Source organism: Haliotis asinina, chromosome 8, assembly GCF_037392515.1.
Source record: "Haliotis asinina isolate JCU_RB_2024 chromosome 8, JCU_Hal_asi_v2, whole genome shotgun sequence".
Classification (NCBI taxonomy): Eukaryota; Metazoa; Mollusca; class Gastropoda; order Lepetellida; family Haliotidae; genus Haliotis; species Haliotis asinina.
The window spans coordinates 56374503-56518681 of NC_090287.1; the positions used below are offsets into that span (position 1 = coordinate 56374503).

Genomic DNA, 144179 nt, shown 5'->3' on the forward strand with positions numbered 1-144179 from the left:
CGAGTCTGGACCAGGCCATTCTGTGATCAACGTCTTAAACATCCATCCTGCAGATAAAGGTCAAACGACAGGTTGTGCTCAGGATAACTGCATGTATATTTTTGCTTGCTGTTTAACGCTGCTCTAAGCAATATTTTAGCTATGTGACAACAGACAGAAGTACTCCGGGTCTGTACTAGATAATCAGGTGATTGACATAAACGTTGATCTACCCTATCAGCATGCGATGGCGTGCATTACGAGGTCACTGGAACTGATCGCCCTATTCCGTTATCACCTCTCACAAACATGTTCCCAAGACCAATTATAACCCAGATACATATTCATTGCAATGCATGTATGCAGGTGCAAACGTGGACGGTAGTCGGGGCCAATGCCAGGGCTTAAACCAATATGCATGTTTTAAGATGGATATACCCACACACACGCTCATCCCTGCGCCAGTATACTGGTCGACTAACGATTTATTTATCCCCTGTTTAATAGCCGAATGCAAGGCACCGTAACAACAACCGTCTTGTGGTGTGACGAAGCAAGGATCGAACCACAGACATCCCGCACACCGGAAGACGTTCTATCCACAGAGGTGGTCACACATATCTACAAACATTGAAATAGAACAAAACCAATTGCTACATTTGTTGTCCTGGACAGAGTTTTATTGAAGTATACGAGTACCATGTACTGTCATTACAAGTGATAATCCACGTCATAAATACGTACATTAAGCCGGTCTAATAGTAGTACATCACATGTACGTACGATCAGGTCACGTCATAAATAAAGGCACGAGCGAAACAGGGAGGAGAACAGAATAGCTTAGCACTTTCATCTAGGTCAATGTGAGAAACTATGCATCTCAAACAAGAGGGAAAATTAAAAAAAGATGTAACAACGCCGTAAGAATTAAAGAAAAATAATATATATTTTCTTTGCATAAAATCTCCATTAGTTGTGGTACTAAAACGTAATAATATTCGCCATATAAGGGAGGTAAGATCAGCTCCACATCACAGAAATTGATGTATTTCCCGCCAAAACGTGAGGTTTAATAACAAGTACAATTCAAAATAGACTTTCTAAATTGTTCAAATTGACAATACCCTCGCAACGATGCCCCATTCATCCTGGGTTCACCAAACAGAGATCAGAGGAAGAGAAGAACCCACCATCTTGTGAAGGAAACATCAAACCTATATATTCTTCATGGCCAATGTAGACAAAGACATCTGACCTTTTCAAGTCCACATGAATAATTGAAAAGCAAAACTCTTAACATTACCTTTAATATAGTCACAGTTGGTTGAATTAGACACAGCCAAGTGAAGCAAAATCATTCTGCTGTTTATAGTTAACTTTCAAATTGGAGCCACCTCTCTGATTTGCTATATAGAATTAAATACATGCATGATGAGATCAAGTTCCAGCTTCAGAGGCTAGTGTGCATCTGACCTTGTTCATTATAAAATGCTGCAGGTTATTGATATTTAGCAATGTTTCCAAATCTAACCTAAGGCCAAATACACTGATACAATTGATATTTTGAGACATTTTTGTAGATTCTTGGTTTAAATTCTTTGCGAGATCATGTCATGTCCTTATATGTCAGTTTTGTAATTACAAATGTTTGGCTGGCCTTTATCAAAAACCCTTGCTAGTACTAATCACTGTAGTTGCCTAAAAGGTGTCTTGTTACCATTAGCAATGCCAAGACTAACAGCCATGGGACATTTTCCTTCATCTGATGGTGTTTTCTACAATATAATTAGCATGAAAAACATGTGATGCTCAGAAGATAAAACATAAAGTGACTTGCTGGGGGCTATAGATCACGTAACATACAACATTCAGAGACCAGAATCTCTCAATATGGAATAGAAGCACTACAAGCTCTTCTTCAAAAGCATCACATGTTCTCATGTTACACAGGGCCATTCCAAGCCCACTAGATTGGCATTGCAAGGAAATTTGGAACCACATTGATATTATCAGGAACTGTGGAACCACATTCATATTTCCAAGAATTGTAGAACCACATTGGGATTGCCCAAAAATGAGGAACCACACTGGCACTACCAAGAATTGTACAACCAAACTGGCATTACCAAGAATGGTAGAACAACATTGGCTTACCAAGAATTGTGGCACAACTTGTCAATACATCTTACAATTCTTCTCCAGTTATCTCAAGTTAAATCCTAATATTAAACTTGTTAAGTGTTCAGTTAGTCAATCTGTTGAACATAATCCACGAAGTTAGTTAACCACATGGGATGGTACTACACAAGTGTGATGTGGAGGCTATACATATTATGAATTAGAAACACTGAATGTAATACATAAACTATTTGTCCCATACAGAAAACAATCATCTTCAGGCTTTTTACATGCTTATACTTGAGCTATGAAATTCAGATTTAAGAGTGCTATGATCTTGAAAATGTGTACCGTCAGAATTCTCAATTTCCAAATATGCCAAAAACAAACTGTTTGAATGGGTATGTTTTTTTCTTCATGCGTGCAGCAGTATTTTGAATATTCATTCTCTGTATGGAAACACCGAATAACGGAACCGGGGAGAAATGAGGAAGAAAGATACGAAACTACAGTGGAATCAAATTGTAATTAATAATTCATTAAATGCCATTTTCAATCCGTTTCAAGACCCTCTATGTTACATCTGGATCTAAATAACATGAGCAAAACTACACACGGTATACAAATGAAAATGTTCAAGATTCAAATGAATGGTATGTAACAAGATTAGGAGCAGGGCCCCTTTTAGACACTGCCCCACCCCCCGTGGCTCAGACAGGGGGAGGGGCGGGACATGCAACATTTACAGAAGCAGCGGAAGCGAAATTCTAGAAAAACACAATCGTGTCATGATGTCGATACAAGTTAGAAGGTATCCGAAGTTCAACATGTTAAAGAAGAGGTCAGATGAGCTTAGATGTTAGGGAAATATATTGAAAAAAAATGCAACATTTCATACCATTGTTAGGTTCAGTTTTCAAGTAAACCATGCAAATTCCGATTAAATGTTACAAAGGATTCTCCCAAGATGGCGCCAGTAATAAATGTAGCAAAAACCTTGTCCTTGACCCTTGTATTCAATCAAATTTCTCTCTCACAGTGATCAGTAACAATCATTTGATGCGTAAAAAGTTGAGTTTTAACACTGAAAACACAAACAACGTCTTAACTGTACAACAACTGTAAATTTTAAAAATCACTTTAAATATCTATTCAAATGAGATAACATTCCCAGTAGTCTGTCTGATTGTATCAGAATTACAAAAGAAACATACATAAGATCATTCTGTAAACAGACAAGTGTTTGCAAGTTATAAGCAAAAGAATTTCACACCGTTTTGGGGATTTAATAAGAAGCGAAACCTGTCAAATTACATTTACACTAATGACATAGTAAACATTGTCCAAATATTGGTTTTACTGGTAAAACATTAGAAAATGGACCTACAGTTCCAAAAGTGAATTTACTGTACAAAAAATGTCTTTCTGGTTCAAATTAAGATTTCAAAGCCTTTAACTGTTTGAGAGTTTATTAATTTGTCTGAAAAAAGTCCACATAGAAAACAACAAACAGAACCTTGCAGCACTACACTGAAGTAAACTGTTTACAAATTCATCAAGAAAATGCAGTCTTCTACATCATGGACAACAATCTTTAGCTTACATCATCCCAAACATCCATCATTAACACCCGCATAAATTGTTCAATTTAAAGTCCTTAAAAATCGGACATTTTGCTACAAATCTTTCTTTAACAAATGAAATGTCCCACAAACGTTGAAGAAGAACCATTGGAAGGTGTTTTGGAACAAAGGAACCCCCCTCAGCCATGGATATATTGACGAGTGATAAATGTATGGCACTTGGAGAAAACGAAACCCAACAGTTTGCAGAATTAAACTTGTCATGTCAGGACAACCCTTATACACATGAATTGAGTAGTCAGCGCAGTAGAGATGTGAGTGTCCTCACACTACACAAAAGGTGCGGTCTTAAACTCATGAACTGGACAACAGACGGTGTAGGACTCATGATACACAACTGATGGCACTGCTGTCTCATTCTCAGTGCCGATGGCGCCGCAGAACTATACTGGACTACAAATGGCACTGTGTTCTTTACAATACGTATGCTGCGTCTGGTTCTTGACCAAATTATGTTGTCGTGGACAACAGATGGTGCTTCAATCTTGCAGAGGCCGAACGTTTCGTGCTGCATTCTCATAGTGGATGACAGATGACACTGGTTCTTGTACTGAACTGCTGGCACTGCATTCTTCTGGAGCAGGCAATGTCTTTGTCATTGCAAATCCAAATGATACAGCTTCACAACTCGGACATTTATAGTGTGTATGAAGAGGATTGGACACAACCCTAGTATCAGACAAAGGACGCCTCTTGTGGTCTCATCCAGTCCGGACTGATACTACAGCTGAACTTGATAAATATCAACACAAAGCATCAAAAATAAACTATTTCTAGTGGTCTATTGTTCTACTCCATCCTCCAGTGCTTCTGGACCAGTGTTCTAGGATTCAAAACCACCATGTAGGCAAATGGTTAGCCTAGTCTCCTGTACATTTACTACATATATATGGCACCAAATTGTTGCTGTTCATTTTGAAAACATAACAAGGTTTTTTTTGTAATTCTTCACCGAAATAATCTTAACTTGTGTAGTTACTGTAATTATCACACCAGTCAATCCTTTTTGTCTGAAGGTTGAATCACTATCATGAACACATTACTTGAAAAAAAGGTTTTAAATAAATTCTTCATTTTTGCAGTTCTGGTTTTCAATTTCCAGAAACATGATTCAAATTTTCCTCCCACAGATCTAAGGTTTGACTGGTCTGAAATTAATTATACAAAAAACAGACATTATCCAATCAGCTTTTAGCCCAACAAAGAATACTATGCAATAATGCAATAAATAGCGTATTGCACGGACAGAGAAGTCCAGGGTGTTTTAGACTGCACCAGGCCGCAGTGAAAGGGTCAGCTATAGCCATTCAAGCTCAATACAAAATAGCGAATACACTGTCTATAATTGCAGTCATATGCTCATCTGCACCGCCAACAACACATTAACCATGCAATAAGTAACTAAAACACTGCTAATTGATAAGTTTTGCAAAGTTTGTCAAGTGGTAACTGTGTAATAAAAGCCCTCACATGCTTTCACCTCTAGCTCACTAGCTGCCGTATATTAGTTGCAAAACAAACCGCACCGGATTCAACAGCCCTTCATGATCCTTAGAGTACAGGAGTTTCACTCTTGCTGCTCCCGGACCAAGTCTCATTATGCGCATCCCAGTCTGACTGGCAGTAGTTGCATATTAAAAAAGTATCACCATTTCTCGTCCCTGCTTCATAAGGACCATAATTCCATGTCGATGACAACAACAACAATGATGGTGGCGATGCTAGCGGCCAGCCAATCACGTCCAGGCATTCTTGGAGGACTTGCTAAACACTCCTGGCACAACAAACATTGCCCTCTCAACATCAGCACAATCCTGTTCGTAGGCGAAGGCTTGGCAAAATCCTCAGCATATGTCATTTTTTCAAGGCAACTCAATTTAACAAGTTCTGCTGCCAATAAACAATAGTTTTCAACTATAGTGTTATCTTCCCCTGCACAGACACAGTGTTGCTTGTAATTGTCCAATGTTCCTCCAGGCCATCAGCTGCCCCAGTGCGCATGGCCGAACATTTAGTGGCACTGACCAAGTGCTTGCTACAGACCTACTTTTCAAGTAAACTTCGACAAGGAAACACAAACAGATGAAAATATTCACTTTGCATATGGAAGCATTAAGAACAAACAGCTTTTTAAGCTATAGGCAATCCGACACTGCATTAAGCTTTAAGCCAAACAAGGTATAGTATATTTTTTCAGAGAGTTAGTCATTTTCACAGGTATGGGTTTATAGTCAGTAATTTACCTGACTAAGGTAATAAGCAAGAGTAAAATCTTTCTCTACCTGTAGAATAGACAGAAAAAATATAACATCTACACTATTGGATAACCACACTCATTCACTCAGTCTATTTTGTGGGCTTCTTCGAAGCCATAAAAAAACATTGTTTTCCAGAACCCCAAAGGTGTATTATCTTTGTACACAGTAATCCTTAGGCACTATGGTTCTAGTATAATTAACACAATAGTAACGGTATAATCTAACTCCCACAAAGCACCAGTCAATATGGCCCACTCAGACACATGAGTACGATGTTGCAACGATGTTTGGAACACTTAGCACTGTTAGCTGCTGTGGGAGAGTAAGTGTGACTGAAATATGTTGGAAACTATGGGGAACAACACAGCCATACAGCTGCCATTACTATGATAAACACTCACTTAAAGGTTGTATCGTCACATGAATGACACCGAAACTTTTTATAATCAAAAAGCGAATACCAAAACGTGCTCATAAAAAATTAACGAAAAATTCAAACATTTAAATTTTGTAAAATGGTACATTTTCCTGCAATCTTTGTATTATAATATGTATCAATCTCATCCCTTGTATCGTTACGTCCCTAGTGGAACGTTCATCATACAAAACTCTTTTCATTGTTCTTACACACTGCCAATTCATAAAGACAGTTAAAACAAGACATAAAAATCTACAATATCTCATATATGTAACTTTAAAACAGCACTAACAATCAGGGGCATTATCAAACAACAAGTTGTAAATAAAACAACAATAGCACTTACGGATGATGGGATAACCCTTAATTGATTAACCAAGTAAAATTATTGAGACAATCATGCCATAGCACTTTGATACACAGTCTACTGTGACAGTAAAACTAGGAACATATAGATATCAATGCGACACTAAACAGCACTTAACAATCGTGTGATCAATACAATTCAGGACCCTTTTCTGCGGGTAGCTGCTCTATAGAAACTTATCACTGAACATGAAAGGGATCACAGGAGACTGACATTTCTTGGCAAGATTTCTGCTTAAATGTGAAATAGCTGATCTTGTTCTTAACCAATGCATACAAGTCACAACAAGGTGATGGAAATGTTTCAACATATTTCAGCCACTGCATGGCATACAGAGTGTACTTTAAAATAGAACCCTGTCTAGTGAACATCCAACACGCTAAATTACACCGTTCATGTGGGCTATCGTGGACACCTATCAACAGGTCATGTGACTCAATAGCTTACTGTCTCATGTGTATATGAAGTGCAGTGCATAACATTTAAACAGTTATCAAACAGCTAAAGTTGGACTGGTACCAATATCGACAGTATCGCTCTACAGACAAGAATGGTGGTTGGTTAGCGGAGTCCCTCCCCTGTGCAATATGACTTTTTAACAGCATCCCCAAACCATGAATACAAGTCTGTACAACCATACAGAAACAAGACCGATTACTTTTGTAGTATAACTTGGCATTTAGACTCCAAAACCAGAGAGCATCGTAAGCATTAACATCAATATGGCAGTAAGAAAGAAGAGAGAATGTGAGTATTTTCAAGTGTTTCATACATGAATCGTTCATTGGATAGATAATCAGTGTTACTTTGTGCCATAGAAAGAAACATCTTAAAATAAGAAATAACAATAGTGTCAATAATCAACAAGGTATGATATAAATGTCTCTACGCTGAGTGAGCAATCATAGGTTTGAAGCAGTGGTACTACTGGTGTCCGATGTGTCTATGTCACCCATCAAGCCAACTGGCCGATGATTTTCCATGTCTGGAAATCCCGGCCGACGACTATCCATGTCTGGATACCCTGGTTGACGACCGTCAATGTCAGCCATCAGTCCTGGACGATTCTCGATGTCGTTTATCATTCCTGCCGTGCGGGTTTCGATATCAGTCATCGATCCTCCTGTGCGGTTCTCGATATCGGTCATCATCCCGCTAGATCGGCTATCACCGCCATTGGACAAAAGTCCCTGACGCTCACTTTCTGTCATTTGAAGCCGTCCAGCTTGTCTGCTTTCTACACATTTCCGCATGTGCTTCTCCAGTGTGCTTGGCACAGAAAAGGGCATATTGCAGAATTTGCATCTAAAGACGTCTTTACCAAGTCGCCCATGTGTCTTCATATGTCGTGTGAGCTTACTTGATTGGGCACATGCATAGTTGCACAAGCCGCACTTGTATGGTTTCTCACCTGTGTGGCTACGACGATGGACTGTCAGATTGCTGCAGTTCTTAAACACCTTTCCACAATATTCACAAGTATCATTCCGTCGAGTATCTTTTCGAGCAAGAGGGTTGCCATTGACGGGAGACGAAGGTGTACTTGGGCCAGGTTTTGGCATACCTAGAGCTTTCAAGGCACTTTCGGCTGCTGCCGAGTTGAAGCCATTCTGTTCTCTCCCAAAATCTCTATGCAATCCAAATGGGTTGAGAGCAGGGTAGATATCCCGCAGAGGATTAGCAGGGGGAAACCAGTAGCGTGAATATATAGCAGCCTCCATGTTGCTGAGGGGTTCGGAGGTTGGCTCTCGCTTGATGCCATGCTTGAGGTGCAGGTCTGAGATAGGACTTGGTCCTGAGATAGGACTACCATAACTAAAAGCACTGTGGAGTGGGTGAGAGAGGGGGAATCTGTCACTGGGAGACATCTGAGTTGGGGAGTACTCTCTCTTGAGGTCCTCACTGCTACTTCGTCCATTCTCCTCCTTCTCTCTCTCAGTGTCAGATTCCTTTGAGCTGTCATGCCTGTAGTTGTTCTCTTCTAGAGCTTGTCTAAAAGCTTCGTTGTATTGTTGAATGTTTTTCAAACCAGAGTTCTCCATCACCTCAGTGAGCAAACTGGACGTCTGAGGTTTATCTTTAAGCTCTGGAGATCCTGCCCCTGAAGGGGTCCCGTTGTGGTTCACATAGTTGCCATCAGTTGACCCCTGATCTTTGTCTGAACAATTACTGGGGTTATCAACACTGCGATTATCTATGCTGCGGTTATCATTGCTGCGACTGTCCATGTCGTTGTTGCTGTGGTCCCCAGCCAGATGTTGCTGATCCTCACCAATGTGGTCAGCAGTAACCTGATGGGTCTGCCCCTCTTGGGCACGCCGATCCTCCTCGGCCTCCTCGTTCATTGCCTCAATCTCATCCTCCTCCAAGTCCTCATCCATCATCTCCTCCTCGTCTTCATCTTCATCCTCATCCTCTTCATCATCCTCATCCTCCAATCCAAAGCCTGAACCATCCAGCTTTAGGAAGATATTCTTGTTGGAATCTGGTGTACTGCTACTAGATGGAACACTGCCATCAGAGTTGGAGGCATTGGAGCCTGAGACACCAGACAGAGGTGATTTATTCATATGTGTCTTCATGTGGCGTTTCAACTTGCTCTGCTGGGTGCAAGCATGTGGACACAGTGGGCATTTGAATGGTTTTTCCCCTGTATGTGACCTACGATGAACAATAAGGTTACTTTGAAATCTAAATGTCTTGCCACAGAATTCACAAGCTTTATTAGTGAGAGGCTTGTTTGCATTTGGAGATAGATGTTTTGAGATACTATCTTGAGGGAGGCTTTGAACACCTTCCTGATGTCTTGAGGGCTGCGATTGTTGATTCTGAGGCGACTGCCTTTGCATCTGTGGTGAATTTTGTTGTTGTTGCTGCTGTTGCTGTTGTTGCTGCTGTTGCTGTTGTTGATGTTGATGCTGATGCAAAGATGTCAGTACAGATGCTGCCTGGGTAAATGGAGGGCCTTGCTTCTGCATCACAGGAGTTGCATGAGCCAGCTGTTGTAATCGCTTTGAATAAAAATCAATATGTGATTCCATTGAGAGTCGTGATCTGGATGCCGGATCAAATGCTGGATGGCTGAATGGAGGAAGAGGAGGTGGATGATGATGATGATGATGCTCCATCCCTGGAGACAAACCAATCAGATTGGGTCTCATCCTGAAGGGGTGATGCTCGTTCATCATATCAAGGGGGAAATCCAGCCCATGTGGTGGACGGTTGAAGGGACTGAGGGGAGAGCTGATTGGCAGCGGTGAGCCGTGGTGAGGGGGCTGGACATTCTCCAGAGGGGGGCGAAATGGAGGGAAAGGTGATGGGTGTGGAAATGGCGACTCTGGCCCACTGCTGATTACAGAAGGAGGAGTTCGATGCTCTGTGCTTGGTCTTGGTGAAGGTGTTGAGATGTCTAGTGGGGGAGGTGGGGTCGTGTAGATCTTCATACCATGTTCTTTTTGAGCGTGTTGCAGCAGGGTCCATGCTGAATTGAATGTTGATTTGCAGTTCTCGCACACAAACTTGGAGGGTTCTGAAAAATACAGAAACAAACATAAATACAATGAAATAACACAGATTTCATAAAATTGGCTAGCATCCTCTGTTTTATTTTCAGTTGGATGAGGTCAATAATAGGTTCCAAAACACACAGGTCTCATTAGTTCTGAATAAATTGAAACAATTCAAATGGATATTTACACACCGTCATCAACACAGATAAGGAATTAAGCACCCATCACCCATTCTGATAAGGGCAGTCTGACCATGGCTGTACAAGCCACTCAGTGTTACTTCTCATACAAAAACATGTTGGGAAATATCTGATCAAATGACTAGGATGTTTGATGTTACATTATATTTATGAATTTCTTTTCTTTTCTGAAAACACCGAGAGCCATACTAGCATCATCTATTTCGAAAAGGACTTACAGTTTCTTGTCCCTGACATTGAGGATAATAAGATACGACAGGCTCAACTTTGTTATTCACTGAGAAACTCATTCCTTTACTCACAAAATGATAATCTCTTTTAGGGTGACAATAAGTCACTGGTCTTCACTATTACCATTCATGAATGTTTATTAGGCAACATAAGGATTGTATTAGTGACACGATACTGACTTTAATTTGATGACATGAGCTGATTTGCAAGGAAAAGTTCACTTTAGTACAAATATTTCCACTAATGCACCAAAATGTTGCAATTGTCAGGATAAGAAAATATCTTATTAAATTTCCTATAACATTTCCCAGTATTCCAGTTCCTTATGGTTAACATACATACTGTCTTGTGGTAACCTCCAAAGCTAGCATCACTTCAGGCTGTTCTCTCATGTTTAACTTTAAGACTTTTCAAAGCCATGATAAACTATGCTTTTCATCCACCCACTCACTCACCCCAAAAAAACATTCACCAGCTCACTTAACCATTCAACCATTCACCCACCCACCCACCCATCCATCCATCCATCTATCCACCCACCCACCCGCACACTCACCCACCCTCTCTACTCACTCTCCTATAACAAGATATATTATCCTGATGGTATGGAATAGCTTGCTGTTTCGCAATCTGGATGGATTCTGTTTTCATAAAATACATGTTTTCCACCACATGAACAAGACTACCATTTCTTCAACACTGCACATGTGTTAAAGACTTACAACATGGCAAATGCACCCTACCACTCTTCACGGTGCCGGCTGGCATGGTAACACAAGGATGGATGTCAGGTTTCCAAATTGTTAAAGACCAGTAATTAGCAATATCAAATCATATAATCTTCCCCTTGAAATCGTATCAGCAGAAGGTTAAAGGAAAGCAGATAGTTCATAAACAGCTTCACAGAACACAGAGAGGATGACCTTAACTGTGCTGTACATTTGGGTGTGACGGCATACTTTGACAGAAATATCTTGTGGTGCACTTGCAATTACATGTTGCTCCTGGAACATGTGTCGGAGGCCTGGCCAAGGGGTGATGGGGAGAAGAGGGGGAGACAAAGAGGGGAGAGGACTGGGAGAGGATGCAGTGAGGGCAGGGACACAGACAGGCTATCACGCTGTTGCCCAAGCTTGCTGCAACAGCCTGTGTTTAGCATCCTAGCTGCCAGAGATGGAATGGACAGATTGAAAGCTTCGTTCTCAAGTTTCCCATCAGGCCACAGTTTTTTGTCTCCCCAAACAGAAGAAATGGCTGGTGGCCAGGTGGTGGCAGAGGAGGGTGAGCGGGCCCAGGAAGGAGGGGGGCAAAACTGTCCTGATTGCGAATAGATCCACATACGGTGCATCACTTGATGAAAATGTGTAATGTTAGGAATCTTGATGGTGTTTTCTCACCAATCTCATTAAATCACTTGGCTGGAATCTTTCATATAAATAGATAAGATGAAGGACAGAAATCCACAACAGACACTTATAATGGTAACGGTCGACATATTTCCTGGTCAGACTGAAGACCAAGGCCGAACCCGACCCAAGACCTTACAGTTCACGCATCACTAACACACTCCCACCAGGTCTTCATACTCCTATCTTTGTCAAAAAAAACCCCCACTTCCCTTTGCAAGTTGAACAGGAGCCAAATAATCAGTTTTTCGGCCATTGGTTGGTTCTATATGACATGGCAGTCTAGATAAAGCCTTGTGCACTTGTCTGACATCGCCACAACCTGCGTTGGCTACTGAGGTTAGCTTCCTCAAGCTATGCCATGGAAACCTATCCTCCTGTTTTTATACACCCTGGTGGTTATAAATAACCCCCAACATTTCAAGCCAAACTAGGGCAGGGGTGAGTGAGGGAGGAGGGGTGCTGAGGGGTCTGTCTGAGAGCAGGCTGGTCTGTGCTGGTGTGTGCAGGCAGGCACTGTGTGGTCTGGCCATCAAGGAGAAGCTGGGCAAGGAATGCTGCGGCATCAGTGTGAAGGCTGACACTTGAGGGGATGCCAGTCTCCACTACAAGCAAGCATTCACACTTACATTATGCCATTGATATGTTACATACTTTCTTCTTGGTTTACACATCACTCTAATGGTGTCACACTTCATCCTTACCCTTGGTGCCAGAAGAGACGACATGTGATAATTGAGACAGATAAACAGGAGAAAATAAGTGCCAGCGTTTTGAGATAAGACATCATGATCATTCTATAAGATGTCTGGTCAGAGAAGTTTTAATCTGTACCTTGGTACAGCAACAATGTGTACCATGTCACACAGAATCAATCTGTGCTGTGTCACAAAGAAAATCTGTACCATGTCACAGAGACAATCTGTTCCATGTCACAAAATGATATTGAGTGCCATGTCACGCATAGACAATCTGTACCATGTCACACAGAGACAATCTGTACCATGGCACGCAATCTGTGCCACACCACACAATCTGAACCATGTCACACACAAAATAACTGTACCATGTCACACAAAGACAATCTGTACCATGTCACACAGAGACAATCTGTACCATGTCACACAGAGACAATCTGTGCCATGTCACAATGTTAATCCGTACCATGTCAGACAATCTGTGCCACATCACGGACAATCTGTACTATGTCACAAAGAGACAATCTGTACCAATGACAGTCACAAAAAAACACAAAATACCTTTTACACAAACCATTTCTACCACAAGACCTTATATATACCTTATATATACACAGATCATTAAGTACATCATACATACTCATGTAACATGTATTGCAGACCTCATATATCCCACACTTGTGCACTGGATTGTCTAGTCCAGATTGGATTATTTACAGGCAACACTCATAGCTCAAATATTGCTGAGAGAAATATTAAAACACACACACTTTACATCCCAAGTGACTCAAAACCTAGTATATACAAAGTCACACGAGGAAATGGTGTGGTTTCACTCTGGGCTAACAAGACATCACCCAATGACACATCGATGGATGCAAGATACAGGCCACAGAATATCTCATACATACAGCAACTGAAGCACATCACAAATCATGACAACGACACACTTACATCTATTGACAATACACACCACTTAATTCAATACCTTTGATGTGTCACTTTTTTAAAAACCTTTTTAGTTTGCCAAATTCAAGTCCACCAATCTTAAAATTTTCTGTCATACTAATCTGTAAAATTTTATAAATTCATAATTACATTTGTACAGAAAGATGTTAATACTGCATTATATGATTCCTTGATCAAGAAAAAACAAAGTTTGAGATACAAAACCATTAAAGGAATTTTGAAAATGATGATCCCTTATTGCATAATATGCGGTGAGTTTGTTGGTATAAAGGCCTGCCTGTGTTGACTCCTCAGTTGGCTGGTAAGCAGACAGGCAGACCTGTGAGAAGCAGGCAATCAGGCACACCCTGGAGGCCACTCTGTCCAACAGAGGGATCTTATGTCATCCAAGCAAGTGCCATACATGGCCTGCTGCCTGCCTTCCCAAACCAGCGGACGGACATTCATGCTAGATCCCTTGATCTGCTCTGCCTGTACCGCTTGCTTGCACAGCAAGTCTGCACTGTGCAGAATGCACATGGGTGCGGCCAGTTAGCGCACGTAGCTTGAATGTCCTCCACTGCATATCACGAGGGTAACAGTAAGCAATGGACAGTGGTGTGACTTGGTGCATGTGTGACCTACTGCACCCGCTAGAGCCGTCAGGCATTATCACTGAGTTGCGGCCTGCCACGTGTCAGACATATCAAGTACTTCCTTCTTTAACACTACCTACACAGCCTATTACCTGGGAAGTCAAATACCAGGGATGCATAATTTTCAATGCCGACCCTGCAGTTGACGGGCTAAATAGTTTGTATGTCATGTGTGTATCGTGTACATTCGGCAACAATACCACCAGACAGTGTGTACATGTTGAAACCTGTGTGTCTGGTACACCCATGAGATAGATCCTGTGACATAACACGGGTGCCTGCTGCCAGGTCGCACAACACACACTAGGGATCACACTTTCATAACCGACAGGCATATTATCAGATTGGCCAACAGCAAGGAAAAGTGACATGTGATATGTCTTCAAGTTCAATGAACACCTATGTCTTCAAGTTCAATGAACGCCACTGGATCAAATTACCACATATTATATGATTCTCTGCAGAGCTGACAAAGTGTTTAAACTAATATTTAACCAGTTATGATACTTAAGAATGAAGATTTTTATGGATATCAACTTCTTTATGAGAGAACACAACGTTTCGGAGTTAATGCTTACTCCTTCATCATAATAATAAGCATTAACTCCGAAACGTTGTGTTCTCTCATAAAGAAGTTGATATCCATAAAAATCTTCATTCTTATGTATTTTCACTTCTAAATGACATTCAAAGACTAGTTATGATACTTCATCTCAATATTTTAATCAGATATCAGTTTGGAAGCACTGGCTAACCATGCACTACAACAGAGTATAGTCATCTGTGTTGACAGACAGATGCAGATGACACTTACATTTCAAATATTATCAAATTGATAAAAATGTTCACTCTGTAGGACTTCAAAAGAATTTTTTGAAAAACATATGTCAAAACTATATGTACCAGACAAATCTAATTTCAAAATTCATGTAACCTGAGCTCCAATCATTTTTTAAGGCTAAAGCAAACAAAACACCATAAAGCACTGGAAGAACGAAGCCATAAATTAGACAGGCAGGTTTAAGCTGTCCAGCTAGACAGGTGTACAATGACAAGTCTGCACACCAGATCTACATGTCTTGAAAGGTGATAGGTCACTATCTCCACTCAATAAAATCCCAGCACCCGATCAGACTTAAGGTAAGCCATAAGAAAAAGACTTGTGTCAGCATACCACCTTGGGCTATAGACGAGGCTGGGCTCGGCCCAGGATAAGCAATGAAGCATGAAAAGGTACAATTTGAATAATATCTCCGTCCTTACAATCAAATATTGACAGTGTTTGTCACTATAATGTAAGTTTTGTGATCGTTGTAAGATAGTTTGGTTGAATTTATTCCTCTTTGACGATGACATTTCTTCCATGTCAGTGCCAAGTCTGAGTGTATACAGACAATTGAAGTTTATATCTTCAAAGATTTCAGACTGGTTTTAAATGTAAGGAATAAAGGGATAAACTCAAAAGTTTTAAAGAGTATTACAAAAAAATATTAAAATATTTTAAGATTCATGTTTTTGTACATCTGGATGTGTGTAATTCAAACATCAGCATAATGAACTAATAAATGATTACACATTATTTCAAAATCTGTCTACATTTCAAATTAATTAGTGTTAATTATCCATTATCTTCATTTCCATTTTCAATGTCAGTGATAATACTCAGCCTTGAAGGTAAAAAAAAAAGAATAATATATAAACTCCACCTAACAAAAACAGTTTCTAAGCACTACTTACGCAGAGGTTATGATGACACCCAGTTTGTTCAATACATCAACTCAACCAGCTTAAATCCACCACAATATCACATCCAGATCACTTCACAGAAGCAGTGCAATTGCATCAAATCTTCAAGTTGATCATAACAATCAAATAAACTTGTCAGCTCTCCACAGCATGCTGGTTTAGTCTCATTTTTAATTTGATGAAAATGATGGTTAATATTAACGTCTAGCTTGCTCGGGTTTTTTTTACAAAGTTTTTTTGTGTCCCCTAACTTACGCCCTCGTGGATATTATTGCTACCGTTGTTCCGAGACCATGAGGTAATAACACACAATTAATTCGCCATCCATCATAATCTGAAAAGAATGCTCATGTCTTTGAATATTCTTCCAACAAATCTAATTTTTTTTAAATCATGCCAATTTTCCATGACTACTCAAGTGTTTTAAATTTCTGGACGGGTCTGACAAATCCGGCCACCTGCTATTGAGAATAAGCTGTACAGTGACTGGCCAGCATTAAACATGGGCGGAGCTTTCTGTAGCTGCTAGCCACGTGCTTGCTCCCTGCCTCCCTCCCCCAGCAGAGCACATCCAGCAATGACAAAGGTACTGCGTGGTTCAGGGTCTACACAAAGACCAGGACAGTCATCCTCGCCCACTCGCTCTCGCACCAACAGTTGGGGCTTCTCAGGGCCTGGGAAAATACCCACAATTGTTCAAAATATCCAGTAAGAGCCAAAAAAATATTATTAGGAAGTCAGATAGATCTGCAGTTGCTCAAAAGGGCACATTGGTGCTGTTATCCTTGATAACACAGGTAGCAGGTCTTGTCCATGATGTCTGTCAACCCATTAGGTTGCAGACACAAAAGGAGAGGCTTGAATTCATTTGTCATCTGCCTTGCTGCTGCAGAGTCAACAACTGGCACAAAATTCTTATCAGACACCATTTCTCCAACTCCCACACACTAAAGATTTCAAATGAAACAGCTATAGTAAACATATTTTCATATAAAAAACAACAACATCCGTAAACTCTGTTCTCATCCTGGTATATTTAGTTAAACCAGTCATGTATCAAGCTTTAAATTCTTCTCACGTCACTATAAGATACTGAATGAAGCAATGTATGTAACATAATGCCTTACTCCTTTTTTCATTGGCCATCTACATCCTTGCACAAGTGCTAATTAATACTGTCTAAGACTGTACATTTTCCTTTATCGCTGAACCAATGTCCTGTGAAGATAGGAACGTGAACCAGGACCCAATATCTCCAAGTTTTATGCCTCCTACACTATATACCCTCCTGGGTTGATGGAAGTCAGGAACCTGCTAAAGAAACATGCTTGATGAATGTCTGTGTTAAAGCAAACTTTAAACCCTTTGACAATTTATGCCCCTTTTAAGTGATTAAACTTTAGCCTACCCATAAGCTACTTTCAATGATTGCCCTATCTCCCAAGACAATAGAGTCGACAGCATGTGCAGCCACTGAGCATCCCCGACAACTCAGTGCAGACCCTGGTTCCGCAACACTGCCCACTGTCCTAGACTAGGTCACAAAACCTTGTACTATCTCATCAGTTGCCCAGCCGACCAAACCTACCTGGTGTATACAAGAGACATGTCCCGACGGATGCTATACAATACGAACATGCAAGTTATACCATGTCACACCAGCTCAGGTTCCACATCAGTGGCGTTCAGTATGTCTTACATCACTGCAGTGGCAACAATAGCAACATTCATCATCTGCCACCAACATCACTTGATGCAGACCACACGTTTCATCACTTGATGCAGACAGCATGTTTTATCACAAGATGCAGACGACATGTTTCATCACTAGTTGAAGACGACCAACCACTCTCTTCAAAACAATTTCAAATGGGTAATTAGAAAAGGGTCAAGCATACTGACGAAGAACATAACAAGTTTTTGGGTTTTTTTATGTTTCATCACCTTGAATTGAAAGTGCACATGCTAAAGTGCAATGGCAACATATCTTTTAGTGTAAGATCAACTATTCTGACCAAGAATAGAAGTTGAATTCTATATAGCACTGAAGTACATACCTTGAAATGTCTAAAATGTTAGAAAACATACTACTCTGAAGAAGTTAGGAGCCACACATTTATTTCATATTGCTCTGATTAATATATGCAGATTAACAACAGCAAAAAAAAAAGTCCTGTTGTCCCTACTTCTTTGGAGTAACATACTTCTCAACTTTTGAAAGGATGTGAAGTATCTATCAGGGGTCTCCTGTTTGTATATGTTGTCTTACAAATAGCATCTGACTTTGCAATGGCACAGTAGCATGTCCACATTCAATTCAAGATGTTTAAACATAAATACACAGTTCAGAACTTTGTTGCCATATTAAGTGCAGCATGAAATATCACAGTATCACTATCAAATGTGAACTAGTTAAATCAGTCATGACACATATCTTCTGGCAATTTCAAATGTCAAGAGAATGCAATGGGCCTCTGGGAAGACTTGTAAAAGCATCTGCATGTGTACAGTCTTAGCTAAATCTCTTGCTATAATACACACATGGCTTGCATACTTCATACACAACATCTGTGATATCCAGTTCCTATACTGCCTTCAATGCCCTGAAACACAGACTTCAATGCACCAAGATCGTTCAACAATGTAACCCGAAACTGATAAATTTAGGTTTCTGTTACTCATTAAACTTCATAACAGCTGAACTGGGATTTCTAAGACACAGGGGACAAGATCTATGATGCAAACAGTTTGCCTGACAACCATCTACATCACATAGCAACAATTAACTGAAATTCACATGTCTAGAACCTAATTACTCATTAATGAATACTTTAAATATCCATGATTTTTCAATAATTAGCAGTGGAATCTATAACCTCATGCTTGACAGACTATTGGAACAAATTGGCCATTATCAATTATATATTTTGATAAAGTAGCATAAAATCATGCTTTGTCTTTTAAAAAACATTTATTTTCCTAAATAAGAAGGATCACTAAATAAACGAATTCATTGTGTACCCTCTATAAACAATGGCATGTGTATGATGTTAAACAACATACTTGAAAGAAATAGAGGCCAAAGCTTACAATACTGGCCCATAAACTGAATTCAAGCTCTGACATTTCAATCACCCTGTACTGTTCATTTTAATAAATGTGTCAAAAATGTAAATAGCCTGTCAATTAAAAATAAATATACCTCAGACCATGACATTATCATCAATTTAATAACCTATACCTAATATTTGAGTGTGTTCTACCAATAACGTTCTGTAATGTAGCTTTAAGCTAATATGCATCAAAGGAAAAAGTCTACATGATTTGTGCACAAAGTTGAAAATATTTCATCAAAGAACGCGCATAACCCCTGCTCATAAACCATGACACATTGTAGGCCTCTAGACCACAAAAAAATAATATCTTTTCTATGGGCAAGTTGAAACCACCCTCTGGCTGCAACTACAAAGCATATCAATGGTGAGCGCTATGAAGTATGGATTTAAAAAGTTCAAAACATGACATATTCAAGGTAGGCCAGCACAGACACAATGCAAGTGTCCGAGGTTGTAGCGTCTGAGGGTTGTGTCGCCAGCACATGACAACCGGTTAGCCTGACAAGTAGGGTGAGGACGTGAACTCTTGCAGCGTGGCTTACCTGTGTTGGATAGCTTACCTACATTGCATCTACCCTAATATTTACCTGCGTGACGCACATGCAGTGCAGCTGTCGGTCGGTACTGCCCATCTTGATCTATATACCTTTCACAGGACACCATTAACCAGCTACTTCAACCATTTATTCTAGCTCACTAGATGTGTACTCGGTCTGTCAGCTTTTCAGGAAAGAAATTGAACATACAAGAGTATTTACTCTGACTCCTAAACCACTCACATAGCCCAATGTATGGCTACCTAGCATCTAACATGCCAATGACTTAATATCAGTTTAGGATCCATTACCAGAACCATGAGATGCATTATTGCAGTCTGCCTGTATATGAACATGTTTGAATGTCAGTTTAAGCACCCCGCAAAGTATCCATATTTGCATCAGTTTAAGCACCCCACAAAGTATTCGAATTTGCATCCATTTTAGCACCCCTGTAAAGTATCCGTATTTGTATCAGTTTAAGCACCCATGTAGAGTATCCTTATTTGTATCAGCACCAATGTGAGTAAATATACCAATGTCTTAATGATATTCTGATAGATTCAATGTATTACAGTCATGTTCAACCATCAGTGAAAACTATAACATTGATATACCTTTGGACATCAGTCCTTCTGCCAATAGAAAGTAATATGTGTGCTAATATATTTAAGTCAATGACTTTAGTGGTTTGGAAAAAATAACAGTAAACAGATCTGGCAGTAATATCTTCATTAATATGACGCAGCATGTCTTTACTCAGGTCATCACACAGAGCCTCAAGGACACACAATTGCTGATGCATGAGGACAGGTAGACATGACATATGCTTATCAATCTTGTACAGTCATGAAATCCAGTGGATTCCTCCGACTTGAAATGCTATAACACCTCTCACATAGGGAAACTGTCAGTGATGGTACTGTGTCTGGTTGTTGGGCTGAATATGCAAGTAGTTGTGCTTGAGCAGACTAGCAGTATATGATATCCAGGACACCTGACGGGACAAATTAGGGCTACAAGGTTGGACAATCACACACTGACCTCAGGTGACCTCACAGTAATCTACCTGGCTGGTTGCGTGGCCCAGCGCACCTGTCTTGACCAAACCACTGTCTGTTTTTCCCTTATCTACACACAACCTTCATTAGCCTCATTTCATGTCTGAAGTAATCGGAGAACTTGAGCAGGTAACCTCAAAGAAGCTTAAATATTTTGTAGGATCAGAATAAACTATAAAAATAGCCTAAACAAACAACCTGGTCAATTCTGTACTAACGAAAGTAATTAATTTATCAAACATGATGCAGCATTTTTTCCCCTGAACATGGAGAGGCATTCAGTGTATTAGTACTATTACACATAGTTAGGTAAGGAGATAATCGGTCTGTCTGGCTAGCTGGCCCCTACTCGTCTCATGTAAACACTGGAGAGCCAGGACCACGTCTCACTGATACTTGCTGATACGAAGACTATAAATTTCAGCGCCCAAGCTGAGGTCACCTGTTCTAAATGTTGTCTGCAGATAAGGCGAGTGGACAGGTAAATGGAGAGGGAATATATGCATTACAACCTCACTGCCCTGTATCATGGACTACAGGTGAGGGTCCGCATGGGGTACCTGGGGGTCTTTATGGGGGAGTGTACAGGTATGTGGAGATTTCATCCTTGCCCTGCTGTGAATTGGACTTCTAGCTAGCATCTATTTCAGCTGGATTTGTGAGGGTCTGGATGGGTGGACTTTGATTTATTTGACGCCAAATACGGTTGATCTTTCCAGATGACCATAACATTTACTCATAACTCAGTGAAATTACTTCATCTCTAACATAGCAGTCTGTAACAAATCAAGTCTTGGTAAAACCCATGATTGCTGGCATGAGCATGCTCATTCCTGGTTGACGCTCGATACAATAAACAGTTAAAGGGTAGTGCAGCTGAGCTAAAATTATAACATGCTAATGAACGAAATAAGAGTGAGTATGGTTCTGTGTCACTGAAACTGAACCCAGGCCTTAAGTGTGATGAGCAAGCACTTTGACCAACAGACTACCCCACTGCCTTTGAACGAAAGAGCAACTCTATGAAGCAAGGTTTTATCATGTGAGGGCTTATAAAATCAGATCACACAAAAGCAAGTCATCACACAAATACTTCCATTTCAGTATTACAGATATGTTGTGATATCACCATTTACAGGAAGCGTTGACTAATCTTCTCACTGACTGAGAAACCCACCAACTGATGAAGTACTGATCTGTGGCAAACAGAAGAACCTGTGGTCCTAAACCGAAGTCTTGCAAAGGCAAATGTCAATCACACCAAGTGAAATAATTAGAAACATTACATAAAAGCACCATAACGTTTTCCTGGTGTGACAGTTTGAGAATTTTGTGGCTATGTAAAGCCTCTCTCTAACAATATGGGGTTAGAAGGGACATTAAAATGTTGGGGTGAACACGAGGAAGATGGAGAGGGACGTTAACAAGCAATCCGATAATGGAGGCAGGCCGGATGACAAGGAGATGCAGATCCTGGTAGTAGTAGGGATTGGGCAGCTTAGTACTGACACTGCATGCACAGAGGCCGGAACACAGGTCCAGAAATGACAACACGTAACTCAATTGATTAGCTGATTAATCACAAGGCTTTTAAGGAGAACAATCAATTTTTTTATAGAAGACCTCGAAGATGAAGTAATTTTCATAAATATTTGGAATCATTATCAAGTTTGCCTTTCAATATATAATTTAGAGAGAAAGAACAAGAGAATGAGTGTCAGCATAACTTGCAGCAATATCAGCAGTATCATAGGGAGCTCGCTTCACATACTTTGGTTGAATTCAAGCCAGTTTTTCCGCACAACATACTAAAACATTTTGACCAAAAGGTATACAAGCTAGCCTCCAGTACAAAACACAAAAACCTGGGGTTTCTGAGTGGGGAACTAATAATGAGAGATGTTGGGCCAATTACATATATACAAATATATTTTTTAGTGTTTAGATGTTGTAATCTGTAGGTCTTGCCAACATGTTTGTTCAGTGTAAAATGAATGGTAACACTTAGAACATCAATTGTACACTGAGATAACCAAAGTTCATTATCTACAACTGTGCATTGCCCAAGGCAATCACATGAGCTCACAAAACTTATCTTAGCTGGAGCATTTGTCAGTGATTTTTTTCAAGATACGTAACTTCTGTAAGGACTTTTTGAAAGATCATAACTGAAGATGGCTTCAGGTCATTTAGAGTGACAATCAGTCTTTACCAAACTGAACTAAAAACAAGTACTGCCTTTCTATTTCTGGGACACTGAACAGTCACGAGGCCACATCTGACATGTATAAACTGGTCATGGCGTGAAGTGGTTTGTCCTAAATCGAGTGACCGCTCCTTATCAGATTGTCCAATATGGCACAACATCTGAGAGCTGTGTCACACCCGATTACCTGAGGTCAAGCACCCTGCAACAAGCCCCATTCAGCTGATGGTCAAATACATTAGCCAAGATAATCAGGTCTTATGGCTGACTCCGGGGGTTAACTCAAGTGGAAGGTGACTCCCTGGTTCCATTGTTCATCTCGGACAATCGCCCAACAGTGGACAACAGCCCTCAGATTCTTGCAAATGAGACTGGATTAAATTGTATTGTTGACAGGCCCAAGAAACAAGATGGTGTTGAGGTCATCTCGGGTAGTGTAATCCTTCGCCTTCAGATATCACCATACTCGGACCTTTATTTATTCATTAAAACACATCCCACAGGATTTAAAAGACGACATGTGGTTTATGGAATATTGGCCCACGGTCCTAAATCCTGACATTTCATTGAGAGCGCAGCACAGAAATACATCTCATTTGTTGTAAGACAAATTGCAAAGGGAGCAATTTCTTGAGGCAATCAGAACAATTTAATCAATTACATAAACCTCAACAGCAATGCATAGTTTCTAAGTTTTAGGGACAAATAAAGAATTCAATACTTGTCCTGTTGACAGATCATTTAAAATCAAGACTACTGACACACAATGCTAAGCGTATGCTGACATTCTGCAGTGAAACTTAGGAAAACAGTCAGACTATTTTCAAGTTGAAAGTAAATAATCATTTTCAAAATACAGGAAATGATATTTGACTTTACACTATGAATTTGTAAAAAAAATTATGATCACCTCTGAATGCCACATACTTGCAGAAATCATTCCCAAGGTAATATGAGGGTTAGGTAAAGAAGAAGAAAATGGAGATGAAAAGAGGAGATGAGAGATTTTTGCTTTCATGAAGTGACAGGATATCATTTTCACTCACTGTTTCCAAACAAATTAAGATGGTGACACTTTTTTTCATACTTTGTTCTGTTCAGGACATAAGCAGGCCTAGTGAACAATAACCTGACTGACAATTGATTTTGACCAGTATTTACTGGAATATATTCATTTCAACAATATCCCCATTCCTTCTTCCAACAATACCAAACAATCAACCCCATAACTTGTTTGGGGCAGATTTCAAGAGCTTCAGAGCACCAAATGACTGCTTCATTCATCATTTCATGAGATTTGATTGTATTATTGCACATTAAATACAGCTGGAAGTCTTCACAATTTTCAGCTCGGTCACAATGGCTACAGGGTATAATCTGTCTAAGAATCTACTCACAAAAGACAATATGAAAGAATCTATACTTGTAGTACAATACATTGCCACAGTACATATGACCTACACACATTACGCACAACCTACACACATTATGCACTACCCACTTGCATTACTGTATCATATCTTCAAGAAATTTCTCAATACAAACATCAGTGACACAAAACTTTTAAAGAATTTAGAATATTTTAAATGGGACAATTACTCTTACGACGTGTTCACTTGTGAAAATTCACCTGCATTAACTATGATCCTAAAAGCCAAAAGGACAGGTTAATGTTCAAACTGAGCTGACATAAATGACTTAAAGTGCTCAAGCCATCCAAAGATAGACCATCTTTAGAATATCACACTTCTCAATGCCAAATGCCATGTTCAACAATTTGATCACAAACTAAATGATTAAGGAACCACATTCTTTAGTAAGCTTGATCCAGGCTGACAATACAGAAACTCAGCTGTCATCCACATATGCAAATTGTAAAGATGATTTTGATGCCAACTATTGGACAGACAACCTTTTAGTGGCTATTAATTGATGACAGTTACAACAAGTGAATTTTGCCTAATCATGGGAGTGCATCAAACTATGTGCTGTGTGATCCTTTTTCATGGTAGTCATCAATATTTCAACTTACGAAACATTATCATTTTTTTCCCTTTCTGAATGTGCTTCGATACATTAATGCATGACTCTAGCCAGAGTATTTTGTGTCCTGCATGACTAAGATGAGATATGTGTCAGTATATCCATTCAGAAGTTGTCAAAATCTTACATTACTTTCAACCATAGTTGCTGAGATGGGAAGAGTGCAACATGAGTTTGTCAATCTTTCATTATGCCGCTGTCTTCAACATGTTTCATGGAAACGTCCATATGTCTAATATTATTTTAAAAGAACTGAATAGCCACTGAATTATACTTGAACATGAAGGAGAACATCTAACATCCATATGATTGTTTTGTGATAAGGTAAAGTTCAACCAAATTTTAGGGTGGCATGTGTCAGGTTCATGACTTCATTGGCTCCACAGCATTTTTGCAACATGACTATAGTATGTTTAGAGTGAGTGAATGAGTTGGGTTTCACGCCACTTCCAGCAATATTCTAGCAATAACATTGTGTGGGGACACCAGAAATGGGCATCACATATTGCACCCATGTGGGACATGGAACCTGGGTCTTCGGCATGACGAGCGAACATCTTAGTCACTAGGCCTCCCCATTGCCCTCTGAATGTTTACATATTTCTGAATATGCATAAATATCATTAATATAGTGATTATTTAAAAAAAAGACACCTTCAGCTAAAAAAAAACAAACCAAAACAGGTCAACTGAAAAAAAATCAACTCAACTATTTTGTCTCCTACCTAGCATTAACATAGTGATGTCAGCTGATCATCGTTTGACAGTCTCAAGTTGGGCCAATATTGATTGTATGTTTGTACCAGGATGAGCATTTCATGAGTCACTAAAGAGTGAGGGAGTAGTACCAAAGACAAAGTAAAAATGTCACATGTATCATGTACAGGTGGTCCACAGCTTTCCCAGAGATTCCTTCAATCACTTTCAAAGATATAACAATCAGAACAATATTGTTTTTAAAGTTTTTGTGCTAATGCTTTATGAATTTACATGCTAAAACTAGGTTGGCTCAACTAAAAGTCTCTGAACATACATAAACTCTGACGAAAACAAATAGTTTTATTTAAATCAAGAAGACCAAGCAGGATGGTAAATAAGATCTTGAACCTGTTGTATTCAGGGAATTCGTATTGCAGAAAGGGCAAGGCAGACGGAAAAAGTAGGTTGTCCACACAGACTATGGTGCGTAATAACTGACAGAGTCAGAGGTGTAGAGCAATTTTAACAATTAAATAAGCCTCAGTGGACCAACCTGCACATAATTTCCATGAGACAATTAAGAAACTGTGATTATCTGTAACACACACTGTTAAAGCTGTGTGAATGGCTCTACCATCTTCACATAACATACTCAGCTACAGTGGATTGGACATCGCTAAATATGCCGCAATTGGCGATGCCATCACATTCCATGAATATGGAAACAACAATACCAAATATCAGACCTGCATACGTGAATACATCACCTTTCATCAATCACAATTCTATGCAAAAAATAATTAGATCACAGTGACACTGAATAATTTATGAATGCGTAGAATAAGAGCAATTAGATTTCATCTATATATTTCAGAATTCATGTTGAAATGATTCTTAACTTCAATGAAATATTGAAATATTCAACATCAATGAAAATTAAGATTAATATTTTTGTACATTTAGAGAATTCCACCTTCTGTCTTTTGATGGAAAAAGAACCAAGGGAGCGATTCTATTTATCATTCAAAATCATTTTTCAACCTTCTTTGGTTTAAAAACAATAAACAATACTGACTTGAGAGTAAAAAGAACAGCAATCAGCAGATTAGTGATGTCGTTTGATTGTGACATGGTAACCAATGATGTCACAATGGCGTGTGCACTGTATTGTAATGCTATGATAATTTTTTTACAGTGATATCTATCTGGAGGTATTTCTTGATTTCACCAAAATGATATATCCTGTCAGAAGTTGGTTTCAGATGACAAATCACATTCTTCATAAAACAGACACAACCATAACCTCAGCAAAAACAAGTCTTCTGTCATGAGTCATCTTCATCAGAAAGACATAAATAACTCACAAATCACATGGGCCTAAACTTGCACCTTGCACTCATGAAGAAATGTCCAAGCGCAGCTGGTTTGGTCTAACTATGCATTACCATGAGAGATCATGAATTAATTCATAACCAAAACCACAAAAACAGCACAAGGACAATTTGTTTCCAGAGTTAGGACGAAATGCAAATACACCATGCTTTCCACGGTTGTTGACATGAGGTCTCAAGTGACAACAGTTTAATTCACCTCTGTTAACCAAACACGTAAGTGGATCTACTTGTTTCCCTACCAACTGTGTAACACTCAAATGTCACTTTTTGTTGGCAACCAAGCATGTGACCAATACCATACTAAACAATTAGTGAAAATGTCTTCAGTTCATGAAGAGAGCTGCTGGTCCAAATCACAGGGAAGGTATGGGCAAAAACATCAAACATGCAATCAGAAAAATCTGAACATTACCCCACCCCACAATGCATATAAAACACAAACTTCCATGCAAACAAGCAATATATTCAGCCCTTTGGCCTCAAAACATCCTTCCACCTTATCACAGTAACATATACTAGTTTACCTACATACATCTACAATATTTAGTGGAAGCTTGACTACAGGACGGATTTATGACTGGTTTCATCTTCTGGCAGCCTGAAATAGCATCAGCATCAGCAGTGGAGGAGGCATGAAAAGCAGTTGGTGTGTGGGTCCCTTGCCTCGTTCTCAGAGGTGAGTCGCTGCCATGCTCTGCTATACTCTGGTGTTAACAGCTTGACACTCAACAGTTTTTATATCACACGTGGTAGTTATTATGCAGACTTAGCCAAAACCTTGTGGCTGCTAACATTCCATCTTCAAGACCATGCAGCTCATACACTGTTACAGGGCAAAGCTGGAACAACATTCCACACTTTGCTACCCCAAGGATATACCAGGCTACTGGCCATAGATGTTCATCACACATTGAAGCAGTAATAACATTCTGCATATCCCACACCCAGGAACATGACAAGTCCAACCCTTGTAATTAGTTTTACAGATAAGGTAACAATGCCTGTTTGGAGAAGCTGGAGGCTTGAAACCATGGTTACTGACTGAAGGGACATAGTGAGTTTAGTGCCAAAGTCAGAAAAATGTAATATATATCATGGCATCCTAACAATATCGATCTGGACCAGACAAACTAAAGTCTGAATAATTTTTTATCATTTTGTTTGTTCACCACTGCCCAAAGCAATATTCCAACAACATGGCGCAGTGTGTTAACAATATAGTCTGGACCAAACAATCAAGTGATTAATAGCATGAGCATCATTCTACGCAAATGAGATACAATAACATGTGTCAAGTAAGTCAGCAAGCCTGACCATCAGATACTGTTAGTCACCACTTACGACAGGCATAGGTTAGTTAAGACCAATTCTAACCCATATGTTCACAGGTGCCTCAATAAAATCTGGGACCTACTGGACATGGTCCAGGCAAACTATTGTCAGAGCAAAGTCAGAATGTAAACTCATTCCCTGTCACAAGTCAGTATATGGGTCCAGGTTTTCCATGTCAGAGATAACCGATGTGGATCTGTGACTAGGCTTAAAAAAAGTAGGGGAACTTCACTTTATTATTTACGATTAAAAATATTTAGGAGATTTATTGGAGTCAGTCAATGTTGGTGTGATGATATTAAATATTTTGAGAGTGTATCACCATTTGCACTTCCTTACAAGCCTAGCTATTTCAAATGTAGTCACTTTTGAAAGCTGATTGGTGTATGGCATGTAATTTGAGTGATTTTCATTTTAAAACAAATGACTAGAAACAAACACTAATTAATAAGTGCAAGATGCGTGTCAAAATGAATATTCTAAGTGATTTCTTGACCTTCCTGAAAACCGCCAAAATCAAGAATGGGACCCGATGCATGTGTATTGGGATACTGTGTTGTGTAACTTCATATCATGCGCTGTGTTTAGGGATGGTAATACAGGGAATTGATGGTGCATTCATAAGACGTCTGTACTTGAAACGTTTCTCATTTACCCTTCCTATCCAAACTGAAAGTTCAGATTCACCTACTTTTTCTGAAGAGTATATATAGAAAGATCTGAGATGAATATCCTCATGGTTAACTGTAATGATTTGTTGGTTAACCTATCGAAGGACTGAGGAACACAGGTCTTTTGTCACTCAGTAATTTCATATTAATCTCCATGGAGACAACAGTATGTGGGGGGTTACAAATGTCAAAGATTTACTAACATTTGAAAGAGTAACAATGCTAAAGCAATTACAGAAACTCTATCACACAAAATGGCTGTTTCCAAGCCAGTCAATTGATTGCTTATACACAGTCTAGTGTTATTACTGCTAAGTGCCATTACCATCATATATTATGTATTGCTGTCATTTCTTTAGATCATTACTGGGCAATTTACTAAGTAAATTACAAAATCTAATCACGCTGAAAAAAACCAAACTGAATTCACTTTCAGTTTTGTTATCTCATGTATGGGTAACCAATGCAATTTTTTTAACTTCACGAACATTTGGAACCCCTATGTGCATCCATATGTCTATCCTTGCATCCAGTGATTAAAGGAACTAAGTGATACAGTCTGTGGTGCTTTAGTGAGTGAGTTTAGTTTTACACCACTCTCAGCAAAATATTCCATCTATATGATGGCAGTCTGTAAATAATCAGGTCTGGACTAGACAATCCAGTGATAAACAGCATGAGCTTCAATCTACACAATTGGGATACGATGATATCTCATCCAAGTCAGCGGAGCCTGACCACCTGATCCTTTCTAGTTGCCTCTAAGCATGGGTAACTGCAAATCAATTCCTGGAGATCAATTTATGGCGCTTCATGGGTTTGTGTTGCTCCAAACAAAGCTATGAGTTCAACCTGGTGCAGACAAACCAAAACCTGTTCTGTAACAATGGCCAACAAAGATGAATCCTAAAGGTTATGCCACTAAGTTACATCTCCAAGTTGCGAAGATTTTTCACAGCAAAAAGGTAGTAAGAAGAAGCAAAGTCTCACCTGATAACGTTGTGTTGGATTCTGCATCCACAACCTGTTTGGGCATCAGAGGTACTCTCTCCTTTGCCTCGTCTCTTGTATCATCTTCGTCTGTAACCATATGCTGGAGGGGCGGAGGAGGTTTGTCATCAAAGTTGAGGTCTTTCTGCGAGTCCAATGAGGGGCGTGGCGAGGGGCGACTCTCAATCGACTCTTTGCGAGTGATTGGAGCGGAAATGCTGGGCCGTTTAGAGCCAATGCATGCCAAGGCTGCAGTTTCGGAGTCAGCATCGTCTTCGTCAAAGTCGACACCATCAAGCAAGTCGATGTTCTCCTTGTTGCAGCGCCGGACCTTGTGCCGGATGAAGCGCAGGATGTCCCGGAGCGGGAAGTTTGCCTGGCAGTCTCCGCACACCAGCAGGTCATTCTCCTGTTCCACTGCAACACAAAAACATCCTCAGTATAGTCCCAAACAGACATATCAAATACTAAAAAAAAAACCCTAGTTCACATATCAATCTTATGGTACCTGAACCATATTATTTTCTTTGCTACTATCAAAATGATAAATTCAGAGACTAAGCATTAGTCCAATAATATTAGAGTCGAACTGCAACCCATGAATAATAATAAAAAAGAAACTTCAGGGAGCAACAATTCAAAACTGGGAAAAATATCGGCGCAATATGTGTTTCTGTCTAGTTCAATCTCATCACAGAGATCAGAACTACATCAACACTGCACCTATCATACAATATGTTATGTTCTTCCTAAACAATACCTAGTTCCTTAGCTCACTCTATGTCAACAATACATTTATCTCTCTCACTCGCCTCCAACCCACAACATCCAACACTTCTACAACTTTTATATTCTGTGCCTAATCTACATGGACTAATTTTTCAACTTATCTGGTAAGCTGTTATCAGACCTGGTTAAAAAAAAATAATCAGGATTTTAGAAAAAGAGAAAAAAAATATGAATAAATATGATTATTTCCTTTAAATGTTTGGCATTACTTTTAGGCTGAGACCAAAATAAAGCACATCTAAATTTTCTAGGATGAAAAAAAAATGATGTTGATATATGATGCAGCATTATCTATTTACCTTGGGCTATTCCTGAAATGTGAGCCAGTGTCCCTATCATAGTGTGTCCTAGGTGACCGTATCTCCAATACCAGTATCTGCCATCTTTAACACCAGTTTCCGTAACAGTGTCCTGGGTGTCAGGTCAAGCCCACACCGTTGTCACTCGTTAAATATGACCACAGCCGATTAATCCTATCATCATCCCTTCAACACACAAGTCACTGCTAACAAGTCTAAGTGAGGATCTTCTATCAACCACCACTCTGCTGACCTCACTTTAAATAAATAACCTCCGGAGTGGGAAGGTTGATCACAATTGGTCACTTTCAATCCACATCTCATATTCATAAACCAATGTCCACTGTGGTCACAGCTCACTCACACTGACCATCTGCCTAAGTGGCCTAACATCCAGCTTCAGGCTTCCGAGTGGACAGCACATTCATATTCAGTTTGGCTGACCTTAATACTCCCAAACTGACCCTGAACAGTGGTCAGGCTGGCCTGAGCGAGCGCAAGCGACTGAGGCAGTGATCACTGACCGACATATCTGGTATCGCTTAGCCTCTATCTGGTTATCGGCCCAATCCTTTCCACCCTTGGACACTGGTTGATTAACATCCGACAGAGCCCAACCGCTTTATTGGTTTTTAAAACCTTTGCTTTAGAACTGACCAATAGGATGGCCAGGTGGTGACTAAATCGAACTGACCGATATACATTAAATGGCCAGCATTTGCATGGGTCAGTGGCGAGGAAGGTAATGCTGTAAGGGCCACTGCAGGTAGTGTATTCAGCTTATTGGATTAACTGTCATAAAAAAGCTGACATAGTTAGTGACCAATGGCTTACTCGGGAGATATACAGCTTGTTCATGCTCAGGTCATAAACGGGCGTTATGATGCATATCGAATGACAGCTGGACATCGAGCAGTTGTTTGGAAACCTAAAAATACTTCTTAAGGCTAATAGGATTATTCACTGGCCCTCATACATTCTGGATATCAGGTCAAATTTAGCATATAGACCACTGAATGGGACCACATAATAATGAGAGATTTTCTGAGAAAAGCTTCAGCAATGACTTGTGAATATCATGACTCTTGAAACTGATCTCGAACTCTGAATGAAGCTCTGACACAGAATTACAGGACATTCATTAGTTTGAAAACAAGAGAGTTATGAAAATTAATTCCCTCATCATTTGCAGCACTTTAAAATTTGTAGGTTTTTCAAAAATGTTTCACAAACATAATAAAAGTTGATTAAAATCAGCTGGGCAGAAGTTTTCAAAATTTTCAGTCAACAGTCAAGCCAGAAACTTAGGTGAAGCTGAAGTGGTGGAACTTGTAGGTGTTGGTGTAGTTGTGGAGACTGCATTGAAGGTGACAACTGACACTGAACAACAGACAGCATCAAGATCATTTACAATTCAGTACACCTGGATATACCCAAGGTGGACAAAACCCCATTACCTTGTCAATCTAATTAGCTAATCAATTGTATGTTGAATAACAAATAGTGCTAGTCTGAGCAGAATGGCAAGCTCTTACAATTATATAAATTATTGATAGGTTCAGTGTTGTCTCTTTCTATCCCTTATAACAAGCTGCTAACCCTGTTTAACTGCCAACAACATATATCAAGATGATTCAAACATGCTTGAAATGTTACTTTAGCTAACAACTAGTACCGTTGATAACTACAAGATTCAGATTCTTAAAGTATGACCTTGCGGTTATCGGCTTGAAACACTAAAGCCAACAACAAGATTCAAATACTTGTTTTAAAGCTGCAGCTGATGCATGCTAAAATCCAAATTTATGGCCTCCAAAGTTGCCTCTGCCTTCCAACAACAAATGCTATGGTTAACTAACATTCTATGGCTAACCATAACATTCTATCGCTAACTATAACAAGATATTTCTATACATTTGCTGTTAAATGCTAACAACTAATTTTATGGCCCACTACAAGATTCCAACAGTTTTAAAGTTGGTGATATCAGCTAACAAGCAAAGCTACAGTCAACTACAATATTCAAACAGCCTTTAACTTTGCCATCTTTCCTGAGGTCATTCAAGTGAACAGTAGGCCATGGGTCTTTATTACAGAAGTTAAAGTTTCGACTTTTTGACTCGTCGTATCAAAGCATATCATGATTCACTTCAGTTAGGATTTTGATTTACTCTAAGCCTCAGTTTCTGAAATTGGACCACATAGGAAATTACCTTATGGACTTAACAAGATGACACTTAAACCATATCTACTCCACCTAAAAACCCCAATAAACCAAACTTTCAACTGCACACAAAATTGTACTGATACCGAAGGAAATTAGGTTAGTTTGATCTTTTGTATCAGTACAATTCAGCTAAACAGATTCAGCACATGGCAAACATGTCCGCTCCAACAATAGTCAATTTATTATAGAAATATATCAATTAATATACCGGAATGACTGCGATATATAGATCATTTCTGACCTATGTTGTATTCACCGTGGCAGCTTGGCAACATGACTACCAACACTAAGGTAGATAATGTCCCACACCTGCTGAAGAATACTATCACATATTCCCCATAGCACTGTTCATTGGGCTTGTTGGAAAGCAGCCAATGGTCAGCACAATTCTGACCCATTTAATAAATAGGGCTCATACCAATGACCTGGTATATATAAAATGATAATATCTGAGTCTGGATCTAACTGCTATTATTACAGTCCCAGTAGGATCAATGACTAGTCGTTGGGGCAGCATGGCCACATTGTGTTTACTAATGTAACTATTGATTGTTGTATTTCCCAATCAGCGAAACTAGTAATTACAGTGTCATTTTCTGCATGAGATATGACAGAGCTGGTATTAAAGGAGAAACAGCAGCCATTAGGAGTTTTTGCCTTCTTGATAATCAACGCTGTTGGGGGGAAAATACATGTTATACTGATACACATGTCACTGTTATTCACAGCAAATGTGACAGTATGTGACAAACGTTCATAAATTTATAGCAAACAGAACAAAATACATATATTTGAAACATTGGTCTTGTGGTTATGCTTTTATCAAAACTGACCATATCCTTAAAACCTTAGTTATTAACTTTCAATATATATTTTAACATATGGATTATGGGAAAGCAAAAAATGAAACCTTGCCCCAATTTACAAGACTGATTTACAAAAACATTTCACCAACTCCCAGATCTCACTTTTGTTACCATCAGGGAAAACAAGTTTATTTTGAATCAGTAAAGGGCCTAACCCTCTTTAAGAAAATCTCACTATCCCTAACAAATGGCCGTAACTGTTAATCAATGCTGTCAATGTTGATAAGCAGTTCACTTGATCCCTGTCTTCATAGCCCAGATGCTGTACAGCCTGATAGACAAAAGCATGGTGCCTTTGGTACAGATGATGGCAAGACCTATTGCCAACTGTGCCATGTGCTAGAGGTATGTTTCCTCTCCTTCATCTGACCACTAACTGGTCACTCACCTGTCAATCATTACCGATAGGTAGATGTTATTGCCAGACACACAAGATTTTTCCTCAGGCAGTTGACCTATTTCAGTTTGAGAGGAAAAACATAAGGCCAACAGGATCCTATACTCAGAGTGTACCATGGACACTTCTCCAGAGCATTGTAACAAACAGTAAGTCTATTTATGAGGTGGTGGGGTAGATAGTGGTTAAAGAGTTTGATCGTCATGTTGAATGCGCAGTTCAATTCCCTACATGGGTACAATATGTAAAGTACATTTCTGGTGCCTTTGACTATCATCATATTGCTGGAACACTGCTAAAAAACGCATCATATTTAAGTCGCTCTTATAGAATATACACAATCTGTCAGTAAAATGAAAATGGGTTTGAATTTTCAGTTGCTCAAAATAAACTGATTGACCAAAGTTCAAGAAAAAGCAATTTCAAAAGACACAAAAAAAAATTCTTTCATTAAAAATGTCCATTAATAACAAATTTCATAACTGATTGGACATTTAAATAAGAACGGCTGTGTATGCAATTTGTTTATCGGCAAACATTAACGGCTACTAACTCCCCATGGCATGGGCAGAAGCAATTAATAATTCTTTTCTTTCACTTCCGACCTTTTTGTTATAGCCAAAAAGTATGGATTGTTTTGTCAACAGGTGGCTTGCATGGTCAGCGGGTGACCAGTGCAAACAGACAATTAACGATCAGGGTATGAAGGCAGCTAGCTCATTCTGGTGGTCATTTGTCTTAAGTTTCTGTTGGCCAGCAAACACAGCCTATTCAGTACCTAATTGTCCATACTGTTCCCTGGTCGATAGCAAACTGTCAAAACGCTTCACAGCCTCATTCCCACCACTGTCCCCAACAAGTGGTCAAGCCGTGGCCACAGAAGTTGGCCGTGTCCGGTCACTGCAGCTATTGTGACGGCTATTGTTACTGCTATTGTATGGTCACTTCCGTACTGACACTGCATCACCTGGACCGACCTCTGACCTTAACAGTGTTCAACCCCAGGCAACCAATGGACTGAGAAACATTAATCGGCGCAGCAAAAAATCATGTGACCCTTACTAATTTTTATTTTTCTTAAACCACCTGGCAAGGTGGTTCAATAGAAGGTTGGTCTCAAAAAATGGACACCTGTCATCGATGGATACTTAGACCAGGGTCGTGGTCAGTCCATGGTCAGTATGACAAACAATGTGAGTGGAGATTTAATAAGCCCTTTCTTTATTAACCACGAACAGTCTCAGCCTTGTGAGGGCGGGTCAGTAATGCCATGCAGGATAACATACACTGAAATAATTCTTTGTTTGTGGACAACTACTCTGTAAGCGTGGGAACTGACTAGTGGAGTTCTCATGATCGAAAAAAAATTGGAAAGAGATCGGAAGAAGGATTTTAAAATTTGATTGTAAAACATAGATATTTGATTAATCAGAATTTTATTGCTTTACTACAACACATTGGAATGAAGAAAACTAACCACTAAATCTGATAATTATTCACACACACACACACAAAAAAACCAGCTTAAAGCTATGAAAATAGTAAAATTGTAACCACTTTTGTTTGATTAGAATTCCAGCACTGTATTAGTTATATGGGAAAAAAAAAGAACACTAAATTGAAAAAAAACTGAAGAAAACCCCTTAAAATTGGTGACTACATTACAAATGTATATATTTCAATTATAATCGATAATCATTCACCTCAAGTCTTAAGATAGTTGATAATGGATTTGGTTTCTGATTTCTGATACAAGAACTGACCACAAAATACAGCTGATAGGCTTACAAAATCACATGCCAAAATGATTTTAAGTGACAAACATTTCCTCCGAAAGCAGAACTATGTAATTGTTGTAATTTCAACAAACTATAGATTGAACAAAAAATTATAAGTTGTTAAACGACCATAATTTTCAATGGACCCTTAATCAGAACAAATAACATTTATATCTTTGGACCTAATGAAGCCATACTCATACATAAATAACAATCTTTTGATCTATGTCCTTTCCAGCTGAATCAATGAATCACTGAATTATTGAAATCTTACATTTGTAGAAGCATTTCTTTTAAAAAACTTTCATTTTTATGCAGCTCCAAATAAACCATCATTCAGAAACAAGAATACACTGAGAAGCATCGTAAATACATAATATAGCAATTCGTAAAGATTCAGCATTTCTTTAAGATACTCTATTATTTGAAATGAACAGTGTAGCCCTCTGAATAATATTTGAAATTATCTTAAATGCCTTCTCCTCTAAAAAGAAGTTTCTAAGCAATAATAAATTGATGAAAATTGCCTCTATTCTGCATACCTGATTTCAAGACCATCGACTTCATGGAAGAACATAGGTAAGCCAGTCACACATACATAATTCATAAATGCTTAAGTCTGTCTTTTCGGTTTGAAAATTTGCTGAAATAGGACTTTGCCATGAGACCTTCAATATTTAAATGAACAAAACAAAAGTAAGGTTGCTAGAATATGGAACTGAGGTCAAGTCCTAGAATCATATTGTTATAGATACCAAGCTTATCAGACAAAAAGTCCAAATGCATCTCACCAACTGTCAGAGGGCATTTTGACTCTGTAAGGTTTTCGAAATGATTTCATCTCAGCATCAACATGACTATATTTGAAAACTATCTTAAAATATATTTACAAAATGTAATGGTTACTGAAAATAGGGTTTTGTCATGGTACTGAGCACTCTTGAAAGGAACATCTTTGGTGTCCTTAAGATGTTGGTCCAGAATTTAGACTTAACACTGCATGCATAAAACACTGCATCTCTACATAAAATTTCTTGAACAGAAAAATAACACTTCTGTTACTTCTGACCATGGTGACAATAAATGCTGCTGCTTTGACCGTTGATGATGCCTAAAGATCTTTCCTTTAAATATCATATGTGCAATAAGAGAATTGTCCTCAAGCAAAGCATATGTGTCATAATGGCCTGCTATCACACCCAGCATTCAAACCTATTCAGGACAACAGGTTTTGAAGAAACAGCATATTACATTAAAGATGTAAATGTTGCTCATTTTAGTCATCCAAGCATCATTAAGATTGTGGAAAGAAAATCACACAGAAAACTTCACAGACACATATTCAAAGAAACTTTCCACCATTTCAAACAACTTTTCTTCCTATCTATGCTCCATAAAACAATTTAAATTGTGGTGTGAATTCTGAGACACGGTTTTCGACATCCTAACTCTGGCGACCTAGAGAACAAAGAAGTCATGTAGATAAAGAGGCTAGGAACTTTGAGCTTATTGCTGTCTGGAAGTTCCGCTTGAGGACACCACAAGACAGTGAAGCCAGTTGGACAACCCGTCTATGGGTATTAAATATAGACATGGCTAACCTCTACACCTCTATTGAGTCAAACATTAATGTTCCTTTTGTGTGATGTCATGTGTCCTTGTGGTTTGTCAAGATTGCCACTAGGTCAGGTTTTACTGGGGTATCAGCTCTGTGACCCTGGAGCCCTCTCTCCCGAAACTCAAGCTGGGAACGCAACTGAATAAAATGACTTGCCTTCAGACTAAATGTCCAGTTCTAAAGAAACTTTAAATTAAAGTTACTAAGATTATTATTGCAATTAATTTGTTACATGAATATTTAAAAATCTTAAGGTTACCTCGATGAACATTAAATTATGATCTCCACATCCTGATAGCAACACAAAGTAATAACATTTTACAGGCTTTCATCCTAAACTGAGATAACCGTACATAACAATTTTACACTGATAAAACATTTCATCATGGTGAAAATTTTCCATATTTATTCCACCTGTTTGATTTGAAATTCAGTCTTTCGCATTAAAAGCATTTTCCTCCAGATGTGTGAAGACACCTCTAACTGAATAAAATTGAAATACAATTTTTGCATACCCATTTGATGCTTTGCCAAGTCGATGAAGCTGCACTTAAGATGTGATGAAGTTGTACCCTATGTAACAACACTGAAACATCAGTACATATTCCATGTGTCAGCTGTCCTGCCTGCAATACCTCAAGGTTGAGGAACAAATCCATTTTGCTTCTAGCCTGACTATCTTGTCATGTTTACACAAACAGTTTCTGTAAAATATGGCTTGTCTAATCCCCACAACTGTTCCAGGACACCGTGCATTAACTACATTGTCCTAACATTAGACTACTTTGTGTAGAAGATTTTCATAAAACTTTCAATATTGTCACATGTTACTAACCTGAAGACATTTATAAGCATAATAAGGCATAATAAACCTTTCAAATTTCACACTAAAGTTTTCAAATTTCAAACTTGACTTTTCAAATTTCACATTAGAGTTTTGAAATTACAAAGCAATTCTTAATCCAGAGCAGACAAAAGCATCACAGTGAACTGTTGTAATGAACTGAAATAGTTGTCCATTTGAGTTCATTTAAAACAAAACTTACTGCAAGCCTGATATAACCTCTTCAACTTGAAAAAAAAAATAAAAAAAATATTTTCATTCAAACTTGATCATATAACTGACATTTTCAAACAATATAGTTCAAAAAGCAAATCTGAATAAAACTTGTCAAAAACAAAATAAACATATTTCAAAACTAATGATTCTAAGTTGATAAAGGTTTATACAATTCTGAAGAAAAAAAGGACTACTTGGACTTGTGCTAAAGCAACTTACTGTTTCTCAGCCAGCCCAGCACCTTGTTTCTGATAAGCACACCACACATCTTTCCATAGCAAAGTCAATCTCAAAACTGACCACTGTTTTTTGCTGCACGTTTCATGTACTTTTCCCATAAAAGATATGGTGAAAAGCCTCAGGATTCTGGTCACATGACAAATACAGCTGACCACCACAGGTCACTTTCTTTCATGGCTGAGTGGACATGCTCGGGACACAGGTGGTCAGGGGAATAACAGGTGAAGGGGGAATTTATTACCCCTGTTATTTGGAACCCTCTGGCTTAAACACAACCATTCAATAATATGGAAACTAATGTGCTTGGCTTATGTTTCGTCCATGAGGACAAATTGTCATGAGAAAAAGATAACTTTAAACCAATCTATAAGAATTACTGGATATTATGTTCCAGAATTTAGCATCCCATGAAAAAAGCCTCATAAAACCAAATAAGCTTAAGATTTGAAAGCAACCAAAATATTTACTTTTATCATCCATCTTTGTAAAATGCACTTTTTCTTTGACTATGAATAAAATTTTAGCAATTGTTTTGCTTACTGACTGACCACATCTCCCAACTTTCGTACCCATGACTGATTTTCACAGGTAACTTTCTTCCTGGACACCATGTCTTTAGCCTGTGTGACCTCTGTAAGGTCAACCAATTGTTGTGGACTGACTGACCACGGTTGACCACTCCAAAGGTAATGGTCAAGGAAAAACTACTTCATTAAAATTTGATTAGCCCATTCACAGCGTGAAAGCTTAGCCGGGTTTGTCCGGACCATGACCGGTCACTGCTGGACCATGGTCAAGCAACAGGACACAGCCAACTGTTGACTTGTCGATTCACATTAAACTAATAACAACAGGTTTGAATGTTAACATGTTTATTTTGTATTTGAAATCATTTATGAAACAATTTTCATGAAAAGCTGGCAGCATGAAGCCAGGAATAGACATGAAGACAACAACCCAAGTCTTGCAGAGATGAATGAGAATGGGGCAGAAATGATTCAGATTTGGCTCGGTCAACTCTTGCCACTGAAATCTTTTGTAAGGGTATTGCTTGGCAAGACAATGCTGTGATAAATTTGTCAATAATACTCATCATTACTGAACATCTACACCAGGGAGGTTGAGGTAAAGGTGCATATGAAGACATGAACTGGTCCATCACAAGCAATTAATGCCCATCCAAAGATGCGCAGCTTATATCCCATTTTTCATTTACCCCAATAAAGCAAATACTTTGTTGAGAGCGACTAAAACAAAAAAACATACATAACTATCCACTTCTTAGACGAATGAAGACAAAATTCACACAAGGCCATGAGGTGACCAGTATTTCCGTCTAACAAAATAAATACATGGCAACACGAATGTCCTATTGTTGGTTTGTTTGTTGTAGTTTTTGCAAAGCAACACTCCGCAATATTCAGCTATATATCAGCAGTCTGCAAATAATCGAATCTGCATTAATCTGCAACTTAATGAGGCTGACCACTGGAGATGTGTGTGCATAATGCGTCACTGAGCTACATCATGAACATATTGTTAGCTGGGTTTCAGATGCAAGTGTTTGTTTTGAGTATGAAAGAATCAACAATAAGAAGTTGAATTTGTAAAAGTTGAAAAATGTAAAAGACCAAGGAACATGACATCCATCAGCCTATGAGTCTATGAGCAAAGTTTTATGAAAATATCTTGAATGGTGTTTATGTTCCGTTAAAGACTCAATTCTCCGTCTATTTTCATTAGTGTCCTTTAAATGAAAACAAGGTACCAAATTCAACTTTCTAAATGTCAACAGCCCACTTCACTACTTGGTTGATATTTACACAAAGTTTCGTAAAGTAACGCTGCTGGTGTAATATCTACTATCTTGACACAAAATGTGACAGAACTGATGGATCTTCTTGTCAAAAGGGATAAAAACCTCAAAAACTAAATATTCCTACAAGCACTTGGCATTATCTTAAGTATTACAACTGCTGTGTGTTAGATTTGTTGAAGAGACTTTCTAAAACATTAATATACAAGTCTTTTGAAGCACTAGCATAATCATATTGTCTCTACAGAATTTTACACATGAACAAAAATTAAGATCTCTCAGAAAATACACTGTCAGCTAAAATACACCCAAGCCATAAAAATTTCCATTCTTGAGTTCGACGCATAATTGCTTGTCTTTTAATGTCTGTGGCTGCCCTACATAACTCAAGTCATTAAACTGAATCAATTATTAATGAAAGATGAAACATCCACCATCACCAATGTCACTGTGACATATCATACTTCAAAATGGAGCCTAAATAATGCTCTTCAGCATTGTTTGATCCCTGTTTTTCACCCCAAGTCAAGATTTACCTAATTGTGAATGGAATGAGGTCTTGTCACCCTCATAATGAACTGCTTGTCCCCACAGGTAAACAAAAACACAATTCCCTTTTCACACGTATTTCAACATAGGCCCACATACGGCCCACCAATTTTCAGGTAGAAAAAAGTTTTAAAAGAAAACAGGTTTAAAAGCTTTGAAATGTTCGGCATTTAGGGTAAAATCCTTTTAAAAAAGAGACAAACACCAGGGTTTATACAGTGAGTTGAGACATTTATCTAGGCAGAGGTCCAGTGTGCGAGAGTTATGGCCCTTTGTGGTGTGGGTGACGGGATTAGGGTCTAATTTAACCACTGATACAATGGGCAAACAGCAGGCCTCTCTGCTTCCTCACCTTATGGTTGCGGGCTGTTTACCCTCCCTCAGCAAACATACACAATGTGACATAATAGTGGGACCCAAACCATCGCCACTGCTGACGACACCACCCTATAAAACCAGTAAGCTAGCATTTTCAAGCGACACCTCAAGACACCGCATATTGTATAAAACCGGTCAATTATTTATAGAGCTAGCCGTCGTCACTGTTAGATCACAACTAAGCTGCTCTGACGATATGCTAGACTGGCCGGTTTGGTCAATATCTGTGCACTCCGCCGCAACGGCCATGGCGACAAGTATTTCACCGCTGCCACCAACTGCTTGCCCTGGTGCGATATGTGGCATAGTCGTTGCATAGTCAGCTGCCCAGACAGCAAATCCTGTCAGGGTCATTCACGGCATACGTTGTTTTAGTTATGCAAGACAAAACATACACGACCCACAAGGACAAGCAGCCCCTCAAACAGGCCAGACCCACAGTGGACATTTGGCATGAAGGATAGTCGTCACTTCAGTGTTTGATGTTCATTGTTGCACAGTCTGAATGGACGTTCACCGTTGCTTGTAGTTATACAAAACAAATACAAGGACTGAAAGGCCACTGAACTATCCCACAGACTGTCTCGAGGGAGCATTTCAACATCCAGACATGGGTCAAGTACAGAGGCTGACAAACCATTGAACCTTGTTAGCCGATGTATTGATGTCTGCTCTCCTCTCATCTACAATGAACAAGTTATGCAACTCAGTCATCCATGCAATACCTGTCTGTCATGACATGAATTATTCAAAATGGACATGTAGGTCAAAGCATCCAAGTATTAGTTTCCAAATGATTTCAGTTGTTGTTTACACAAAACTGACACTGTTTCCTTCATCCCACTTTGGGATGTAACGTCAGTTCTCATTAAACGTTGCTCTCTGTAGGATGGGATGGTCAGATATTGAGAAATTAAAAATGTATCTGAACAGTGATCATTCCACCCAAATCTGAGGAACTTTAGCTGCAGTTCTCCTTGCAATTTAGTGGACAATTTCATAATTATTAAGAAAGTCCTAGTTCCATCATCTAGCATAAATTAAAAGAGGGAGGAAAAACCAAAGCAGAGCTCAATGAGATGTTAACCTACTTGCATCAGGTGCAACCTCAGATAAAAACCTGGTTGCACTGCCAAATTCTAGATGTATTGCTTTCATTGCAATATGTAATGAAAGAAATTTTAATTTTATTTAGATGTTTACCCATACAAAAATTGACTTGAACCAGGTAGTAACTAGGTTGCACCTTGTACTATTGGGGTTGCACCAGTGCAAGCAACAAAGCACTATATTGCACTCTGAATAAGTACTGAAAGAAATTTTTATTAAATTATTTAAATATTTTATTCAGAAGTTTACCTACTCAAAATTTACTTGCACCTGGATGATTCAGACTAATAACTAGGTTGCAGATTCTAATACTGGGTTGCACCTTTGCGAGCAATGAAGCAGTAAATAGAGCCTTGCAAAGTGATGCATGTCTCGGGCATTAACCACTACCATTAAATGACAGAACATAGGCATGGTGCTTTTAAACCCAGAACCAGATATTGGGACCAACTAGAACATTGAAATGCACACAATCAGGATTCTGAAGTGTCCACGGGATGGCACAACAGAAAACCAGGGGACCACTATTTGGGTATTAAATATGAGAAGGAAAGAAACCAACTACTTTCAATATACCACTTGCTGCCTCTACTGCATGATGAATGTAGGTCTATACTGAGCAAAGTATTTAGGGACCATGATTATTTGGGGGAATATATTTTCATGTTTGTCTTTAGTACAGAAACGGTCCTGAAAATATTCATGTATCTTTTCTTTTTCTTCAGTATATGGCACATATGTACTAGGATAAAGGACCTAGCAAGAGATTTCATCTGACTGAAAAACAAGATGGAGGACCAGAAACACAGGTTCTGCTGCAAACCATGTCCTAGTATACTAGCATGTGTTGTCTCGCATGGGATAATTCAGATTAAAACTTGTTCAGGCAAATATTAATACCCCCAATTATGTTCAGAAATGAATTACTTTTTCCATCATATTTGTTTTGTGAACTCACTGCAAACAAGCATTCTTTTTATCAAAAAAATCTTATAATAAAAGAAAATAATTTTCATTAAAAACGAGCACAGACATGAAACTGAAATTTATCTAAATCATTTTGATTAAATAAACGCATTTTATTTTCCTTAATTATAATGAATGAAACCAAAGTTGGGTATATCATTTATACAAATGAAGTTCATGCAGTCAAGCATAGCAAAACAATTGCTTTTGAATAGACTTCCATCCACACAAGGTAATTGTTGTGGTCCACTTCACCAAGGAAATTCATCAAGTAATTAGACAATCTTCAACCAGCACAACATTACAACCTGGACATGTTACAACATGACATTCATCATGAATACACACCTGCATGGAGCTACTGGTAGTAGCACAAATACACTGAAGTAATTATCTGTATCTACATCCAAGTTATATTTAATCAAAACCCTTGTGTCTCACCCTGTCCATCAAGGGAACAGATCAAAAGCTGTTCCAATCTTTGAATACACAATGCCTTTCAGAATCCTTTCTAATCTACACATTGTGATGAAATAATTTCAAAAGCTTATTGTTTTTATGTCAAAAATCATTTTTCATAATTTGTCTAAAATGGAGATAGTGTTCAGAGAAATATTGTTAAAACACAGTGTGTGGCATGAATCAAAGGGGCACATTTTCTGCATTATATTTTCCACAAAACATTGACAATACATGTTTCAAAAAGCCTCCGAATCCCTGCTGAGGTGCCTCACCTGAGCTGACCCTAACTAAAGTGGGCTGGACCAGTGATTAAGTAGGTGTGTGAAATGTCACTTGCGGGGATGAGAAGCGTTATATGGACAGGTAATTATAGGTAAAGGCTGGTCATTATCACTGGTCATTCATTTGATGAGGGAATACAAGATGGGAGGCGGGTGTAGGCAAGCTGCTTGGACAATGGCTGGAGCCTTATGGTCACTAAGGCTGGTCAATTTACAACCAACTGACCAGTGAGGTTGAGGACTTGGACCATGGTTCAAATGGGGGTGGACCAATGGCTAAGGGTACTTTATGATTGGCCTAATGAAGTTATTCCTCATATCCTTACAAGTTACTTTGTTTGAGGAAAAGGTAAAGAAATACATAGTTCATAATATGTCTAAGTTGACAAACTCAGGATAACAGATCTGATCAATCCAGGAATATCAAGCAGGGAACTGTTTAAACAAATATTATAAACTAGACTAATTTTTTGTAAAATGTGGAATTTCCAAATGTGTCCAAAGAGGACTTTGCCATCCAACTCGAGGAAGAAGGCCATTTCAAACTCTGGCAGTAGTTGCAGACTCTACACTAAGCTTGAACGTGCTGGACATGAAGGACAGATCAAGGACATATGGCCAAGGTAGTGTTCACGCCTGATAGGACAAAGAACAAGCTCCCTGATTGGACAGGACAGACAGCCTGCCTGCCAGTGGCTGAGCTGTAATCTACAACTGACCACCACTGGTGGGTGGGACAGGCAGTGGATCGGCCATCAATCATTCCAATCCTGCTGGATCTGAAAGGTGCTCAGCATGTAGCCTTGGCTGCACAAATGACCATCTCAGGTCAGCTGAGGACACGGACAATGGGAGGTGAAAGGTCAAACATGGACATAATCTGCCTTGATGGACTGGCATCCAATAAGGTTAAATACCAATTATCTGGTCCAGCAATGACCTCAGCTCCTGGGGGGTCTTCAGGACAACAGAAATGACCAATGACTAACACCACATCATCACGCACATCAGCTATTTATTAAAATTTTTAATCTCTATGCTTCCAATTACCCCTACTTTATTAATTCTATCTGTCCACTGCAAATTACTTTTTATTCATCAAATATACGGTCAATAACAAAATAACTCACTTTTGCAGAACACAAAAAATAAAAATTATATGAGTGAGACATTTGCCTTCTGTGCTTCTAGTGACTGACCTGTATCATTCAAAAAATGTAGGGGATACTGGATTTACAAGATTGATAAAATGCAAATGATGAACCCTGTGAGGAAACAGATGATGAAGAGAAATTAATGGAAAATGTGACAATTTATTCCATTCCTTTGGAAATATTTCATCTGTATGAACATATGTTACTTTTTCTCATATGTATTGTCACTGGCTAGCAGTATGCTCGCAAAATGCAACATGCGTTACATTTTGTTTAATGGTATATTTTGAATTTCAACATAATATCCATGGAGAAATGGTGTAAACAAGTGACTCTTCATCCCTACAAGTAACTGTGATATCATTCTTTAATACTGACTTGACATCTGGACATTAAACACCTTTAGCTAAGATGAAAAAGAAATAAACAATTACCACAGAACAAAGAACATTAAAACACAAGTATTACTGATTATTTAACTTATGAATAAAATACGTTTAATATACATAACCCTTTGTATAGAATGATTAAGAATAATTTTTCAGCAATCATCAGTAATTAAAAATAATTTCACAATTTATCACAAGTGGCCAAAACAGTTAATGTGAAACTTCACACTGCAAATGGTATTCATCTGTAATTATCCTTGAAGACTTCTGGTTGGGGACAAACAGCAACATATACTGAGAAATTGTAATTAATAAGTAACTGTTTAATCCAATCAGTGTTCGATTTAGGTAAGGTACATTAAATTTGAAAATGAATTCTGAATTAAAAAGCTTTCTCTTTTAAGAAATTTCTATCCTTGTTTAATTTTGTCAAAGTATTATTTACGTAAGAAATGTGAAATTATTATTCCAAGGTTGACCATTTGTTAAATTTTTAATTAAATATAACTTTTTTTGCATTAAAATCAGCTGAAACAATAACCATATAAATGAATACATTATGTTGGTCTTTATAAAAATGAAGTTAACACTGCATCTTTAAGGAAATAATTTTTAAAATATGATAACGTCAATTATCCAACGAGGAAAGTATTGTCAAGATCAATCAAAATGTTTAATAAAAAAATTCAGATATACACTTTCTAAATTAATACCTGTCTAATTAGAAGTCATTAATCATTCATGATATACCATAGGTTTTTAACATAGAATAGTATGTGAATACTGACTAGAATAACCTATTGGGTGTGTAACATGTCTACAGGTACACTACAGCAAGCTGTTTCTATCTGACCAGTGTGAACACACCTGTCGCTAGTAGACAAAAACACCTGCTGTCTACTAGCAACAGGTACACATTGATAATGCAAGAACAATTCAGAACCTGCATTCTAAATACTTTATTCATTATGACAGTACTAAATCAAAACACTGAATTCATGCTATTTTCTATAATTTCAACCATTACAATGTTTAGATCATAACTTAGATTTTCTTTCACAAAAATAGGCTCGATTTGAAATTTTTCTAAAAATTGTTTTCCTTTCATAATTTTCAACTATTGTTTTCCATTGAATTTAAATGAGATTAAGTAGAGTCTGAGTATGATGTGTGCCTGAACAGAATGTCAGTGTTCCTGCTATTATTTAACCTAACATATCTGTTTGGTTAAAGGAAACATCAGCCCAACTACATGTCAACAGCAAATCATTAAGCTGCCATCATAACAATCACAAATTCAATTCCATCAAAGTCCGGACTTCGTAAGTCTGGACAATTTCTACCCTTCCCCTCTGACCCACCATAATGGATGAATTCTTATGCAATGTTTGAATAAACCCAAGTGGCTCACTCTTGCCAACTGTAATTCAGTTTATAAACACTACAGCGTTTAGAGCCTGTTACCCACAGTGCAAACCCACGCCAAAGGAAAGCTCAAAGGGCCAGGGGAGACAACTCTGAGCTCTCGTCTCACTCCACTGTGAAATACATCATGATTGCATGGGTGGAAATTCCTGTCAAGGCTCTCCTTTCATAGCCCAATATGCAACCAATAAACCCACAATGATCTTGGAATACTCAAGTGGATTATCACATGTGAGGGCATTACATTAAAAAAAATCTTGAAATATTATTAAAATTTGTTGGCATTTAGAGAATCAAAGTATTGATATAAAGAAACAAACATATTCTGAAAGGAGTAAGGACAATTCATAAATGATAGGCAATGTCAGAATACAAAAATGTATACATCTTAAGTGTCAGAACAACATTACCATCTCTGGAGTTTTTCTGGGGCATACATACACAACCTTTGGCCTGTGTTCTGGTCACCTGTGTTCTGTATTTTGACACTATATGTCTCGTTCCTTGACTGGAGAACCTTGACACTCTGCTAGTGCTTGTGTCACATGACATGTCTGTACAGAATGACACATGGGCTGTTCATTTGGAAAATATCATCTGTACAGAATGACACAGACTGTACAGTGAGGGAGTTGTAAGTTTTACGATGCTTTAATCAATATTCTGGCAATATTACTGTGGGGGACACCAGGAATGGACTTTACACATTGTACCCATGAGGGGCACAGAACCTGGGTCCTTGGTGTGACAAGTGGATGCTTCAACAACAAGGCTACCCAACTGTCCCATGCATGTACAATATGACACTTGGGCAGTACAGTATGACACATGGGCAGTACAGTATGACACATGGGCAGTACAGTATGACACATGGGCTGTATAATAGGCCAAGAAATGGTTTGTAAGTGTGACACACTGTATGTACAAAGTGAAACAGTGTCTACGAAGTGCAAATCTGTACTGTAGGACACAGGGGCTGTACAGAATGACACATGGTAAGTCACAAGGCTTATCAACCAATTCCATCTCTCTCCCAAAAGAAGTGTCACATGGTCTGCAGGTCAAATGACTCACTTATTTCCCCTGGACCTGGAGTGGACCCTACCGTGGTACATTGCTACTGGTGGTGTGTGTGCTAGGAAGGACCCGATGCATTTCATGTGTTAGGGTGACATGGAATGCCAGTCACTTCCTTTCTCCCTTGACCTGATTCCATCACAGACTTGGTACCAGGCTGCAAGTATGGCTCAAACTCCCACATAATGTCACCCAGTATGAAGAGGCCTTCCACAGGTTGGGCTCCTCCACCAACACTTCAAACCACCTCATATTATCCCATAAACTTTCTAAAAACTGACAAGCAACTACCACCCATATCAGCAATAAAGTCCAATTTCTGGCATGCATCTCATGCTTGAAAAGGTACATTGCGTAACTTGAAACAGTACAAATCTGAATTCCATGTTACAACTCCAGTAAATTTGTTTAGTCAATGTCAGCAGATCCACCCAAATCCTGTCTATCTCCTATGACCAGTCAAGCTGTTCAAGTGACATAACCTGGGGCTGTTTCATTTCCATAATCTTGGATCAACATGTTGGGTCATGCTTAGTGTCCCCTACATAATACCCACACAAAGATTACTAACAGAAAAGGGTGGGTCTCTGTTAAGGTCATGTGACTTGCATATCGTCATATTTTCAAAGCTCATCCTTACATGTCTCACATTAGTGGACCATGATCAAACAAAATATTTGCTTGTCAATGAAATTACCGGTACTTTTCTATCAGGGATGGTCATGTTAATGGTTTCAAATTATTATGACAACATTCTAAAAGCTAGTACTGATAAGAATGTGATTCTTTGACCTTTGCAATGGCCTCAAACAGTAATGTCATATTTCCTAACATTATGTCTCATTTTATATGGTTCTTAAAGACAACAAACCTGCCACCCCTATTAATCAGAAATCTATGACTCAGGCAATGCCTTGAACTTCAAAATCACCAGGCCAGTCTGTGTCTTGTACATAATCTTGCACCCCAAACAAGAGGTGGATGGACATTAATATTTCTTTAATCAGTCAAGAATCTTAGTATTTGGCAGGCTGTTCCTCAAGTGATGACTGCCGTTGACCGAAGAGGGCCTCCTGTCTAGTCAGTGTGGAGGGGTGATGGTCTGGATGGGGGAGGGGTTGGGGGAGGGAGAGTGGTGTGATTCCCTGCTCCAACAGGAAAGAGCGTACATACACCGCCTGCCACTAGGTCTTGGGCCAGTCTGCGGCAGCTCTTTCGGCATCTGTGGTGAGGTAACCCTATACCCCCTCACAACCCCCACAAACGTAACCACCACCACAGCACTGCTGACATACTCAAGTCCCAAGTAAATTGAAAGCCTGCCCTGGTTCCCAAGCCAGACCTCATGACTGGACCAGCTTGTCTGGAACACAAATAGTTGAGGGGGAAATAGTTTTTGAGGTCAAAGGGCTGGCACTGATGGAAAGCGCCAATATTTTTTGGAGCTTCTCTCAAACATGTCTTGGAGTGTCATACATAATTTGCAGCAAGAAAGCAATTTATGTTTTCATTGCTTGATATGTCCTACGGTGCAGGACGTCTTTGGATGTTCTCAGCTTTGTCAGTAATCTCAGTGCTGTAAGGATATCTCTGACAGGCTAAATAGGCTGTAACAACTACCATGTGCCACTTTGCCAAATGTGGGGCTATGTGAGTCTCAGGTATGTGGCATGAGGTGGGACATTACCCCCATGACAGAACCTCATCTCCAGCAAGGCAATGCCTTTGTGCCAGTCGATATCATCCATGATAACGTCACCATCAGCCTAATACCACTGAAGAGCCAGTGAGTCAATGAATGAAGATGAGCTTAAACTGTAAAAGTATATTCCTATATAAAAAAAATACATAAAATTCTTATTTGAAGGAAATATCAAGCAAAACATTCTTATCACTAGGAATACTTTCAAGTCCACCAAACACTGACAGGCACTGTGTGACACTTATTATCATATACCCATGTCCTTAAAAAAACCCAAACAAATATGCTGTAAATGTACTACAGATTATTTTTGTCAATTACTCAGGTCAAACTTTAAAAAAAAAGCTTCAAAAATTTTAAAATATGGAACCATCCAAATTTCAATATACCGTTCAGCTTCACCCATCCTTCCAAATACCAGTTCAAGTTCCAAGTTTAACCCTTAATTTGAAAACAAAAAAGCTAAGATTCAGCAACCTTCCGTACAGCAACTCAGAAAGTGGAGATGAAAGATGCAAAAATTTGCCAAGTGAGGTGGCAAGAAACGGAAACCGTTGAGACATATCTTTCATCACTGGTCCTCGGTATCGGCCCCACAAGCGGAACACTTACACCAAGATTTAAACATGGCTCTCTAAACACCAGTGTCGCCGCACTGCTGGTCATCAGAAATAGGACCGTCATTGTTCTGTTAGCGCATGGACACTTTCAGGTGATGTAATCCAAGGCTAAGCAAACATTCCTGGCCTTTTTCTGTCCGATCTGCAAGTCGGCAACAAACCCTGTCCACTCTCGATCCCTGTAACCACACCTCTTTGTATAACCAGTCCAAAGTGCACTTGCGTCTGCCATCATGTTTCCATGCTTCTGGAAACATTTCAGACATCAGTGAAGTTTCTTTTCAGAGGTGAAATATGACAAGCAATCAAAATGTTAAGATGCATAACATATTTCATCTCTGGGCTTAATTGCTGTCCTTGTAAAACTGGAATTTTTTCATGTAAACCTTAAGTAAACGTATTTGTCAACAAATTTTACTTGTCCTGTCCCAGTCTCTACCATTGGGCTTTGTTGCAATCCCTTCTTTGGATTATTTCATGCCTTACCGTCCACTGTCATTAACCAGCAACAGACGATTTGAATCTTCAGTACTGAAAGACTAACATTTTTGTAAGTACACAAGACCATGGAATATCCACGTTAGCAACACACTACTTGTTAACTAATCTGGTTCAACACTTGGAAATATAAGAGTTAAAACCAAATTCCCAGTCTCTTTTCTAGAACTGAAAATCTAGAGGGGGGGATTTATCCCCTCTCACATAAGGAGGAAGGGTGATTTGGAAAAGTAGGGGGAATACAAGTATTACTGTATTTAAAAATAATGGCCAATCTTTTAATCTTTTTTTCTGGAAAAACACATGGTTTTGCTTTTTCAGAGTTGGAGGGACCAGGGTCAGTCTCTGAGTTTTGCTTGGCTTTTGACTCACAAGTCTCATAACAGAGACTGGGAAGACATGGCTGTCACTTTCTCAATGGTATTTTGTGCAAAAAAGCCACAAGTTATTTTCATTCTTTTGAGCGACATTATTCATGACAAATTACCACACACCATTGTAAATAAGAATTTCGTCTTCACTTGTCATCTGCACTACTTTGAGTGATGATATTAATTGATTTGGAAAATGAAACTAACTAAAACAGACTCATTTTCTTAAAAAGATCGCTGAAACTGTGTCTATAGGTGCTATACAATATACAATATGTTTAGACGTTATAGTCTAATGTCAATTAATTAATTAATCAAATTAAATTTATTGAAAAGTTTTATCTATTTTCATAATGAACCAATTGGAATTTCGTATCCTCAGAGCTGGTAGTTGTTTTAATCAAGGGAGGCTACACTGTTATGTTTTCGTGTTATCGCTTGAACTTGACTCCGAACTTGTGTCTGACTCTGATTTAGAATGTCAATCCCGGTCAATATAAAGCATTTTACATACGGTTTTTGAAAGGTAGGTAGGAATAAAATGACTATGCAACAGTTCACGCAATATTGTTTCTATGAAGGGCAATTCAATCATTATTAGCGCAAATCATGCATCCTACAACAGACACTGAATTTCCATGTACAAAATAATTTTCAATAAATTAACTGAAAATGCCACATTGAAAAACACAAAACAATATTACTGTGTGATATCACATGACCAGTTACATCTATCTGAATGATTGAACTAATTTGGCCCACAGCTGATTGTTCTATTAACTTATTATCTAAACATATTACCTCTTTAACAGAAGACTTTTGCAAATTTACATTGTAGTCTTAAATCAGTCAAAACATTTGCAATGATTATGATTTGTTCCACAATAATAAGTCAACAATTCAACTCTCAATGTGTCAACCAGAATGGTGTGAATCTTAATTACATGTCATTATTTACATGTATTGATCTTTCACATCATTTATTACAAACTCGGCTAAGCAACTAAAATGCATCATAAAACTACTCTTACTGTGTGGGTTTTCAACCAAACGGAGAGCTGTCACCTGTCTCCAACTGCTTATCATTACTTAATAAATGCTTTGTTCAAAATGATCAATCATCGGAAATAATCAGTTACGAAACTCTCACAGAAATTTTACATTTATGATAACTTTAACTCTTCATCTTATTACAGAAAATTTTTCTTTAAATATTACGGATATAAACATTTTGGGATTACAAAAGATTTCCTGCAAAAAATTAAAATCTACTTTTATTGAAACAAATATTTTTCATTACAATCAATCAACAACAAAAACTTTTTCATTTAATTGTTACAAGGAAACAACATGGATCATAGAACATCCCTCAACAATCCCCAAACCTCATTTTGGAATAATCTTGCAATCTAATATAAAAAACAAATTTGTTGTTTCTTGGTTGTGGTAATTTAACAATTAACTTAAATTAATTATTCATAAATAGACAACTCACAACATTGGTTGACATGTTGCCATGGAATCAAAATATGTGAAAACAACTTGAGATGAATTGTGTCTTCACACATTGAGATTTAAACTGAAAAACATCATCTGCTGAAATTCGAAACCAACAATTACTTCGTATCCAAAAGTCCATGGTGATATTATTTTCATTTAGACACTTAATTCTAACCTTATTACTTGTGTATGCTGTTAAACGAAAAACCTTTACACTGGCTTGAAAGTCAAATTTTTCAATTTTCTATCAATTTTCTCTTGTAACTGAAATGGCGACAAAGCTCCTGTAATCAATTCCTGTATTATTCTTTGCCCTCTCCAGTCAACAAACAGTAAATAGATAAACCATGTGCAAATGAGCTCCAGATAAATGTGGTTCCTCTGTTTGAACAGATAGCCGAGAGGCTATCACTTTCTTTGTAGCTGTTGCCAGTAGTTCGTAATGCAGCATGGTGGCTATGTACAGTCCAAGTGTGCAACATGCAAAGCGAGCATGTCACGACCATTTATGACTGTGGCGGCAGGCAGAATCACAACGGGCAGCGCAAGTGATCTGCGCCCTCGCATGCGCAGGAGCGAGCAAGCAGTTGTGGCAGTGGTAACTCCAACCTCCCTCTGATGGCCAGGCAGTGACCTAGGTGGCAAGGTGCCCACTGACGCCTCGATGTAATGTGGGGTGGCGGCCTGCCATGATATAGACATCCTTGTTTACATCTCCCTATTCTCAAGGCTAGGGTGACAATGTGCCACAAATGAGCCATATTCACCCAGCCCACTCATATGCAACAGGGTCAAATGTTATGGCTTTTACCAACACCCGTGTTATAGCGAGACAGAGAAAATCGCTATGCAGTACATCTATTCCCCACACAATTAGTTAGTCTTTTTTCACTCGCTGCACAAATGTTGGACAACTGGAGAATACAGCTGTGGTTATTTCTCGACTACATAGTTACTTGGAATGGCCAGTCACATTCTCAACGATTGCTTTGGGTCAGAAGCAGGCTTCTGTCAGACACAGACAAGAATATCTCATGTGATAATAAGACTCAGCAAGCTAAGAAGCCTCTTGAAAAAAACTTCTTGAACTTGTAAAAAAAATAGCCACTTTCGTATCATGCTGAGCAAATAACCTAGACTGACCAATCAGGGTGCAGATTCCAGCGTTTTGTGTACTCAATCACTACCTTAGTTATCAAACCTCAAATGACCCCCTCTCGGTCCTTAGACTATGTTAATACCCTCTGATGAGCAGTTGCTAGGATAAATGGCCCAGACGAAACTTGTAAAGAAGTTGCTGTGCGGGCAGTGTAGCGTGTCCTGTGTGGGAACACTTCAGTGAACAGTGCCCTATATGTTCAATGATTGAAGACCTGAGTGACGCCCTCAATTTAGGCAACTAAGACTTAATAGAAGGGACAGGGAGACCTGACAATGGCCAGCCAAGTGGTGGCCAACGCAGACCTGGGAACAGGATCATCTCAGGACAACCTGGGTCACCTCACCTGACCTTGCTTATCTAAAATTACACAACCTCGCATAAACTTGCCCAAGCGCTGGTTGTGTGGAGGTAGCTGGCTGGCTGGCCTGTCTATCTATCAGGACGCACAGAAGGCATTCATTACTGAATGGGGGGGGGGAAGAGGACGAGGGGAGGGGGGGAGCCTCCCCACTTCACCAGCTGTCAAGGGGCAGTGACTCATTCTCTACCCAGTCAACTGGTATGTCCAGTCTTAGGCAACGGGCTTGGCCCTTGCGTCAGGTCAACAAATACCCCAACAACTGGCCATTTTGTGGCAAGGGCGGTTATGTCATCGTGGGTAATATTGAAAGGATGCCCCTTCACACAAGGCTGTTAGCCAATGCAGGAAGCAGACAGAGGGCCAGTGTGGGATAATATGTGGCTGTATCAACACAACCTTACGGCAATTGCCCGGGCAATGCAAAAGGACAGCCAGCCAGCCACAAACTCGCAGACAAACGAGACAGCCCACCGGCCAACCGGCCATACTTTCAAGCAGACAGCTGCTTGCTCCTATTCAATTCCCTCTTAAACAGCTGTGAACTTGCTTGTACCAGAAGTCGCACCAACAAGGATGCACCACAGCCAACAAACTGCCTATCTGACATCAAGTCTCCTGGCCAGCAAGCAGGGTAACAGGGCCTCCAAGCTCACCTCCGACCTATATATTATCTCTCCAAATGCCTCGCTCACTGTGCAAATAGAGACAGGTCAATACATTATGTAATTAAAAACAACTTCTAAAAATAGAGATAATTAGATACATTGGATTAGTCATGAGAGCAAACAAAGATGGATCATTAAAAGGGAAAAAGGATCTATTGACTGCAGATTATAGCTGCTTTACAACTACTTTTCAATAGATGGTAATGTCATCTGTTCAAATACAATAGTCATTTACAGTAAATACTTTCCCAGGAAAACCTATTCATATGGGCCACTGGAGACAATACGTAAGTTGATTATGTTTGGAGCAGCGCTGAGTAGCCAACAATAAATTCTCATGAAATTCTTCACGATAAACAATTCATGGGATAAGATAACTTGCAGTTTTCGCACTTTTTCGGTGTCTTATGTCCATTTGTTTCAGAACAGTTTTACTTCTTGCTGGTAAACAATCAACAGAGGATTACATTTCATGTGGAATCTATGTACACTGAATAGCTCCTTCCCATACTGAAAAACAGGCAAACAACTTGTACAAACGGTCAACTCCTTGCTTGAAAGTCAGGAACATGAACAATAAAAAACTTTCACAATAACATTTCTCATCTTACAAAACACTGTGGTTATTGAACTTTTACATCTGCTGTATGCATTGTTTTTAAGTTACACAACTATCTTGACCATGTCAAACACCATAAAATTCACACCGGAAAAGACTGACTGAATATGAATACTAGTCCTATTTCCTAATCAAAGTAAAGGCCAAACTGTTGTCTCTTCTTGACCATCATACCATGCTGAATTATAGTTGATTTTACAGGTTTACACATGGGAAATAGAAAACTTTCAGGAAACTTTTACTTCACAGTAATAACTATGACATCAGCTTTTCAACAATAATATCCCGGTTTCGAAGCTGGATCATGCCTGTTTCATGGCTACAACATCCCTGTTTTAAGATTACAACATTCCTTTGTCACAACAAGCCCTGTTTCAAAGCTACAGCACCTCTATTTCAATCTACGTCATCACTGTTTCAAGGCTACAACATCACTGTTTAAAGGCAAAGCCAGAAGGGCCAACTCCTCAAGTGATATAAATTGGTTGGACATGCCAAAGACATATTTCCTTTCCTGGTCTTAAAATCCAACTACTATATAAATATGTAAATTGTATTTACAAGCTTGCAGATAGCTTTGACACAAGCTTCCCCTGCTGCAAGCTCAGATGTAAATTGTGTGTTTATACCTCCATAATAAACCATGTCAAGTGCAAACATAGAACACAGACACTGCATGAATTATCAGAGCAGCAAGGCCTCTCACCTATCTCTTGTATCACCTATAGAGCCTGGGATGCAGTTAACTGAATATTTATTCTTGTCAGTCAGTGAAATGACTTCACATACTCAGAGTTTTGTTTAGTGTTCTGAGTAGAATGATGGCTTCAAATAGAGCCATAATATGGGGGAGGGGGGGATTAAAGTAAAGTAACAGAAAGTTTAACAGGAAAATTCCTTCAGATATATTTCATGAAATTTTCTCTTCAATTAACTATTCAAGTAAAAAGTGTTTTTCCCTTTCAAAATTCATTGCAATATTCATCAATTAGACAATATGAGGTATCTGTAAGTAGCTGTGTATGAATGGTCCAGCGTCCTTTGTTTCCATACGTTGTGGTGACACTTTGATAATTATGGGTCCTTATTTTTCACTCTCTGTGGACAAAAGAAAGGGCGAACCTACCTTAACAGTTGCTTAAAGTCTGATTGGTGGGATCATCTCTGAGAGGATGGACAGGACAGCTGACAGTAAAAGATATTACTTATTTCTGACAGAAACTATAAAAACAGATTTAAACCCATGAGAAAAGAAACTATGGTTACACTCACAAATATTCCCTTATAACATTATCTTCACTTCTGCAGACTTTGAACAACTCATCCTGTATTGCAAAGTGGAACAATGCAGTACCCTGGATACCTAAATAACATTTATATAATCTTGACAAGGAAGTTAAACATTTTCTATGTTTTAATATAGTTTGATGAAGTTCATAGCTCCGAGACAGATCAATAAATCTTGATTGTAAAACAAAGCACTGCTCCATGTTTGGATGCATTGAAATAGAGCATCTGTGTATCTTTTGCAAATACTTTGATGTTAAGAAGAAAAACATGAAAATCAGGAACTGTATGTCGGTCTGCTTGGAACCTCGAATGGCACTGTTGTCTCGATCTGAATACCAGCAGGATGTCAACATGACACATCATATGTACATGAAACAAATATTAGATTCAGCTTGAGTCTACTGCCTATTGCAACAATCACCATAGCAATTGCTGGAAATGGTAAAAAATCAAGATCTTCCATGAGTCTTTAGGGCTTGCCGATGTATTGTTTTAACTTGATTCTTCAAATTCGTAACAATATATTTTTTATTTAAATGCTTCTCTTCTGTTCTAAGATTTTGTAATTGCTAACTTCTCTGATACAGAGTCATTTATTAACTCAGTTCTTCAAATTCATAATTATTGTTTTGAGAGGAATGCTTAACTTACGTTCCTAATAACAAATACTGATATATAATTGTTGTATTTTCTGATCCAGAGTTATTTATTTTCATTTTGCCACTGTAACAAACATTACCTAACTCATGCATCCATCACAATAATCAGATCCATGTACACATGCTTACATAACTGTTTCCACCTAAAACATGTCTACAGATCATACAACTGACATGGGAATGGAGCTTTAACTATGGTTGGGAACTGTAACTATGTTTCTTGATGATGGAGAACAAAACACATTTGCTGATGTGGGATATTGACTCAACTGACTTCATGTAACATGGGGTCAAATACTGATATATAGACACAGACACTTCTGAAGAACATTCATAAAGGGGGCTAACTTTGGGCCAAAAGACATTCTCCACAGTTGGATTGAAGTCATTCCAAAACCATTGCTAACTCAAATTTTACAATATACCATTTAAAAAGGTAGGGGATATTCCATTTTGTGTGCATATCTCACCAATGCCAGTGCAATATGAGAAAAAGTAATATATATCCATACAGATGAAACATTTCCAAAGAAATGGAATAAACTGTCACTTTTCCCTTAGTTTCACTTCATCTGTTTCCTCCTTACCTTCATCATGTGAACTTTATCAATCTTGTATATCCAATATTCCCTACTCCTTTTCATGGTGTATATACAACACAAGTTAAAGCAAGGGCTGTGTTTTTGAAGCTTTCTCAGCCCGAAGTGCCATACACTAACATTAACTTACTGCTATCTTAGTGCTAAGAGAGACTCGAAAATCTAGTCCCTGGGCTCCAGATGCCAACTGTATCGATGTATGTACAGATAGAAATTATGCATGATATGGTAGGACATAATTTTAAAAACATAGCAGATATGCACCACAGAAATTGTGTATGATCTTCGTATCATTTACAGATAGTTTTTTCCATTTACCAAATATACTCTTTGTTAAAAGTCCCAGACTAGCAGACCTGTAGACCACTATCTGAGTCGTGACCTGATAATATATAGCATAATTTTGAGATAATAACATGGTCTGCAGAATGAAAGGGGTCACAGTCTAATTTGAAGTCCCTCTTTATTTTGGAGTCATATTAATAATCCAGACATACATGTTGAACTGCTGTAAAGGTCTGTGACCAACTGGTGAATGTCTGGCCGCAGTGGTATAATGTCAGCAGTGACGCGGGTCAGTAGAGCAACATGGAACATCCCAGTCTTGGATCAAAGCTGTCCTACAAGTTCTTTCTTAATTATCAAAGTTGCATAAAGGCTAGACCATGGACGGCCCAGACAATAATGAAGGTAGAAATTAACATTCTGGACCAAATTATGCAAAAAGCATCAATTATGTCTAATGTATATTTCATAGGCGATTAATGTATGCTATTGAAGACCAACAATCGTCATTCACCTAATTTCACTGTCTACATTTCCAGACACCAGTGTAGTGGCATGTTTTCCATTTTATATATCTGTGTTACAAAGATGTTCTCTTTTTAAAAAACATAATCATGAAAATGAATTATTTTTCAAAGTAACACATAATGGCATTTTTCCAAAATAACTCCACAATCCATGAGAACAAATATTTAAATCCTATATCCTGATTAGGCATGATGTTACAAAGGTCCACCATCCAGCCACAAGTAGTTGAGGACAACAGACACTGTTAGTGAAGTCACTCAATTTCCAGTCAGACCAGTTATTATTTATAAACTTTCAGCAATCAAGAATGTGTGAGTACGAAAGGGTTCAATGCATCTAAAATAATCTGCATCATCACAATGAGATAACATGTAAGACTCAACCCCATCACAGACATCCCATACTATCATGAGTACACAACAAGGATGTCATAAATTAATTAGCAGTTGTTCACTGACTGCCTCCCTACAAACACACCCTGTTTCATATAATTTCATCACACCACAAGTCAAGGAAACGAAAAATGACTTTCAAGATTCTGCCTTTCTTTAGTTCCACCTCCATAAATCAGTTCCGTCACCACTAATAGCTAATACTACAGAATGCCAAAAGAAAATAACAATATTTACTGTCTTGATGTTGTGACTGGATATAGAGATTAGTTTTTCTAAAATGAGGACAAGGATTAAAGACTAAGATCAGTGATTTCAACAAGTTCTCATCCTGAAAAAAAACCCATACAAACTAATATCTCAGTTTGGCAGTTTTATTGTATTCCTGATAAGAAACCTTTGACCACCTTGGAACTACATTTCATGACAATTCACCCACAAACTTTCAGACTTATTGCCCTTCATGTCTTGAAGCAGATGTAACATTCTTTATATATCAAAGATGTCTACCTGGTGGCCATATTGAAATTTCAAAGCCTTTGACAGGTAAGTGTAAACTTATCCATTATATTTTAAATATCTAGTGATTTATTTATTGTGGGATGACGGTAGTTAAAAGGGTATATTATTAACTGGTATTTAATTATATTTTGGTTTCTGTAATATGATGCATTCAGCAGTATAATATAACTTGTTCACTGGTCAGGAGGGGAGCATGGGTTGAGGTACCCTCAATGTTTGTTAATGTTCCTTGAGCCCAAAGGGCAAGGAGAACGTAAACAAATATCGAGGGTACCTTGAGCCATGGTCCCCATGGACCAGTGAACAATGTATTTATCTTACTGAACACCTCAATATTGATTTTTCAACTGTTAGAAGCATGGGTATCATCTTGTACACTTCAGTTAACCTGTGACAATCAAGTGATTCGAATCTTGCATCTTCCTGTTTTTTCCCACATAGGTATTGTCTTAGTAAAGTTGCCACGATGTAATTCCCCTTCTTAACATACACAGGGACTACATTTGAACATTTTGTCAATATTTATAATTGGAGAGAGAGTCCAATGTTTTTGCAGCCACTGCTAGATTTTGCGGATGACACACGAAAAAACAGATTCAGAGTTATCTCCCTTCGATTAATTTCCATTCACAAAACATCAATATTTTCCATGCATCATGCCTTATCCAATATTATTTGAGATGAAAAAGTAACTACCATGAAGTACCGAATGAGTTGCTACTGGCAACAGGGAAAAAATGCAATGTACCATGCTTGTAAGCATGGTACATTGACAATAACAGAAGAGCGCTCAGCCAATCAGAAAATGACATTTATGTGTGAGGTAAGATAAGTATCATTAAAGCATCATCATCATGATCAATCTTAAACTGAATGCATTGTGACACTGTTGATTATAATCACACACACTATTCTTTGTCTTGTGATGCAAAATATTTAGAAGACCTTGGGTGTATAAGTTGATACAATTATCACATATCAAAGCACAGCTCGAAGCTCTTGTCCAACAGGGTACCATCACCAAGTTCATCTTTACAGATAAACCTCTAGGTAATTAAGCGTTGCACGGCAGTATATAGGCCAGGCTAGTTCATTATTGGGACAGTGGGCAACTGGCATTGTCCACCCTTCTACCATGACAGCTGAGTCAAAATCAAAGAACTGGCTAGAACTGGCTCTCAGATAATCATGTCATGGATGTATGTACACACTTGTACCATGAGTGTCGATGTCTTAAGCTGGTACATAGCCTACCATGAGTGAGGGATTGGATTTCTACCATCATATGACTATGAAAAATATGTTACTAAACATTAAATAAACAATTATAGGGATCCTGGCTTTCTGGCCATACTATTTGAATCTCATAACAATATCAGTCCCTCAGCAACAACATTAGACAAACAAAAAGGACCCTTTTCCTTTCAATTTTAAACTACAAAACCACGCACTTAAAATTAAGAGCCTTATTTCAAAATTTAAGGCACATATTATTAAATGTTTATCAGTAGAAATTAAAAACTTACAATCATCTGAATTATGATACACACTTTTTAATCAATGGAGCATATCAGCAGCTGTCTTCCATTCTGAACCGCTGGACTGTTACAGCTCTGAATAAATTTCAAATAAATTGAAAAAGAATATATAGGTTTGAAAAATTTTATTTTAGTAAATGAAACATATAAAAATCCTGCTTCATAAAGGAAAAAAAATCCTGCTTCATAAAGGAAGAGAAAACAACTATAAAAATTAATAACATAAGACATATGACCAAAACTACCCTTTGAGAATGATGTGATCTGAACTGCCATATTCAGATCACACTGTTACATGACCCTGAGGATAAAGTCCAAGATGAAGATTGAAAATGACAGCCATTTTTCAAATTTGATACAACTGTGTGATATATAAATGATAGATGGCACTGTAGTTTCTTTTATTCCATTATTGCACCATGATAATACCAAAGAAATACCATGAATTTATCATGAAACAAATGCCTCCATGGTAACTGTTGGACAAATACCATTCTGTGAATCAATTTTTGCAGGGAAATAATGGCACTGTTCCATATTATCCACCTACATAAATTTTCATTGAAGATTATGAAAACCTCTTCAGGTCCCTTCAAAATCATTTAGGTGCTTTCAGTCAAGTTTACAACACTGTCGATGATTACATAAATACATTTGTTTCCAAAAAAGGACTTTCAAACCAACCACCTGAAGTTCAAAAATGACTTTTTCTTGAAAATCAAATTGAAATTAAGAGTGATGGTAGTCATTTCATTTTTGGCAAGTAAATCGAATCATGACATGGACACTGATTCTAAAGATATGACACTTTTTTATTCAGCAAAAGTGCATCTTAAGGATAATCCCATAAATACATAATCTTCAAGTTTTATCTCATCATGCTAAATTTCATACATAATTAAGTCACACTGATAAAAAAATTGAAAAATATATAAAATATTACCAAGATACCTAGACTAACACTAAGATCACGAGTGTCAAAGGACTGTTTTAGAATTAGACAAAAAGAAACATGACATATTTAAGAGACAGTTGGGTCAAGTAATGAACAATCAATGGCTTGTCAACAGATGACAGACAGCAGTACATCTTGTGCAAGTATCAACCTAGAAGATTCAACTTAAACAGTTGCATTATGGCTGAGGTGTGATGTTTAAATTCTAACTCACATGTAGGAGGTAAGTGTTGGTTACTTATGGGGAGTCCACACAGATTATATATACCAGTCCCACTCCAGCCATTGGAGATAGGTGTATTGACAATGGAACCAAATTGATTACACTGAGAAAGTGATAGTAGCAAAATATTTACACAATACTATGAATGCAGTCTTTTTGAGAAGATTTGAGTGAGCACGTTTCAGCATGTAATGTGCATATAAATGATGCATGTAATACAATCATTTAGTGAAACCATATGTAATCATACATAACCAGTGCCTGAAATCTATACTGGACTATGCAGTCAAATATCAACATCATCAACCGATGGGACACAGTAAGAATGACAGTTCTTGGGAATTTCTTTCTGTTTTAGGCGTATTTCTTGACAAATTACTCTTGAGTGTGCATGTGTGTATGTATGCAATTTTAAAGCACAAAGTAAGTTGTGAGGCATCCAGTGCCTTCCTTCCTCTATTTTTATACAACACTTTCAAGGATTTCAGGCGTCTCAAAACAATTGACATGACAAGTGTAAACTGACTTTCTTCATTCCCACAAATTACATTCACTTCTTGTCTGTCTTGATGTTGAATATACTCCAGTTCCTGTCCAGACAATCACGAAGCCAGAATAAAAAGTAGCTTCACCAAAACTGTCTTGTTATGACAATGAACACTTACTGAAATGATAACCTCACACCATTATTCATATCAAGCTTCAGATTCTGAGGGGAATATTAATTCTTCACTTTTTCCACTTTTTATAGAATTAAAACAAACTGTTCAGATTCTGAAATACACATTATTCCTTTCCTCTCCACTTTTTATGAAATAAAAAAGTTAATAATTTCATGGAATTAAAACAAACTGTTTGTTCAGATTCTGAAAGAAGCATTTATTTTATTTATTTTTTTGTTTTTGAAATATAAAACAATTGCCATACCTTTTCTTGAACAAGAAGTATTGACATGATTTACAACACTGGACCAAAAAGAAAGTGACGAGTTAGACTGTCAATCTTTGTAGACAGACCAGTACTAATTTTCAACATGTGATTAACTGTATCTATTGCACTTATTGATAGACAAATGATTAACAGGACATATATAAGTAATGTTCTGAATATATTCCTGGTCATAAAAAAGTTATTTATAAATCATATCAGTTGACATTCAGTTTTTAACAGAATAAATATTGCAAGGTCAAATAAAACAAATACATGATTTTCTTACTGAGTCAATTACATTTCATACTGACATAATCAGTAAATCTCTTTCAAACTATCAGTTCTGAAAATATAAAACATGAACTTTTCACATGTTTCCTATCTTACTCCTTCTGTGTCATTTTTCAACTTTCAGCTCTGTTTTTGGGGTTTTTTTTCACCTCTTGGCTTCTCAGAATGTCTGGATAAAATGTTATCAGCTCCATTCTTTCCTTTAACTTTCTGGTTAAGAATTTTGCATTCATGGACCAAACTCATGAAACACAATCTGACCACTCCATCATTCATAGCACAGAGCATTTTTTCCTCACGACTGTCAGTCCTGAAAACACTTTCAAAAACACAAACAAAATGTGTTCATCTTTTAAAAAATAATGCCAGTTTTTGTCTTGCTGAGAATCTATAAAGTGTCTGAACCATGTAATAAGCACAGAAAATCTTTCTGTCTTCATTACAAGATCAGCTGGTCATCACTGCTCTCTTTCTTACCACATGACCTTTTCCATCACTTTTTTACATTAAAACAGAAAATATTAATATTCTCAACTCATGTGAATATCCTAATCAACTAACAAATCAAATGGAATCATTTCGTTTCACAATTGGTCCAAATGATTTTTAAAAAAAAAATCAATATTCAAAGCCTGGGAAATTACTCTATTGAACACAATTGGCATTTTCCCCAATTCTTGGTGTTTCATTATTTTTTATGATGTCTTTATGGCCAGATTTACATATAGCTTTCCTTGAATTCAAGCGGTTAAGGTTAGATGTTACTGGTCATAAAAAGTTGAGTTCACTGAAAGAAAGACATTTTAAAACTTCACTATGGTTTTAAGTACAGGACGAGCACCTGTTTTCATAGACTCGTACATTTACTTCACATGATTTTTCTTAATTGAAAATTCATTTTATAACTCCATAATTATTTCCATGTTAATTCCATATTTAAATATAAATATTTGGTTTAAATCAGGGAAGTGATGCCCTGAGGGCACACATAGGTCACACTACACTTCCTCATGTTGCAAAAAAACATTTAAAACAGAAGCTGCAGCAGCCACTCAGGTCTCACTTTCAAACAAAAAACAAAATAATTCCTTCATGGAAACTTATAATAAATCACTAACAATAGTGTATGTGCATTAGTTGCTACCATGTTGTGTAGAACACACATGACATAAAGAATCATTTAATTTCAGGGTTCATATTGGGAATCATTAACCTTTCATGTCTTAACTACCCTGACAAAACAAATAAACGATGTGCTGACTATTACAGTTGAGAAAAACATCTCTCTGATACTTAATCTCCTGTGACTTCCCTTATAGGTCAAGAACCACAAAGCCATGCAAGCAGAGACTGATAAGTCTCTCAGCCATTAAATATCAAAATGCAAGATAATCTTTCATGAAACAAATTTAACACATTAATATTTCAGAATGAACATTTTCTGTAATTTTTAACAAAGAATAAAACTAACTCTAACCTGTTATTTGTTTTCAAATCTTACCAATGTTAGTTATTATAAACAACTAAAAATACAAATCAGTAATGAATATCTATTAAAATCATATACAGTTTGCTGAGAACTATACAGGCTAGAGATCTTAGACAGTTTTGGTGACTGGACAAGTGCTTAAAGTCAGAGGTACAAACACCCTGGGGGAACAGTGAAGTCATAAGTCACTGCTAAGACTTTGTGATTCATACAACACATTGACTGTCAACCCCTATTTTAGTATCAAGCTCACCCAGACAACTGGCCATTTACAGCTAGAACATTCAAGGGTGTGACCAGTAACACTGCTGGCAGCATTAATTAATCCCCATGCTAATTGCTCTGGCTAATCCAATTTAAACTAATTATGTGGCCTTCACAGCTCGTTAATCAGTAATTCCAGATCCCAGTGGATCAGTACTTGATTGCATAATGTTATGTTCGCAATATAGACTGTTGTGTTAAACTGTTCACCACCTCCCGACTTAATCTGTTTATACTAATGTAGCTTTTGTTGTGTATGCTTAGCTCTTGGCTACTGCTGTGAGGTAGACGTATACCAATACTTACTGTTGGTACATAAACATTTACTGTAAACTGATTTTCCACATATGTCCATTATAGCAAATATCTTTGAAAAGAATCCTTTCCATTTCTAAAAGAATTCATACAAAAATAAATGACATAAAACATCCAAATTGAAAGCTATGAAACAAAATTACTAAAAGAAAAAATAACCCAAAAGCAAAGAAAAATTATAAATAAACAAAATCATTAAAAACTGATCAACAACATTGAACATTTTCTATTCTAAATAATAAAAAATTCTACAAAGTTAAACTGTTTTGAGCGTCACAAAAACCTTCTTGATTAAACAACCATCCACAAAACAGTTTTTTCAAGGCACTACCAGTCGTATCAAACTGTTGATTGTTGAACTGTTACACATTGTTGAGAGATTTAAAGCAGTGTAACAAAATAAATAGTACAAACAGACAGTGAGAAATAACACTAAATACAACATTGTGCAAATAAATGTCTAAGGACAATACCTCTTCCGACCATGTAATCCCAGTGCTCAGTATCATAATAGACTTTCCAAACAATACAAGACACTTCTATCGACTCAAAAACAATGTCTTGTCCCTTCATTCTATCATATTTCTGAACCATGTAGGTAAGTTCTCTCCACAAAGCTATTTTCATACAGAGTAACAGCAATACACCTCAGTTATATCAATATTCCTCTGTATTGTTCTTGTGCCGGAGTCGGCGCAACTTGATTGACGTACTGTATTGAAGTTGCTATCACGTGTTGTATCTCAGCGGAACTAGCTGGATACATCAGATCAGATACACAAGTCCTGAGGAAGCAGAGTGAGAGAGACAGTGTTTCGTGGATAATAACCTCGCGCCTGTACTCCGTTTGGTCAAACATACATGTGCCGAAAGTGTCCGTGAGACGAGACATCGACATTAACCCTGGGTACGTCTGAACACTGGTCATCCACTTACCATGCCTTTGCTACTGTGACATTACGACAATCCACGTGTCATTTCTGTATAAACTTCCCTATCTTTTTCTAATTCGTTAGATTTAACGAATGTCATAACTCTACAAACACGTCCATTACGTCATACACTCGGTTCGCCTCAAAGCTTCTATGTCAAAATCCCAGTAGACTCTATGATAAATTTAGCGCCAAAGTGTTGGCTACTGCCACCCGCGACCCTGTAAATGACCGCTTGAAAACAATGGCCAACTTGACAGGATTTGTATAAGAAGTTTGCCAACTTTCGTAATATATGTGATACCCCTCCCCTATGGCGCAACATGATCTCCCCGACAAAGGCCTAAAGCGAGTATATGGTCGGCCGTGGCCCCCTGACCAGTCACTGGTCCGCTGACGCTACGCCCGATCGGGGGTGACAGCTCTCAGATCGGGTGAAATCAATGAAATAAAAGAGTGACATGAAACTCACATGTGTCCGTGGCTTTCCGCTGCTGTGGTCGGCCCTGTTTTCGCCGTGACATGGCCTCAACATTAAAATCGTGAACTTGTCGCTTTACATCTGGACAAAGAGTATCAACAAAGATGGCGGCCTTTCCAGCTGAATCATGGGTAACAATTTCCCGCACCTGCCGTATTTCTCCCTGTCTAGCTTCTTCCTTCAGTCCTTCCGTCAAGTCGCGAGCCGTCTACTCGGCTACCGGAATGGGTTCATCTAAGGTGACCCAAGCTTATTGGGTGGGAGGGGCTTGCTGACCGCTGTCCTGAGTCCTATAAATAACTCCCGTTGAGCCACGGTATATTGACCGCTGCCACTAAATCGGAGTGCTTGGCGACACGGCTAGCTGTTAGCGAAGACTGGTCATTCTAGGAATTGTGTCACTCAGCACATGTGTAACAGTAAATGTTTGGCCAATGTCCGCGCTGAAACATGTGGATCACTGAAATACTAAGGGCGACTCCTCTTGCTTGGTGTTACTTCTATCTCCCGAGTCTAGCCCCGGTGACTTGGCGAGCTGCGATTCTCTGATAGTAAAAAACTAAACGCGCCAGCTAAGAGCCGTCTGCTGCTGAACGCCCCGAAAGGCTCGTGGTCAAGTGATGCGTGGTGGCCCCAATGTGTGTTGCAGTTGGCTGACCCCGCCGACCGGCCCAGTCCATTTCCTGTAGGGGTGAAAGGTTTTACTATAGCGTATGGACATTAGCTCATGATCGTGTACGTAACAGTTGTCTGCCGAAGCCAAGGCCAGGCAGGGTTCGCGAAGGCGGATATAAGATTATCCCTCTTGTTGAAACGGGAAACTTATTTTCTCAGTCTAACACACGTGTTTTCATTAAATATTTATATACATAGGTATTCATAACAATGACAACATTTGTAAGGGGAAAGTATGTGTATATATGTGTACATGTGTATGGTAGTTAATGGACAGCCTATTATCTTGTCTTCTTGCCCTGCCCTATGAAAGCATGTAATCAATACACGCTCGGGCTCGCAGACTGACCAGCGCGAGCAAGCTCGTGTCCTCAGCTCGGACCACTGACCCCGCGCGCGTAATGTATGCCGAAGTATTGACCTAACTATATAGGGCACTAGTACGGCCCTAGACAGGCCGGCCCGATGTCTGACAGAGGTGTTCGCCTGCTGCCTTCTCTCGCTGTGGACCTACCGACTGCAGTGGTAGGCCATGGACGCACACAGAAACCATGAGGCGGAGCTCACTCTATCCGAGCTGGCAACGCTCATTTCACAGTTTTCTGTGTGTTGACTAGCAAGACGATTAAATGGTAACTGTTGCTTTCGTTCGTTAAATAGATTTCAGTTGCTGAGCGAAAGTTTAAATACCGTGTCACGTCCTGCCATTTGTTAGAAACTGCAACGTGCATATCGACATTGGTGAGCACTGACGGAGGATCGACCGGGCCAAAGGAGGGATTTTACAGCAGTTTTGTGGATTCCAGTGTTTAGTAGAACGAAAAGGATACCAAAAGAATCGTATTCCTTTTCTTTAAGAAAATTCTAAGTTTTTTCGTTTTCGACGGTCAATTTTCGTTTATTGATAGATCATCAACACTCAATTGCTGTAATAAGAATCCCAATACCCTTACTCGCTCCAATTCAAAGTCCAATACTCACTCCAACGGCATGTCCTTAAAATCAGGCTAGGTGATTAATTGTTTATTGGTGTTTGTGGAATTGTTAATAAAATTCTTTGACAAAGGTCGAGACTCTCGCATTCTAATAGTCTTTGTTTTCACCAAGAAGCCACTAGCGTGTGCCGTCTAATTCTTGGTTGATAAGGACCATGCTACGACTGAGTATGAAATATGCAAAAAGATGACGTAAATACTGTTTGACTTGGCTGCTTCTATGGCTTCACGCCTGCGCTTCCCATGCCTCGCTTCAAAGTTAAATAAAATGTCAAATGTTTTGAAGAACAGGTGCTAGAGTCGCTTGTCACCTCTCTTCCCCTTTAGATTATCGAAAAACTGAAAAAACAGATCAAGTTATACTTTATCGCGAATGTGTAACTTTTACGTCATAGATCGTCCATTCTTATATGGTGATGTCACAGGATCCGCCAATTTTTTGTATTGATCTTACAAATTATCTAAACGTCAAATGGAGTAAATACTTTTTATGATGAAATTGAAACGGATAGCGACTTAATTTAAAGTTAGTTTGCAGTGATTAATAATTTATTAATTCTGATGAAGTATGGCATATTTTACGAATGAACATAATAAACAATAAAGTAAACTAGCTATTGATTATTTTCTAGACATGTGACTGTTGGGGATCAGATGACTTTAGTGTGTACCTTGGATTATTGTTATCAAGGTTAACAAGGTTCTCAGTTACCAGGGCTTGGTTAATACAGATCTGTGGACACAGACACAGACACAGACACAGACACAGACAGACGGACAACACAAAACTACACACACATACTTACAGACAGATGGACAACACCAAAGCGAGCGCACACGCGCCTTAACGAACCTTTCTAAAAATGGTAGATTCTATGATTATTCAAAAAGTTAATATCTACAAGTGTGTGATAAAACATATACAGAAACGAAATGGGTATACACTCTCTTATGTCGGTTAGTATATATTTGATAATATACATCGTATTATATTTACTGGAATCTTAAAAGAACACATGCTTAATAATCTTTGAACGACCACGAAAGCTATGAAATGATTTTAAGAAATAATCTGGATATAACGATATAAGCTTGTTTATTACATCGTGTTAACTTGTGTTTAGTACACTATAGTGTTAAGAAACAATTAGATTGTGTTAACTTGTGTTCAGTACACTATAGTGTTAAGAAACAATTAGATTGTGTTTGTTTGTGTTTAGTACACTATAGTGTTTAGAAACAATTACATTGTGTTAACTTGTGTTTAGTACACTATTCTGTAAAGAAACAATTTGATTGTTTTAGCATATGGAAAAGTACACTATTGTGTTAAGAAAGAGAAGAATTTAGATTGTGTTGCAATTTGAAAAAGTACACTGTTGTGCCAGGAAACAATTAGACTGGGATGACACGTGGAAGCAAACAGATTAGTATTAAACAACTGTAACTATGGTAACGTGCTAGCATACACAGTCCTTTGAAAGAAACCACGAACCAAAAAAAACATCAGTTTCATTTTTGTTAACATGTGGTAGCCTGACCTGTTGAGAAAAGAAACGATTGTAAATAACACTCTGGTGAGTTAACTAACATCCAAACATTTCACAATTGTGTTAAAAGGCGACTCCTGATTTTGTTCGTACATGTATATTAATTTTATTGATACCCCAAATGTCAGACACCCTAGACACTTGATTGGCGTGAAGAAGGCTCACCCCGACCAAAAATAAATATAGACCAATCCAATCAGTTGTAATTAGCCCAAACTTTGATTTACTCAAATATAAATGGATTTTGCAAGTGCTGAGTTCTCTATGATTACCTTTTCTGTTTGTATTTTTTCTTTTCTGCTCTGTTGAGTAAACCATAAGTATATATAATTGTTTAAAGATTCTTGTGAATTATAATTCTGAGGTTTCTTTCATTTCTGAGTGAGTGATAAACGTGATACATTCATTGTTTTGAACTCCTGAAAAACAAACACAATGTGTTATCCTACAGCCATACAAAGATCTTTATTTATTTTACGTCAGTCCTCTGGCATAAACATATTTTAAATTACAAACAATACAGACAAATGTCGCAGTTGCAACCCTCACAATCTGTAGAAATACATGTTTTATTTGATCTAGTCGATCTGATAAGACGTCATATAGTCTAAAACAATAATAACAATAATACAATAGTATAAAACAGTAGATCATCATCATCATCATCATCATCATCGTCGTCGTCGTCGTCATCGTTATCATCATCATCATCATCATCTGTCTGTCTGTCTGTCTCTCTCTCTCTCTCTCTCTCTCTCTCTCTCTCTTTCTCTGTGTGTGTGTGTGTGTATTTCCATATAGTCGTTTAATATTGTTAGCTTTCAATTTCTAAATACATATACGACAAATATTTTGTGACTGAAATGCAAATGAATTATTTTCACAGCTATACACATTGACTTCAGCATCGATTTCAGCATCGACACAATTTCTCCTCAGAGGTGATGTTTGCGTTCCCAAATGTTTCATTTTAAATGACATTGAAATGCAATGTCCGTTGTGATAAAACTGAAATATGATATATGCACATAGTTTGTCTACTTAGATATATTAATAATTAACATATTATCTTCCTACTAGTTTCCAAATTATTCATACCTGACAAAATCAGGCCTGATGTGATAGCGAACGACTGATTTTATTTGACCATGATTAAGGTATATAAATGTCTGCAATCATAGTCATACTGTTTATGATCAAACTGTGCATTGTATTCACACAAATGACGATGTAATGTCTTCACATGTATGCAACGTGGAGGATGAACGGTACATTCCCACCTTTACCTGAATTATTCATCACTTGTCGGTGATGCAGAACCCACTCACTACTTCTGCTGCCGCCGGGGACTACTTTATGTCACTTATGACAGTACTCATGCTTCTTTCGAAAAGAAATGGGAAGTGTCATTTTCAACAGCCTTGAAAGAAATATTTTTTACTCGACCCTTATGGAATAATTTGTTGGGTAAAGGAACTAGAACTGTATTATTCATAGTCCTTTTGTAAAACAGAACATGAAATAACGTCAGTTTGAACATGTCGGGAAACGAGCCTGCTTATACAGAGGAGGTGCAATCGATGCATAATTCGGAATTAAATTCATTTTGGCCAAGCGGGTGGATAAATTCACATACAAATGTGTGAAGCATTTGTTATTTTTCGCCCCTTTTTGCAACTTCTTGAACAAGGGAAACAGACGTCATACATTGTACCCATGTGGGGAATCGAACCCAGGTCTTCGACTCGACGAGCGAACGCTTTGACCACAAGGCTACCTCACTACTCCCATTCATAACTGGGTACGCCGAACAGCAAGAAAACAGATAACAGGACCAACTTAATGAGAAAACAATTTGGGTGTCAAAAAGTATTTCTTTTGAAATTTAAGTTTTTGATCTCACTGTTGCGGATATGACCCTAGTTGAACGGGTGCTGCAGAGTGCGTTAATCATTGGACAACAGTATGCGTTAATCCATGGGCAACCGTATGCGTTAATCTTTGGACAATAGTATGCGTTAACCCTTGAGCAAGCGCATGTTAACCCATCGGCAAGCGTATACGTTTATCCATGGGCAATCGTATGCGTTAACCCTGAGACAATAGTATGGATTAACGCTTGGACAATCTTAGACGTCAGCCTTGACGTGATGGCGCAGTGGTGGTGTGTCATGTCATGTGATGTTGATATGTCATGTCATGTGATGGTGTTGGCATGTCAAGTGATGGTGGTGTGTCATGTCATGTGATGATATGTGAAATCAGTTTATAATGTGATGGTGTTGTCATGCCCATGCCATGCAATGGTGGTGTATCATCTGATGTGGTGTGTCATGTCATGTGATGGTGTTGTCGTGTCACGTAATGTGTGACATGTTATGCAATGATGTGTGATATTTACGACGGTGGTGTGTCATGTCATGTGATGGTGTGTTACATGTCATATGATGATTGTGACATGTCATACGATGGTGGTATGTCATGTCATGTGATGGTGTGTGTCATGTTGTGTGATGGTGGTGTGTAATGTCATGTGATGGTGGCGTGTAATGTAATGTGATGGCGGTGTGTCATGTTATGTGATGGCAGTGTGTCATGCCATGCAATTGCAATATTTCATGTCATGTGATGTGCCATGACATGAGATGGTGGTTTGTCAAGTCATGTGATTGTCTGTGTCGTGTCATGTTATGGTGGTGTGCTGTGTCTTGTGATGGTCATGCATCATGTCATGTAATGGTGGCGTGTCATGTGATGTGCGTGACATCTTGAAATCATGGTGTATCATGTCGTGTCATGGTGTGTGACATGTCATGTGATGGCAGTGTGACAAGTCATATGATTGTGTGTGACATATCATGTTATGGTGGTGGTTTGTGTAGCTAGATCATTGTAGTTGGTCATTTCATGTTATATATGGATGGTGTCTCTTATCGTGTAACGTTTGCTTTTCATTACCCATATATGATAGAACATAATATCTTATTTTACCTAGCAGCCATTGTTTCTGTATTTCGTCGTCTATGACGTCATTAAACAATTGAACGTGGCGTGAATGAAGAGGGCCATCACACTGCACAAATAAATGTACATGAATAAAATGGATAACAAAATGTTATTACACTCGAACAAGTGTTTCACATGATTTATAAGAAACAAAAAAATCACACTCATTTCGTGTACGTCGTGAGAAATACATGCTCGTATAATAATCTCTCTTTATGTATTCATATGTTAGAGCACACACAGACATAAAAATGACTTATCAAAGGCATGTATTCCTTATAATCAGAAGGTATCGTTCATATTAACTACCTTGCAAAAGAAACTTATCACTTTTAAATTCAGGCCTTCGCAGTTGCAGACACTATTTTAAAGTTTAACGTTTTTTTTATAAATATTCGCCAAAACACATTCTGTGGTCAAGTAGCAAGATATAAGTCCGTGATCAAGTGAATTTCATGCTGGCATAAAAAATCCCAAAACAGCATAAACTGATTTTGCTGAAATAACCTGTGCACAGTTGTTGCACAAATACAGATGTGGAACAGTACAACCACGTCGTATCCAAACGAACATCACAGAAATGCCGAGACGTTCACAAGTCCCACGTGACAGAGCCATTTGAGCAGGTTCTCTTGGATCTCTTATACAGAATTGCAGCTGACATCATCAGGTGACTGACGTCATCCACGAGGAGACGTGCGTTGGCATCTATCGATTCCATGGGTCGTCACACTCGCTACTGAAGGCTTGGACACTTCTATAATGTGACTTGACACACATCTTGTAAGTGATCGGTGACTGGGTAACATTTCAGTTTTACCCCTCGTCTCTTGTGGTTGATTGCGTGACCAGATTGCTGTCGATGCTTCTATTTCGTGCTTGGTAAATGGTTAAATTTTCTATGTAAAAACGGTATTTCTAACATATATGTCTTGGTGTCTTCTTTATGAGCCACCGCATCAGGTAATAATTTTTTTGTCCGGTAGTGTCTTTCAGAAACCGAAAGGAGCACACAAGTATATGGGTGGGTTGGCCAATCAAATACCGCGGAATCATTACATTGCAGGTTATTGGAAGAAATACAGTTGAAGCTGTCTAAACCGGCACTCATCGGGACTGAAGAATTAATCCAGTGTAGACAATGTGCTTGATTGTAGAGCAGGTGATAAATGTACAATCCACAGATGGGACTGAGATTTTATGCCGGTGTTGACAGCTTGCCGGATTGGACAGATGTTGGTTTTGACAGCTTTCATTGTAACTCGAAGAAGGTAATTTGTACTGAAATTACGGGCAACAACATAAATAGATCAGAAAACTGTTTTGATCAACAAAGGACATGACCACGTTTTCGAGCTTTTCGAATGTTGCACGTTGTCAACTGAAGAAACATTATTTTTAGATGACTTGTGAAACACCATATGAGAAGCACATACCTACTAAATGTCTGTCATATACTACACGTGACAAATACAATATATATTTTTAGCATCAGGGGATGCAAATGAAGTTAGACACCTGGCTATGGATATTTAATTATGTAATCTGCTTTAGAAAGATATACGTTGACCACTTATATATATAGCATTATATACTGAACAGCAACAGAAACGCAACTGTGGTTTTTGGTGAAATTTTTGAATAGAATACATAAACGTGAACGCTTACATGTGAGATTTCACATTTTTTTCTAAACCTGCGTATATTTTGCTTTTCAGTATATATTATACACTGAGTGACCACCTGTAAGAACATGGGCCGGAGGTGTACAGTTAGTCTACTGTATAGTTTTCGTGAATATACATCTATACCTTCGAACAATAAAATGTGTGATTATAAAATCAGGAAATCCCTAAGTATAGTCCTAAGCATAGACCGAAATATACACATATGGATTGTGACACACAAAGTGTCCTAAACGTTTGTCAGGGGTTTACGCATACATTATGTTAGAAATAGCCCTTATGTCGCCACTTTCAATCTCTGACGACAATCGCTGCCCACCGCACGCATGAGGATGGAACCAGGTGTGAACATGTTTTATCGTTTGTAAGCATCTGCCCTTAAAAGCTGATACCATCAGTTGGTTGCTACATCTATACAGGTTACCTTGGCGACAGACATAAAGCCCAACATTTCACAGGGACACTATGAAGTGTCGAATTATGTGCTGTGATATATGTTGTGTTGAGTTGGGTCCCTTTGTTGTGGTCGGATCCGATAGACCAAGGGTTAAACCCACCATGCCTTATCCTGAGTGAAACGTCCTTTTGGACGAACCCTTCCATAGCTGCCAGCCAGATTGTCCATGATAACATCTTCATGGGAGGGTTGCTTGTGGTGCCGCATGTTCACGGCGAAGATGTCAATGGTGACGCACGCTCACGCCGAAGATGTCCATGGTGACGCATGTTCACTCTGAGGTTGTCCATGGTGAGAAATGTTCATGGCGAGGTCAGTGGTGATACATGTTCACGGCGAATATGTCCATGGCAACACATGTTCATGGGAAGGTTGTCCACACTGGCACACGTTCATGCTGAGGTTGTCAATGGTGACACATGATCACGGCGACGATGTCTGTCGAGACGGGAACAAAATCGTGCATTTGTATCATTACACTGGTGAATACATTTGATACTGATATAATAAACATAGCATAACCTGAAATTGATTTACCGACATCATTGCAAATGCTTTGAAATTTGTGGTTAAAACTCTTCGAATCAACTTCTATTGGTAAATATGATATCGGTGTCACAATATACATATCTTGTCTGTTTGCTTGTTTGTTTCATTTTCAGCTACCACCAAACATGAAACAATACGTACCTTTCTCCTGTCATTCATGTGTTAAGTTTGAATTATAATTTTAAAGTTACTTTTAAAGTACATGTCCCTCTTGTAAGGTTTAATGCGAAATGCTGAATTACTTTTAGAAGATTCAGCATTTTTTGTCCCAACGAGTCTGTAAAACATCTGATCAGACGGCGATGTGTGCGTGTGCGTGTGCGTGCGTGTCCGTGTAGGCGTTATTGGAAGTGTGGATTAGTGGGTAGGTGCTGACAAGGCATCTATATGTCGATATGTCATCTCACAAACAGCTGAAACATAAGAGCCACATTCAATATATATTGGTAAACTTTTTAAGGTCGATATATGTACTCTCATAAATCTAACCACTCATTTAATGATATAAGCTTTGTGTTGATGGGCGTAACGACTACGTCCTTCGCCTAATGACCCCACTGGTACATTGGGGAACAACATCGACGACGTCTTGGACAGCCAATGACGCTGGCGATGTTGATTACCAAAGCACAAACCATTCGTCATTTCTGCTGCATCTCCTTGAACAAGAATGTTTATGGCTCACTGTATCATACATAATACATAGTCAACCATCAATACTCGTATGGCCATAGCTGGCTTGTTTGCTAGTGGTGTTAAATTGACAAGAAAACCAATTAATCACATCGGTTGTAAAATCTGTCTCCTGATGCTTATATAGTCGTTGAGGCAGTATTTCATCCCTGGATCGTACATCCGTCATGTCTTCTGTTCATGGAAATCTAATGTAAAAGCCGCCAGGAGCGTAATGTGAGCGGAAATGGGGTTTAACGGCTCGTTCAAGATCAGTGCCTGCGTGTGTGCGTATGTGCGTGTATGAATCTTCTTGTCTTGTGGACCGTGTCTGCCCAAAACGCAAAGGCTTAGAATATCATATTTCGCGACAATTTTTGCTCCGAAAACGAGTGTGCATAGGCACACACACATACGCACATACACGTGGGTGTACAACGCCGTATAAATGCAGTAATCTTGAAAACTGTGTCAACATCGTCTTATATTCAGGGGTTCAGAGTGAGTGAGTGAGTTTAGTTTTACGCCGCCTTTAGCAATATTCCAACTATATTACGGCGAGTGACACCAAAAATGTGATTCATACACTGGAATCGCACCAGGGTCTTCAACGTGACGAGCGAACGCTTTAACCACTAGACTACCCCACCCCCTCTTCTTTGTCATGAAAGATGAACGATGAATGAAAAATAATTTAAAATAAGATATTGACTTAAAACAACTTTTATATATAGCTGGCAATGAATGCTGTGAAGGTTGATCGAATTTGGTGAAAATTCTGTTAGATTCAGCTTCATCAAAAGTTACCATACATCTCATTCGATAGTCAGTCGTACAGACACTGAAGCAAATATAGCCAAGAGAGCCCATGCAAGTCTAGAAAAAGTGGCAAGTTATTACATTTACCCTGAACTTCTTTCAATAAAACATGTTCATTTCAAAGACTAAGTTGTTAGTCTAGGGATTCCACGATTCCATCGTCTACTGTTTATGTTTCTGTCATGCGTTTATGATTAATTCAGGAAAACTGAGCACCCCCCTTCATCTGAGGAGAAGTTTTGAATCAAGTAAAGATAACAACCGGGCGTTAAGTCATATATAATTGGTACTTTCAGAAACAAGTACACCTCTCCTTATCGCAGTGAGCGGGCGATATTTTTCATGAGCTATTTATAGAACCGGAAGTACTTTATGCTCGGGGAATCCCCTCAGTTGTAATCCTTATGTCTGCATAATTGATAACCATGGTCAATGAAAGAAGTGTAGCTGGCGGAAGGAACGGACGAAACCGAGAGGGGAATATGCACGTTAAAACAGACGAAAACTAAAATAAAATGTGAACATTTCTTGCGACAATATTTCTTTTACAACTATTTATAATCTCTCGACATTCCTTTGGAAGTGCTTAGTTTGGCCAAGCCTTTTATAACATAATGTTTACAGTGATGTTCATCTCTATGTGTTAATTTTGAAAGTCACTTTGACCGTTTTGGCAAAGGTGTAATTTATCATCGAGCAGGGGTGTAGACATGTATCTTCAATTATCCGTCTGCGGACTCTGACAATACCTTTAAAATATAAACGAATTTTGCAAATTGTAAATGTAGTAATTTGAAATTAATTGGTAGACATAAATGCATTCCATTTTATTGCATATATTTATATCGAAAATGTATGTTGGATAGAAGATGATATAATTTTACATTAAGCAGTCTTCAGGAATGGGATTAGCAAAATTTGAATACATTGAAATTCACCCTGAAATGAAATTAAACAATGGCCATGTTAATTAAGTTGGTTATGTTAATTATGTTTAAGAATGTTACATATGTATCACACCTGTTACATATGCATATATTTCCATCGACACAACATTATTTGATTGTTTGATTTGGATTTGGTGGTTATTTAACGTGGCGCTCAGCAATACTCTAACAGTATGGTGGCAGTCTGTGAATAATCAAGTCAGACAATCCAGTGATCAACAGCATGAACATCAATCTACACAACTGGGATACAATGAAATGTGTCAACCACGTCAGCAAGACTGACCTCCCGTTAATAGTCTTTTACGACAAGCATGGGTTGCTGACGACCGATTCTAACCCCGGTCTGATTTCTTAATGGTTCCGTTGCATATATACTAAAGAAAGAGACTTTACCCTCCATCCTTGATGACGGAGGTACCTATCGTAGCTACTGTTGTTATGCGTGGACGTCCACTACTTGGTCTGTTTACGGTGTCCCCGGTCTCTCTGTGGCGCTCTCATAACCGTGATACTGTGGCATCCGACGGCGTGAGCAGCAGCATTGTATGTCAACCCCATCTGCACCATTCCAGTAGCTCATTCTCTCTCTTCAGCTGTAATCGTGGCATATTTCTGGCACTTATGTATCATATCATGCATTCTAGTGTCTCTTTATACCCTATAGAATCATTCTACGCATGTGAAATAGGTGCAAATACTGCGTGCATATTGCTACGTGTTGGCGATTGGTATTGTTATGTGTAAACAGAAAATGGAAGGAAAATGTTAATTTGCAAGCAAAAATGTTAGCAAGATGATTTTAGTTGTTCCAAAATACTTTTTCACAATATCAAAGACAGGTTTTACTTGTTTACACTAATGCAACTTATTGCCTTGTAAAATATCTTTGATATTTGTTTTTTTTCAGTAATTCATAGGATGAGGGTAACATTTATTTATTCTTTACTGTATGCTGTGAATATCGGTTAAGACCACACACACGCACACGCACGCACACGCACACACTCGCGCGCCCGCTCACACTCCTTTGGGAGTTCTTAGATCAGGGTTTCACGTGATGTTAACAATGACGTTCATCTTTTTGTGTTAAGTTTGAAAGTCACTTTGACCGTGTTTATAAATATTTCAGTACTTATGGCTTCCAAAGTAGTAAATTATCACCGTGCTCGTCTTGAGCAATACTTACAGGTTACACATGTGAAACTGTGTCTAAATCATCTAACATCTAATCGCACCGAGATAAACTGTTTTTGCTGTTGAACCATTGGCTACTTGCAAAAAGTACCGAAATATAATGTACTCTCAATCACGTCTATTGATCTAATTTGCATACTATCATCTTTATCAAACAGCATCCAGTACTCAACATGTATGTCAGTATGTCAAACCTCGTGTGTGTCTTTCACTGGAATATAGTTTACATGGTTGATTTGAAACAAAACGACCAACGTCATCAAACCGTTACAATGCCGAGAATATCCATCGAAACTCAAATTAGAATTAACACCTCAGAGCCATTTCTTCTTTCAATATTGACCACAATGAGAAATGGCTGAGTACGTTCACCTCCCCGTTTCCGAGCGTGTTTTTTTATACATAATATGACACTATATCTTCATTAACATTTTTTATTATTAAATGCTTTGATTTCATTTATTTCATGTAGCTGGAATATTGCTGAGCGGGGCGTTGAACAAAAAGCAAACCAAGCATTTATATGTCATTATGTATACATGTATTTCGATAATTGCTATATGCATGCGTGTTCTACACATACACTAGATCTAGGCTGTCAGTGGCGTCACTCACTCTCTCACTCACTGACTAATTCGTCACCTATATTTAACAATCATTAGTAGGTAACGTACACAGTTCCAATTAGTGATGGATACAACCATCTATAACAGTGTGTGTTCTTTGTAGACTAATATCTTGTCTCTGAAATGACCAAAATTAACGGAAAAGAAAATCAAAAATTTTCTTCAGAGTAAATAATTTACAGGAACCTAAAGGCTTTCTTTATTCATTTTACAAAAACTACAATAATCTAGACTTGTAAAATTTCTGTACTTACAAGAACTGTATTGGTGATATTGTTTCAAACTACTGTCTCGGTTCTGCGTCCTTAACTAAAAAGCTCCCACAACAGACAGAAAGATATTTTATTCATGCCCCGTGTTATGTACTACACTTTAAAACACAGATAAGAGTATATCTGCCGTTCTCTACTGAACCGTCGATGAGAAACTGTGTACATACATTGCAATTTACCTAAACTATTTATGTGCATAGCATTAAGAATATATCAATGCTCGGCGTGTAGTTAACGTATGATTTTGGTATTTTAACAGTTATGTCTTTGTTGGAAATTAAAGAGCAGGACTTAAGTGCAAAAGATAAAACGCCGTTAAAATACATTGCTAAAGAATATGAGGCAAACCGTACCTCTGAAGACGTAGGGCAGATTAGTAAAACACAAGGCTCGTCTTGATCATAATTGTAATACCATATGTGTGCATTGAACACACTCTGACACACAGCGGTCAGTAGGGCAACCTCGTTCACCTGGAGTCGTTAATAATACATTGCAACAGATATCGAGTAGACGACTTGGTCGCTGAAAAATGTGGTTTTATTAGAAATGAGCGGCTGTGTAAAAGCTGAAAAGACGGGAGGTTTAGAATCTTTGAAAAAAATAACACTTGCTGCATTTCGGGAACATTACAGTAAATTCTGGCTGAAAGGGGAAATATGGAACCGGGACCGTGAGGTAGATTTATCTGTTCATGTTGTGTGGTGACATTTACCTGGTCGACTCAGGTGTATTAATTATCAATGTAGTTATGTCAGCGATGTCTGATGACGTAAGATATGGGCTGCAGTATGAGTGAGTGAAAAAAGTCATATCAGCGTTTTAAGTGCCACTGACAAAGTATCCTCATGTAGTATACATGAAAGACACCCCGACTTTAAGGATACAATCAGTAGCCATGACTACCGGGAACTACCAGTAATCAGGCGAACACGGTTGAACAATTTCACACGGCCTGTATGCGTTTGTCAAATGGTATCTATCGGTAAGGAGGATTGTACTGAAAGGCATTTAGAATGTTACTGTACGTGATATGACGGTAAATAATGAAGGCATAATACAGTGAGCAACAGAATGCGCATTGATACACGCATTTGGGATACTATGACATGTGTCAACCCAGTCAGCGTGTTTGACACCCGATTCTGTCAGTCGTTATGATGAAGACCAATTTTAACCCAAATGTGCGCGAAAAGGGTCAGTATGTCCTCACTAAACTTCCATCAAATAATTGGTGCATGCTCATTGTTGAAATTAAGGAGTCAGTGAGTGAGTTTAGTTTTATGCCGCACATAGCAGTATTACAGCTACAAGGTGTCGGTCTGTCAATATTCTTGTGCCGCCGTTGGGCAAACAATTACATTACAATGGAACACTTTTTAAATGAGTGAGTGAGTTAAGTTTTACGTCGCACTCAGCAATATTCCAGCCATATGGCGGCGGTCTGTAAATAATCGAGTCTTAACCAGACAATCCAGTGATCAACAGCACGAGCATCGATCTTGCCAACTGGGATACGGTGACATGTGTCAACGAAGCTTGACCACCCGATCCCGTTAGTCGCCTCTTACGAACAGATTTAGTAACATTGTGAAATGAAACTGCACTCTCCAAAATCTCACAGATCTTACTGCCCAAAATAAAAAGGGATGAGTAAGGTAAAACATTTATTATCGCATTCAACTCTGAACCAGTTTAACATTTCTTCAGAGAAAAAAAAAATTTCGGAAAGGTGAGTTAATTCTGACAGCGCCAATTCAGAACATAAATATTAAAAAAGTACTTATGTACATAAAGATGATATCTGTTGTATATTCAAATTATTGTTTTATTGAAGACATATCATAACTGATAATAATCTTGAAACAATAATATGCTAATAATGTTCAGTAAATCAATAATGTACAGACAGTATGTATTTATTTGAAAACAATGGAAATTTAGATGTAGGTCAGAAAATAAATTAGTTCATTCTGGATATACTCGCTTGTTTGGAGCACTTAGTTCCGTATAATAAACATAAATAAACACTCACATACATAACTATGATAATAATATTAGAAACAGAAAACAGTTTCTCAATATATCCATTCTCGGAATGCAACAAGGGACCAAAAAACATTTTCAAACCCGTGAAAAACCCGTGTTTGTAGGAAGAGATGACTAACGGGATTGGGTGATCAGGTTCCCTTAGTTGGCTGACACATCATCATATCCCATTTGCTTTAATCGATGCTCATGCTGTTGACCACTGGATTGATTATTTACAGACCTTGCCAGAAGATTACTTGGTGCGGTGTTAAAGAACAAACAATTAATTTCAGATTGCATTACTAGTTATACACAAGTCTATAAAAAGCCGACATATTCAAGTGGACTTATATGGCACAACGTCCTGTTAATATGTTACTCCTGCTGTAAATTTCTCCCACATCTTTTCAGAGGGCACTTTGCATAATGGCGTCATGAAATACTTTATTTTCAAACATTATAACGAAGCGACATCTAGAAACGGAACAGTTATTTGTCTACATGCATTGGTCAGGCTAGGAAATCCTGAAATCATGATGAAAATAATAACAAAAAGATCTCAATTTCAAATATACTGAACAGCAAAAGAAACGCAACAGTGCTTTTTGTCAGGTTTTAAAATAGAAGACAAACATGTTTGACCCTTTTGGGCAACTGCGATTACAGGACGAGGGCAGATACAATTTGTCTCTTTCCACCCTTATGAACCAGGCGATAGAAGAGTTATTGTTACCGATTATACTTTTTATGAGATAGAGATGAAAGGGCTTTGGGAATCATGGCCACACTACAGTCAATAGTCCTTTCATTGCGTTTACACCATAAACTAGCATAAGCAGCGGCTCTTTAAAAGTGCAAAGCTGGAGGTGGAAGGCGTGTTATCGGTATATTCCGATGTATGACACGGTGTTTAGCCGCACATGAATGAGTGAGTGAGTGAGTTGGACTATATGTCCATATATACCATTAAAAAAAAGTATGGTATATTCCATTTTGCGAGTATACCACTAGCCAGTATATCAGAAAAACGTAATGTTTATCCATGCAGATGAAACATTTCCAAAGGAATGGAATACATTGTCACATTTTCCCTTTATTTCTCTTCATCATCTGTTTCCTCCTTGGCTTCATCATTTCTGTTCTATTAATCTTGTAAACCCAACATCCTCTACGTTTTTCAATGTTATGTAATGAAACGTTTCACTATATCAGATAGAATCCTTGTCCAAGTATAGCGCAATGTATCTTTATTCTGTATAAAATAGGTCAGAACGCGAGATCAGACTCTTTTGTACACAGAGCATGGATAGAGATATTTATTATAATCTTTATTTACTGAAATAATACCAATAATAGAATGTATAGATACGTTGAAACTATTAGCATAATATTGCCTCTGTACGTTGACGAGGTGTCCGCGAACGACACAAAACACGAAAACAGCCGTTTCACAAATCCAGTACGTTCAATTATACATAGAGTAACTTGTTAATGTTATTCAGAATCACTTCACGTGATCACATAACAGTTAGGCATTATCAAACAACTTTCCATCGACGTTTTAAACTTGAATGAAGATTAGGCCTTTCATTGTAATTGAAATTTTGATAGTGAATATTTTCAAGCGTTTTTGTGATATCTAACTAATTGCATTTTTCTGCTAATACTTTAGTGATTAGTTAAGATATTGAAAATTGAATATTGGATTTTTGTAATCATTTATGACTATTCACCCTTACAGAATGTGATGTGTAATTCGGCATCAAAGTCTGTTTCTAAATAACACATTAAATATAGAGTAAAATAGATAACGACTAATATGTATTTCATAGCTAAAAAACATGAATGCTTTTGCCCATCACTCCGAAACCATTCAGGAATGTTATCAACACCAACATTGCATTTTTTCTTTTACCTATTTTTGCATACTTTTAGAAATATCTGTGGAATTTGACGTTAGAATGGCAAATGCAATAAAAAAATCCACAAAATTTGTCATATTTGACAGTGTTTAAATATTTATGAATTTAAAATGAGGGACCTCTTTGTCTGTGTTCGCTTCGGTGACAGTGTTAATCGTGGTTGACCAATTCATTCTGTTTGTTCTTCATGCCTGAATCTGGAGGAATTACTAAGTATTGTATTAAAAAGTATTGTACTAAAATTTATATTTTTATTTCATTTTATGTTTTCTTAGAATCCTTGTAAACAAGAAGTAAAAATTTTCAGTATCTTTAGTGATACAAATCAGTACCGGTGTCATATAAACTAAACTGGTGTTTGAGTGGGTTGGTGGTTTTGTTGCTTATAGCCGCTCTCAGCAAAATTACAGCTGTATAAATAATCGAGTCTGAACCAGTGACCAAGTGACCAACGAGCGACGTCAGTCTACTGGAATGCGATGCCACCGATCCCTTTAGTCTCCTCTTGTGACGAGCATGAAGATACAAGAATCTGTAGCGAAATGTCGCTCTCACGAATAAAATAAGTTGTTCTATAGAACGTTTGTTCTATGTTGTACCTCCCAGTTTCTGAAATGCCACGTAAAGGAGTAGAGTGTTTGGCTGCATTTACCAATATTCCAGCGGTGGAGGACACCAAAATGGGCTTCACACGTTGTACCCAGATACCCGACGTGACGAGTACCCCTGGGAAGTCATCGTCGTATGTGACACGATGAGGAACATCAATGCGGAATATTGTGAACATCAATGCGGAATATTGTGAACATCAATGCGGAATATTGTGAACATCAATGCGGAATATTGTGTATAACCATCTTCTTTGGACAGCGCCTGTAGACACACTCTAATGTCAAACTGTAGAGAGCGCAGTTTTGAATTCCCTTTAGTTTCTCACCCCAGAATTTGTTTGTGAGTTAATGTTTTACGTACGATATAAAATGTGTAAATCTCCTAATTCAAATCACAAATCCTTGTATGATGATTTTTACGCGTTTTGGTGTTGATATAATTGAATTTAAACGTATTAATTGTGTTGACCTTCTTAGCACTTTTCCCAGTTTAGTTGAAAATACATATTGTGTTTGGTGATTTAACATTACCGATAAACGAATCATTGGTAGTGATTTATTTTCGAGGCAACATGTTTTCAAAATGCACCGAGGTGCTTCTCTGAAGGTTTTAAGATTTTTCTGATAGAATTTGTATCTGCCTCAAGAATGTTTCATAAATGACAGGTTGACGGTACATAAGTCGTTGTTCAGTTACATAGGTGAATATTCAATAATTGAAACAAATTTCCTGTTGTGAAAAATGTATACACAGATATATTCATCACTCAAAAAATATAAATTCGTGAAATTCTTGAACATTTAGGGATTTTTCAAACACAATTAATACATCAGATATTTCTCACTGTTTAGCATTGTCGAAATTATCAGTGACAATTGTCCTCCTTAACATCTTATAACAATCATACAGTATAAATATACATGCACATTACTACAACATAATTTTATATATTTGAATGACAGCAACATAAAATATGCATTAAAATACACAACACATATATACATACACAGCAAAAAATGTACACAACAGGAGCATTATAATATAAATGTGAAAACAACAACAGTACAATATATACTTTAACAAAACTGCCCAATATATACGTGAACAAAGCAGCATAATAGATGTGAACACAAGAACAAGATACTATATATACTTGAACACAACAAAGCAACATATCCGTGAACACAAGAGCATAATATATACGTGAACACAAGATCATAGTATATACTTGAACACAACAGTACAATATATACCGGAACACAACAGCATAATGTATATGTGAACATAAGAACAACATAATATATACGTGAACACAATAGCATAATATACACTTCTTTGATGGGCATTTATAAGTTGAGTTGGTAAAGAATGGTGACAATTCTAAAGGATATGCAACTTCTTTTATTCTGTGAAAGGTAACGTTTCGACACAGATTCTAATTTCCTCAGTCAAGTGGTCGCTTAACAACGACATTAGAATCTACGTCGAAATGTTGCCTTTCACAGAATAAAAGAAGATGTACATTCATCATTTTTCAGCACAATATATTCGAACACAATAATATATATGTGAACACAACAACAGCATAATATAAACGGAAACAATGGCATGTATACACCAGGAAACATGGAAAGTCGACAACAGCAACATATACAATGCAACAGCATCACATACAATGACAACAGCAACAACAATATGTATTTGCAAAAGTAAAATGCAAACGTAAAATGCAAACGTAAAAGGCAAACGTAAAATGCAAAAGTAAAAAGTGAGGATATTATCCTTGAGATATATCAGCATCCTGCTCCAAACTACGTGTTTCCATACGTTCTACGTGTGGAGCATACCCTTATCTGTATCAGGTATGCTGGTGGGTTTACTACTGGGTATGCTACCTAAACCACGAACCAAACAACACCATGTACAGATATCACCGACATCGATATAGCTTGGTCTGTCGGTCATCCTTTCCTCTCTCCGCGTGATGGACATTGAGATAAACAGCACGAAGCTTTTGAAATATTCATATATCTATGTCTTTAATGTGCATTCTTTTCGTATCATGTGGTAACGGTCTTAAATACCCGATATTTCGCAGCGTCCTTTTCTGATAAACTCACCTTGTAATGGCTCACAATGGAATATCGAATTACAGATAGAATATATAAACCTGAGAATTGTCGGGAAAACGTAGACATTCTCACAGTTAAATTTAAATGACCGATTGGAAATCAAAGATGATGCCTGGAAAAATATCCGTATCTTTTTATACAGAGAAACAAGACAACATCTACAAGCAATGTAACGATGAAGTCAAGGCAACATGCATACTCTCAGTGGACAGGGTATATGGTTCATGTTTGTGGTTCACGCACATTAATGGAATCTTTCATGAATCTTTCGTCCAGAAGAAAGAATAATTTGAAATCCTATTTGACCTTAAAAATACAATCGTTATCAAAACGTTCCCAGACTGACAACAGTCACAGAACGCTGAAGATTTAAGGTCCAAAATTCAAGCCGTCACACAATCGAATCTGACCTGTGTCACTGTCCTTGAACCCTCCCTGCATTGCTCAAACCGTAAATGAAGTCTAGATTTCCCAAGAATCACTCAACTCACTGGTGCTCCTTTTCAATGTAAATGGCATAATTGTTACTATCAAAATTATATGTGTTAGTTTAATTCGAATCCGCTGCGTATTCATGCAACCATCTGTCATGATGTATACTTTCTTTATTAGTACAGCATACCTGGAAAGGTACCACATGTTCGGACTATAGCCGAACCACTGACTTGGCTAGCGATCTGTTCAACCTGACTGCCACAAAACCACATACTAATAAACGCGTTACATATGATAGTAATGGATGATATTCTTTACCGTTATTTAAAAGTAATGTCTCTTTTCAATTACACAAATAGCACGAGTTTTCCTAAACTTCAGCCAGGTGACACCAGGGGTCCGGTACTTCACAACTACCGGCAGTACGGACTTACTTACTTCACATTTAGCTCACAAAAGAACTGTTCTTCATGTGTCATAGAACATAGAAGATATAGGCTTATATGTCTCAAAAGGTAAACCGGTGATTTAAATGAATCCAAGACACATATTTCAAACCGCGGTATGTCTCTTAACTTGAAACAGATCTAGCAACTGGTGACAGCGGTGTGTACAAGCGACACCTAGCGGCGACGTGGAGGAGTTTCTCAGTATGTAAATGGGTGGTGTTAGGCCTGTCTTGTGCCTTTTGTGTCTCGGAAATCGAAATAAGATTTTACTTTCTTTTTACTATTTTAATTGATTTTTCTGAGAATCTACCCCTGAGCGTGCAACGATGTGTCTCTTAGATTGTAATTGGTAAGACTAAACAACAAATGAGTCTTTTCTCCGCAAAGGGAGAATTTGCAGTACACGTTTACGTACATACTCAAAGAACTTAATTAAGCACCCTAGTTTTTTGTAGTGACGGGATTTCAACACGTACATAATGCTTCTCGTCGTTTCTGACCCATATGATCCTTTGCCTCATAACACACAACAAAATGACTGGAATCTATGTTGATTTAATGATAATATAATGTTCTTTTATAAAAAAAAAGTCACACAAAGCCATGTCTGTACAAGTATGGCCTGGAGTGTTTAATGCTGAATTTATGGGTGAAAATGTCTTTTTGAGTGTCTTACAAGTCTTACGGTCATTGTCGAGTGTACCCTCTATGTGACTGGATGGCAAGCAGCACTCTCCTCCTCATACTACCAGTTAACCTCCTGATCCTCTGAAGAGACCCTCTACGCCATTCCTTGCAGGTTCCACTTGTGTCAGGTTCTGTGCAGGATGATAACATCCGGTGTAAGAAATTCGATATAGCGTTCTGACAAAAGTTCAGCAATGATCCTGTAACACAAGAAATAACATTAACTGGCTGTCAGATACGTGCATACGCAGTGTTTGGTCTGTTGGCTTTAACGGTCGATATTTTATTCAGGGAAGTTGCTTTTCCCTGACAACGTACCAGTTCTAAAACAACTAGGTCACACTTTATGTCTTCTCATATATGTCCAGGCTGTAGTATGTCTTATCTCATAAGGTAGGTAGTAGCGTCTCGACGTCGTCGCGTGCATGACAGATGAGGCTAAAGTTGCTCGGGGCATCAGACGTGGGTTGTCTGGACGTTAGAAACATCGGCGTTATTGCTTCTAGACGGTTTGTCTACCGTAGCCTAGAAACTGACACCGCTGTCTTAGTACTTCTGGGAATACTGTTCATCTTATCTCTATCTTATCTCCATTCTGTATCTCCACGAAAAATAGGGTTTTCCATGTGTATTAATCTGTACGTTGACTTGGATTTTACAAAAGGTCAGCGCCGTTTCCAAAAGGGTTGTTTCTAATAAGCCTTCAGTATTCTTTATAGCTAACAACCCTCACCCATATAGCCAACCCTCATTCCTAGTGATGTAGTCTTGGCCTCACAGATCAATTACACCCTGGCCTCTGTCTGGCTTGAGTTCGTATTTCGTTCTTTCAGCACTAATCATTTTCATCCTTTTGATTTCAATTTTTACCTATCTGTACCTTTAACACTGGCTGCAGGTTCTCACATCACCGTTGAAGATCTGTCTTATTTTCCCTCGGTATAACGTCATTCCACCAAATGCACCGTCATTTTGTCCCACACTATGGCATTCCACGTCGTTCTACCCAACACGTCATTCCACCCAGCACAACGTCATTCTACCCAACACGTCATTCCACACAACAGAACTCATTCTACCCAACAAAACGTCATTCTACCCAACACGTCATTCCACCCAGCATAACTCATTCTACCCAACAAAACATCATTCTACCCAACACAGCGTTGTTCTACCCAACACAGCGTCATTCTACCCAACACGTCATTCCACTCAGCATTACACATTCTACCCAACAAAAACGTCATTCCACCCAGCCATTCCACCTAATATGACGTCATTCCACCCACACAAAAGGAAAACCACTAGAACAAGCGCATTCCATGAGACAAACCCTGATACCAGACCAACCCCAGCCACCTCACTCAGCCAACCAGAAATCCCCCCTCCACTCTCTCTGTCTTGCCCCATCCTCTTTTACAACCTACTCCTACTCCATCCTACAAATACCTAGTTTCACCCTAACCATAACCCTATTCTTGCACCCTTGGAGGACCCCTCTTAATATTACCCGATGCTGTAGTCTCTCAAGGCCATGGTATCTGTAAATGACTGTATGTCAATAACGGCAAGCCAAACACGATGTTCAGCTCGTGATACATTAAATATAATGTGTATATTAGTAGTTCCCTTATGCCGTGTGTGTAGATATTCTTATCAATAATGATGTCATTACAACGAATTATGTTCCTCTACGTCTGATACAGGGTTGTCAACGAGAGTGATGCATCTCATATTCACTTGATAAAGACATTTCAATTCCCTGCACGGTCACATGTCTGTTCCAGCCAGCTCATCAGTGCTGTTGTCGAGTTTTCTCGCCGTGTGCATGACGATGGTATTTGGAGATGTTGGATGGATGGATGGACCGATGCGCAAGTCCCAGCCAATTACATATACATATATTCAATCACGAAGTATAATTACTAAATTGGTTGAAATTAACTATAATCCTTTTTTGAAATCAAATTAACTTGCTGCCCCAACAGTTATGAATATTCAATAGCAAAGTTCGACCTCTGTCAGAGCTACAGAAAATATCGATGTTATCAAGGCCTTAACACTGCTGTAGATTTTCTTAATATATGTTATGGAATGACGTTATATTAAAACAGCTGCTGCTATTATTTATAAAATCACAGCCATACATCCCAGTCACTTTAAAACAAAACGTCAACAACAGGGCGCAAAGTGTCGATCTTCCAACGAAACAGATTGTATCATTTATATACAATATCACTGATAACGCCAGGTATTCGCGAATTGTTCGGATAATCTGGAAGATTTTGCTATTTGTTTTGCAAGTATTACAATTTAACTCACAAATGGACAGACAAATTGAAACATTTACGATGTTAATTCTTATAGATTGTAAGTCATTGTTTCTGTAGATGTATCATAGTGTTTTCCGGCGGCTTCAATTTTGGCAGTAAATTCTTGTAAACTGGGCATTGCTCAGCTCACAAAGGAGTGACTGAGTATGGCTTCACGTCGCTTTTACCAATATTCCAGCAATATCACGGCGTGGGACACCTGAAATGGGCTTCACACATTGTACTGATGTGGGGGAATCGAACCCGGGTCCTCAGCGTGGCTACCTCACAATTACATTTTACTCATATATACATACGTGCGTGCGTGCGTGCGTGCGTGCATGTAGGCACGTATGTATATATGAGTAAAGTGTAATTGCATTCATACATACATACATACATACATACATACGTACGTACGTACGTACGTACGTACGTACATACATACATACATACATACATACATACATACATACATACATACATACATACATACATACATGTGTACGTGCGTACGTTCCGGTTTTGTGTTTGAGTTTTACATATCCACACACCAAGCTGCAGAAATGCCGACTAACGCTTTTATATATGTACCAAAGACATTCTAAAAGGAAACTGAACATTTCCATAATGTAACCAAATTGGACTTCTTCATTAGGAAGAAAGGTCATTGAAAATCGATAAGCTGTATTAACTGTGTTTAGCTGTAAATGTTTAGAAAGCTATTATATTCACTATAGCACACGGCAATGAGATCATTCTGGTTCGAGACAGGCTGTCGTTATCAGGTTCATTAACTCTCTTATATACGTATTAAATTCGAACTTCTTGACTATATATTGCCATTTAACCCCATAACTTCTGATAGCGAAGACTAAACACTTCTGTGTGTTAATAATTAAACGTTTCAGACACAGAAACTGCCTTTATGAGAAGGCCGCACACAAAAAAAATCCAATTATATATTCAATCTGAAACGGCCATTGGTTCATACGCTCCTGCTCGCAAAAGGTTGGGAAATGTATAAGGCAGCCACTGCGAGGGGCCGGGGTAAATATAATCGGAAGACAGATGAAATATTAAAATAATTTGTTTTTCTTTTGTGTGTCATGGACCTGTGCAAATTGATGCTTAAATAACAGCAAAAGAAAAGCAAGTTTCGAAAACATCAAATTTCAAAAACGTAAGCGTTCATGCTTATGTCTTCTGTTTAAACACTTGACGAAGAAATTGTGTTTCTTTTGCTGTTCAGTATAGCTAGGCGTTTGTACTTGTTACTGCCTTTTTATATACTCCACGACACCGTTTGCCACTTGCGTCTCAATCAGTCATGCTGCAGACCGCACAATCATCGACTTAAAAAGATGTCTTACAAGACATAAATTATAGATCTAAGTCATATTCAAGTAAGAAGCCAGTACTTGTCATGCCAAGATTGATGACAATGACTGAACGGATTACTGCCCTACAACCACCCCCACCCCATTTTCATATTTCTTTTTCGTCGGTTATCTCGTTCTAAATTCTAAATTTATACATATTCGCGGTAATAACAAAACCATTATGGCATATGGAGGAATCTCGTGTCACACGAATCACATATTCCATTTTTAAAATTTTGGTCAACTGAGACACCATGCGGTTAGTGTTGTAACCCAGATACACTACTCAGACAAGTTATACAGACGACAAGCCTTTTCCTTCTCTTTGTTCTTTACGTATATGTTGGGTAATATATTTTTCATCTCTAACGCCTTTTTGGATCTTATACTCAAATCTTGCAAATGTTCTACTATACCGCGGATGCCAGAGATACGGAGGTTGAGAACCGGAGGTTGAGACCCGTGAAGGTCCCGTGATAGAATAGCCCTTCAGCAACCCATGCTTGCCATAAAAGGCGACTATGCTTATCGTAAGAGACGACTAACTGGTTCGGGTGGTCAGGCTGGCTGACTTGGTTGACACATGTCATCGGTTCCCAATTGCGCAGATCGATGCCCGTGTTGTTGATCACTGGATTGTCTGGTCCACACTCTATTATTTACAGATCGCCGCCATATAGCTGGAATATTGCTGAGTGCGGCGTAAAACTGAACTCACTCACTCACTCACTAGAGAGGATGAGAAACATATACAAACAAGCACTATTTCGAAAATATCAACCATATTATCCCATCTGTGTGGATCGATGCGCACGCTGTTGATCACTGAATTGTCTGGCCCAGGCTCAAATATTTAGAGGCCGCCGTCATAGAGCTGTAATTCTGCAGCGTTAAACAACAAACCAAAGCAACCAGAAGATATATATATACTGACAGAAACAAGTAAAGGTACACATGAAAATTCAAGTGTTCCTTTAATATGTCCCGGCTTTCATCGCCATCTTTGAAAGGCACTGTGGGAACAAATCTTACAATACCCATGAAGTGGCGTTCCCTTAATTGTTTCCTTCAGTATATTAATGAACGTATATAACAAACGCTGTTATAAAGAGCAGATGGATAACTACCTGGTTCGTTACAACTTTAGCTAAATTCCACAATGTCATTTAGAAAGTGGTCAAAGTTTAGTTACATTCCACAACGCCATTTAGAAAGTGGTCAAACTTCAGCTAAATTCCACAATGCCATTTAGAAAGTGGTCAAACTTCAGCTAAATTCCACAATGCCATTTAGAAAGTGGTCAAAGTATAGCTAAATTCTACCATGCCATTTAGAAAGTGGTTAAAGTATTGCTAAATTCTACAATGCCATTTAGAAAGTGGTCAAAGTTTAGCTAAATTCTACAATGCCATTTAGAAAGTGGTCAAAGTTTAGTAAATTCGCAGGAATGGGTATCATATTATGTTTGAAACAACATAGAGTCAGGAGATACTTCTCAGATAGAGTGTGGAAGCGGGATAATGCCTTCGTGACAACCATTTATAAATACGTGAGAGCTGAAAAAGGACTGTTTGTACTACTGCACTAATTAAGGGCGAAGAGGACGTCTTGCTCCACCGTGGCGTCCATCAATCATATTTCCAGCCACTGACCAAATACAACATCCCCTCCCCCGTCCTTCCAGCTCCGCTTCTGTAGTGTCGTTACGGGAAATGGTCAGTTTGATCTAACATCTCTCCAGTGCATTGTTTTTTACACCTGTCGAGGCAATTATCACCGGCTGAGTAATTAGTTTCTTGGCATTTGCATAAGGAATTAGCTTGTCCACGTAGCATAGCGGTTACACAGGTGCTATCGATTCCGTGCAGACATGTCGCCTGGTATTGTATTTGCTTAACAGACCAACGGGGTTTGTGTGGAGTCCACGGGGTTCGATTTGGCGCATTCTGTGGTGACATCATTATCTCGCGATTTTACGCTCTCGTTGCCTCACGAGACCAAAACATTGCCGCCTACATGGAATGACGGCAGAAGGTCACATTGACATTTTAGGTGACATTATTTTATTAAACATTTATTTTTGATAATTACTGTGAAGTATGTCCTGGGAACTGATTATCAGAAATTAGTAACAGAGATAGACTGTCCCTTTGGAATCTGAAACGATCGTCTTGGTGGCAAGATCGTGCCAAGAAACAGTAACACGTAGGAGGGGTCACCCTTGCCAATGCTGAGTCTCTGAAAATAAAAAAAGACGTTAGCAGATTCATAACCTGAGAAAAACCCGAATTAAATCCATTTACAACTTATGAGCGAGTGAGTTTAGTCTTACGCCGCATTCCAACTATATGGCGGCGGTCTGTTAATTAATCGAGTCTGGACACTCCAGTGGTCAACAGCATGAGCATCGATCTTCGTAAATGGGAACCAATGATATGTGTCAACCAAGTCAGCGAGCACCCGATCCCGTTAGTCGCCTCAGGGATGACAGGGATGAGTTAAAGTTAAAGAACGTATGCATCAAAGAAAGGGTTGGCCGGAAAGGAAAACAAAATGCTTTGGTCACTGTACGACAGACTAAATTAGTGTCATCGGTTCTGTATAGAATATATCTTTTGGTCTTTTTTCACATACAGATCGATGCAAACATAATATTTCATTCTACCTTAATACAGTATATTTTCATATCCGCCGCTTCCTTAATACTGGCGGTAAACATTTGTGGTTTTTAATTTCCTCAAATACTCCGCATGCTTAAAATGCTCGTGACAGCGGGGTTGATGAACACAATTCGCAGAGAGCTCTTATGTCTTTAGAAATGTTTTTGACGTTTTTATTCACAATGAAGCCAATTAACGTTATTAACGTCTAAATATTTTCGATTTTTTTTTCATTTCTTTCATCAGGAGGAACACGTCGATGTTGTTATTTGAGGTTTGGTTTTGTGGGGACATTTTCTTTTATTCAAGTTGTCCTTTTCGTGTTGCCATATCATTTTGCTGTGTTTAAGATGGTGACTGTCATTTGTGAAAAAAAAAACCAACAACACAGAAATGTGCATTAAAACAAATCAGGATGAACGTCATCAACCAAACAGCTGTACCTTTTTTATGCTGCGAACTTCCGTGTATATTACAAAAATATGCTAAGATCGATGCATGGAATTGACCACAAATGTCCATGATACCGATGATGTATGATATATATTCTTCCAGTTGAGGAGACTGTGTCAGATGTTATCATGGACTTCTGAAACATGCAAATTTCCGTTAGAAAATACAGATAACGATTTTTAATAATTGCCATTTTTATGGGAATAGCCTCATTGTGCTTATAAAAATATAAGTGTATAGTTTGTACACTCACCTTCATGCACTTTGAAGTGGCTCGTTGAATGGATATTGCTTTCCGAATTTATGACAATGTGGCCAAACAGTTCTTCAATTGTCTTGCAATATTATTCATTCAAAAGACGTGTACGGAGCTGTTTCGGATGATGTAGGACACTTGTACTGGGCAAGATCTATAGATTATGTCACTGATGGCTAGTTCACTAAGTGTAGTGAGGCTTTTGAAAAAAATCCCGTCTTCAAATGGATTGTGTCTGACTCGTTAAAACGTAATGTATGTGGATGAACAAGATATGTGAGGAGAGTTCAACATGGACAAACAGAACCGTGTTGGAGACAAATGGAGGTCGTGTTATTTATGCTTTGTTAAATCTTCATCCTCACAGGGTGTTATGGCGCGGTGAATAGTCTAGTGGGGAGGGTGTTCGCTCGTCACTCCGTATTCCCGGTTTCTTTGCATGGTTAGAAATGAGTGATGCCCACTTTCCGTCATAGCATTGCTGATGTTAGGAGTGAGTGAGTGAGCTAGTTTTACACCGCACTCGGTAACACATGTATTTCAGCTGTCTGTAAATAACTGAGTCTGGACCAGACAATCCAGTGATCAACAGCGTGGGCTTTGGTTTACATAACTGGGATACGAGGACATGTGTCAACCACGTTTGCAAGCTTGACCAACTGATCCTGCTAGTCGCCTCTTACGACATGCATGGGTTATGGAAGGTCATTTCGAACCTGGAGTCGTGAAGTGTTTATCTTTAAGACCAACTCAGTATTTTAGGAATCCGAGGATCATGCTAGTTGGTGTTGTACGGTTTCCGCATAGAATCCAGGTTTGAACCACAGACTAGTTCACAGTAAACCAGTGACTGTACAACATAAGCGGATGCACTCTGTTTCATTTACTTTTATATTTGCTTGAGACGCGAAGAATCTATATTCTGGACGACAATGTAGGGCTAATATCAACTTGCAACCCTTTGCATTGATCAAGAATCACTGCTGAGCAACACTGTCTAAGAGTACTATTTGTATATAAAACACGGACCACTATCAAATGACGTTATATAAGGCGTTCTAGGATAGCCTTTTAGAAATAATAGCTAGATTAATCAGCTGAGTAATTCCCTTGGGCAACTACCTCATAAAACTTCAAGAAACTATCTAGGAAATGCATCTATGCCCGTTGTGGTGAGCTTCTATCCATGACAACCGTCTAGGAACTCTATTGTGGAAACAGTCTGGAAGCACCGTCTAGGACTATGATGATCGGCAAAGATCTGCATTGAACACGTATTGTGTTGTTGCGTTGTATCTTGTTGGTATCCTGGTATCCGCTGACCACAGATCAGTGGTCCAATGAAGATGTCCTCAGATCAGTGGTCCAGTGGAGATGTCCTCAGATGTGTGGTCCAGTTGAGATGTCCTCAGATCAGTTGTCCAGTGAAGACATCCTCAGATCAGTTTCACTGTGGAGATGTCCTTACATCAATGGTCCAGTGGAGATGTCCTCAGATCAGTAGTTCAGTGGAGATGTCCTCAGATCATTTGTCCAGTGGAATGACAACACGATCAATGATTTCGTCATACACGATCTAGTGTGTCTCTTAACCATATCATAATTAATAATTAGTGTATCACTAGACAACAGGATGAATCGATCTGCGGCCGGATGACTAAGTATCGATCTCTCTCAAGGCCACATCTCATTGACTGACAGTAGTCAATGAGAAATCAACTGCTGTGTCTGTACTATGATGACTTCACAGGACGGTGACAATGCACCTGGCTTTCAGACATGACACTCGCAACAGTCTGAGGAACATTCCATTGTCTGTCCACAATGCGTAAAGATTACGCCATCTTGAACAGTACACGGTCATACCACTGCAGGTAAAACCTCAAGTATCTGAGCACGTAAAGTACCAAGATCACAGTGTCATATATAAAAAAATTGTGATACATACAGACAAATGATGTACATGTATAATACCAATATCATATCAATAAACATACATAATGCAATAACAGAAAAATCATATCGAGTATACATGGGTACATTTGAAAGTCATCATACTCAAAAGAAAAGGCCCCATTTCTGATTGAAATTTGTTATTTTTGTTTGAAGGTATTTATTTCAGAGTTTTATAAATAAAGGTATACTTGGGTGCGCATTTCAAATACTGCATATGTACATATGTATTTTCGTAGCAATATGATATGACTTAGGAATCCCTTTTGATGTTCAGTACGACACCAAAACCATAAGGTTTAACAACAGCAATGGATGAAGGTATAAATTGTTTTGCAAACAATTTGCAGGTTTTTCCAAAACGTTTTGTGTCTCTTGACATTCCCAGTACACCCAACACTCTCATTTACATCATCGTAGTAGCAATATAAACTGCATATGTCGTGTAAGGGTTACGCCATCTTGAACAGTAACCGACTAAAGCATAAAGACAAAAGTAACTCCGTAGATGCTTCTATAGACGAACGTTCAGCTACTGAACATAATGTTTTCACAATTTGGGAAAGGTGTCTTTGTCCTGAAGTAAATCTACACTTAATTTAGGGTTTAGGCTTCACAGAAAGGGTTGGGCAGAAGGGCATACCACACGATTTAGGGCCTTGTGTTTCTACTTTCGTGTATGGTGCTTGAGAATCAACATGAGATCATAGCAGCTAAGATGAGGCCATAAACGTAAGACTGAACTCTTTCTCACAGTTTCAGAAAACGATTATATTTGAGACAATTCTAACTGAACACTGGTTTTAGGATTTCAAATCTTTCAGAAATTAGTTTGTTCAAGTCAACTTTATTGTATTTAGAAGTTTTATTCAAGTAAATACATGAATTTCAAACCAAAACAGGAACGAAAAAAAGATTTGTCCCTTGTTTATTCTGTGACGTCATCTTAATATTGGTATTGAGATAAATATAAATACAGCATTGGTTTATAAAAATAGTTACTTAAAGCCATGTTCCCAATTTGTAATACCTTAGTGATACACGACTGCCCTGTGTCCTTGTTGAAATATGGAAGTACGATTGTCTCAATGCTAGGATCACTTTACGGAACGGAACCATGGGTTGTACGTATTATCCATCTTAGTGCTAAGGTGATCGTAACTCCCATAACTCAGTATAGACTTACGACAGTTGAAATATAAACGCTAAGGCTGCTTTGTATAACGGGGCTCTGGTGGTCACTTCCGAGGACAGCGTTCACAAAGCGATTGTTGGGGTAAGACGAGCTCAGCTCACCACCGAAATGTTTACTTGACTTTGCCAAACATTATTAAATCAATACAATTAAAAACTCAAGAGACAGAAGTACATTTCCATTCAATTGTGGCAAAATTATATTACATAAGTTAGTGTTTTATTATTAATTTATCGATCGACGCTCAAAGAAACTTCGGACGCTTTTCGCATTCTCTCGAATCAGTGCATACACTGAACCTAATTTCTAGAATGTGAAAGTTGGAAAATGGAGAATTATGAAAAACCCACCGGGAAACAAGTACGATCAAGAATTGTGCAAAAATATATACAATAAAAACATTGGCCACAATGTGGTACTAAAATGTATACAGTCGAAAATTGTGCTACAATGTGGTACTAAAATATATACAATCAAAGATCATTACACAGTGTTGTACTAAAGTCTGTATAATCAATGATTCTGCCACAATGTCGTGTTACAATAATGGTATATATAATCAAGAACTGAGCTCCAATGTACTACTAAAATATAAATCAAGGATGGTGTCATAATGTGATACTTAAATGTGTACAATCAAGGATTGTGCACAATGCGCTGCTAAAATGTATACGATCAAAGACTGGGCTACAACGTAGTGCTGAAATATATACAAGTAGGATTGAACCACAATATGGTATTATATATATATATAACCTAGTACTGAGCCACATTGTAGTATTAAAATCTCTACACTCAAAGATTGTGCCAGAATGTGGTACTAAATATGGACAATCAAGGATTGAACCACAATATGCTTGATATATACATCCTAGTACTGAGCCACATTGTAGTATTAAAATCTCTACACTCAAAGATTGTGCCAGAATGTGGTACTAAATATAGACAATCAAGGATTGAACCACAATATGCTTGATATATACATCCTAGTACTGAGCCACATTGTAGTATTAAAATCTCTACACTCAAAGATTGTGCCAGAATGTGGTACTAAATATAGACAATCAAGGATTGAACCACAATATGCTTGATATATACATCCTAGTACTGAGCCACATTGTAGTATTAAAATCTCTACACTCAAAGATTGTGCCAGAATGTGGTACTAAATATAGACAATCAAGGATTGAACCACAATATGCTTGATATATACATCCTAGTACTGAGCCACATTGTAGCATTTAAATCTCTACACTCAAAGATTGTGCCAGAATGTGGTACTAAATATAGACAATCAAGGATTGAACCACAATATGCTTGATATATACATCCTAGTACTGAGCCACATTGTAGTATTAAAATCTCTACACTCAAAGATTGTGCCAGAATGTGGTACTAAATATAGACAATCAAGGATTGAACCACAATATGCTTGATATATACATCCTAGTACTGAGCCACATTGTAGTATTAAAATCTCTACACTCAAAGATTGTGCCAGAATGTGGTACTAAATATAGACAATCAAGGATTGAACCACAATATGCTTGATATATACATCCTAGTACTGAGCCACATTGTAGTATTAAAATCTCTACACTCAAAGATTGTGCCAGAATGTGGTACTAAATATAGACAATCAAGGATTGAACCACAATATGCTTGATATATACATCCTAGTACTGAGCCACATTGTAGCATTTAAATCTCTACACTCAAAGATTGTGCCAGAATGTGGTACTAAATATAGACAATCAAGGATTGAACCAAAATATGCTTGATATATACATCCTAGTACTGAGCCACATTGTAGTATTTAAATCTCTACACTCAAAGATTGTGCCAGAATGTGGTACTAAATATAGACAATCAAGGATTGAACCACAATATGCTTGATATATACATCCTAGTACTGAGCCACATTGTAGTATTAAAATCTCTACACTCAAAGATTGTGCCAGAATGTGGTACTAAATATAGACAATCAAGGATTGAACCACAATATGGCAGTCTAATGTACAAATCACGGATCAAGTCATCATTTAGTCACTGAACAATAAAAGAAGGGAGTCAAAAATATTATGTGCATATATTTACGTGATGTTGTGCCCAGTGTTCATTACAAAAATCCATACCTCGAATGCATTTAATATTTAATTTCTTTTTCAGCTATATTTAAATAGGATGCGTGAAAATATTACAATTTCTCTATCGGTTAACAACAAAGAACCATTCAAAGTACTTTTTTGTACTATTTCGTTTTTCTTGTCTGTATTCACTTCGTAAATATAGAATATGAATACTGCATAATGAATATTATTATATCATTTACATAAGGATAAGAATTATTTCAAACTAATATTTACACAAATCAATATTTTAGTCTCCAAAAAACACAAAGTAATTGGGTTATTGTACATCTGTCTCTTACTACAAAGCTATCAGTGGAGGTGATATTTCAAGCATTTCGTGTGATAAAGCAAGTAGCTGCTTGAACTGTCCTTGCACATCTGGAGGATTTACACCAGGATGATTTTTTTCACGCGAATTGATTTTTGTATGTAAGAGGATCGCGGTCTGTTGTCAATAAATCCTTAAATCAGCCCGTGACACTGTGTAGACTGTATTTGCTTGATTGATATTTATTATAAACTTAGAAGAATTGAAGAACTGAACAATTGTGTCATATTTTAGTATTAATAAATTACATACATTTACCAGTAACATATCAGAAGAATTTAGATATGGATACTGCCAGTGGATATTCAAGCATAGAGATTTTCTGTATCAGTGACCTCTTTAAACAATCGATGTACGTGTGTTGTGATCAATGTTATTTAGAGGCTGGGTATTTTTTGGTTAACTGATAATACTTAGGATAATAAAACTAAAGACAAAGTCATTTTATATCCGATTTAAACTGTGTCAGTCTAGACCAGTTCATGCTGGCAGCAAATGTAGCAAAGGTACTGTAAGCCCCCTTGCCCCCTGGTATGACGATCTGACTTCAGTTGCTGCCTATCTGCTGCCCGTTGTAATACTGTATAGTTCTGTTTAGAAATCCACTTACAGTGTCATATGCTAGTTTGAAAACTTTCGGGATGTGCTAGTTGCTTTCACGGTTCTTTGTCAAAAGGTATATTTATAATTTAAACGTATGTATCATGTATTTGGTTTAGTCACGATATGCCCGAAATACTACCGATGGCACTTAACCCACGATTCATGGCCAGTTAGACACCATGATATAGTTGATAGAATATTTGTCAAACCCTGGCTGTCAATACTCCTGCCATAAAAGAAGCAAACCTTCTATTTATCTGTTTATGTGTCCTTCTGATAATCCATTGTCCCAAGGGTCGTGTTCAAGTAAGATTTCGGTAGAGATACAGTATCTGGTAAAAACAACAAATCAGCAATTTCCGCAATATCCATGAGGAGCCCCAAGCTATGCTTATTTCATTGCTGACCAATACAGAATCACCAAATCATTCTAGACAACTACGGGACCGTTAATAATTTATGGCTATGAGGGCTGAGGCGCGGGCAATGGATGATAAGAAGCATGCGCAGTGACTGACACCCTTTAAACTATGTACGAAGTGATCCCTCCCCCGGCACGCCATGTACAAAATCAGTGACAATCCCCCTCCCATAATTTTAAGCATTAAAATGTACAACATTGATGAGTCCCCACCCTAGAACAGAACGGGTGCTTAGCACTTTAACTGCAAACCCAACCCCACCCCCTCCCATAAGAAGTCATGTACATGGAGACAGAAAGAGAGAGAAGGAAAGAGGGAGAGAGGGGGGTGGAGAAAGACATATAACGTGCATATAACATGTTTGGGGTAATTAAATGCGATTAATGTATCTTACATTTGCACAAGATGGTAGTTTATCAATCATTCCTTTGGTAAAGTTATAGCTTCTGTCGATATTATATATTGTATAACAATGTTCTCACTCATGCGTGGAACAAGTACACCAGTCATTATTTTCCTGATATCTGTAATTACTTCCATCATCAACTTCCACTGTCACTCCTACAGCAGGCCAAATCTCGCCTGATCGAGACTTGACGTGTTTTAACAAGGATGTTGTAATGATACCGTGTAAGTAATATAATCTATATATACTTGACTGGGCAGTCCTGCATCACCACATCTCCACTGCTCTGTTATGCGAAACAATACTACTTCCCTATCGACCCTGTAACCTTCCGAGCATGACAGGGCTCAACATTGGGCTTAGTCGCGTGGAAAGTCGCAGCAATTACCGGCCACAGGGCTTTTTCAACAGCATGCCTGGCTAGTTTCGCAACAGCAGCGGGCGAAACGCAAACAGTATCTTGAAGGGAAAATAATATCATTTTATTTCATTTTCATAGCGTCCCCCTCTTGTCTATGAGGAAATGTTAGCAGTAGTGACACCTTTTCTGGATTGGTGATTGACACGTGTCTGGCGTCGTTGTCGTTACGTTCTGACGTCGCAGAGATGTCGCGTTTAATAGTCATTTTCTAAATATGAATATCATATATCAACCGTAAAATCTCATTGTTTAAAAAAGACGCTTTGTAAAATTTGTAATTCGTTTCATGACCTTAAAATATATAGAAAGAAATCTACACACTCTGGTTGCTTGACTAATCTTTGCCGAAGGAGACAACAAAACACCCAAAGTTTTTAACAACGTTTACATCCAATAGTTGAATTCTGATTGACAGGGATACATCAAACAACCAGTAGCGAACTGGTGATGTATTGTTAGGTGGGTTAACCTATCCAACACTGTGCCCACGCAAGCCTTGCGTTTGTATTAAACCAATTTCATCGCCATCTTGTTAAAAAATGAATTATGCAGTAAATACACATATATCACTAAACAAAATGGTTTCTTGACATGGGTTTGTGTAATTTTAGTGCGTCATAGTTCAAACAAACTGCTGACATAGGTCCTGTCATAGCATGGTCGTAGGTAACACGAATCGTTATTCCTAAAATGCGTTTATCGAGGTGAAAACATACTTTAGTTATTGGTAATATATGTCTGCCTGTGGGCTATGGACTATGTTCAACAACCACCTGAGTCATCGAATTATCTGTCATAAAAGTCTCCCCATTAGATACAGTAGAAAGTCAAAATAACAATTACACTGAGTCGATTAGATAATAGATGGGCTAGATGCATCTCCTTGGCTGGGCCCGAGTTGAGATTCAGCGAACCGGAACGGCCGTCTCCTCTCCCTGCGGAGCTGCCCTCCGTTAAAGCAGGTGCATGGAGACAGATCGAGGAAGACTTGAATGACGCGCTTCACTGGACATCAAAGAAGCCGACGAGTCTATTTGGACAGGTATCTCAGGTAGGGTTTCAGGACAGACTTACGTCACGTGGTGTCTCTTCGATACGGATGACTGGGAGGGCATGGTGCACTGTGGTGTACAGTTAACACGCTGTAAAGGATTAATTAATATATCATGATGCCGCTCCATTGGGGGATTGAGCGGTTTGCTGTCATCCACAAAATGACGTAAACGATTAAAAGAAATATATGGGGTCTGTCGCATGATTCAAGGTACATTTGAAACTGTCAATATTGTATGAATTACAAAGAGGAGTATTCACTATAATAAAAATTCAAAACTGTTTCCTTAAAATTTATCACCAATTCTCCCGAAGCATCACCACCACATATTTAATTAAAACAGGCCAGAAATGTGCAAGTAGAATAGTATGAATTATTTTGTTTTTGAAATTTACAAGGTGATATATTAACAGGAAGGACAGCCTCTAACTCTTAGAAACGGAAGCCTAGAGAAAACAACCCGCTGTGTGAGTTGTATCAAGTGAGTTGTATATATGTCGGTACAATCAGTCAATCAGCTTCATACTCCAGGTAAGCCGTATGAATCCCTATCCCCGGGCTGTGCCGTGTGTGCTCCCCCACCCCTTTTCTACAGCAATTAATATTCAAGTGTATTATATCCACATCAGGTGACAGAACCGTTTGACGAGTTTACAGTGACCCTCCGGCCTTAGATCGATCACTCACGGAAAACGACGAACCACGTACATATATAGTTTTTTTTATTCACAATGAAGTACATATTGCACATGACATTTTAAAGTATTATTGTATAAAAATAGTACATATACCTTGAGTGACAGTTAACGATCTTTGTAATCGCTGTAAATAGCCTTGACCTTTGGCTTTCTTGCACGAGATCAATTTCCTTTTCACTGCTTTTCAATTCCTGTCATGACTCTTGAAACTAAAATAAGGTTTAGCTTAAAGCTTTACTAAACATATGAAACTAAACCAAATTAACTTTACATACAACATGCAGACCAGCTTAGTATAATATATCATTTTGAGAGGAAAATAAAAAAAATTCAAAAGGGTGAGATGGAAGAATTGGAAATACTGACACCATTCAGTGCACATGCACTGAAGGACATTTTGGGTGGAAAAGAAAATAATATGGTCCAAGAACTGTGAGACAAATTACATGTTAAGGCATATTACATTTAAAATCACGTGTTGTTCTCTATTTGATATATGAACAAATTCGTTTTAGTTTTTAACTTGACACATGAAACTGAAGGTGTTTAATAATATGTAAAAATCCCGAGTTAATCTTAAACTTAGACGTGTGGAAGAAATATTTTTTTTGACAGTTGAGACGATAGAGACGACGCCATCGTATAAGATTGCTGTGTAGGGGTTTTATATCATTATATTGTGGTACCTCTAATCCAAGCCTGCTTATTCCTGCTTATTCTGCGTCACGGCTCTACATTACGATAAGCCTACTGTGTGTGTCATATGTGCCAAGTACACTACAGCTGTACATCACGATATACTCACTGTATGGTGTATGTACCATGTATACTCTAGTAGTATAATATCCATAACATACACTTCAACTATACATTACGATATACCCATTGTATAGCTTATGTACCATGTATACTATAGCTATACATTGCGATATATCCATTGTGTGTAGCATATGTACCAAGAACAGCACAGTTGGTTGGTACCGCGTATGCTGAAGTTATACTTACGATACATCCATGGTTTTGAATATGTACCACCTATACCATACATTACTATGGTATCACTACATCACAATTGTACGGCATATGCACCACGTACACTGCAGTCATACATTACGTTATATCCTTGGCGTGGTATAAGTACTACGTATACTACAGCCATACATTACAGCGGTACCACTACAACATTTCAATTGTGTGGTATATGCACCACCATACATTACGATATACATGCACCCCTGGTATGGTATAAGCAATACGTATAGCAAGGCTAAACGTGGTATATCCAGAGCATTATACATCTACCCGGTATACTACAGCGGCACATTATGATATATCCATGACGTATTATGATATATTATGATATATTATATACTATTAATCATGTCATTGCAGGGTCATCATAATAATTGTATCTATTATATTTTTATATATAGCTCGCTATTCCGCACCTGTATGGACAGGTGTACATAGCTATACTGCACTTAGTCTCATAATCATATCGTAAGTATACTGGACAAAAATAGTTAGGGATATATGTAAATTTTCAAATTATTAATAATGATCTGTCTATTCATTCACACATTGATATAAATAACAGTATCACTAACTTTTTTTGTCCAGTGTATGTACACTATAAATATGCCTTGTCTATATCGTTGGTGTCTCACAAATGTATGTTTTGTCTTGTGCCACATTGTCAGGTGACAAGGTAACAGGTGTCCAGTATGTCTATTTTTCACATAACTATTATTTATCACAGATTTAGATCGCCAGGTGAAACCCCACCCCCCTGGATGGCCCAAGTTCAGGACGCCAGCACGTATCCTGGGCATGACATATTTGCTTCATACGAATATTGTAAAACATAATCCCAAATATATCACAGCGGATGAGTTTCTGGTTCGGGGATTTGAAGGCGGTGAAAAGGTCTATCCTGTCAGCGTGGTCCGTGATTGCCCGGGGGTCACTGCTATTGATGTCTCACCCTGTCATGCTTACACGGTAATATATAACGTTCATAAACGGGGGGTACTATCTTATATGTTTAATACACCCGTCGGTTATGGAAGTATTTTGGGATTTGTCCTATGTCCTAGATTATGGTGGGGGATTCTGTCATGAAGTTTTCCAACAGACGCCTTATCTGTATTGTGGGTGTTTAAATACGTGAAAAAGCCTCTTTAAACGAACGTACTCTCTTCCGTATGAGCAACAATGCCCATCTGAAGTTACAGAGTATCACGAGGGGGTGGGGTGGTGGGGAGATGGGGTGGGGGTGGGGTGGGGTGTTGTCACAGGTCACATATCCCACAGGTCAGTGTAGGGTAGTGCTGAGGTCAGTGTGCGGAAGTGTTGAGGTCAGTGTGGGGTAGTGTTGTGGTCAGTGTGAAGAAGTGTTGTGGTCAGTGTGGGGTAGTTTGGGGGTCAGTGTGTGGTCGTTTGTGGTCAGTGTGGGGTACTGTTGTGGTCAGTGTTGGGTACTGTTGTAGTCATGTGGGGTAGTGTTGTCATTGTGGGGTAGTGTTGTGGTCAGTGTGGAGTAGTGCTGTAAGTGTAGGGTAGTGTTGAGGTGAGTATGTGGTGGTTTTAAGGTCATTGAGGCCAGTGTTGTGGTCAGTATGGGTGGGAGCTGAGGTCAATACATCAATAAATAATGCTTATGGAGTACACACGCACGCATGTTTATCAATTCCAACACACATTGTCCAGTGGTACGGGTCGTAAAAAAATGGGTCAAGCGTTAGCTCTTCATGTTTCCCGGGTTCGTTTCAACGTTTGGGTTCAAGTATATGTCAGTTGACCACTCCCTTTTGACATTGCTTTAATACCATTAACGCCAGATTAATTTTATTTCATATCCCAGGAGACAAATATTGGCGTTACAAACATGACTGGCGTTGGAGTATAACTAAATATTTTAAATATACTACGTTTGAGAAAATGACGCAATTCAAGTCGGAATCGTTCCTTTGTATACTGACCACGTGAGGACGAAGGAATTAAAATAAATTCATTCTACTTCTTTTTTTAAACATGTTTGACTTCTTAAGAGCCTTGGTATAAATTCTCCGGCAACCCAATCTCGAGGCCAGAAGAGGCAAGGTAAAAAGACGATACACGATTTGGCCTGGTCAGAGCTTTTCATCAGGTTTAAATTCAAAGTAATGAATCATAAAAATCGTTGTCATGGAAACGAGTTGGTAATTACGATCGATAGGAGAAGCCATATGTTGAATGCACGGGCAGCGACTTTCATACCAATATCTTGATCTCATGCACCACGTCTTACAGACTCTGATTATATCAAGGTGATTAGCCACGGTAATTATCACACTGACCTTGAGAAACCAACGGAAAGGTAAACAGTTATTTAACAGTATCTTCAGGAAACTCTTAATGGCAGTTCTATATATAAAACAACATTTGCTTAATTAACCGGTGCAGTTATGTGGACGTGCAACGCTGAATTGTGAGACAGCGTTAGTATTGTCAGCGGGATCTTGGCGTCTTGTTTGTGTTGTAGATGAAGACGTGGTGGTAATGATGGAGTCGGTAGTGTTCACGTTGTGGTCAGTCCGGACGGCGGGGTTTGTAGTGCTGGTGATGTTGTCGGTGTAGTTGGTGTTGTCAGTGTTGTTGATGATGTCAGTTGTGTTGGTGATGTCATTGGTGTCGGTTATGTTGTCAGTAGTATTGGTGATGTGGTCAGCGGTGTCAGTGATGTCGCCAGTGGTGTTGATGATGTTGTTAGTAATGTCGGCGATGTCAGTTCTGCCGGTGATGTCAGTAGTGATGGTGATGTGGGCAGTTGTTGCTGATGCTGTCTGTAGTGTTGGTGATGCTGCTTGTACTATTGGTGATGTTGTCTGCAGTGTTGGTGATGTGGTCAGTAGTGATGTTGATGTGGTCAGTAGTGTCATTGATGTGGTCAGTAGTGTCATTGATGTGGTCAGTAGTGTCATTGATGTGGTCAGTAGTGTCGGTGATGTGGTCAGTAGTGTCGTTGATGTGGTCAGTAGTGTTGTTGATGTGGTCAGTAGTGTCGATGATGTGGTCAGTAGTGTCGTTGATGTGGTCAGTAGTGTTGTTGATGTGGTCAGTAGTGTCGATGATGTGGTCAGTAGTGATGTTGATGTGGTCAGTAGTGTCGATGATGTGGTCAGTAGTCTAGTTGATGTGGTCAATAGTGTCACTGATGTGGTCAGTAGTGTCGTTGATGTGGTGAGTAGTGTCACTGATGTGGTCAGTAGTGTCGGTGATGTGGTCAGTAGTGTCGTTGATGTGGTCAGTAGTGATGTTGATGTGGTCAGTAGTGTCACTGATGTGGTCGGTAGTGATGTTGATGTGGTCAGTAGTGTCGGTGATGTTGACAGTAGTCTAGTTGATGTGGTCTGTATTGTCGGTGGTATGGTTTGTTGTGTTGGTGACGTGTACAGTTGTGTTAGTGATGTGGTCAGCTGTGTCGGTGATCATATTTTAATTTGTGGTGATGTCGAAGATGATTATCCGATGTCGGTGGTGTCAGGACAGTTGCAACAGGATTTCATCAAATGCTCAGTAAATGGCAGTCATCTCGGGGACGTTGAACACAGCCTCCCGCCGACAGACACGATCGATGCCACTCACCTGTCACCGGACAGGTAAACTCTCACAAACTGGGTCAGTCAACCAGAACGGGGACAGGCGCCACGTTTTGTGCAATCTCTGATTCGAACAGGCAAAACTGTAGACAACAGTTGGAAGTTGAGCAAAAATTTACATTTGGGTGTGTTTTCCTGGCAAATTAAACAAGTTTTGTGGAAGAAAGTGTATATTTGGCTCTCATCTCTTATCCAATATTTACATTACCATCGGTAACAAATAACACAAACTATATTTTTGTCATCAAATGAATATCGTTTGTTCCTCGGACAAATTAAGCTGTATATTGATTCAGATTAATTTATGAACTAGGTCATATAAAACAATATCCGTGCTGTGGAACGGGCGAGATGACTTTACATATTTTCTTAAGTGCTCTTCAGAGCTTATGAGTGCTGACAGGCCGGGTGAGCATTAACGACGCCTCAGTCACACGTTGTTAAGAACAGTAATATTTGACATCATCATTACTTTCAAGACGGTATAAATAGATAACAACAGGTCCAACCAAAGAGCATCTGTAGAATTGACAGTTTATACATGTTCTTCATTACTTAAAGTACAACGAATAATAATTAGGAAAACTCGGTTGAAAGGATTAGCTGTCTGTCTAGGGTCGATGAACATACACCACCCACCCAGCCACCCACCCAATGATAATAATAACCAGTATCTCCCCTTTGCCTCGCAGTTCATCCTAAATATTTTCTTTTTATCTTCCGAAAAGTCGGCGATGGTGTATTTTCATGAAAAGCTCGTACATTTCACTGCTGGGATCATAAGGTAAAAAATATGCAAGATGTCCGACAATCAGAGTTGCACAACAAACGTTTCTAAAACTCACACTCCTTGGTGAATAAATCGCCGCCCCGAGGATACAATTTATCAACCGTTTCAGATATAATCTGTCTGAAAAATAAACTCATCTTCTCCACCCTCTTCCCAACTCATCTTCTCTACCCCTTTTCACCATTCCATCTTCTCTGCTTCTCTTCACCACACTCTTCTTCTCTGCTCCTCTTCTCCGCCCCTCTTTTCTTCTCATCTTCTCCAAAGTCTTCTCTGCTGCTCTTCATTCCTCTTCTTCTACATTCATTTTCACCATCCATCTTCTCTACTCATCTTCTGCACCAATCTTCCTGCTCCACTCCGGCTCTCTTCTTTACTCATCTTCTCCACCCTTTTTTCTGCTCCTCTTCTCCATTCCTATCCTCTACTCATCTTCTGCACCCCTCTTCTCCACTGATCTTCACCGGCTCCTCTTCTCTACTTCTCTTCTCAATCCCTTTCCTCTAATGCTTTTCTCCATCCCTCCTCACTACCCCTCGTCTCCACAAGTCTGCTCCACCTCATCTTCTATACCCCTCTTCTCCACAGCAATTTCCCCACTCCTCTTTGAAACCAATTGCTCAAAATTCTGCGTCAACGTCCTTGTTTGGATCGCGTCTCGAAAAGGTGTGTGCACTATTTATTCACACGAACCAATATTTCATCATGGTGAATCTGTTTGCATGCAGGATAGTTCCACTTCCTGATTCTAGTGCACAATCGATGTATTGACACGTGACATCATATCGTATATTTTCATCAGCAGTCAACGATTATCACATTCAATTATTCTCCCAAGCATATAATTACAATACTCATAGCCTTTCATGGGAACAAATGAGTGGTTACAGCACACAATAAATCTGTTATCGGGCAATGTGATAATCTGACCTATTTCTCCCTCTCATCAAGAGAGGCGATGGGGTAGTCTAGTGATTAAAGCGTTCGATCGTTCGCTTAAGATCCGGGTTCGATTCCCCTCATGAGTACAATATGTGAAGCCCATTTCTGGTGTCCCCTGTCGTGATATTGCTAAAAGCAGCTTAAAGCCCAACTCACTCACTCACTGTTATCAAAACAGTTAGAAGCTGCATGATATTGAAAGGAGGGGCGCTGTGGTAGTCTAGTGGTTAAAGCTTTCGCTCGTCACGCCGAAGACCCGGGTTCGATTCTCCACATGGGTGCAATGTCTGAAGTCCCCCTCAGTGATACTATATTGCTAAAAGCGGCGTAAAACCAAATTCACTCTCTCACTTATTCTTTGGAATGCAAAGACCGCGAATTGGTAATTCACGATAATGTCGTAACATCGTCTTGAATAGGGACGTAAATAGACAAGGTGTTCTCAGAGTAATTACGAATTTTGCGGGTATTTATGTCGCAAAATCATGGTAACGAACCCGTTGCTTAGGTTTCAGTGTTGAATTAACCTTCCTTGAGAATGACGTTTCGGACACACTGTCGTCATCGCTCCTGCTGATTGTGGTGATGTCCTGCCCACGCCGTCGCAGCATTAACCCGACGCACACTAAACTACATCCATTACACGGCTGACCATCGAAAGATGGTACTTAGGTACTTATTGTTACTGTGCACTGGTCTCAGTTTTTAACAGGGAAATAGAAGTCGTTAGCTATGAGTCAGAATACTGTTTCCGTGGGGATGATAATACTGGAATGATATGGTGATAATAGTGGAATGATATGATGATTATAATGGAATGATATGATGATAATAATGGAATGATATGATGATAATAATGGAATGATATGATGATAATAGTGGAATGATATGATGATAATAGTGGAATGATATGATGATGTAGTGGAATGATATGATGATAATAATGGAATGATATGATGATAATAGTGGAATGATATTGTGATAATAATGGAATGATATGATGATAATAATGGAATGATATGATGATAATAATGGAATGATATGATGATGTAGTGGAATGATATGATGATAATAATGGAATGATATGATGATAATAGTGGAATGATATGATGATAATAATGGAATGATATGATGATAATAGTGATATGAGGTTTGGTACCTCTCTCTCTCTCGCTTTCTCTCTCTCTATCATCTCGCACGCACACGCACACACAAAAATAAAAGCGTCAAATGGAATCTCTGTCATACTATCACTATGGAATAGTTGATGATGTCAGTTATACGCTTAAATGTACGTTTGTCCCATTTAACGTGCTCACCCGACTCCAGAATCACAAAACGCACACCCCTATCTGGCTTAAGCGTTTCGGTTGTCACCAGAGAGACAGTGTTCACTTCCCCATCAGAGAACAGATTTATGTCCCTCGTCTTTAAACCTCCCGGACAAGTTGCTGATGATGTATGTATGTTGCTGACCTGGTCTGTCTGACAATGTAGAGATGGATCATTTTCCAAATACCTTGAGAAACAACCATGTCCAAGAAGGTCCCCGCAAGTCTAGAATACGTGTCAAGCCTCGATTTCCACAGTTCTGAAAATGAAAAAAGCCTCAGAGCTCCTTTTCATAATATTTAGTTGTTTTGCATTCTGAACTGTTTCATTACACACACACACACACACACACACACACACACACACACACACACACACACACACACACACACACACACACACACACACACACACACACACACACACACACACATATATATATATATATATATATATATATATATATTCATATTAGAAACTAGTTACTCTAATACAGACCTAGTGATTGTGTTTCCGATATAACTAATACCACATTCACCAGATGGTACGTGATAGAGCGTTATAACGGGAGCGAAATCGGGCAAGTGGTTCACATATAGCTTTTAGCACATTTTCTCTGCTACATTGACACACGAACATAATAACTGGAATATTATTCTGGAATAATATTCTGTAGTAATTTTTCCCACAAATTGTACACGTTTTCTGCATATGCTCCAAGAATACCAAAGACAACAAAACAACAAAAGGATATTTGACAACGCGATTTGGCGGTGCTAGATATCCGAACGTGTGTCAGGAGAAAAAAAACGTGCGCTGTTTTCAAACAATTGTATTCCGTCACTGTTTTACTACAGTTGGGGTTGGTTGGATAACCAAGTGCTTAAAGCGTTCGCTCTTCGCGTGGAGTGAGTGAGTGAGTGAGTGAGTGAGTGAGTTCAGTTTTACGCCGCACGCAGCAATATTCCAGCTATATGACGGCGGTCTGTAAATAATCAAGTCTGGACCAGACAATCCAGTGATCAGCAATACGAGCATCGATCTGCACAACTGGGAACCGATGACATGTGTCAACCAAGTCAGCCGGTCTGACCACCCGAACCAGTTAGTCGTCTCTTACGACAAGCATAGTCGCCTTTTATGACAAGCATGGGTTGCTGAAGGCCTGTCTTACCCCGGACCTTCACGGATCATTCGCGTGGAATACCCCATACGGGTATAATGTGTGAAGTCCATTTCGAGTGTCCCACGCCGTGATAATGCCCAAGTATTGTTTATCGACTTCACTCACTCAATACAGTTGCTTGTACTTTTATCATAGAAAAGCCTGCTTGGATAAAATACATGTACTTCGCTTTTTATCAAAACGTAGCACTGAATGAATATATTCTCAATAAAAGTACTAGTACCTGAACTACCACAGAAAGAATAAACAAAACTGAAGTACACATGACAATTATGTAATACTATTCATAATTAATACTTAAAGCCTGTAAACCGTCTACTTCATATTAATATGGGCAAAATGACCAAGGTTTTGCAAACGCTTTTCACGTTATATGCTTGTGGAAGCTGTAAATATTTAGACTAACCGAACATATTCCAGCAAATCAAATCTGCCAAGGTTCACAGACTGCATGTTACATCGGACGTATTTATGGCGGCATGTGTGCAATGTCTGCGTTGACTTCTGTCTCCATTCTTTTAAGATTCATCTGTCTGAAATAAGCTTCCAGCTTGACCAAAGCGTGACCAATGAATCCAGGAGCCATTATGCTCATCATGTTTTCACCCCAATGTTTTCCTTAAAGGAAATCTGTTATGTTTTCTCTGGAACATCTGTCTTGTAAACCACTTTCTGGAGTTGTAGTTGCCTTTGAAAGTTCCCTTTCTGCTACAACAAGAAGATGTACTGTACGAACGCCATATGGTATCTCTGACGTCTAAAATGGCCAAGGTATATTTATCAAAATGACTTGTCACCATGTAGAGACGGATCATTTTCCAAAAATTCTGAATAAACCGAGGTCAGCCATTGTTCTGTTAGACAAAGATTTGCTCCAATCGCAGTCAAATATGTTAAATGATTGTGAAACATTTTTCTCGTGTTAATGGCAATGGTGATGAGGTTTTTCTTTTTTCTTAAGCAAGTACATGTGTGTCCAAGAAAAGAATGTATGGTGCAGCATGCTTATACTGCCCAGTGTATAATGCCATATTATTGCCACAACGGATTTCCTGCCTATATAATTCCCTGGTTATAATCCAGAACTGGACTTAATGGCATTTTCAAATGGTTTTTGGAACACACAAAAAAAATCATTTTCCCCTAGTCATATATGGTTTCTTGTTATATATAGGCATACAGTGTCTTGGAAGAAGGAAGACGTGCATTGTGTTTTTGCAAGTATTGTGTCTGAAGAAGCCGAACACACGCGTTGAGATTTGAATCACTTCACGTGTTTTGTGGTCAGAATAAGACCACGTGCATTGTGCGCAGAATCAGTAAACGTGCAATATGAGGAGAATCCGATCGCCAGCGTTTTGAGAAAGTTCAGAACACGTACGTTGTGAATTAGTATACGTGCATTGTGCAGCATAATTGAATCTGTACCAGCGTCGTGTCGACATGACGTCCAGCCAAGCAGGCTACACAAGAAACGTGTATAATGAAAGTCAAGGAGGTTGTCAGTGTCTAAAACACCGAAATGTAGTGTCGGCAGTAACTTCTAATTCAATGTGACACCGAAAATCTGCACTATCGGCAAACTGACAGGGCGAATAAATTGAGACTTTGTAACTTATACTGTCAGCGGCAGGGCGTGAAATTACTGCCCGCAACTGACCCGGCGACGTGGTCCGCCTGCAGCAATACCACATAGGGAAAGAGAGGTTCCGGCTTTGATGTTCATATTTCCAGGAATGTACATAAATACGGTTAACTAAATGTTTGAATTCCAAGGGTGCATGGATTCCACATGTTGGAACTCTATGGTGACCTTTGACATGTGTTTGTGTGATGGTAGTTGCGGTGGGGATATTGGACAGTTGTGAGGAGGGTGGATCCATTGCGTTTTAGTAGAAGTGGACCTGGATGGGTGGCGGTAGGTGTATGCTAGGGATGGGGGTCGGGAATAGGCATCATTTACCATATGGGGAATCGAATTCAGACCTTGGGGTAACTTAGAATTTAATTCTTAAGTTTGAGAGGGACTCAAAACATCCTGACTCACTCATTTCGGATAATTACGAGCGTGGACACCACCTCCAGCAATATTACAGCAGAAGCACAAATTGTCCCCTTCTTCGGCATCGACCCCGGACTTCGCCATAAAGAAACGAACGCCTTACCAACGCTTGCAACCAGAATTTAACAAAACAGCCACAAACTGCTGTGCGAACTTTAAAGTTTAGAATATGCTGTGAAGTACTTCAAATAGTACCCGTAATATAACCGTAATATAGTGAGACTTTTCTGTCCAGGAATTGTTCCACCGCCGAGAAGCAGTCCTGGGAAACGCTCAACAGATGATCATTATCAAATTACCCAACTAGCAACAGCCGTTGCTCATGGTTGTGTAATGTCTTCAGACAGTATAGAAACACACACACCAAACAAAGAACAAGGTCTACCTGTCTGCGGTGGTGCCCCTCCGCAGCAATAATTAGACCGAGTGGCTACACAAAGACCTTTAACTAACTCCTATATGCCCAGTTCGCGTGCTTCTCGTCATGAGCTGATTTCCAGCGCCATGGATTCTCACCAAGAGTAGTTTTACAGGTTGTGAACAGGCAAAGTACATATATAAGCGCCCTTGGTCATTTGTCCGACCAGGCTGAGAACTGGCTTCTACCTTGACCACGGTCATCCTAGCCTCCTGGACTTATGGCAACATCGAGGATTCGCGTCAATACCATTTGGTAACATGAGAACTTTATTGTCCTTATGCCAAGGCCCGTGTATAATAAAATATGATTAAATGTGTGTGTAATGTTTCGATCAGGCATTCGCATTAGTTTTATTAACCTATCGATAATTTCTATCATGGAGACAGTCACGATATTTGATCTTGGGTTTAGTGTTGTACGTCGTTGAGTATAAATACATATATAATTGAAATTGTGTTCTGTTGAAATTTATAAAGTAGAACTTAAACATGACATCTGAGGACAAAGCCATTAAGCCAGTTGCTTTAAGTGGTACTGATTACTGCCTTAATTACTGTCGTAATTAGTAATTGTTTCCCATGCTTCAGTGGTGAATGTAATGATCAGAGATGTTTGCTGGCAGGATAACAGTCTGCACGGTCAAGGTCAGCTACACAGACAGTGCATGGTAACCGGAAAGCACCAGGGAAAAAAAGAATCAGAAAAAAGAATTAGTTCACACATTTATTGGTGAAATAATGAACCAATATCATACCCAATATAATATATAATATTATACATGATTAATGGCACATCACTTTGCAGAATGTGCTCAAAGGATATTTGTAATAGCGCATAGTTACTTCAGTCTGCAAAGGCCTATATTCTGTCCAACGCCATTTAAAAAGTCTTTCGACCCTTGAAGGTCCGGGGTAGAATAGCCCTTAAGCAATCCATGCTTGCCATAACAGGCGAACGTGCTTGTCGTAAGAGGCGATTAACGGGTGGTCAGGCTGGTTGACTTGGTTGACACAAATGATTGGTTCCCAGTTGTGCAGATTGATGCTCATGCTGTTGATCACTGGACTGTATGGTCCAGACTCTATTATTTACAGACCGTCGCCATATAGCTGGAATATTGCTGAGTGCGGCGTAAAACTTAACTCACTCACTCGAAAGGTGTTCCATTGAAATGTAATTGTTTGCAAAACGGCGGCACAAGTTCTGGAGGCGTTTGTTGAATGTGATGACCTTAGACTTGACCCGAACTGTTGGCTGGAGAGTTTGATTTTCCATGTCCAGAGTGGTGTACAGTTTTGCACAGCAGTTAAGGCTAGACTTCTCAGAGCACTTCCACCGGACCTTGTTCTTTCTTGTACAGTTTCTGGTGTACATGTACCTATTCCAGCAAAGCTTCTTGGCACCCTTGTTGCTCTCTATCACCTCCATGATGTCTTACCTCAAACTGACATGCTTTACTTTTATGTAGATCTATTTGTACCACAATCAAAACTAATGTAACCATATACCAGTTATGCATGATTGGAAGGCAGGTACTCCCTTACCAACACACTGACTGTAAACAATTTTATAAGCTGATTCTCTTTTTCCCGATTCTTTTTTCTCGATTCTTTTTTTCCTACAATCACTGTTCGTTGCAATGATGCAAGTTTCGTTAGTGAATCTTTGAAAATCTTCAAGGCGTGTTCAGAGTGATCGAAAGTACACCGATCCGCCAATGCATAACACTTTTAAGGACAACAACTTCATTATATTTTTTATACAACGTTCCTGAACTAATTTTTGCTCCTTTCGGTGAATGTTGAGTGAGGGCACAGACTTTGTAGACGTCGATAGAACATGTGTAAACAAGGCAAGGTGACAGAATATAGGAGCTGGGCATGCTTGTCTTTGTCATCAGTGACTGTCTGTGTTCCAGACATGTGATTTTGATTACCATTCTGTCGTTGCACCAAGCCGAATGTGTTTAGACAAATATTCAAGACTGACTGATCTGTGGCGCTGAGATTTAGGTGGCCCACGAAGAATTCAATTGATTATGTTTCATATCGCATGTCAAACAATAATGTTACAACGATAAACACCGTTATGCATTATAAGATTAATAAGGTGACAATATCCACACATTACAATATAGCCGAAAAAGAGAGTATCCACTAGAAAACTGAATTTGAACAAAGTATGACAAAGGTTTTCAGTCCGTCTTAAAACTGTCCTCAGAAACCATGATATGTTTGTGTAACTTCCTTTTTGGGATGCCACAAGTGATCCAAGGTGACATATCAGTTTTTTTTAATTGTCATGTATTTATTTATGTCTGTCTGTCTGCCTGTCTGTCTATGCGTTCGTTCATTTATTTATTTATTTATTTATTTATTTATTTATTTATTTATTTATTTATTTATTTATTTATTTATTTATTTATTCATTTGTTTGTTTGTTTGTTTGTTTGTTTGTTTGTTTATATCAGTCAAGGTGATAATATCAGAAATCAATATTATAAATGATTAACGTCAAAAAAGGAATATGTCAGTAATATTTCAAAAAGTTATTGACTAAATTTCAAGTTCAAGGAAAACAAAGTCCTTGACCTTGAATGCACTGGCTGGATGTAACAGTAAACCACAGGTCGTTAGGTCAGCCTCCGGGTCAGTCTCACTTGAAACACAACCCCCCGAACCCGCGAGGGGTGTGTTAATTGTGCTTGTTTACTATGGCGAGTGATCCGAATGGCGATAGTGTCACGGTAATGGTTCCTCGCAATGACCAATGGTCATTCAAACCGAGGTTAATTTGTTGTTCTCACGTGGTCATAACGGTCCTGTGTCACACGTGCTGACCGTTAACACCGGCGCACTTTTGTGCCCCTAGGGTGTGGATAATGTGTGTCCATTCACCGACCACTGACTACACAACTTCAGGAAACGTGTGAACTCCAGGTATTTCTAGCGCACCCAAGGGTTAGTGAGTGAATGTCGTTTTGTTGACAAAAGCTTAGTCTCTGAATACATATAATTTTGTTACAAACAATCAGCCCCCCCTTGGAACTGAAAAGGAGCCTGGGTGAGAAGGGAGATTATTAAGGACATCTAGACTTGCTTCAGTTAGAGCTTAAGCATTGCAGGCAGGGCAAGACAGAAGGAAAAATATAGTGGTGTAGGGACTATGGGCAATATTCCTGTTATATGGCTTCGGTTTGTATATAATCGAGTCTGGATGTAAACTAACACTTGGTCTCTAAACACAAATAAATAAACGATCAGTACTTTTTAAACTTATAAGGAGCCCCAGTGAAAAGGGAGATTCCTATCGATCGCTACACTTGCTTCATTACGGATTAAACATTGCAGTGATGACAAGACTGAAGGCAAAACGTAGCCGTTCTGATAGAGACTGGTGTCGTGAAATGTTATAAATGCTGGTGAAGGCCACTATAGGCTATTCCTGCTGATTAGATCTCTGTCATGCTGTTTCAACAAGCCCTGGTCACACTCCACAATTAAGTCTACAATTTAACAGCCAAGCGCTGTTTGTTATGCCGCTATTTGCAATATTCCAGCAATATCACGGCGGGGGACGAAAGAAATTTGACTTCACACATTGCACCCATATGTGGAATCGAACATGAGTGTTAGGTGTGACGAGCGGACGGTTTAACCATCTGGCTACCCCACCGCCCTGTGTATTTCAAATGCGCCATAGGGTTAGTGAGTAAATGTCAATTTTTCCGACAAATGAGTTCGGTTTGTTATCGGGATCAACGCCGAAGGTATCGTAGGTAAGTTGAACTGGCGACATATTGTGGGATTCACAGACAACAAAATATGTACTTAATGGTCGAATAATATGCAAATCTAATTAGATTTGCAACGTGTGCCGATCCGAGTTCATGTCCACATAATTATATACACGTTTTGATAGACATCACTTCTACGGTGAATATATGTCGCGTGCATCATGTTACTGGATCGGATGGCCATAAGCTCGGGCTGGTCCCACAATGGCTGTTCATTGAGAGCCACTCTCATATCACTTGGTCAGGCGGCCTTCTCCTGTCCACGGACGGTCAGATTGGCGCACGTTTGCCTTAAGATTGTGTCAGCTGGTCCGTTTGCACGAAGGGGTCATAAGCTTATATATATATCGTGTATATATAATCGTATATCGTGTATCGTGTACGTCGGAACGAAGCCGGATTGGTAATGATCGCATGGAATATAGTTCGAGACTGATCGATGAATGCATATGAATGCTATGGTGAGGATCTCATATCCTCATATGACCTCTATTCATGTGAATGATATCATGTCCTCATATGACCTCTATACGTATAAACTGTATCGTGTCCTCATCTGACCTCTGTAGTTGTGAAGGATCTCGTGACCACATGTGACCTCTATACCTGTGCAGGGCCTCATGTGCTCAAATGACCTCTCTATGCATATGCAGGATCTCACTTGACCTCTTTATGCATGTGAAGGACCTCCCGTCTCCTTACGATTTCTGTTCATGTGAAGGATCTGGTGTCCACATACTACCTGTATACATGTGAAGAATCTCGGCCACATTGAATCATGTATTACATTCATACTGCGACCGGTTTGTGCACTTGAGCCTGCTTGACATGAAGAGCCTGTGATTTATTTATTTATTTGTTTATATATTTATATAGCGCCAGTATCCACATCACCTGCTCAAAGGCGCTTTGTTTTCCACTCGATCATTGGATGTCAGTCTCAAACGTACAGTTATCAATCTCAACTCCATGGGGATCATACAACTCTTGCAACCACTAAGAGCACCGAGTTAATGTGGCTTTCCCATCCTTACGAGGTACCCATTCACAGCTGGGTGGACTGGGACACATAAACACAGCACTTTGTCCTGGTTTACTGCACGTTGCTGTACCCGCGACTGGGTGTTTGCATGTATTCAAGTGGTCGCTATCTGGTCATATAGCAACGGATTCGTGTGTTCTTTTAAGTGCACAGGGTTATGTACTGCGCAATAGGGGTTGTGACAACACTGAATGAATCTGCGCACAAAGTTGACTGCAAGGTTTTTTTCACCCAGTGACAGGTGGGCTCGATCCCGACACCTCAACCTCGCTGGATCACTAGGCTAGCGCTTTAGCCAGCTCGCCCACTATGTCCCCGTGATTGACCTGCAATGATCTACAAACGAAGCACTGAGAGCGCGAATGTGTCATTAGGCCAGACAATCAAGTGACTGATGTAATGAGCATCCATCCAGAGAACAGGGATAAGATAACAACATAAACAAGGTCAACGACGACCCTAACCCGTAGGTCGTCTCATGCCCTTGGCCTGTTCAAATCATATGACCTGCTTAAGGTATGGACTGAAAGACGCACCACTCTGGCACTGAAATAAAAATTAAAAAAAACCCCGACCACTTAAGACATTGCTCTGGTAACTCTTTATTTTTCAGTTTCAAATAAAGTTGTTCTCGGAACTTATCTCTGTTATAAGAAAAATACACTGCAACTGATTCCATGGCTTTTGATTGGCTAACCAAACCATATAGTCTCATCAAACCAATTAGGCCACGCCCACTAACGGACTACTGTTTCCTGATTGGCTATGGATAATATGGCGTATATTGCTGAATGGTGTTACTGATTTCGGATCATTGTCTAATGATTATGTCCTTAACGTTAATGATTAACTAAATATCCATGAAGTTAGTAGTGCTGGTATAATTATTAACCAGAATCTATATTTTAAAACGGTTTTGCATTTATGGTGTTCCAAGCATAAGACACGGGTGAGCTTTGTGCATGGTTTGCACATCCAGTACCTCTCCATTAATGAAAAACCGCATTGAAGTCAATTCATAATTTCTTAGTTAAACCTCAATTTAATCACGAATTACATTCAACAGGCTCTGGCCCAATACTATATCTTTGTTTAAGAGTTAGAATTAAAACTTGAATTTCAATGTTTAAGACAAATTTTCACAACTATTTTTACCTTTACATTAAATGGAAATTGTTTCTGAGGATAGTCAAGACAGGGTGTTCCTGTCAGTTTTCACTGACGTAGGGTAACCTGTTGGTTTGGTAAGCAATTCCTAGCTTTACTTTCTGGAGTCGAATGGTAAGGTTTCTTTTGCCATTATCATTCTTGGCGAAACAGGGCGTAAGAAGTGGAATAATATCCTTAATCCCAAACGTATCTTCAGAGTGTTGCACTGAGGCTTTATCCACTAGGGGTTCAACCTCGTAGGGGCGAAAGAGTGCGACTTTTCATGCCAGCAGCGATGGATCAATGACCATGTTATCAGCCAATGGGGCGTCCACTGTCCAACACAGGGAGTCTGTCCTCAGATGAACTGTGACCTGCTCCTTCAGCGTGTCCTCAACTAGCCAGCGGTCAGTGGGTGGCAATTACATGCCTCATTTACTCTTAACGGGTCACGTATGCTCTGCGCCAAGGGGTCGAGAAGATAAGATCGGTGCGACGAGGGAGTGAGGTGGAAGAACGAATTGCCTGCCTCTGGTTTGTGAGCCGACAGTTTTGACACTGTGAGATACTAAGTTGCGTAGGCATGTTATACGCTTATCATTCATTCATTCATTCATTCATTCATTCATTCATTCATTCATTCATTCACACTGTTTATTTATTTATTTATTTATTTATTTATTTATTTATTTATTTATTTAACGCACCATTTCACTAAAGCCGGAGAAATATAAATGACATTTGAAGCTCCAATTATCATAAGTCCTTATACCCATACTGGTGTTCACACAATGAATAAATTAAAATTATTTTCAAAATGGGGATAGTAATATTTACTTTCTTCTTAATGTAGTTCTTTGGCAGGGTTTTTGCGTGCACTCATTCAATTTATATTCCATGCACTATTTCATTTTTTAATCGACCTATTTATCGTGTAATAACTCATTACATGGGTTCCGTGACAGGTAAAGTCCCTCCCGCGTTATGTGTGTGTCAGTGTTCCCTAGTTCCACGGCAGGCAAACGCTGCAGCTCACTGTAACGTCCACAGCTGTCGGCGAAGACAATATCAGCTGACCGGCATATCTACCAACTGTTACACAGGACATTATGATTTAACGATAATGTATGGAAATGTTGAATAAAAGAGCACTGTACTCCGTTAACTGTGTCAGCAGAGTCTTTCGGTCAGTAACTCGCACTTCGATAATCGATCACCACCCATTTCAAAGCCATGGTGAATGTGATTGTCGGTGGCATTATGTTGCTTATGAATTATGTCACATAACCAAGAACGAACTTCACTACATAACGTCTCCCAGTCCCTTGAGAATGAATTATTTCTAACACTGAGAATTTAATATTTTCTTTTTTTTTTAATTTAAAAAAATTACAACTGTTATGGGCATCCCAACACCAATGAGCAACCCCGGGAAGGGGGGAGGGGAGACAGAGGCGTTGTTTCAAAGGCATTTAGAAGTTGGTGGAATCAAACTAAAAGTGCTTTATGGTTCAACGTCTTTATTATACAAGGTCACAACGTTTCGAGACAGTCACCTGAAGAAGCGACTAGAATCAGTCTCGAAACGTTGTGACCTTGTATAATAAAGAAGTTGAACCATAAAGCACTTTTAGTTTGAGACAGAGGCGGTTTGGGAGCAGCAACATCAATATATATTATGAGTATACATTGTGGTGGTCAGATCTTGCTGATGGACAGTTTGCGCAATAAAGATAACACCTCTTCGCTCTACCACGTACTTGTAGTAGAACACCAACAGCAGTTTCCTCTAACACGAACGTGAGTGAGTTTAGTGTTACGCCGCACTCAGAAATATTCCAGCTACATGGCCGTGGTCTGTAAACAATCGCATCTGGATATAAACTAACGCTTAGACTCTGAATACATCTAATTTGGATAGAAACAAACTAATCCTTTAAACTGAAAAGGGTGTCCCAGTGTGAAGGAAGGCCCTTGAACTTGAAATCTAGACTTGCTTCATTTAGGGTAATCTTTGCAGTGAGGGCTGGGCGTAGGGAAAATAACGGGGGTTCCAGGACTGTAACAGACTTTGGTATCGTTTGGTGAAATGGGGGCGGTGGGGTAGCCTAGTGGTTAAAGCGTTCGCTCGTCACGCCGAAGACCCGGGTTCGATTCCCTACATGGGTACAATGTGTGAAACCTATATTCTGCTGTCTCCCGCTGTTATCGCTGGAATATTGCTAAAAGCGGCGTAAAACCAAACTCACTCACTCACTATAGACGATCTCCTCTCGTTGCACCTCTGTCATACAGTTCCAACGGGCCCTGGTCACAACCTGTTATGAATTAATTTTACGACGAAAATCCAACGACAGCTGACATTCAACAGCTATTGTGTCCCCTCCACTCAAATCAACATTTCCAACAAACAAAATACATGTAGTCCCTGCAACGAAACTTTACGCTTTCAGTGCGCCACCCAGTCAACCGAAGGCTGCGACATTGACAACAAATGTAACAATCTGCTCGGATTCTGGACTAGTATCCGTCTTATCTAATATCTTATTCCTCCTCACAGCACTTCTGTTTGCCAAATAAGGACATTTTTGACACAGTTCCTGACACTAGTGCCCGGATACATGCTGCCAATCTAACAGAACCATGAACCCAACAATAACGGTTCTCCTTTCTGTTTTCGAACTGCAACAACGTGGCAGCTTGTCACGCCAAATGTTACAAAATTTCATAAATGAATAATCTTTAAAGTCTGTGAAATATTTATACATGTAATATTCCTATAAATCATTCGAAACTATATTGCGTTTGACAGAGCCAGCAGAGAAAAGACTGGAAAGGTATTTCCATTATTCAAACGTGGAACTGTTGATTACATCTGCGTCGGTTAATATTGTCTTCCGAGAATATAACAAAGGTTTGGCTATGAAAATATATAAGACTGGGACTTAGGCTTAATTGACTCAAATACTAGCACTCATTCAAGTGAACATGACTGTTTTACACAAAACAGATTTATAAAATACAATAGATCTTTAAGGCCATCAATCACAGGGCTGATAGTTGACCTAATTACAGATGTCAACAATGGTAGTAATGACACGGGGGAAAATCCTTCTCCATTTTCGACCATTCCAGGGGTAATGCGTCTTTCTTGTAGAGTTCTTTGTCTTGGAGGAACCTCAATAACCATATGTGGTTGATTAAAGAAGTGTAATCGAAATCTTAAGCCCGAACGTAAGATGCAAAGAACAAACTGACAAACCCATTATGCCAGGTAAGATGAGAAGAGAAAGGCTGCGATGTTGCAAGAGAGGATGGTGGAGGTATTGTTCTCGAGATTACTGTCTAGAAACGGCAGCCGAGGCCAAAGACTGGCCACATGTCGGACACTGGCCGAAGTTTGCCGAAATGAGCCGAAGTTGACAGACAAGGGTCGAATAACAAGCATGGATTAAATAGAGGTTATGAGATGTTCGGCCCGAGGCATTGTGGGTATGTTGTGTTCAGTACTATTCATATCGTGCAACACCATTAGGTGTTGATATAATCCTCACCCCACCCTGTTCAAAGAAAGCTGTACTGAAGCCAACCCGTGGCTAATTCATGACCAAGCTCACCCTGCACAAAGCCTGCCAACCGCCCTTTCATCCCAGGGACGTAAACTTGTCCTTCGTGACGTAAGGAAGGGGACCACCTGGTGACCTTTGACCGAGCTATTATGCGGTGTGTGAGGAAACTGCCGCAGACTGTGATTAGCGTCTGAGAAGGACAGAATCACCGTCAAAACAGCAGACCCACGCTCGGCCCGAGTTGACCTTGTCCCCTGCCAACCGAGGGGGACGGGGTGAGGTTGGGTCAGCCAGACATCTCCCCGGGGTAGGGGGCGTGGGCCAGGTGGGACTACCTCGTAATGCTTCGATGACGCCATTGTTGCGACACGGCAATCGTTGGCTAAGGGGAACACTTCTCACAGGGAGAATATTTGAGAAGGTGTACAGACGTGAATAGATATTGTAAGTCGAGGGCCGGAGGGCTGTTCCTGAGACACTGGCTTTCATCCGGGGTCTGTTGACACATCCTAAAGGTCATTCGATCGCCTGTGAAAATAGCCGGGCCCAACCGATTCACTTTTGAAAGGCGTAATACAGCTTCTGAAGCCATTCATTTAGTACTTGGAAAACATAGTTTATGGGACCAGGTCTAAAGTGCGGCTGGTGTTAGTGACGGAATGGGGTCACTTAGCAACAGCGGGAGGGGTAGAGGGTGGGGTTGATTAGGGTCGAGGGGGTGGGGTGGGTAGGGACGCTGTTACGACATTGATGGGCAATAGAGGGCTACTCAACCTTCAACTGCAATTATCGGTGTACGGTAGCAATATTAAAACGCAATTAAATGAAACTGTATCGTATTTTTGGAGTGTATTTTTGCACCATTGTCGAGTCCCCGATACCGATGTATTTTGGCCCACTCTCCAGACAACACCTGCATATTGTTGTGTAACTCAGCCAACGGCGCCACCGTCCCAAAATTCATCAAACTCCTTCCTCGCCATAAACAAAGAAAACAGCGCCAATGGAGTTCGTGGTCATATTGCGTTCAAATCACTACTTCAGAATTTCAATTTCAAAATTCCCTCCTAGGCACAACAATGACCATGCTTTAAAACTGTCATGAGGGGGTGAACCCGACCAGCTGATGTGTAGATTACCGTATAATTATAATATTATCATGATGTGTACTTTATACCCTACCGCGAACACCCTTGCCGATCGTGGCTTAACATGGCACGAAATTCCTCTGCGTTAATATTTTTAAGGCTCTCTGTGCCCGTGAGATGTGATAGCTGTGATAGTTCCGCCATTTTAGGCAACAGATATGATGACATGTTCTGTCTCGATAACCGCCCTTAGATTTACTTAGATTTACGCGTGCTTACATATATATACATACATACAAAAATTATTTTGACAAACTATTGTCATAAAAAAATAAATTGAGAACAGATATTAAGTAATTTTCTACCGGGGCCGTGTTTGTCAGTTTTCATATAATACTTTCATAAACTTTAAGAAGTCGAGTGAACATGAATTCGCGAATGTCTTATTAAAAAAACAACTTCTTTATTTTCCAGTTATCCTGAAACCTCGTAACAAATCAAAATTGGGTTGAATCCTTTCAAAAATTAAGCATATTAAGGATATTTAGGATATTTCTGTTAGAAATGGCTTGTGATAACGGTAGGTATGAGTGAGTGAGTGAAAGAGTGAGTGAGTGAGTCTGGTTTTACGCCGTTTTATGAATAATTCGGGTATATCACGACGGGGAAAGCCAGAAATTGGGTGACGGTAAGTTAGTTTGTGCAAGCATCTGTTGTCATGTTTTAGTGAAAACAGCGATAGACACCCAAGTTGTATCAATAGCGAAATTCATGATAAATGTTTTACTATCAAGACATTAAGGTTTGTACTAAACTGATGGGAACATGTCTCTCCGCTCCATAAAATAACGGTCATTCCCGTGATAATACAGACTGGATGCTAGTTGTAATTATAAGCGTAATTTACATTGCAGCTTGACTGAACGGTAATATCACTTCCGGAAGTGGGTGTCTCCGGTGTTCCATCTGTTCCACGAAGGAAAGCGGTTGCCACGTATTAACCCGGCTAGTGGTTGAGATTATGAGCAAAACCAGATCTCCATGGCAACCATTAGTGACGGAATTTCCTGGGTCAATCACAGAGCTGCCCCCAAGAATGTAAGGGTAGAGTGACGCATAGCGTCAAGCTAGGTAACTTGGTTGATGGTGTGGCAGTGCTCCCTAATGTTATGAGGATTGTTGCTCATAATATTAGTCACCGGGTTGTCTGATCCGGACGTGGTAAGACCGTCACAGTGCAGCTGAAATATCACTCTGTGTGGTCAACAACAAGTAAATACGATCGGTTCTTCCACAGGCATCGAATTTGGGAGCATGGGATCCATGCGGAGGTCATCGTGACTGGAGATCACATCAGAGATTGGAGATCACCACATCAGAGACCAGGCTGGGCTAAATCCTTCTTTGTTTCAACAGAAAAGCAAAAAAAACCCCTCTGAACACTATGCTGAAATGTCAAAAACACGATACTTCTCTCTGACATGCCTGGGTCTACTTTTACTGTTTAATTACTCAGATTTTGTTTCAGAAAAGGGATTGGTGGAGGTGGGTGTGCTGGAGGAGAGGTGGGAGGTGAGGTGTGTCTAATATTGTTACACAAGCATAAAATTGTGAATATACGGATGCGTAAATAGGAATAATCACTATGACAGCATACTGGGAGATATTCTGGAAAATGTATACTTATTGATGCGTCATGAAGACATAGGTAGATATGGCATATATATAAAGTCGTATTTGTGTATTTTAATCGCTTCTTACCCGTATCTAACTGTGCTAATTTACACGTGTTAATAGGGTATATACGCCTACTTAACTCTAGAAATCGAACAGAGCAGTCGTTACAAATACAATTATTTCATTTTTAAGATGTTTCATTTGGTTACGGTCTACGCTTTCCATCGTAACATTTAAACCCTTAAATGATTAATATGAATCAAGATACCTTTTGTCACGAAAGCAACAATCCAACGTTCTAATGATTAATTATCATCACATGAATAAATGATGCAAGTGCGATGGTCTTTTAAGTGTATTACCACACACTAAAATCCTTATACACTATGTATTTGTAGGACCTTTCCTAATGGACCATTACTTCCAGAATACAAAATATGAGTATATTAACATTCACGTGAACTCTGGCGTCATTACTTTAATTATGTTATTTTTTAAAAATTTTTTACCGACATTAGTTTTATCGAGAGAATACGGAAAGTTCGTCTTGGTGATAAAATGTGACTTGAAGGTAATTGATTCTGCCTCATAAGGACAGATAACATGTGTACACTATATATGAATGAACAACTTCAGTTTTAAAGTGAGTGCGAGGGTTCGTTGTAGGTTTTACACCTTAATCAAGCAAGTCCTAAATTCATCTCAAAGAAGGGATTACGTTTCTGGTACATTCTTTTGAGAAATATTCTTTTTTTTAATTATTTTTATTTCATCTTCTGCAAACATATATTGTTGCCGTCAACAAAGACATACGTGAACGTGAAAGAAAATAGAATTTCCCAAAGAACTCCAGATTTGTCGAGTTCGTCAATAAAAGATGTGGATTTTATTGTGAAAGGTGACACCTCGACAATATAGGTAAATAAGCAATAAAAAGGACAAGGGGTGCCCAGAGTCTTCCCATACCAGACTCGGCTTCCTCTTTCTGGCATTTTTGTTTTTATTCCTTGTCAGAAACACAGCTGGTCAAAACAAATATCCGCAGTGGTCGTTAATATTGCCCAGTTGACCTTTCTATATTCAATGTCCCGTAACAATGTACCCACGAACTGACCTTCATTGGCATTATATAAACGTTTCCGATTGGACGAACTATCATAGGCCGCGCCCATATCACCGTTGGCAACCAATCAGCGCTCAAGCATCTTCCGCGCGCCAGTGAACTGGCGTGGCTCGCGAAGTTTACGGGCCTCGGTTTCATTCACGCAAAGACATGGTTTATTGTGTAGTAATTTTATATAAAATGCTGAAGAATATAATTGCTTTTTCTGATTTATCATGCGTTCAATGCAACAGCTTGTGTTTTCTAAGTGCCGGTGTGTTTCGAAATATATTGGCAATTGCAACATTAATTAGATGAATAAACACATTAATTATAGAAACAGAAAGGCTCAAACTTGGACACACAGTACATCAGAGCGTTCGGTCTTCAACATGAAAGTATTCGGTTGGGTGCACAGTTTACTTTACATGTATGTCTCAATAATTACATCCAATTTTAATGCTTTATACATTGTGATATTTTTTCATGTTGTGACATATGTTCTGATATAAAAAGATCAAGTAGCAAATGCAATGAAATAAAGTAACAAATAGAAATAAAATGTTTCATCATAGTCTAGGATACACATACATAACACGAACTTGAATAACCCTATAAAATATTTTCAGCTTGAATTGATATAGTGTTTGTATATTTATTCTTTTGTTTCTGTGTTGTCAACCGCTCATTCAACAATGTGAATTTGATATTGGCAAAATGAGCCTTGGCCTAAATGCCTGGGAGATACGGTAGCATGCATCCACTACGTGAGTGAGCCTCACCACCCAATCCGGTTAGATTCCTCATTCAAGCAATGACTGCTGATGACCAATTTTAACCCGGATCCCCGTGATCCGTTGCCGAGACAACCAGTGCTGTTGCATAAAGTTTAATGGAGGACATTACAAAACTGGACACATCAGTGACAAAAGAATACTTTTGAATAATTGAGATGTCTTTACATGTGTTTGTGACGTGGACAAGGTGTGCTGTCCTTTTGCACGCCCTGGCACCGTCGCTATTTCGCAGCGAATCTTAAACATCTTAGGTATAATCAGAACCGTACAGTGGAATCTGCCTTGAGGCGAGGGGTGCCGTTGGTAAGGCCTTGGGACTATGTTACATGTAACTACAACCCCACCCTATTTTACGTGACACACATGTTAACTGCCTAGATCAATGCTCATGGTATTGATCACTGAATTGTCTGGTCTGGACTCGATTATTCACAGGCTGCTCCCATATCGGAATAATGTGAATTTAAAAAACAAACAATAGTAAATACTGAGTAAACACAGGAAACGTAATATCGCAGAATGAACTTAAATCAATATTGAACTCAAATACAGTAAACATTTTGAGTTTGGCGGATAGAATACTTGCGTTTGTGTGGGCTTTTCTATTTGTAAAATACAGTTAAAATTAATCTGTGTCATTTTGACAAATTGTGTAAAAGTTTAACTTTTCTCGAGAAACAGGGACCAGGTTCCACGGAGCGAACTTAGCGCGATCGTAACTCCATACTTCAGCTTTGCGACCCTCGTAGCTTCCAGATCGTTTTGTGGAACGGGGTCCGACTGCTTTATCTCGCACAGGGATTCTCCACTAATCTGTTACCCTGATCCATTCTCCTTAAATATGTGTGCATCATAGAGTTCGACTTGAGAACTTTTGATCGAGCTACATCACACGGTGGATGTTGCTAAATTGTGTTGTTCAATGTGTTCGTTATGTGAAATAGCTATACGAAGAATTCCAGTATGGCCCCGCTCTACTTCAACCCTCTCGCCAGCCCTGAAATACCCGGATTGGTGATGAACACCGGGTGTACTCCGCGACAAGGCTTGTTTATCACTTGACGTTTGTTTTATTGTCACGTTCATGCCATATTGTGATATATACAGAGATACGTTATTTGATTTTAATACTTCGCCGTTTGTATCACCGTTTTGCAGAATATTAACCTATACGTGTGTGTGTGACTATTCGTAGGTCATGCTCTTTAACGGGGCTTGTTTTTCAATTCACATTAGTTTTTATTGCCATGCCTATAATGAAATATGTCACTTGATTTTAACACTTCGCCTTTTTGTAGCAGAGTATAACCCGCACGTGTGTGTGGCTATTCGTGGGTCAGCAGGTGGTCAGTATGGACATGTAGACACGTTCCCACACTGTGTCCGGCAGATGTGCATCATCCAGAAGCACACACCTGTTGGCGAGGATGTATCCGAGCAGATATAAAGCTATATAATCTAGCTGGACATACACTGATATGGATCATTACTGTCCACCTATTGTCTCCCATACAGTTTTCCCATAAGAATCCCTGCATCATTCTGCAAGCTAATCTGTATTCTGCATACCCCCGAATTATCGACTCCCAGGGTCCGTTGTCCGGTGACCCCACCCCCGTTAAAGGCCATAAGCAGAGTGCTGCATTGTCCATCTCTGTATTGTCCATCGTAGCAATTTAGTCACTTAATGCAAACAGGTTTACTGGCGAAGGTGACACTCGTTGGCTATCACTAATCCCACTAAGTTATCGGTCACGTGTTTCTGCACATATCTAATGTTATTCCCTTTTCTTTGATAGTGACAGGAAAGCTTTTATGTCTTCAGTTTATGGCTGGCCACTGGCTACCATATCCTTCACAAGTCCATTGCTTCCGCCACTGGACCTTACCCGTTGTCTGGTGTTGTATTACCATACAGCTGTCCCGCACTGGACATGGGTAGTTAAATTACTTACTCCCATTGTGGTGTTAGCGGATGTTGCCGGACGTGTATACCGGAGACGGGGGTGTTGTCTTGGGGGTGGGGCAGCTGGACAGCTGACCCTGCCGCGTGGGAGAGATGCGAGTCTTTTCTGTCCGTGAAGTGCCCAAGTGTACGTACTATGGTGTCTTTAATGTCCCCTGACTGATCGTTAGTGGCCGCATTAATCACGTGTACACATGTCATGTCCATTATGCAGTGGCCAGCGTCCACTCTGGTCGCGCGTCTAACGGTCACTTTTTGAATTTCGGGGGAAAGTGGCGCTAAGAAGAAACGAGGACACAGGACCCGTGTCTGGAAACTTTAGTTTTTGGTTTGAACTTTAGCTCCTTTGTTGACTAACATTTAGCCTAAAAATAAAGATGTCGATATATATCTATATATAATATATACTCTTGGAAACGAATAAGGAAACACCTGGAAGCACACGTGTTCCTTTATTCGTTTCCAGATTTCATTTCCTGCGGTGCAATACAAACCTTGTGAAGAAACCTGAAAAAGGGGTAAAGGAAATCTTGTACTTTCATGTGTTCCCTCATTCGTTTCCAGGTGTACATACAAAAAGTAAACAAAATTCCAAGTGCATCCCACGGTGCCGTTGTACAAAACAGCTACAACATTCTAAAGTCTGTGTTAATACAACTGTGCTAACGTTAGAGCGCTTTGTGCAACGACGTCCAGTACAATATCTGATATTTGGTCTAATCATCTTGACTGGTCTAATCATTTAGACTTGGAGTTGATACAGTTTAATTTGATTTAATTATCTACTGTCCCTAGCACAACTGTTTACGTTCATGGAAACCGAGGTTAGATACAGGAAACATGTCCCTCCTATCCGTGACGTGGGCAAACAAGGAAGTAAAGATTCTGATAACTATTTCAAACTGAGAAATGTTCTTCACAGATCCTGCAAACAGGTTTCATTGCCTACGTTTGTTTGCAGCCAAGTTAAAAACACCTTGCATCTGTGATTACAGTCATTGATTCTGAGGGATAATTACTTTTGACGCGGAAGTTGGAATGGAACGATGTATCCTTTTAAACGAATTACATTAGGATGATAATTTACAAAATTTTAGAACATGATATTTATCGTTCCGCAGCATAAGTAAATATTCAAATTGCTTTGATCGCAACTCGTCTTGTCTAACAGATAAGAGAGAAGTCCAGATATAGGTTTTTCCTTGTGTTGAATGGAATATTAACAGGTACAGCGACATTACTTTAATTCAATTAACCAGACTTTGAAATGCGTAACAAATAATTCATATTCCTATAAAACGGATCATATACTTTCTCTTGAATTATTGATTGAAATATATATATATTCAAAACATTTGACATGATACATAATTCTTTATCAGATATTCAACGTTTGCTTGTACATATCTGGAACCGTCGGATTTCTTTGCCAAATTGCAAATAAAGAATAATTTTGAAGAAGCATGAACAAAAATGGTTATATTTTTGTATATGTTTGTCATGTTAGATTAAGTAGATTTTCTGTGTATTATTGGAGTATCCATCCTATAATTCATTGCAGTGATTGGATCTTTGACAAGCCATACTTTGTTTCTGTCTTCTCAACGAGGCAAGACATTATAGTTGGCCAATCGCAGTGAATATTCTGACCAAAACATGGGCATCTCTTACTTTAGACGTCTGCCCAAACAAACAACGATCTTGCATCATCATCATCATCATCATCATCATCATCATCATCATCGTCGTCGTCGTCGTCGTTGTCGTCGTTGTCGCTGTCGCTGTCGTCAGGGGGTTCGTGTCGCTGTAGTGAGTTGAATACACTATCCAATCCCACAATTTCGTCCTAAATGGTTATATTTCGACATTTAAAAAGGGATATATACACACCACAGTACCATAAAGGCTTGACACGTGAAGATCAGTGACAGAATTCAGTCTTCAGTCACACGTGCTTGTCGTAAGAAGCGACTAACGGGATCGGATGGTCAGGCTTGCTGACTTGGGTGACACACGTCACCGTATCCCATTTGTGTAGATTGATACTCAAGCTGTTTATCACTGGATTGTCTGGTCTAGACTCAATTATTTACAGACCGCCGCCATGTAGCTGGAATATTGTTTTGTGCGGTTTTAAATAATAAACAACCAGCCATAAAGGATTAAAGGAAAGTGTGTATATCACATGCATATACACACACAGACAGAGACCATGATAGATATGTATATATCTATCTCAGCGTGTATTCGTAGGGTGCTGATGAACAATATATAGCATTAAAGAATAAAGTCTGTATTAGACGGTGCCGTTGACGAAATGCCTCTGAATCCTCATTCCAGCTGATTCTAGGACAGCTATGAAAAAAACTGAAGTGAGATTAAAAAAACACACAGTAAATTAGAAGCTAGGCGCTTTTCTTCATCTTTATGTTTAATTTATCCAGTATAATCTGGCTAGGGATGTAGACATGATAGATGGAGAGGGGTACAAAGACCTCATTAGTGAGCACTACAACGAGATGTCCTCGGGGCTTGGCCGTGCAGATACCTTCCCCAAGATCCACTATCTTTCTAAAGAAGACACAAAGCTTCCAAAATCGATTTTATCATAAAATTCTAATTTTGCAGGTTTCACTGGATCCCGCAGGTTTAAGAGTGAAGAGATTAAGCCATTTTCTATCTCGCCATAGAACGCATTGGGATTAGGTTACGTGACCTTGCCCTTCAAATCTCATCCGGACCACGCCCCCAACAATGGCGTTGCTGAAACCACATGGTCCAAATGCTGCGTTGTGATCCTGATGCGCCCCGCCCCACCCAAGGCCGAATTCGACCCCACAGAAAATCTGTACGTGTTCAGCTTTGATTTTATCACACGAAGAGTTAGCTGTCCGGATTTCACATTGTCCTCAGCCTGGACTCTCTGGACACTGGTCACGCCCCTTTGGCCACTGTCCCGGCTTTGTCCCTCTACAATAATGCATAACATTATATTTGACTCCCTTTGTCTCGCGGTCGCCGGTAACGCCGCACGTGCATCTCCTGACGCTTTTCCGCTGTAGCACGTGACTAGCTGGTCACTCAATAGTATTTCAATCTTTTTAAATTTGGACTAAAAGTAACAAAGGATGGCTTCGTGTTGGTAATATTAGGTTAGAAGATTGACTGCACGCTCCAATCGCCAATTGGTGACTGTCCACTTAACAATAGCCACTGGACACTTCCTGCACGCGGAGGTGCGTCTTCCGTCTAACAGATTCGCAGGGGCCATTTAATTGCTTCCAACTCTGTAATGGACAGTGGGTTTAGATCATGTCCACTTGAAATGACCGACTTCTGCCTTTGTCCAGGCCACGCGTCCACAGCTTATTTCGCGGTTTTCGCCAGAGGCATGTCCAAAGCGACAAGATCAATTTGTACATTCTTGGTTTTTGATCCCTGAAATTGACAACCGTCGCTTGGCCCTCGGGCCGATAAGTCTTTTGTTGACGATGTCCGAGATTTGTTGACCATGTCCAGACCGTGTTTGTGTGGACTGGTCTGTATTGACCATGTCCACAGGGACAGGTAGACAGGTGACGTGTCGGAGAGTTCAGACTGAGTGGCACTTCCACGTCTACAACCATACTTTGTAACTAATGTCCTTCTAAAATAACAAACGTTTGTTTTGTAGCTACACTTAGCCAAACTGTTGAGGGAAAGAGGGGTACCCTTCAAAATTATATTTGACAAAATAATACCAGTGTAATCAATACGTTTCGAGGCTGAAAATGTCTCTCAAACACTGCAACCTCAGGTCAAAATACAAAATCTGTATCGGCTACATCGCTGGTCATTCAAATGCCTTGTTTGTTTGTTTGTTTGTTTGTTTGTTTTTGTTTGAGAGACCATAAATGAGCTACCACACTTGACGCACTAATTCTAATCATAGCGTAATATAAGAACCTGACATAAATCGAACCTTAAACCACTAGACTGTAATATATATAATTGTTGTAGAATAATTCGTTTCAAATTGAAAAGGTGTCCCGTGAGAAGGGATTCAGAACCTGACGAAATCTAGCCTTGCTACATTTAGCTCTCTAGCATCGCAGGCTAGACATATCTGAAAGGAAAATATAGTTTATCATACAGACCCTCAAGCAAATATGTCCATGAAAGCCCGTGCAAGTCTAGAAAATGTGGCAAGTCTAGATTCCCCTAGCTTCAGGAAATGAAGGAAGTCGCAGGGACCCATTTCATTATATTACATTTTTTTACTATGAACCTTTTTCAATAAAATATGTTCATTTCAGAGACTAATTGTTAGTCTAAGGAAAATATTGCGGTTCGGGGACTGTGAGATTAGGAAATGACTTGGAATTAAAAACACGAAATTGAGCTCATCTTGCTTTTATTCCCGGTGTCAGCAGGTGCATGTTTTGGGGTGCATAGGGAAGGTAGGGGAGGGGTTCAGGGTATGTCTTTAAGAGCATATACCAAACATTCACTACCCTATAACAACCTGCATAGCTACTGTCCATATGAAGGCCATTGGAGAAAATATCGTTTGCCATATGATACCTTCAGTTATTCAAGCCTTGCGCCTGGTGGCCAATAAAGCATTAATTACACTTTTTTTTATTACCTATGTAAACTATTGCACAAAAATAGTCTACGTTTGAGAATTGGATTTGTCAAAAACTTTTAAGGTGTTATAAGACTGAAAATCTTCGCCGGAACACTGCTAACGAGTTCAAGACAGAACTCAGCAACCTGTGTGAAATACATATATTGACCTGTTGTTGTTGTTGTTGTTTTATAACCGTCATCAAACTGGTGGGTTCTTTTGTCCGGCTGTGTATCAGGTGGTGTCCAGACAGCACTGTGCTAACCTTTTAGTAGAACTCACACAGCTGAGACCATGCGTTAAACAAATAAAATAGGAATTAATTAGATTGTGGACATTTATTAAACGCAGATGTATTTTAGATGATATTGACTGAATTACTCAAGCTAATTGGAATGCAAATACGATTTATTGAAGTCCTCTTTCCAGCATGCGTTTGCGATATCGTCCGTCGCATTCAAAATAAAATAGGCATTTTGCAAAGTTTGAGGAGATTCAGTGATAAAATATAAATAAGAGTATATTTAAATATTCGTGGGGAAAACGTTCTTTTGAATATATCTATTTTGTAATATTTCTACACAACTCCATAGGTCTTAGCGTCAACAAAGCGCACTGACAGCATTTGCACGCCCCTTTTCATTTCTGACTTTCCCATTGGTTGATATAAGAGCAGTATATAGGAGCCGTGTGCAAAAGGGGGTGCAACCAGGCGCGTGGCCAAGGCGGAGCTTTGGTCAAGGCGGCTGACCATCACTGACCACTGAGTGACCAGCCTTATCGTCAGCTGATCAATAAGTTGTAACAACGCCCTCCAGCCAAGATGGCGGTCATTTAGTGGAGGCGGTCGCTGCTGACCACTTGCTTGCAGTTCATTTGTGTCCAATCGGCTGCTGTCGGGTAGGATTATACCAGTAATTTCGTTAAACACCCAAATCGGGCATTCTTGGATAAATCTTTTAACAAATAGCATCTTTGTTTTGTGCGTGATAATCTGCTACGAATTTCATTTGCCCAGCAGCAATAGAATTTATGTGAAACCAATGTCTTATTTCAAGAAGAGATATTGAGTGCATTCATTTATCCAAACAAATAATCAGTATATTTTTTCAATGAAACATCACTCTTGCTTGACCTTTGTAATTCCCTGAAGCAAATGTATCCGACACAACCCCGGTAAGTCTATAATCGATAGCAAAACGTATTGGAATTTCAAAGGCTTGAGTTCCTAAGATCTTTCTTCATATATTTTGCAAAGATAATTTAATAACTATTTATTTCTGTAACTATTTTGATATCTGACAGTAGAGGTCAGTCTACTTCTTGGCCTTCAGAATACGGAACATTGCCACGTCTCAGAGTAGCATTGGCAAACGACAAACGAATGTTTAAAACGAAAAGAAATATTGTTGATTTTAATATTCTACTCTTTTACATAGTAAACAATTAACAATTAACGCAGATTCTGTATCTTGTGACGCACATACCTAATGGGGTAATGGCCCCGCAATTTATTAATTAAATGACTTAGAGAGAATGTGTTTTGAAAAGGACAAACGGAATTAACACCATGTATACCTTTCATTCGAGGACCGAAAAACCATATAGAATATATATAAAGGCCATGGAAATTATCAGTCCAGTTTATCTGTCGATACATATTTCGTTGGGCGTAAAACCAGACAGTGGTGAAAAATGTATGAATGGATGGGTCACTGAAATCTGTGATACCAGATGTTGTCGAGAAGAGCAAGCATGTCTTGCTCAAGAGGAATCATCGCCATTCATTCAATTCACTTAAAACGCAAGTGTTTCCACTACCTGTGGTTATTTCTGGGTTAAGGTCGTACACCCATGTTAACATTGCCCTTTGCTAACAGATGATAATGTGAGGGAAAGGTATGCCACCGTCTCATATATATTCTCAATAAATCATACTGATTGTAAGAGCCGTATTGTGTCATAAAACCACTGACATGCGAAGAAACCTTACAGCTGAATAATTCAAACCTAGAGGGTCTGGTTGCAAGACGCAGCGAAGACCATGCGGCTTTAGATGTCTGTAAGGTAACGACATATGTCAACGTCAGTGTTTTATGGTGAATTAAAATTCTTTCTTTTTATATCAGGTTAACATAGCAAATACATGCATTACAATCTTTAAGCCATAAGTCATTCGTTTAAGGCCGGACCCCAAATCCATCTGTGATTAAGCAAAGTATTCGAATGTAAGTGACAGAATGTTTTCTGGTTATTTACAAAAAGACATTTATAAGGTGATACAGAAGATGATTTAAAGACAATTTCAGAGATCGTTAGGCAGCATCCTTCGTGATTGGCTTCTCTACCAGACCACGAAGGGGGACCGCCGGACCAAGAGCTCGGTATTATCTACGCCTAACCACTCATACCCTACCTAATGCATGGCGCTGCTTGCCCGCAGTCAATGGCAACTCGGGCTCGCACTGTACATAAATCACGTACACTTCATTAAACACGGACATGGTAAAGCGGAACTGATTTCGCCACCTTTTGTTACCGTCGTTGCACCCGTCGATAACGCAGGCGATATTGACTGAGCCACGCTTATTGCATAATCGAATCGCTCGCTGGAATATTCCGCTATACTTCCATGGCGTTAATATATCTCACAAAGTTTCTCGGCCTTTGTTTTCAAATGTTAGCAGAATTTCCTTTTTGGAAATGCGATACCGTTATCGTTATGAGTGAAATATGAGGTCTTTAATAAAACGGTAATTTGGAAATACTAAATCGAAAATTATCAGATTCCATTCTCGAAGTTTCTTGTTAGATTTGCGTTTTATGAGTACGGATTGTATTAACAATCTGTTCTCAATACTATTTGAAATGTTGCATAACTGATTGAATATATTCCGTTAGGACAAGAAAGGTATGATTATTTATGGATAAGAACGTCTTTATCATATTAGGATGTGACGTTTCGGTATAGATTCTTATACCGTTGTCAATCAAGAATGAAGTAATATGGATGACGCTGATGATGATGATGATGGTGATGATGATGATGATGATGGTGATGGTGATGATGGTGATGATGATGATAATGATGATGATGATGGTGATGGTGGTGATGATGATGATGATGATGATGATGATGATGATGATGATGGTGATGATGATGATGATGATGATGGTGATGGTGGTGATGATGATGATGATGATGATGATGGTGATGATGATAATGATGATGATGGTGATGATGGTGATGATGATGATGATGATGATGATGGTGATGGTGGTGATGATGATGATGATGATGATGATGATGATGGTGGTGGTGATGATGATAATGATGATGATGGTGATGATGGTGATGATGATGATGATGATGATGATGATGGTGGTGATGATGATGATGATGATGATGATGATAATGTGAAGATTTAACACTCGTTTTCCGACAACGACCATGAAGTAACACACCACAGAACCGACTTATAACGGAGTTGTTGATTCTGCAGACTGTTTGTAGTCAGCTACGTCCAGATTACAAAGTATTGTTCTCATAGCAAGTTGATTGTCAGACTGTTATTTCAATCCGTAATCCGTAACTGAGAGTGTCTTGATTATAAAGCAGACTGTAATGATAAATCAAATACAGTTTTACAGGGACTCAGAGAGTGCTCCGGATTACGGAGAAAACTGGTTTACAGAGGGTCCGGATTTCACATATTCCACTGTACATCTAACAGGGATCAATTAAGACAAGTTGAGGGTATGTTTCATATGGATTAGCAGCAACAATTTATAATGGTAATACTGCAGTAAACATATTGTTCTGTACGGACAATCAAACAAAGATGTTCTAATCAAATTAAGTCTTCTAATCAAAGGTTTACCCTTATTTCAATCTCCTGTTTGGATCTATTTAAGGAGACCCAAGTTGGAGAAAATGTTATGAAATACTTTGATACTCGATACAATTCAGGACATTAGTACGTGCATTGGCCTTGTTGGGTTGGGTTTCCCTGCAGAATGAACATGTAATCTCGTAGTTTCCTCACAACATATCACATTACGCGCTGGTGTAACCTTATTGAATCATGTTAATATTATTGCTCTTGAGAAATATTAGGAAATTAGTAATCACTTCAGGTTTGAAATGAAAACGGTGTTTCAAGAAAATGTTAAGAGAAATATGGATGATGATACGACATGCGATATATGCTGAACAGCAAAAGAAAGGGTTTTTGTTGTCACTTTATAATGAACGTTCCATTATAACGAACGTTTACTGTTATGAGATTTCATTTTTTGCGAAACTTGCGTTCCTTTTGCTGTCAGTATACTTGAGGTTTGTCAGTGAAGAGTGGCCTGGGGGTGCGTCTTTCCCAAATCCACGGTATTGTGAATAAATGGACTGAACATTCAGACACTCGTCAAAACCTTATACTAACTGCTTTGTCTCTGAATATATATATTTCTGATAGTCACAGATAAGCAGTAAACCCATTTAAAGTCCCCACGTGGGTGCAGTGTCTGAAGCTCATTTCTGGTGTCGCCCGCCGACATTGTCCTGGAATCCTGGTAACAGCGGTGTAAAGCCCAACTCCCTCAGCCACATTAATCTAAAAATGTGTGCATTTAGTGGGTTGGTTGTTTTTGTGGTCTAAAAACTCATTCACTAAAACTGAACTCACTGTGAACTTTCGTTTTCCATAAACGCTGGATTTCATATTAATATAAGAACGTTATATAGGTGGCATGTCTGAAATGGAATTTACAGGATATCTTGTTCAATAGATCCACACCCACACATACATATTTTAGATATTGACTTAAGGATCAGATCATGTGCTAAGTGATGTGCATTTACACAACCAAACATGGATTTGTTAAATGTTTTAAAACTCATGAATATGAAAACATTATTGTTCATATTCAAGACAACATTAACTACCTTTAAATCAGCATTAATCAAAACAGATGTTTTAAACTAAAGAAGAGGGGTATTTTGCGTTTAGGCATGACATGATGACATTCATCTGATACGTTTCTCAAAATTAATGATTTAAACCTTCGATAAAATGGTATACAGGTTGGTCTTCTTTGGACATGTAGCTCACCTGCGTGAAAGTGAAATAAACTTTTATCGACAGAGCTGTCAGATGGGCTCTTGTCAAATGATCTGTCAAATGAGACTGGCATTTGACGCCCATCCATGTATCTGAATGTGGTTGCCACATTTTTTTAAAAAAAACCCTTATTTAGTGATTTTTGTTCAAAATATAATAGTTTTTGGTGGAGTACCCTTGTGGCCAAAGCATACGCTCATTACATGGGTACAATGTGTGAAGCCCATTTCTGGTGTCTCCCGCCGAGATATTACTAACAGCACCTTAAACCCAATCTAACTCAATCACTCACTAATAAGCAATGTAATAAAGGTTAATTGGTGAACTGGCTGTTTTTATTACACTCACAGCCTTGACTTGACCTTTGCACTTTGGTCATTCTGAAACCTAAACTTCTTAGTTGAGTACATGTACTAGGACATTCTTTTAAAAAAATGACTAGAGCCCTTATTCTCGAAACGTTCGTAGCCCTAAGAATTCTTAACTTTGATCATAGCCAGTGTGTTAAGTATGGGCTTAAGAAGTTCGTAGCGCTACAGCCAGATGACATATGTAGTCAACAGTGAGCGTCAACAAATGTCTCATTTTAAGCGATATATTTCAT

The 144179-nt window shown here is 38.9% G+C and overlaps 2 protein-coding genes across 2 annotated transcripts; one reads left to right on the forward strand and one right to left on the reverse strand.

Annotated features, from left to right (window-relative positions):
• Positions 1-633: 633 nt before the first annotated feature.
• Positions 634-68956, reverse strand: LOC137293427 (B-cell lymphoma/leukemia 11A-like). The gene is made up of 3 exons (XM_067823958.1): positions 68289-68956; positions 30226-30642; positions 634-10312 (listed from the first exon to the last, which is right to left on the reverse strand). The coding sequence occupies exons 1-3, from the start codon at positions 68338-68340 to the stop codon at positions 7686-7688; spliced, it is 3096 nt and encodes a 1031-aa protein (XP_067680059.1). The 5' UTR covers positions 68341-68956; the 3' UTR covers positions 634-7685.
• A 41087-nt stretch (positions 68957-110043) lies between these two features.
• LOC137295305 (uncharacterized) lies at positions 110044-110934 on the forward strand. Its single transcript, XM_067826620.1, has one exon. The coding sequence runs from the start codon at positions 110044-110046 to the stop codon at positions 110932-110934; it is 891 nt and encodes a 296-aa protein (XP_067682721.1).
• Positions 110935-144179: the final 33245 nt, after the last annotated feature.

What these genes read in the sequence shown, in the direction of transcription:
- LOC137293427 (XM_067823958.1), bottom strand. Translation starts at nt 68,340, where the DNA reads ATGTCACGGCGAAAACAGGGCCGACCACAGCAGCGGAAAGCCACGGAC. An exon ending in GCGGAAAGCCACGGACACAT is followed by an intron (nt 30,643 to 68,288) that starts GTGAGTTTCATG and finishes TTTGTGTTGCAG; the next exon opens with TGGAACAGGAGAATGACCTG. An exon ending in ATCCAACACAACGTTATCAG is followed by an intron (nt 10,313 to 30,225) that starts GTGAGACTTTGC and finishes TGTATTTTTCAG; the next exon opens with AACCCTCCAAGTTTGTGTGC.
- LOC137295305 (XM_067826620.1), top strand. Translation starts at nt 110,044, where the DNA reads ATGTCGGCGATGTCAGTTCTGCCGGTGATGTCAGTAGTGATGGTGATG.